Source organism: Monodelphis domestica, chromosome 8, assembly GCF_027887165.1.
Source record: "Monodelphis domestica isolate mMonDom1 chromosome 8, mMonDom1.pri, whole genome shotgun sequence".
NCBI lineage: Eukaryota > Metazoa > Chordata > Mammalia > Didelphimorphia > Didelphidae > Monodelphis > Monodelphis domestica.
Genome location: NC_077234.1, coordinates 88,678,867 through 88,823,045, shown reverse-complemented (window position 1 = coordinate 88,823,045; position 144,179 = coordinate 88,678,867).

Sequence of the window (144,179 nt, the reverse complement as noted above, 5' to 3'; positions counted from 1 at the left end):
AGGCAAAATTTGAACTCAGGTCTTCCTGACTCTAAGACTTGTGCTCTATCCACTGGATCCACTCTAGCTGTGTGACCCTAAATAAGTCACTTAACTCTTTCAGTTTCCTCATCTGTAAAATGATTTGGGGAAGGAAATAGCAGACTACTCTGGTATCTTTGCCAAGAAAACCCCAAATGGGATCACGAAGAGTTGGACTTTTTTAAGTGACTGAACAACAAAAATATGAAAAGTCAATGAAAGGAAAAAGTGAAGCAATCCATTTCCAGAGGAAAAAACAATCAAACTTTCATTAATAATTCTTCATAGCATGCATGCAGGGCCTTTATCTGACAAGCTGACAGGCTGAACCAAGCAATAAGATACTGTAGGAATGTAAAAGATACCATCAGGAAACCCAGAATCTTCTGCAAATTCTCTGTTGTTTCACAGATACAAGGGAAGGGTAAAAGTTTCCATATTACAAGACTGGGCAGTAGGTAAGCGGATAAGGATCTTAGGGCTGGAGTTTAAAGCTTGTCATAGGAGAACTCATAAACAGGGATATCATGAAGCAAGCATGTTCTCTTCCCACCTACATCTGCTACTCACATTTGGACTGAGACGACCCTCAATGGCGATGGCTTAACTGCTTTGTTGGCTCTGTAGCAAAGCATCTACATTAGTGTTAGGTTTTGTAAAAGAAACCGTATAAAATCTGATACAAAAGCTCTATTCTCTGAGCTCTAGGAGGAAAGCATGTAATAAACAAGCACTTAAACGGAGCATTGCTTTATGTTTGTTTATTTTTCAAAGCCCTGGTCAGGTACGTGAGAAAGACCTCATGATGCAGTGTGGAAAGAGGGCTGGAATGGGAATCAGAAAGACCTGGGTCTGAAACCTTGCTTTGAACCTTAGCCTCTTCCTGGGTCTGGGCATCTTTGAGCCAGTCCATTGTCCTTTCCAGACCTCAGATTCTTCATTTGTAAAATGAGAGGGTTAGACCAGCTGACCCCGACCTCCCTTCCAGCTTTCAATCTATGATCCTCGATGATCTCATTTGCTTCTGATGGCCATTTTATGAGATTGGCAGGGCAGATGAGACCAGAGAGACCCACAGAGGTTAACTGACTGGCCCAAGGAGACAGAGCCCATAAAGAGGAGAATCAGAGCGAGAAGCCTGGCCTTCAATTCTTAGTCCATTGATTCCAATCTAATAAAACCAAACCAAAAAAAAAAATACTTCAATGAAATGAGACAAGCAAGGTATGGACAGGCAATATGTAGCCTTTGCCCAAATAAATACCTGTCTAAGCTAAAAAGGACACTGGGAGGCTGTTAAAGAAAAAAGGGGAGTAAACAGTGGCAAAAACCAGGCAGAAGGGGGTCTGAGGTAGGGCTTCTTGTGGGTAAGGGCATATATTGTTGCTTTTCTTTCTGGTATGAGGGGCCATCATTTGGGGTAGATGTAGGGAGGAAAGTGGATTCCAGCTGATGCAGTGGATAAAGTGCTGGGCTTAGAGTCAGGAGGACCTAAACTCAAATACTAATGATATACTTACTAAGCTCTGTAACCCTAGGCAGGTCATTTAATCTCTTTTTAAAAAAAACAACCAACCCTTATTTTCTGTCTTAGAAACTATGCTCAGACAGAAGGGCAAGGACTAGACTACCAGGGTCACCCAGCTAGAAAGTGTCTGAGGCCACATTTGAACCCAGGGCTGCCTGGCTCTAGACCTAGTGCTCTATCCACTGGGCCACCTATCTGCCCCAAATCACTTAACTTCTTTCATTTTACTCCTCTATAAAATGGGAACAGTGGTTAGGTCATATGAATATATATATATATATATATATATATATAATGCTTTCCTAAACGAAAGCTATTATAACCAACACAAAATAGCACTTTGTGGTTATTGGACTTTTCATGAATCCATTTGGGGTTTTCTTGGCAAAAATACTGAAGTGATTTGCCATTTCCTCTCCAGCTCATTTTGCAGATGGGGAAACTGAGGCAAACAATATTAAGTGACTTGCCCAGGGTCACACTGCTGTCTGACTTTAGGTTCAGTGATGATCTATTTTCACCGACCAATATTGCACTTTAAGATTTGTCTAAATTCTTTCCGTGTCTTTATTCTCATAGCAACTCTGTAATGTAAGTGTTATTATGAACCTCATCTTACAGATGAAACTATGGCTTTGATTATTGTGGGTGTGTTACATTATTATTGTTGTTGTTTTCTTACTTTATTTATTTATACAGTAAATTACATAACCATTAATAAAAAGAAAGATATTTGATGTTCTGCAATCTCCAGTTTGGGTCAGTGTCTATGGGGACACAACTTGGAAATGTTCCATACATCTCAAACTGCAAGTAAAAGACAACTTTTGAGTAGAGAAAGGAAGAGAGAAGAGACAGACAGACAGAGACAGGGAGAGACAGACAGACAGACAGACAGACAGACAGAGAGGTTTCTCTCTCTCTCTCTGTCTCTGTCTTTGTCCCTGTCTCCTCTCTCTCTTCTCTGTCTCTGTGTCTGTCTCTCATTGTCTGAAGGTACCAAGAAATTAATTAGTATACCTATGTTCACAGAGCTAATATGAATCAGATGAGTCTCTCTCTCCCTCTCTCTTTCTCTCTCTCTCTCCTTCTCTCTTTCTCCCTCCCTCTCTCTCTCTCACACACACACACACCCCTCCCTTTCTCCTTTCCTTTTGTTCTCTTCTGTCCTCTCCTCTCCTCTTTCTTCATGTTCTCGTCTGTGTGTCTGTCTGTCTCCATCTCTGTGTCTCTGTCTGGAGCTCTGTCTGTCTCTCTGCCTCTCTCTGTGTGTCCTGAATGTTCCCTGTCATGTGCACCTTTGGTTAATAACCCCTTTAGTGCTCTCAGAGCAAAGGTTGGCCAGCAGCTTTCTCCTCTTCCTGCCGCCTGTCAGGAGAGGAAATCACAACTTTCAGTAAAGCCTGACACAGAGGGAACTGGATAGCATACAAGGTCACTGGGAAGAATGCATGGAGCAGTGAGAAATCGCAGATACCGGCCAGCTGGTGCTGGACCGGAAAGGCTCTGCCACGGGGGCTCCCGCCTCTTTGCTATCTTCGGTGACTCCAGGAAAGAAAAAAATCACTGCTTTACCTTAGCACAGCAAAGCAAAGAGACACCCAAATGGCTCATTTAATGTGCAGACTCAGAATTCTGGTTTATGAATTTCCAGGACACAAAGGCATCAGGATATTTGAGCTCCATTTTGGAAATTATGTTATAAAATGTATACATGTGTATAGAGATACACAGACATGTAGTTGATATTTATATAAACATTTTCATCAATATTCCATCTGTTCCTCACAAGGGCTATTGCGAAATAGATGGGATTATTATTCCCAATTTTTAGATGGAGAAACTAAAAGGCGTTAGTCGTTGATTCATCAGGGACAGGGTTTTTCTATGTGTGATTTCATAATTATGGAGACTCTGAGCATGGAAATTCCTTTTCCCACTGTAGATCAACAACTCATCTGTAACTTACAGACCTAGAAACTTCACTCCCTCTTCAGATTTTTCTACCTCCTCTTTCCAGCAGCCTTCTCCCTAGACAGCCCTGTTCTGCCCTTTCCTGTCCCTGACCCAAACTACCATTTTATAAGATTTCTGGGTCATGACTACGTCAATCCTGGCTCCATTTCTCACTATCCAGCCATTTCCACTTTCTTTTCAGAATCCTCTATCCTTCCTAAACCTTGGACCCTCTCCCTCCCTTTTATTTTGCTCTTATTTGTATCCACCGAACTTAGCATAGAACCTGGAACATGGTGTTTAAGTGCTTAATAAATGTTTATGCTCTTTTACTCTCTGCCTCTGTCTCTCATTGTCTGGAGACACTAAGAGATTAATTACTATATCTATAGTCACATAGCTAATATGAATCAGATAGGACTTAATCCCACATCTTGACTCCAAGATTGACCATTTCATTGTGCTTTTTCCAAATACGTTAGGGAATTCCAATTAATGTGGAATTCATTGTAAGTCTCTACTGATATAATAATCTAAATGGCAGATCATTTTGTGTAGAAAATAATGGAGTGTAGAGAAGAGCATGCTATTAACCCTTCCCATAAATTCATTCTCCAGCCTTTCTCTCACACATCTGGGTCACAGAGGGGAACACTGACACTCACTGATGAGATGTATAGCTCCTCCTCCTTCATCTAAACACCTATTTCTGCTTCTGCTTTATAGCTTGGCTTTGATGAGGACATGCCTTCTATGAAAGGGTCAGTATGTTCTGAGGCAAGTCTCCTTCCCATCAGCCAAGTTTTCCTGGGGTTTAAGTCTCCTTCCTTCAGAAAAGAGAACCAAATACAGTCAGCAAAAGTGACAAGCCATAAATGAGCCGGTTCAAAGGTGTTGGCACTGATTGTCCCTGCAAGTGATGTTTCCAACTGCCATTAACTTCACCAGGAATGATGTCTATGAGCCCAGAGAGAATGATCTCATTAATTTTTGTCTTAGTCTATTTGCAGTGGCTACTAGACATGATATATCAATAAGGTTGTGTGTTCCAAAGGTAGATAATGTAAGAATTGTAACATTTCATCACTATGGAAGGGACACTAGAGATCATTTAGTCAAATCCCTTAACATCCCATTTCTAATTGAATAGTAGAGTGTAAAGAATGCTAGATTTGGAATCAAAGGTCCTGAGTTCAAGTTCTGACTCCATCAATTACTTCTTATATGACTTTGGGGGAAAGACACTTCAGAAATGAAGGGGTTGAATTAAAAGATCTTTAAATTGTCTTCTAGCCTTAAATCTATAATCCTATAAAAGTGAAGTGACTGGCTCAAGGCCATACACCTAATGTATGGTAGGCTTGGGTCTGGAAACAAAATCGCCTAAATCCCAGAGCATGGCTCCTTCTACTATTACTCCACAGTTGTCAAGTTAGAAGCTATTAAGTAATTTGTAGCAATCAAGGGTCAGATTTAAGATTTAGTTGAGAACTACATTTTTGGACATTGACAATGTAAGAGTTTGCTTTGCTTGACTAGGAAGCAAATCTATGACAAGGCAATTACAAGGCTATTGTTTTCAATGAAGGTAGGTGTGTGTGGGGGGGGGATTGGGAAACAGGTAGGAAAATAGAAAAGAAAGAACAGGTCAGGACCAGAGAAGAAAGGGAAGCAGAGGGAAGGGGAGAGGAGGGAGGGAGAGGAAAGAAGACAGAGAGGGAGGGAGAGAAAAATAGAGGGTGAGAGGGAAAGAAGTGGGTAGAGAAAAAGGAGAAATAGAGGAGCAGAGAGAGGAGACGGAGAAGGAGACAAGAGAGGAAAGATGAAAAAAGAAACGAGAAAAAAGATCTTTGAGACTAAAAACATACACAAAAGAGAAAAGAAGGAACAGTAGAAAGAAGCACAATCAGAACAGATTTGAAAGTTACAAATAAATCAAGCTGTAGATAATAAAGATTTGCAGTTTCTTGAACAATGCTTTTCTGATATACTGTGTATGTGGAAAACCCCATTTTATCTGATGATTGTTAAGAACAAAAATAAACAGATGAACAAAAAAAGTTAGAAAGAGAAATGAATGAAGATAGATAGATAGATAGATAGATAGATAGATAGATAGAAATCAATAGATGATAGATACACATGTAGTTAGATGAAAAATACATACATAGAGCCATAGATACATGCACACATATATAAATAATCAAAGCCCACAGCCTAATATTAGCAGTCTGGTACAAAAATCACTGATTCTGGAGTTAGAGGACCTCAGTTCAAATCTTGCTTCTGATGATTACTATCAGTGTGACCTATAGAGTCACTGAACATTACTAAATCTCACTTTCCTCATCTATAAAATCAAGGGCCTAGATGAGATGGCTCTTGTGGTCCCTTCCAGCATTGTATCTATTTGTTCATAGCAAGTTTGGGGCTCAGTTTCAGAAATGTGTTTTGCAGCCTACTAAATACTGAGCGTGTATCAATATGATAGTAGGGGGATAATGCATTAAAGAGAGATGGAGTTAACCCAGATGGTTCTAATAAACTTGTGTTGATGAATCCAAGGTTACTAACTTGATTTCTCATCAGTTCCTAATTAGGCTAATTAGTTCTATCCATAAGGAAATTCTAGTGTATAGATACAGATTGCATTTTTAACCTGGAAAAGGGTTCATAAGGAGAAGGAAGGGAATAAACATTAGGCACCTACTATATTCCAGGCATCATGATAAGTGCCTCATAAATATCCCATTCATATTGTACATTATAAGGTACACTAGTGAAGCAAATATAGATAGCTTAGTACAAACCTAACCCTTAGTTGTTCTTTTTAACCCTTGCCTTCTGTCTTAAAAACAATATTAAGTAGAGGTTCCAAGGCAGAAGAGTAATAACAACTGGACAACTAGGGTTAAGTGACTTGCCTAGGGTCCCACATCTAGGAAGTGTCTGAAGTCAGATCTGAACCTACAACCTCCTGTCTTTAAGTCTGATTCTCTATCTACAGAGTCACCTAACTGGCCCTTATCCCTTAGATTATAAAGATCAAGTTACTTAATCTCCTCAGTTTTTGAATCAGATATTCAGGCTCTTGAAGGTTTAAGTGACTTGTCCAAGGTCATGAGCAAGCTAGTACATGACACAGATATGATTTGAAACCCAAGTTTTGCTTATGACATATACAATGTGACTATGGGCAAATGGTGCAGTGGATAACTGGTCCTGAAAAACCTTAGTTCAAATATAGTCTTAGACACATAGGAGCTATGTGACCTTACACAAATCAATTGTAAGAATTTGAATTTAGGTTTTATGCCATTATGAAAATTCTAAAGTAATACTGTGGTTGCCAATTTAAAAATATTACAGCTTAAGTCAAAATGACTTTTTGCAGTTTTGTTTACAAAGAAGTGGAAAGAGTGAAAGTGGAAAAATGTATATAAAGAGACAGAAAGTACTGCCTAGCTAGAAATACCATAAGTTTAACCCTAATGTTTCCAGACCACAAATGTGGAATCCAAAAGCAAATCTCACCAGAATCCAAAGTCCTAATTAGGAATCTGAAATCTGAAAAGCCAGAAGAGCCAGGAGATGCTGAAGAATCCACAGAGAACCTTCAGAGCACCAATGAGTAGAGAGGGGCTCCTTACCAAAGAACCAAGGAAGGAATCATTCCACTCCACTCACCACCTCAAGCAGAGGCAGGATCTAGGGAAAGGTCTTCTCCTCTAGTCCAGCTCACTTACACAGAGAAAGAGTGAATCAGTCCTCAAGCTGGCCTTTTTAAAGCTTTCTCTTAAAGTGTTCTCATCATCACTTTCTGTCACTCCCCCACTTGGGAACCAATCACAGTCTTGCAATTTGCCTAGCACTGCCCAAGGGGGAGGGGAAGACAGTGACCTTTGGAGGTGTAAGTTTACTCTAGTAAGTGACTTGAGAACTCTCTTAGTATCAAGTAGGGGTACTTTAAGCTTGATTTGTTTAGCAAAAAAATAGACATGGGCGGAGTTAATCCTATCTTCCCACAATTAACTTCTGTCGGCCTAAGTTTTCTTATCCACAAAATGAGGATAATAATAGCACCCCATTTGACAAGGTTGTCATGAAGATCAGATGAGATAATAGATGTCAAGTGTTTTACCAACCTTAAAACACTATATAATTAGGGAATTTTTTTTTTAGCCTAGGCTTATAAGTACTATAGATACTTCTATAAAAAGCTAAATTACAATCAAATTCCTGAGAGGTATCAATGAAGGAAGTTTCCATGCCAGGAGTTCTCTGAACTGACAAATCATAGATATACCCCCCCAAAAAAAATTATAACCATTTTAAAGACTGGGAAACTGACCAGAGTGGAGTTGGGGAGGTTGGGCAGTCACCTTAGTTAATCAAGTATATAAAATGAGGTCATGGTCCAAGCCAAAACTAAAGTGTTAGGCTCCTGAACCAGTGGAAAACTGTTAAATTACAAGTCAGAGGATCTGGCTTCAAGTCCTGATTCTACTTCAGAGGTTATGTAAGTTGTTTAACCTTTCCAAGGCTCAGGAAGGGATTTGACTTGATGACCTCTTAAGGTCCCTTCTGTTGTTCTATGATCCTCTGGTTCTAGTCTATTGTTCTTTCCATTTATATTATTTTAAATACTAAGACTATTCTGCTGATGTAAAAGGAAAAAATTATTTCTTTACTGCACTAAAGAACTAGATGATTGTTCAATTTCATAGCTAGCATCTTTCTATGGTGAAACTAAATATTAAAGCTGGGGTCACAATTCAGTTATGTTTCACTCTGATGAAAGTGCAGCAGTCTCAAAAGATGGGTCTTGAGCAGCCCGATCTTGCCTGAAATGCTGCAGCCCCACTAACCCTTCTGGTGTCTGCAGCCAGCATGCTGCACAGATGTGAGTGCTTAGCAATGGAAATACAGTAGCCACCACAGAGATAAGGAATTTGAAAATAAACAAGGGCAGGAGGCTCAAGTGAGAGGACTGTCATGGCTCTGAGCCTGGCTTTGATTATTTTTATTGTTTGTTTGTTTATTTAATTTCCCTATCTCCACCCCCCAACCCCACCTCCCCCCCCCCACCTGAGTTATTTTCTTCCTTGTTCCTATTAGCAACCATTTGGTAATGTGGACCCAGTTAACCAGGTAAATCTTTTATCTCGACTCCAAAGGTAAAACTAGGGAATCCCTATGATTGACTATGCCTGGGGCAGAGATGAAGAGAATGGATGCCTGGAAAACATTAAATAAAAAAACCCATTCAACTTAAGGGAGTGAATACTAGAGTCTTAAAGATATGGTTTGATTCCCAGCACCATTACTGGACCTTGATGACTCCCATTTATCTCATGGTAAAAAGAAAGAAAGAAAGAAAGAAAGAAAAAAAGAAAGAAAAAAAGAAAGAAACAAAGAAAGAAAGAAAGAAAGAAAGAAAGAAAGAAAGAAAGAAAGAAAGAAAGAAAGAACTAATAATGGCACCTATCAGAGGATCAAATGAGATAATATAATGAAAAGTTGTTTTATAGAACTCTTGGGTACTCCCAAATCACCCTAGGTAGGATTAATAGGTTTGTCCTAGACTGAACACTAAACCCAATGATCCCAGCCTAGTTAGTATTAGATATAATTTAATCTTAAATACCCTTTTGTCTTAGAAATTTCTCCCATTTTATCTAGAACAGGTAACTCCTCCTTCCTTTGTCTCCATGTAAGCCAAGAAATTGTCCTTCCTTTTCTTTCTTCTGCAAAGGACATATAAGAGCCCAAGTGCCTCAGTCCATTAGAAAATTCCCCTTGAGGCGCATTTTTCTGGAGACAGTGTTTCCAGAGTCCCAGAGCTTAGCTTTGTGTATGACTCTATGTGGTGGCCAGAAGATCTCTGTCTCCCTTGTCCTGATTATAAAGACTTGTTCTTTGTAACTATTTTAGTGGTTCTGTGTTTTTCCAGGTTGACAATATGTACTGTTCTGCAAGTCTCCCTCCCCTCCCTGCTCTCTATATATTACATGTTAGTTCTTACAATTACCATATAGAATTGTATTGAGGACCAAGGGACCCAAGACATGTCAAGTGCTTTGCAAACATGCTAGTGCTTTAAAAATAAGAACTCTAGAAAGCTGATAATCTAGACATTTAGATGCAGTTAGTTCAGTGATGGTGAACCTTTTAGAGCAGTGGTTCTCAACCTTTCTAATGCCATGACCCCATAATACAGTTCCTCATGTTGCAGTGACCCCAAACCAAAAAATTATTTTGGTGGCTACTTCAAAACTGTAATTTTGCTACAGTTATGATTCAGAATGTAAATACCTGATATGCATTATGTATTCACATTGCTACAAATTGAGAGGTTGAGAACTGCTGTTTTAGAGGGACAGGGGATATCCTTAGGTGTGCCTAGAGAGGATAAGGGGAGAAGCCCAGACCTGTATCGCTTTAGCTTTCTAGTAATGAACCCTGGCAACTCTGTGCTGGGACAATGGTGGATGTGGCCACAGAGAGGGCTTTGAGTAACCCCTCTGGCATGTGCACCATAGGTTCACCACCACAGAATTAGGTGGTACAGCACATAGAGTGTAGGACCTGGAATCAGAAAGACCTGAATTCAAATCTAGCATCAGACCCTTACTAGCTGTGTCACTCTGAGCAAGTCCATTTGCCTCAGTTTCTTTATCTGGAAAATAAGGAAAATAATGGTACCTGTCAGAGCTGTAGTGAGGATCAAATGAGAAAATAATTGTAAAGTGCTTGGCACATAGTAGGCACTATATCGTGTTTATTCCCTTCCCCTTTTTAACTGTTTATGTATCACAAACCCCTTTGGTAATCTGGAGAAGCCTTTGTACCCTTTCCCACAATGATGTTTTTAAAATAAGATACATAAGATTACTAAGAAAATCAATGATGTTGAAATATAGTTTTATATATACATATGTGTAGATATTTGTATGTGTGTATATACATGCATATCTACATATATGTAAATAAACAAACTGAGCTCATTGACACCACATTAAGAACTCCTGAGGACTGTAGGTGAAACAAGTCTACAGCCTTCCCAAGGAAAGTATTTTACAAATTTAATAAGAGACGTCACACATTTTAAACAAGTTGTCTGTTGGCACTTGAACAAATTAGCCATTGTTTAAAATGCTCCTCACACACTATTACTCAATTCTGCCAAAACTTTGATGCAATTTGACTTCATCCAAGAATTCCTGGCCCACTCACAGTGGGTTTGGCTGCTTTTCTTCTGCTCTGAGTCAGGGTACATTATGAAGTGGTTACAGTTTTCTGGAGATGGAGGTGTGTAACTGCACACCAAGTAAGCAGGAACAGGTAGTAACAGCTCATCAGTGGGCAAGCTGAGCCAATTCCTCCTTATTTTCCTGGGGACTGACATCATTTGGGTGGTGTTCCACATACAGGTAATCTAACGAGATTCTCTCCTTGTGCCAATCCCCTGTGTGGGCTAAGGGTCTGATCTCATCCAGACCCAAGTAGCTCTGTGTTAATACCAAGTTGATACAGCTGTGACGACGAGCAACCAGCAACCACTGTAAGTGGCTTCTACATGCCTGATGACTTTTAGGTCTGTGTTAGACCTCTTAACAATAAGAAAAAGATCTAATATCAGTGAACCACTCCCAGTTCCCAATCTTGTCTGAGAGTATTTCTATGACCCCCAAGTGCCAAGCATAGAGAGCAGGTATGTAAATATATAGAGTATATGTAGCAATTTGGAGATGGGGCAGAGACTGGGCTTGTGATTTAATTGATAAAGGTAAGTCCCAAATAAGAAAACTCCCTCCACAAATAGAATTCAGCATCCACTTTGCAACTTTTGGTCTTAAAGAGTTGCCCAGAGAACTGAGAAGTTAAGGGATTTGCCCACAATCATTCATAACCAATTTGAAGACCAGTGTGAAGAAGTTTCTACAAAGCTGGCCCTGAAGTCAAAAAGAGATATTTTCAAGTCCTGCCTCTGATAGATGAAACAAATTCACTTCACTGAAATTAATCGAAAACTAGAGTTCTAGAGTTACTGTCCCAAACTAGAAACTCAAAAGCCTAGCAATTTTGGAATACATCACTGATGATAGGATAGAATAGTGTCAGAAGAGACTATTTAATTAAGTCTAGAGTTCCAGGTAAGCTTCCGGCATAAAGTTCCTTGAAGCTGGACACTTGCAAGAGACAAAACATTAAGTGGAAAGGATTCTTCTTCTAGCCTTTCATTGTTGCTATTTAGTCATTTTTCGGTTGTGTCTGACTCTTTGTGACCCCTTTTGGGGTTTTCTTGTCAAAGGTAAAGGAGTGGTTTGTCATTTCCTTTTTCACATCATTTTACAGATGAGGAAACTGAGGCAAACAGGGTTAAATGATTTACCCAGGTTTATAGAGCTAGTTTCTGAGGCCAGATTTAAACTCAGGTCCTCTGAGTCCTTCTGATTCTAGTTTTGGCATACTATCCATTGCACCACTTAGTTGCCCTTTCATCCCCTAAAAAAAACTGATTCCACACCCATAAGACAGATGGTGAAGACACAGAGTCTAGATCTGGGTTGGGAAAAGGAGAAGGAATTCATTCCCCCTAATCCAGCTCTGCTTGGTTTTGACCCCTTCAAACATCATGCCTCACCCAAATAAGCTGATTATCCAAAATCTTAATATGATGCAGCTGATAATCCGTACCTTCTTAACTCCCTCAGTTGCCTCTCTCCTCTGATTAGAAAACTGGTGGAACATGGAACTCTTCCCAAAGTCTTCCTTTATAGAGGACCTAGATAGGACTTTTCCATGGTAGCTCTCCTTGGTTTTTGACTCTATGGAATATCCTGCCCCTTTGTGGCCCATTCATCCCTATCCCTGTTTTGGCTTACTTTTGTTTGTTGTCTCTTCCCATTAGATTATAATCTTTTCCTAGAGTCAGGAACACCTGAGTTCAAATCTTAATTCTGACCCTTATGATGTGTGACTCTCGGGCAAGTCATTTAATGTCTGCTTGCCTCAGTTTCTTCATCTATAAAATGGGGATAATATTAGCACCTATTTCTCAGGGTTGTTGAGAGAATTAAATGAGATAATAATTATAAAGCATTCAGCATAGAGACTAGCACAAAGTGTTATACAAATGTTAACTATAAATATTGTTATTTGTATCCATAGTCACAGTGCCTGGCATATAGTAGGCACTTAGTAAATATTTATTGAATTGAAGACATTGAGACTGAAACTGAGAATTGTTATGAAAAGCAGTGTGGTGTCATAAATATGGCATTAGATTTAGGGTCATGAAGACTTGACATCAAATCCTGTCTCAGACATTTACTATCTATGTGTGCCTGGGCAAGGCCCTTAACTGCTTTGTGCCTCAGTTTCTTCATCTATAAAATGAGTAGGTTGGACTCAATGGTCTCTAAAATCCCCAAAAGGTCTAAAAATCTTTTACTCCTGCTCCTCAGGAAAGAGATCATTATCTACTACCATTGCTGAGGGAGGAAACTAAGACTACAGGGTCTTACTGAATCAAAGACATTGTGCCTTAAGGTGCTAATATCTTTCTATGTGCAAAGTCACCTAGTTTGACAGAGATTGAATAATAATTCTCATAATGATGCTTGCACAAGAGTAAATTAAAAGAAAAAGAGATGGAAATCCATGCGAAAGAAGAGGAAACACCTTGAAATCATTCCCAATTATTTTCCCCTCCAAAAATGTGTCTTCTCTAGTTAACTGTTGCCATTCACCTGGTTTTCTTGTTACCTTTTCTCATTGGCTATTATTAGGGGTGGTCGGGGCCAAGACAAACTCCAATGGATCCAGCTCAGGACTGGAACAAAATGAGAAATAATCATAGGCCATGTGACATTTTAAAAAATAAGCTTACTAAATAATAATAACCCTATCAAATAATAATGATAATACTGATGGTCATCATCATCCCCCTCATATATAATAGTTTCATAGATTTAAAGCTAAAAGGCACCTTGGAGAAATGAAGACATAATAGAATCATAACTGGAAGAGACCTGAGAAGCCATCTAGTTGAACTCTCTCATTTTACAGATGAGAAAGCTTAAACTTTTAAAAGGCTAAGTAACTTGCCCTAGGCCACACAAATAATAAATGAGAGAAACAAGATAATTGGTCAGGTCCTCTGACTCCAGAGCCAGTGACCTTATCAAGCTCATGGGAAAGATATTCAGCAAAGAATCAGAAGTGGTTCCTTTGGATACTTCATACAGGGAGTTCATCAAGGAGTGCCAACTTCTCATATTTTTTTTTTTCTGGATTAGGCAACCAGGAAGATTCATAACTAATTTAGGTCTTAGTTGCTTAGACCAATTAAGTCTTTTTAAAAGTAAATTTGTACTTATTTCATTAAATATTTCCCAATTGGTAAAAATTATTTGACCTTTTTAAAAATTTTGAGTTCCAAATTCTGTCCCTTCTTCCTATCCTTCCCTGCTCCTTATGAAGGTTAGCAACTTTATTTCAGTTATATATGTGAAGTCATGCATACCACATTTCTATATTTGCCATGTTGCAAACAAAAATACAGACAAAAAAAACACAAGAAAAATAATGTTTTTAAAAAGAATGCTTCCATCTGCATTCAGAGTTGATCATCCAATGGTATCTAATATAATATGTAATAGTAGATGCTATTTATCTGTCTATGGAAGGAGATAACATTCTTCATCATGAGACTTTTGGAATTGGTTTAAATCATTGTATTTATCAGAACAGCTAAGTCTCTCACTGTTGATCATCCTTAGAATATTGCTATTACTATGTACAATGTTCTTCCAGTTCTTCTCATTTCACTTTGCATCAGTTCATATAAGTCTTCCCAGATTTTTCTGAAATCATCCTGCTTGTCATTTCTTATAGCCCAACAGCATTCCATTACAATCATATACCACAACTTGTTCAGCTATTCCACAATCAATAAATATCTCCTTGATTTCCAATTCTTTGCCACCACAAAAAGAGCTACTATAAATCTTTTTAAATAAATAGGTTCTTTTTTCCTTTTCTTTGATGCTTTTGTGATATGGACGTAGTGAGTAATATTGCTGGATCAAAGGGTATGCAGTTTTATAGCCTTTTGGGAGCAGTTCAAAATTATTCTCCAGAATGGTTGGGTCAATTATATCTCAAGGAGACTTGCACTGCTTTTTTCAGCAACAACTAGAATAGCCTACATAGCATAGACTTAAAAATCTTAGTAGATGCTATTCCTATCACCAGGACTATGCTGTTTCCTCTTGAGCCAGCATATAGAAAAAGAAGGCAGTCGTTTCCCTTTGACAAACTGGTGAATGTAAGGCTTCAAAGAATTTGGCCATCCAAAGGTGCTTCTGGAAAGTCTGGTAAGGAGATATGTGTTGATAGATACTGGGAATTGTATTTCTTCTCTAAAGGAGAAGAAGAAGCCAGATCAGGACTGGAGGGCCAGGATTTTCCCTTATAAGGGGATTTTTTAAAAGATTTCTTGAGAGAGAGATAACAGGTAGTTGAGTGAGTGGAGAGTAGAGTTTTCCAGACACATAGAAGAATAAGCAGCAGCATCCCTGTTGACATGATCCACACTAGACAGGGGTCTGGGCAACCTCCTTCTAGTTTCCTTATGAAAAGTTGAGCGATACAAAAGTTAAAGCAGAAAGACTGACTTGTTGCTTTTTGTATTTTTTGTCTATTTGTTTCTGTTGTTACTTGGGAAACTGGAAATGCTGAGGGGGAAAAAAGATACTCAGTCACTGATTGTCCTTATCCTCTTCTTACACTTTATTTACTTAATGATGGATAACTGGCACCCATTTCTAGGCATGTTCCTTTATTCTATTAAAGCTTGCTTCCAGGGGGTAGCTGGGTGACTCAGGGGATGGAGAGCCAGGCCCAGAGATAGGAAGTCTTAGGTTCAAATCTGGCCTCAGACACTTCCCAGCTGTGTGATCCTGGGCAAGTCACTTAACCCCCATTGCCTAGCCCTTACCACTCTTTTGCCTTGGAACCAATGCACAGTATTGATTCTAAGACAAAAGGTGAGGGTTTAAAAAAAGAAAAAAGATTGCTTCCGATGTACCTAATTGCATTTCTCATAAACATCTATGGTTGACCCCAGCCTTTGGACTTTCTTATGTCCTTTGTTTGCAGGTGTAGAACAGCTCTGGGAGCCCCATAGGAGAAAGTGATCTTTCCAAGCTCAAGGCTGGGATCCCAAACCCCAGTCAACATTGTTAGTTAATGTTCTCACCCTTGCTGGGGGCATCCTCATGAGCCAATTACACATTTCCTAACTACACTTTCAAGAGCAAAATTACTACAAACATGGGGCCTTTCAAATCTGCCCCATCAAACTACAGACCTAACACAGAGACCCCTATGGTTACACTAAGAAACTAAGAGATAACGAATGCAGCAATAAAAGTACCCAAAGCAAGAGCCACTGGTAATACTGGTAGACTTCGGTAAACTGATGGATCTGTGAATTCACAAATGTGGATGGCTACTCCACTAGTAAAGATTGCAGCCTTCTCTTCCTCTATAAAGGTCCATAAATTCTACCTAGATCTGCCAAGTGCACTGGAGAATGTCCTCTTGGTCTTTTAATATTTTGAGGATACCAGCACACCCCTCAGACTGTCCATCTGTCATCCCTCCCTCTGTCCATCTGTTCTTTCTCTTATTATAAACCACCCATCTCCTTTGCTGGTAATATAGGTCCGTGGTGATTTCTTTTACATAAATAAGTCAGCCCTGGTAATAGGCTGTAGCCTCTTGACACTCATCACAGATCTGTCCATTGTCCTTTGGCTCTCACAGGCCCCCAACAAAGACAATCTAAATTTTAGACTGAGATAGCAATAGCCTGGAGTTCAAAACATACTCAGGGACAAATCCAGCATGCTACAGGGGAAAGAATACTGGATTTGGAGTCAGAAGACCTAATTTCAAACCCTACCTCTGTTATATGCTGCATAGCTAATCTCGAGCAAGTCATTTAATATCTCTGGGCCTCAGTTTCCTCATTTGTAAAATAGGGTCATTAGACTAGATGCCTCTAAGGTCCCTTTCAGCTCTAAATCTGTATCTTATGATCACAGACAAAAATGGCTCAGTTATTAAATTTTGTCTTGTCCTCCTTTAAATGCCACAAGCTCCTCCATTAATGTTCTTTTTTTTTTTTGGTGTCGTCTCCTTTAATTTTTTTTTTCAGAATCCCCAACAATCTTCAGTCACTGTTTCCCTCATGGCACATTTAAAGAAACACACACACACACATGTGTGTGCACACACGCATGCACACAAATATTAGAACCAGTCTTGAGCCCATCACCAACTCCTAAGACAACTCAAACTGCCCACTGGCAATTCAGGATTTATACAATATAGGATCAAAAGTTAAAAGGTACCTTAGAGATAATCTTGACATTTATAAATGAGGAAACTGGGACAGATAGCAGTGATGTGAATTGCCCAAGGCCACGTAGCTCAGCAGAGCCAGTCCTAACCTAACCTCCATCTCAGTCTCCTAGAAGGCTAATCTGAAATTCAAAGGGAACTTTCATGTGTTATTGGGAGAGATCTCCAGTATAAAAAATGCTCCCAGTGTATCTAGGTAGTAAATGGAAGAACTGAGTTTCAAACTGGTTTTCTGTCATTTAATCCAATTATCTTTCTATTTAACCAGGCTACATATTTTGATATACTCTCACTGCTTTCAATTAAACTCATTCAGTTTGAATCTCAATTCCCCTCAATGCTGAAATCTCTGAGCCTCAACCTTCCAAGACAAAATCATAATGCCAATAACAATAGCAACTAATTTTGCCTAGTGCTTTAGAGGCTACAAAGGACTTTCAGATACATGATCTGATTTGTGAGATTTATGGGACGGCTATTAATATTCCCGTTTTATAGATGAGAACACTAAAGTTCAGAAAAGGTGAAATGAATTGCCCAGGGTTATACTATTAGACAAAGTCAGCACTGGAACCCAGGTCTTAATTATGTCAGTTTGCTAGATCTAATCTAAAAATCTAACTGATTAGTAAAGTGTCCATAGGAGAAGGCTGGAGGAGATTTCTCCTACAATGATAGCTTATGTTTATAAGATTTGCACAGCCTTTACAACAACCCTCCTCTGCAAGGGAAAGACTTACTATCCATAATATCTATGGTGGAGGGTTCTGGGAATTAGATCTCTCTTCAGTTATAAAGCTGGATAAGATGGAGCAGAGACATAATACCTACAGAAACTTGATGCCCAGCAGGGAAAAGTGGAGCGTGATGACTAGTAGAGAGCCAGCTCAGCAATGATTAATATTATAATATTCCCAGGTGATATTAGCAGCTCTCTAACTTAGAAGGCATGAATTGCCCTTTCATACACATGCTCTGGCCACATATGTTCCCAACCTGTGCAAACCTCCATGAGTGCAAACTAGCAACACAAATCCCCACATATGTGCACCTCATAGGCAGAACATGTTCTGGAGTTAGCTTGAGCCATCCTCATGAGAGCTGATTGTTAAATTTTTAGTGCAAGCGTTTTTGCCTTGAAAAAGCAGCAACTGCTACAAATCAGAGTTTGATTTCTTGTTCTGTTGATGGTCTAGACAACAGATAAGGTGCTTGAAGACAGGAACTCTCTTTTGCCTCTTTTTGTATTGCTAAAGCTTAACATAATGCCTGCCACATAGTAGGTGCTTAATAAATGTGTACTGTTTGGACAAAAGTGATGGAGAAAATGTTAATCAGTTAGATTAAGCTTTAAACTATGTCATACATACATTTCTTTTTGTAGGGCAACGTTCTTAAACATTTACCAGTATATTCTGCCCATGAGTGATTCCTACGTAAATCTGTTTCCCAATGAAGATGCTTGTATTTATGGGTGCCGTATTTTTCCTTTATTACTATATTGTTTCATTAAATGTCTTTGTTTGCCTTGAAGAAAGTATATCTTCTGGCTGACTAGTAAAAGTAAACACTTCTATGTTGGTAAGGGCTTATGAGATATGATTTGGAAAGAATTTCTGACCCATAAATTACTTAGGAACTGTGGTAACTTTCTGGGCAACCATTGATAGGAAAGCAGAACCATCCCTACATGTATTTTAAAAAATTAATTACTTGTTTGTTACATTAAAATACCCAGTCAAGGGGACAACTAGGTGGGTCAATGGAGTGATAGAGACAGAAGGCCCCAGGTTCAAATCTAGTCACAGACACTTCCTACCTGTGTGACCCTGGGCAAGTCACTCAACCCTTATTGCCTAGACCTTAGCCCTCTTCTGCTTTGGAAACAATACATACTACTGATTCTAAAATAGAAAGTTAGGCTTTTTTTTTTTAAATACCCAGTTAACTTCCTCTCTTCCTACTAGAGAAGGCATCATTTGACAAAAAGATATCTGAATATATAAAACTATATCTTACTTATTTCTATTTACCAGTTCTTTCTATGGAGGTGATAAAAAAATAGCCCACTAGGAACCATATGCCTACCTCCATCACAGAACCTGGGGAATGATTCTATTGGTAAAAAATTCAAGCCAAGTAAGAAGGAAAACTATATAAAAGACCAATAGGGTAGACATTTGATGGAAGTTATGGCTTTTAAAAAGAGGTTTCAGATCTTGATATATTTAAGGATTCATCAAGCAACCAGAGAAGCTAGTGGAAAGAATCCCCTTCCCCCCAAGAAAATGTGGTCACAGAAAAGATATCAGTGTAGGAACCAAAATAGAATTTTTACAAGCACTTAACTTGGGCCAAAGTGAATTCTTCAGCAATCCAGGAAGACTTGCCACAGTTTCAGATCATACTGTTACAGTGACTTGTTTCCTGTTAACTTTTTATATATTAGTGTGAGAGGTTTATTGAATGCCTGGAAGAGGGTCTGGCATTTCTAGTTCTGTATCTAGAACAGCAGCAAATGTCAAACATGCATTTCTTAAAAGGGGAGTGTAAAGGGGGTGTGGGTGGGGAACTCTGGGAAATCAAAGCTAGAAAAGAACCATCTGAACATGTGCTCTAAGAACCACATGGAAGATTTTCCTTAAATATTGTGATGTCAGATTCACCTTGTCCCTCCAAGGATGAGCTGTCCTTGCAACTTAAGAATGATACAGTTTCCAGGCAACTGGTATAGGCTGAGCAGGCGAGGAACAGTCAATATTCTTGGAAAGCAAAATCAGATGCAGAAATGAATGGTTCAATCAGCCAAGTAGTTTAGGAGTTTTCAAGGAAAGTTTATGGAGGAGAGGGGAGACAGAACACAATGGAAAAGCTGAATAAAAGGAACTTGGCAAAGAAATACAAGAAAGAGAAAACCACTCTAATTAATGGGCAACTCAATTGTTAGAGAAACTAAGATTCTACTTTAATGTAAGGCAATCTTAGGAGGAAGCACTTCTCTTTGGCAATTCAAAGGGTCCTGAAGTCACAGAGGTTCCAGGAAACAAGAATGGTGGTTGTGTCTGCATTTAGAAATCTTCTACTGTATCACTGAAGGCTCTACACCTAATGAATAGATTCTCATGTTGGGAAACACGGCAGCCTTGGAGGAGAGTGTTGCATGTAATACAATACATAAGTACTGTTGGTAAGTAAGGCATTCATCCCCTCATTCCCTGACTCATTGCCCCCTGACACATGTGGCTTGCCCAGCATTGCTCCCTCTCCCTGCCAAATAAAATGTTTACCTCCTCTCTGGAATAACACTAGGGCATTTGGGGCCCCCCTGAAAATGCTACTGTATAAGCAGCCACCTATCCTATCTACACAAAAGGTCAGCCCTGCATAAATATATACTCATATCTATGCATGCATGTGTGCTAGCGTCTTTCATTTTGAAAGGTGACCTTGCTGACAGTGTTAACTGCCGATGCAGAAGCATGTGGCAGAGGGAAAAAAATCTATGTGTGCATTGGAAATGTATGAACTGAGGGCTATTCCTATGTTTGTATCGAGCAAGATGGCCAATGGGGATCCATCGGAGGACACCAATTCAACTGCTTCCAAATTTAAAGGAAAGGAAAATTAAAAGTGTTAGAGGTGAAGTGCTCTGAAGCAGGCATCATCTCACAAAGAAGGGGGAAGGCTGCATCCAGAAGTTTCAGCCATGTATACATGGCATTCACCTTATCAGTTCCTCCAAGGAAATGAGGCATAGTCTTCATCTTCAAAATGCTTAATTCCAAAGCTCAAGACAGACAAAAGAAGTGGTCCTTCTATAGTTACTGTCCTCCCAACACACACACAACCACACACGTGTGCACGCACACACATGTGCATACTCATTAGTGTGCAACAAATTCACTGCAACAAACCATCTCTAAACTCAAGACACAAAACAAGACAAAGAATTTACATGCAAGGAAGGGAGCTCAAGATGCCAATGAGTGCTGTGAGCATGAAGATTCTTCTTTCTCCCTCCCTGGGGAGTCTTTCCTATTCTGCCTTACACTAATACCTCCTATCACTGTGCTACTACAGGAGGACATTGGCCAGGCAACTCTCAATAATGAAAGTCTGATTTTAAGTCTCTACCTATGCAATAGATTCCCTTGTCCACATGCCCTAAGGCAGTGATGGTAAACCTTTTAGAGACCGACTGAGTGCCCAAACTGCTGCCTGTGAGCCTCCCCACCTCACCCTAGACAGGGAGGGAAGAAGTTCTACTGGGCTGCTGGGCAGAGGGGCAGATCATATTAGAAAAGTCCTCAGGCACGCATGGCAAAGGGGAAGTGGCCATTCCCTCCCACATGCTCCAGGACTCATGCCATAGATTTGCCAATGTGGCCCTAAGGTGTAGTCCCTGCCTATTCATATGAAAGTAGAAGAGACACACTCAAAATAATTTTTCAAGTACAACAGAGTTTGCCTCAGCTGTGAAAGACAACTTTTACAAAACATGTTGGGCATTACTCCTATGATTCAGATAAAATGCCAAGGACTATCAGACCATTTCTGTGCCTGTTTCTTCCTCTGAATCCTTTCCCTTTCTCCAAAACCTGATTGATCCCATGGACCACTGAACTAGGCAAATGCTAACTTGTTTTCTGGAGTCATGTGATCTTCCAAATCTAATGAGGTAGAGGGCAGACTAGTTGATCCATAAGGTCTCTTCCTACTCTAATTTTATGCCCCTATAAGTTTCTAATAGGATGCTAGGGTTATAGATTTAGAGCTGGAAGGGAATTTAGAGGCCACTGAATCTAATGTCTCCATTTTTACAAATAAGAAAATTGAGACATAAAAAGATTAAGTAATATTGCCAAGGCTCACATAGGTAGTAAATAGTGAAGTAGGATTTGAATTCAGGTCTCCTAGATTCCAAGTCCAGTGCCCTATTCATTATACCATGAAGCCTTTCTTTTTTTTTTCCTTCCCACACAAACCATTTCCATAATGGAGATTCTTGGATCTTATGGCTGTGGCATAAAGCAGAACTTTTCAGTCTTGGGAGAAAATAGTTTCTATGGCTCTAGGACCATCTACTTTAAGTTGTTTTCATGTTAAGCTATTTTCTTCTTTTTAAAACCATTACTTGCTGTCTTAATATTAAGACAGAAGAGTGGCAAGGGATAGAGAATAAGGGTTAAGTGACTTGCCCGGGGTCACACAACTAGGAAGTATCTGAGGTCAACTTTGAACCCAGGTCCTCTCATCTCTAGATCTGGTATTCTATTCCCTGTGCTACCTAACTGTTCCTAAGCCATTTACTTCTAATGAGGGGCTGAAAGGATGTGGATGCAGTTTTTTTAATTCCATGGCATCATTGGCCAGGTGGAGAGATATCTGGCAAGACAGACCCTAAAATCTTAACAGATACTCATTCAAAAACATTCACCAATTATCTACTCCAGGCAAAGATTTTTTAGGTTGAGAAAAAAATAAAAGGTTTCAGTCTCTACCAACAGGGAGCCTATAATCTATTAGAATAAATAGATAAATATGTATCTAAGTATAAAAAATAGAAAACTGGCATATAAGAGAAAAACCAAGTCACACTTCAGGCTCTGAGAGGAAATTCCATTCTCTTGGGGGACTTGATTGGATGAACTTGTCAGAGGATCTTCTGATTTCTACTATTCATCTCAACTCTAAATCCTAGGACCCAATTAATTTCACTTCCTATGACTGCCTGAATAACAATAGAGCTAAGCACTTTATAAATATCTCATTTTATTCTTACAACAACCCTAGGAGGTAAGTGCTATTATTGTTATCCCCATTTTACAGCTAGGGAGGTGAGGCAAATAGGTTAAGTGATCTGCCCAGGATCACAGAGCTGATAAGTATCTAAGGCTGGATTTGAATTCAAGTCTTTCTGACTCCCACAGTAGCATTTTATTCACAGTGCCACAGAGCCATACAAGAGAGCCTCCCTCCACCAATTCCCCTAAATTGAACTTGAGTCCTTTTGCCTCAGAGCTCTGCTATGTATTTGGGTTCCTTGGCACATTTGTTATTAGTCTTTAAAGATGTATCCATGTTCTAGTTATCCTTATCTGGATTCCTGGAATGTGTTGAGGTGTCCCATATAATTTAGGTTTTCCCCCTATGTCATTTCTACCTCTGATCATGGAGTTTCTAACAAAGATATGAGTGCTTGGAATCATAGCTTCTCCATCGGTGGGGCACTACTATAGTCACACTAATGTGACAAAAGCTCTAAAGGCAATTTTGAAAGAGAATTCTGAAAAGGTCTTGAGCAGTGGCTTACATGGAATAAGGATACGGCTTCCCGGGGTGGCAACACTCATTTCCAGATATAAGTTCCCTATGTTTATTAATACACACAGTCACAGTGCACTTGAGGAGAAGGGTTATTCATCACATCATCCAAGACAGATGAGATTGTATGGTTGCTGAGGACCTCTTGGGACAAAAAACCTACAACCTCCCTCAGGCCACAAACACAGGGTTCTCCAAAGTGTTAATAGATATTTACTTGGAATTTTTCCACAGCTTCAAAGACTTAAAGCCTCAGAGGTGAGAGAAGAAAAAAATGGAAAAGTATAAACCAACACCAACAGATGGCGAACAGGACTTCCTACTGACCTAGGGGGCAAGTGTGTGCCCTATTGTAAGATCTAATTCAATTTGAAATCATTAGGTGTGGACTGAAGCCTCATGCTGAGAGGCATCTGCATTCCAGACACTTACACTAGCCATGCTCTTATCCAAAGGATACCTTAAACACTGGGATTTAATTCAATTCAATAAATGATATTAAATGCAAGGCATTTTGTATAGAGCAAACTAATTTAGATATATATATGTATATATACACCTAGGTATTATATGCCTATGCATTATAAATATATAGAGACAGACAGAGAGAGAGAGAGAGAGAGAGAGAGAGAGAGAGAGAGAGAGAGAGAGAGAGAGAATGAACAGAGATGTGAGGGGAATCAGAGAATTCTTCCTGAAAAAAAAATACCTGATCTGAGCTTGAACAGAAAATTCTGGGGAGAAAAAGATAAGGCAAGAGTAAATTCCCATGGTGAGAAAGTTTGTACAAATATATGGAGGCAGAAATTAGAATTTTAAATTTAGGGAATACTTAATAGTTCAATTTGATCACAACATGGAATACCCTAAGGCAGTGATGGTGAACCTTTTAGAGACTGAATGCTCAAACTGCAACTCTCATACCACATGTGAGTCCCTCCTCTTACCCCAAACAGGGGACGGGGGAGACATTCCTATTGGGCTGCTGGTCAGAGGGTGGGTCATGTGAGAAATGTCCTTAGGGTTATGTGGAGAAGAGAAAGGGAGCAGCCCCCTCCAACACACTATAGCACACATGCCATAGATTCGCAAACACAGTCCTAAGGGAAGGGATGGAACCTACAATATGCTAGGCACTATTTTAAGCATCTTACAAATGTCTCATTTGATCCTCACAACAACCCTGAGAAGGAGGTACTGTTATCTTCATTTTAAAGTTGGGGAAACTGAGGCAGACAGAAGTTTAAATGACTTGCCTGGAGTCACAGAGCTAATAAGTATATGAGGTTAGTTCTGAACTTGAGTCTTCTTGGCTCAGAACTCTATCCACTGTGTCACCTAGTTGCTTCATAAGGAGACTAATATAAATCTGGAAAAATTGATAAGAATCAGATTATGGAGCTTCTTAAACATCTTACTAAAAAGTTTGTGTTTTGTCCTAAAGGCAATAGGGAGGCACTGAAGGCTTTTGAGCAAAGGAGTATCATGGTTAGACCTGTACTTTAGGCTAATATGGAAATTTTTTTGCATAACTTCACATTGCTATTATGTTGCTTGCTTCCTCAATTGATGGGGTATGGACTGGAGAGAGAGAATTTGGAACTCAAAATTTTTTTTAAAGAATGCTAATAAATCAATTAAACATATATGTGTATATGTATGTTCATATGTTCATGTGTGCATCTGTGTGTGTGTGTGTAGAGCCTGTAACTTCGGGAGGTTATTTTATCAACTATGTGGACAATTAATTGGGCATAGGAGAATGAAGTAAAGAGATCAATAAGAAATAAACCTCAAAGTGGCTGCACGTGTTAGAAGGAGAAAATGTGTGTGAGAAATGTTGTAGAAGTAAAATGGACAAGAAGGAAGGAAGATTCCAGATAATTTAGAAGTTATAAGGCTGAGGGACTAGAAGGATGGTGAAACTCTGGTAAGTAAGATGGTGAGGTTCAAATTTAGGAAGGCAATGATGAATTCTGTCTGGGACATATTGAGTCTGATAGATTGATGGGAACTCCCATTGGAGTTATCTAGCAGGTACTTGGCATTGTGGGATGGATAGAGTGATAAAGACAGATGGAATAACTCCTAAAGGTGGAGATGCTACAACAGTTATGACAACTGCCAGTGTCTGTGGATTGCAAGGAAACACTTACTTCTTTTCCTGGACTTATGGTGAACAATAGAAGATAAAATTTCAAGATGAAGAATTTCAGTATGAAAAGTAGCAGGGATTCTAGAAGGAACAATGTAAGGATAGGGAGGAAATGGAAAGGTAGGGCTGAGGTACTCAGGGATGAAAGGATAGAGAGAATTAGCAGAAGAGAAGAATTTTTCTGGGTAATAGCCTTTGCAATTCTACATACAATGGTATTAATTTATTTGCATTAAAAAGTAAATTCATAGGTAATAAACTGTTTGGAACAACCACCATTTAGGGTTCCAGGTAAATGACAGGTGGGATGGTTAGAAGAAGCTTAAATAATATGTGCTATTTTATATTTAGCCAGATGTGGAGGTGTTGCCTTTTTCACTTGTCTTCTTGTAAGCCCTGAAAGCATGAATAAGCAAAATAATTATGTGTTGTGAGAATAATAGCAACGATGCAAAAATATCAATACCTGTCTTCAAATTTATGGATGGTAAATTCTCAGTTCTTTTGTATGCTAGAAGAAAGGGTGGATTTTTACAGAAATTCTGCCCACCAACTCTGTCCTCACCAACCCTTTGCTCTCAAACATTCACTCTCATTTTGAGTTCATGATTCATGTAATGGATGACAAAGAGAGCATCAATTTGAGTTGATTAGAACCTCCCTCTAAACAATTTCAAATTGATCACTTTTAATTGACAGTATTTACATAGCCATTACAAAGGACATGCATTTCTTATCAACAAGGATCCATGTAGGAATTGTGCAGGACCCAGAATAAAGGGACATAGGTGGCTTTTGACTAATAGATTCATTGATCTCAAAACTAAGCAAGACTAAGCACACACAAATTCAGAGAAAGAACAGGTCACACATTTTTTCTTTTCTCTAAGGAATTAAAGCGAAAAATGCTAACACTGCATTAATAAATATATTAGAAAGTCTCTGAAGTTTACTTCAGTCTCAAACCAATTTTAAAGAAAATAATAATTTAAGACCTCTTAGGAATGTCAGGTTATATGTGCCTTCCAATTTTCTAGATGCATTGAGTCAGAAGGCAGCTTAAAGGTGACCAAATCCAATCCCTTCATTCTACAAATGAGAAAGCCTAAGCCTAGCGCATTAAAATGACCAGTGTCATATATTAAAGAGATGTCAGAGCAGGGACTGTATAACTGAGGTCCTCCAAGTATTTTGATGCATTAAAATACTTTGAGTGATATTGCAAAAATGTCTTGTGCATTCTTATTGCAGGCAGAAAACATTCTTCTTTTCAGGTTCCCCCTCTAATGAATTTCTAGTTCTATTTTCGATGAAGTTTTCACCCACCTATGAATTATTATCTTGACAATTTCAATCTCAAATCTCATAAGGCATTTTAAGATTCAGATTATAGAAAGCCCCAAAGTCATTATCAAACAATTTTTACTAACTTCTTCTATTGACGATTATATCAGCTGCTTTGACTATTCAATTGATCAGTCAGTTTAGAAAGAAACTGAATACATTTGGACCTTGTAATTCCAAAACAATGAAAGAAGTAAATTTAGAACAAGTAGGAAGGAAGTCACAAAGTTATGGGGGAAATTTCATGGCATGATGGAAAAAGCCCTGGGAATTGAGACAGTGTGTTAACCTGTCAGACCAGCTAAACATTGCTCAGATTTGTATTAAATGATTCTGGAAATTAATGCACAAGAAACAGAATTGGGTTGACCCAAGTTTAAATCCAGTCTCAGACATTGACTAGCTGTGTGATCCTGCACAAATCGCTTTATTTCTGTCTCAGTTTCTTCATTTGTAAAATGAAGTAATAACAGCACTTATCCCCTAGTGTTATGGTTAGGATAAAGCAAAAGTATTTGTAAAGCACTTTGCTGTAGGCCTAAGTCTTCTCATTGGGAGAATGAAGGAATTGGGTTCGATCACCTTTAAGCGACCTTCTGACTCGATGCATCTATGAAATTGGAAAGCATATAGAGTTTGGTATTCCTAAGAGGTCTTGCGAAATTTAAAGTACTATATAAATGCTAGCTATTATTATTAGCTATTACTTACAGCTACCAGGCTAAAGTTCTTTATTGGAAAAATATGTAAGAAGGAGCAGGTAGAAATCAGCAGTCCTGAGGGACATTCATGCTAGCCTCAGTCCTAGGAGTGACTGATGAAGTTGGGGACCAAGGAACTAGGGGCAACTGATGCACGCATCATTTTCTAAAATTGGACTGAATGTAGGAACTGGGCAAAATAGTTCCTGGGAAACAAACCTAAGCCTAAAAGTTAAATTCAAATCAGAGAGAATATATAACTATCATATAGTTAACAAAGGTAATAATAGCTGCTACCTTTCCCACCTAGGTTCTCCTTTCATCTTGTCACTAACTCTTTGTATGATGATGGAGACAGCACTTAGCCTCTTGGTGATTCCGTTTCCTCATCTGTAAAATGAGGGGATTAGAGGAGATGATCTCTGACATCCCTTCTAGCTCTAAAAGTCTGAGTGTCTAACAGTCAAAGGAGTAGACAGAATCGGTTCTCCCACAGGAAGGAGGGGTGGCCTAGACTGTCACAGACTCCTAGAATTTGAGTTTTCACTCATCTCCCTGGTCAAGGAATCTTTGGTAATTTAGCAGCAGGTCAGGGCTTGGATTGAGGCTGTGAAAAGAAATACAAAAGATAGAGAAAGCATGAAAGCACTATATTCTCATGTCCAGGTAAGACCAGACTAGAGCAAAGGCTAGCAGCCATGGTACTTCAGTGAGGCAGAGCATGACAGAAGTTCAAATAGACTTAAGAGGTACAGGGTTCCCCTCTGGGGACGGGGTGGGAAGTGGACAGCACCATCCTTTATAGTATGCAGACTGGACAGCATCAACCAGAGTAGAAGAAAAGCCTTACACTTATATTTTCTCCCCTTGGCTGTGAGGCCAAATAGCTCAAGGGCATCTTCTCCATTCTCTCCTCTTCCTACTTCCAGACAGTGATTTATTCATGCTAATCTTTCACTGTGGAGGTGGTGCTATCTGGTTGGGAGTGATGCTACTGCTGCAGGTGCAAGGGAGAGAACTAGAGACTAAACTTTGCCCCATTTTACCAGAAAAGAGGAAGGAGCTAGGAAGGACCATAAGCACCTATTTTCAAAGCTAAGTGGCATATTTATATCCTGTCGTTATGAGGACTCAACAAATATCCTTAAATTGGCTCTGCTCTTTTCCCATCAGGAGAAGAGAAGGAAATGAGCACAGATCCTCCTTTGCTCCACAGAAATCTGTAGTGTGATTTTGGGGATGCAGGGATCTGTACCTCTTACTGGGTACCATTTCAGCAGAATGCAGAAAAACTTTACATGCTAGTGTCCAAAATTTAAAAGGCCATCTTATCAAGAGATTCCACTTAAATAAGTCAACAAGACAACTGGCTACCTGAGAAGAGGGTTAAAAGCAAGATGGCCAAAGTTAATGGGGATTCATGCACATGTCTATGGTATTGTTTTTTAATTACACATTAATAGAAGCTATGGATGTCTGTCAAGTTTTCTCCCCAAGAAGTATCATTTGGGGTGTCAAGTACAATGCCAAGGATATCAGTGAACAGCTTGTAGAACACTGGGAATTTCCTCTCTCAATGAGAAAAGCAAGTCTTAGCTACAGGAGCAAATGTGACCTTGTCATATACACATGCTATTCCAGCCACTCAAGAATATGTCAGTTTCTGCTCTTCCCTAAAGTGCTGAGTGGCATCTTTGGTCAGATGAAGGAAAAAAATAAGGGAAGACATGAATCATGTTGATTTACAAAACATTTTCCTTCTTGCCTTGGGGGAGGGGGGGACGAGAATTACACCATAATATCAGTTTCGAGATGTACTCATCAACAGGAATGAACAATCATTTGTCATCTTTTGGTGCAATGGAAAAATCAGTGTTTAGAGAATGTAGTTTTGCTGTCAGTATTCCTCACTGTCAAATAGATCAGCTGAAGTCAGCCAACAAGCACATAGACTCAGGGAGAGCAGTTTTATTTTGATGCCAAGAGTTCCTGTAGCAACCTTCAGAAAGAGCTCTAGTTCTTGGGAATATTCTGTCCAATTTGCAGAAGATATTTGTTGAGTCCTCATACAGACAGGATGTAAATATGCCACTTAGCCTTTGCAAATACAATAATGAAAACTGATACCTGTAATTGTATCTATGTGGTACCATAGATTCGAAACAAAATGGATTTCCAACCTAATATTGCTAAATGAATCCTTAGAAAATGTGATGTACACAGCAATAGAAGAGTGGCATCACTTTCATAACCACGGACACAGTAGGGACAACTCAGTTATTATGAGTGATTGGAATATTTCTGATTTATTTCTTACAATTGCTTTGCCAAGGTTATTTTAACCCCCTGTTTCTCACGAGACTAGCATTTATGTCAGAAGTGACTCATCCAAGGTCACTGATTTAGAAGCATCAAATTGAATGTCATGGCTGGTAGGGATCTTTGAAGTAACTGAGCAAAAACCCTTTAATTTCCGAATAAAGAAACCTAAGCCTAAACAGGATGGAGGCAGTAACTTTAAATATGACCTTGGATAAATCAATTAACCTTGTTGGGTCTCAATTTCTTCATATATAAAATGAAAGGATTTAACTAGAGGATATCTGAGGGTTTTTCCAACTTTATAATATATATTGTACTGTACAAGACAATAAAAAGTATTGTAATAATATTCTGCAGAAAAGCATAGTATTAGGGTATATCAATGAAAAATAATATGATCTTATATTCTAAAAACTTTTATTTGACTGCAAAAAATAATTATTATCTCTCCATTTAATAGAACAGACAGAATTATAAAAGAATAACAGCAAGGCAGTGACTTATCCCAGGACCATTTCACTCTGACATCATCATTATCCACACATCATCATAATAGCTAACATTTTTATAGAGCCTACTATGTGCTAGATTTTATGTTAAGAACTTTACAAACATTATCTGTTAATCTGGGCAATTTGTATTTCTTTAAATATGCACATTCATTTCACCTAGATTATCAGACTTATTGGAACATAATTGTACAAAATAACTTCTAATAAATGCTTTAATTTCCTCTCCATTGGTTGTAATTTCTCCCTTTTCATTTCTGAATCTGGTAATTTGGTTTTCTTCCTTTTTTGATGAAATTAATTGATGGTTTATCTATTTTTATGGTTTTTTCCCATAAAACCATCTGTTTGGCTTATTTATTAGTTCAATAGTTTGCTTACTTTCGATTTTATTAATCTCTTTGATTTTCAGGATTTCCAATTTGGTTTTTAATGTGTTCTTTTCCTAGTTTCTTAATTGCATGCATATCCAATTTGTTGATCTTCTCTTTCTCTACTTTATTAATGTAAGCATTTAGAGATATACATTTTCTCCTAAGCAATGCTTTGACTGAATCCCCAAAATTATGGCATGTTGTCTTCTTGTTGTGAAATTGTTGATAGTTTCTATGATTTATTCTTTGACACACTCATTCTTTATGAGGTTGTTTTGTTTATAATTAATTTTTTATTTTTTCTCTCCAGGTTTTTGTTCAATGAAATTTTTATGGCATTATGATCTGAAAAGGAGGTATTTAATATTTCTCATTTTTTGCATTTGGTTATGAGGCTTTTATATCCTATCATATTATCAGTTGTTGGAAAGGTGTCATGCACTGCTGAGATAAAATTATATTCCTTTCTATTCAAACTCATTTTTCTCCAGAAGTCTATCAAGTCTAACATTCCTAAATTCTATCCATCTTCTTAATTTCATTCTTGTTTATTTTTGGTTTGATTTATCTAATTCTGAGAGAGGATGGTTAATGACCCCTACTAATATAGTTTTATTATTTATTTTCTTCTGAGACATACCTTTTCACTATTGGTTAAAATTAAGTGCTAACCTATAGTGGGAAGAACCCATTTTAATAATTTAGTTCATGCTATAGGTACCTCTGGAAAGCAAGATAACTCAGTGGATAGTATACTGGGCCTGAAGTCAGGAAAATTCATCACCTTGAGTTCATATCTGAACTTAGACAGTTATTAGCTGTCTGATACTGGGAAAGTCACTTAACCCTCTTTGCTTCAGTTACCTTATCTGTAAAATGCACTGAAGATGGAAAGGCCAAGAAAACTCCGGATGGGGTCTGAAGAGTCAGATGACTAAAAACAACTGGACAATAAAAAACAAAGGAGTCATCTCAGGTTTTCACACCCAAAATGGTTTAATGGAAAATACGGCCATAGTCTGTAGGATCAGATAGGCCTAGGAAGTAGATCTGTGATTTCATTGATATAGAAAGTTCCCAGATTTGATAACTCACTTTACCAAGGCAGGCATGTTCTCTTCATCTAATAACCTTAGAGAATTGCCAAAAGCACTGAAAGTTAGATAAATTGTCTAGAGTCTCATAGCCATTATGCATCAAATACAAGTCTTCTGCCAAAGCCCAGGTCTTCTGACTCCAAGACTGACTTTCTATCCTCAATGATAAAATATGAAATATAAATAATTTAGTCAGAAAGAAGTCATATAAGCTGCCTCAGAATAAATTTTAGCCTGTAACATATACTTATTGTAAGTAAGTAAGTATTGTAAGTAAGGACAAAACTTTGTCATTATTTTCAATCACCTACCTTTTATTTAATCATGTAAAAACAATAGTCCCCTGGGGGATGCAAAAAAAAAAATCCTTTCTATTTTCTAAGCATGTGTGAGAACCATGTTAAGTTTCAGAGTTGTCAGAAATTAGTCCCTTTGGTGTCCCAAATATGTAATGTGTTTGTTTTATTACTTGAATATGATGCAGTTCCTTTGGGAGAAGTGCATTAAATATAAGCTAGAAAAATATGTTGAATTAATTGTTTTGATATCTTGTCCCTGTTTTCTACCACAATACAGTTTCTCCTTCTCCCCACTGAAGATCCTCCAGACAAAAATACAGGTCCACATAAACAAAGGGACTTTAGATGTAGAGAACTGGAATTTTTTCCCCCTTATGCCTCCAAGCATAAGAGAAAGAACTGCATAATAGAAGGGTCCTTAATCTTTTTTTTTTTTTGTATCATAGACTTTTGTCAGTTTTGACAAATCTATGGACTCCTCAGAATAATGCTTGTAAATGCATAAAATGAAATACATAAAATTATGAAAGCAAACAATTCTTTTGAAATACAATTGTCAGATTAAAAAAATAAATTTGAAGACTCTGGTTTACAACCTTTCTTCCAGTTGTCTAAAAGCATTCAAGTCTTGCTTCTGTCGTTTACTGCTTATATGACTATGCAAGTAATTTAATTTCTCTGGTTCTGTTGCTTCCTCTATAAAATGAAGGAGGTTGGACAGCAGGATCTGTGAGACTGCTTCCAGCTCAAAATCCAAAATTCTATGATCTTATTGTCCTCTTTTATATTCTGTATTTGTTAATTTTGTGTATATTAACTCAATAGAATATGAGTTGCCTAAGAGAAGAGACTTCATTTTTTTCTTTGTATCCCCAGGACCTAGGAGAACATGAGGCAGTTAGGTGATATAATGACTTTGGGGTCAGGAAGACCTAAGTTGTAATCCAGCCTCAGAAACTTACTAGCTATGGACCCTGGGGAAGTCATTTAACTTTTATTTGCCTCAGTTTCTTCATCTAAAAAATGGGGATAATAATAACACCTACTTCTCAAGGTCATCATGAGGATTAAATGAAAAAAATATTTGTGAGATGTTTAGCACAGTGCCTGACACATAGTAGGTACTTAATAAATGCTTGTTTCCCTTCTTCCTTCTTGCAATAAATCCTTATATATTGTTTAGATTTGAAATGTTAGCAAATGGCGGGAACTGGAGAAGCCTTCATAGAAAGGATGGCATTAGAATCAAGCTAAAAAAGACCTACGAATTTGACACTCCTTTCAGTATACCAGCTGTCAGTCCTACTCACACTCCCTTATAATTATTTTCCCAAAAAAAGATCGTAGGTTCATTCAAATGGTAACTAATGTTATTTAAAATTTTTTTTAAATAACTATTTTAGTCGATGTAAATAACTTGTCTTTTTTCCCTCACTGCTCCTCACTGAGATAAAGAAAGGCATTTTTTCTATACTAGATGCCAAGAAATCTTTGAAACCTAACTTCAGAGAATTTGTAATTTCAGAGCTTCTGACAGTCAGGTTTTTGCATGGTCAAAGGAAAAAGGGGAAAAGAGTTAGCAAAGGGTGTAGAAAAATGAATGAATGTTCAGGTGTGTGGTTGGAGTTGAAGGAGGAAGGGGAGCATCTACCCAATACAGTCAAATCTTATTCAAAAGAGAGTAGTCACCACATCATGGGCAGGATGCCAAGAAACAGTAATAAAGGAGATATGTAGGATTGCAACATGGTACTCTATAAATACATTTTCCAATTAGCCATAAGTGTTTATTCATCAAGGAATGCCACAATGCTTTTGGTAACTAAGTTGTACAAGCAGCTGTAATTGGCAATTGAAAAACATCCATGCAACAGCTTTGATGCCCAACCCTGTAATTGTTGATATTCCACATTTCCAGTGAATGTTTCTTTCAGATGTGGAGTCAGAGTCTATGGAACGGCTGACACTACAGGTTTAGACCCTGGTGCATTATCCTTATTTCAGGCCAGCTCCAAGGCTCTTGGACCTAATATCTTCTTCCCATTTAAGGAAATAGGACTAAGTAGATTAAAGGTGTCCCTTTAGCAGACACGAGGGCTGGTCTAGTTGTTGGGGTGCTGACTTCAAAGGCACTTTCCATGAAGGTGCATTGTACTCATCCCATTTTGAGTGGAGCATGGGGTTAGAAAGTGTGTGCTCTCACCCTGAACACTCAAATTCATGGAGATTGCCCATATGTACATCATTAGTCAAGTCTATTTTCCAAGGAGAGAAGAAAGCTAGTGCCTTATTTTTCATGAAAGGGTTATTTGCTTTTTAGATTGAGAAATTAACAGAATTTATTTATTGATAGAGCAAGATAAACATGTTTGTTATATACCATAAAGGCTGCTTAATTATATTCCCCCTAACTAGAACATAGATACTCCAAGATTATCAAACAAGAACTAGGTAGCTTAGTGGAGAGATCACTGAACTTGGAGTCAAGAAAATCCAAGTTCTATTCCTGCCTCAGACACTTACTAGCCAAAGCCACCTGAACCTGGACAAGTCACTTAATCTCAGTCTCAGTTTTCTCATCTGTAATATGGGGATAACAATAGTACCTATTTCACAGTGTTGTTGTGAAGATCAAAAGAGATAATATTTAGAAATACTTTTAAAACATAAGGAGTTATGACTATGCTAACCATTATTACTATTATTTCATTACTATTATTTCTATTCAAATCTCTACCCTCTCCAATCCATCTTCCACATCTGCCAAAGTGAGTTTTCTAGAACACCAGTCTAACAGTTTCATTCCTCTACCCTATAAACTACAGTTGCTCCCTATCATGAACTCCTCTATTTGGCATTTAAAGTGATTCACAGTGCCTCCAACCTACATTTTGAGACCCATTATACTTTTAACTCCCCTTACACACTTTATAGTGCCTAACCTAACCGGTCTTCTTGCTGTTCCTTGCACATGACATTTCAGCTTCCATCTCTCAGTTTTTGCCCAACCTGTAACTCATTCCTGAATTCTACTCCCTCCCCATCTCTACTTCTTGGAATTCCTTGTTCCTTCTCTCAAGGCTAAGCTCTGATGACTTTCTTGATTTCTTCAGCTTCCTGTGGCCACCTCCAATTAATTTGTAGTGTGCAAGTATGTGTGCTTGTATGTGTTTATATGTATATGTGTTGTCTCTCCAAATAGGGTAAAAGTTCTTTGAAGGTAGGATTGTCTCATTTTTGTTTCTGTATTCTTGTGATACCAAACACATACTTTCCTTAATAAATATTTGTCCAATTGATAAAAATTTTTCTGATATGTTCAATTCTGTCAACAATATTCTTTTCAAGTGCCATTTCCAACCAAAAGTCATGTCACAGGTATTTCTGACAACTTCAAAGAAGCTCCATTTACTCAAGAGAAAAAAATTTATAAGAAAACAAGAAAAGTCAATAGCAAAGTCTACTAACTTCTTTTCTTCCTCAACAAAATTTCCTGCTGGAAATAAAGTTAGGTGCTCCATAGGAACAGAGGGCAGCTTCTAAAACTACCAGTCCTGAAGCTTAGAAGGACCAGAGAATAGCCAAGAATGTGTGACAGCTGATGAGATAAAAATCTATCTATCTATCTATCTATCTATCTATCTATCTATCTATCTATCTATCTATCTATCTATCTTCATTTCTCATTAGATTTGCTTTCTGGCAACTAGAAAAAAAATTTATAGATGGGAAAGAAACTACCTTTATAGGAATAACCCCATAGGATAATTTGGACTTCTTTAAAAATTGGGGGAGGGAGGATATCAGGAAAGAGGAGCCATCTCCATCAGGATATGGTGACTATAGTATTTTGGATGATTTTGCAGCTATACTTTCAACTAGAGGAGTCTGCAAATGATCACTTAAGAGAGTGCCTTTTCTTTAGTGACTTCTATATTTTTATGTACTTAGCACAAGCTTCTAATGGCAATTAAATCAATTTGCACACCAAGTTCCCCCAAGGTAGGGTATCTACCATTTCCCTTAGATTAGATATATTAAAACAGAGCTATGCACAGTTGCAGAGTTGAAAATGGCAAACTCCAGTGAAACTTCAACTCAAAGAGAAAATTTAAAGATAAATTACTACTTCTTGACTAAGGAAACAAGTATATAATAGAAACAAAGTGGGTTTTTTTCTTCCTACCTTAGTGAAAGGAATGCTACTTCAATTAAGCTTTTAAAATGACTTTCAGCCAAATGTGATTTGAGTTATGACAGGAGTCTTCTTTTAAAAAAGTTTCAGTTCACCTTTCCCCCAAATTTAAAATTTACATTTAATTTTCATACCTAAAATACAAACTTATTGAACTTGGTTCCTAATTCCACAGTATTTTCTAGTACTTCGGCAGCCTGAATATTTAGTTTATAATAATAGAAGCAAAAGCTAGTCAGCATTCACTTATCCTTTGCCTACATCTGTACCAGGTGACTGATTAATAAAGTTGCTTTACACCATAGACTATAATGCCTCTAACCACAGCCTTTTCCTTTCCCCCATTTCCTTGTTCCTTCTCCCCTCCCGCCACTTCACACCTGTCTCAATATTCTCAATATTCCCATCACTTTTCCAGGAATGACTTGTCCTCTTACAATTAAGAGTGATTCAATCTTGTTCTTGTTTAATAAAACAGCTCTCTTCTTTCTAGGATCATAGATATAGTCACCTACCCAATCCACTCAACAGTATGCCACACTGCTCTTCATCATTCCTTTTCCTCATCCTCTTCCTCTTTTTCTTCCTCTTTCTCCTCCCTTACTCTTCTCTTCCTCCTCAACCCATGTTACAAAAGCAAAATAATTTAAAATTCTGAAATCTCATGACCTCTCCTTACCAACTCTCTTAAGGGTCCAGGTCATCCTGAATTACTGTTATTATTTTTCCAGTCATGGTACCTCCTCTTCCAATTAAGGAGCTTTAAATCCATCTTGTGTTCCATAGGCATTGATAAAGCACTTATTATGTGCCCACCACTGAGGTAAATGCCTACCTGTTATCAACCATAAAAAAATTTGAAGGGATTAAAAAATAAAGCAAATAAATATGTTCATCCAATAGATCTATATTATGGTCCAGTACTGAGACAAAAGGGTAAAAAAAAAAACAGAACATTTTCCTGAAGACAAAAGTCCTAACAAAGTTATAGCATTTAAATCTGGAAAGGTCCTTACAGATGCTTATTTCAACTTCCTCACTTTATTAATAAGGTCCAAAGAATTTAAATGAAGTCCTCTGGCTTTGAACTTAGTACATTTAATTTTCTACCATACATTTTCTCCCAGGTAAGGTCTTTCCATTCAATTCAAGAAATACTTCTTAAGTGTCTACTATGTACAAAGTACCACCATGCCAAATGTTCTCCCATAAAATTAAAAGAAATTGTCCCTCATCTTCAAGGGGGGTGAGAGAGACTATAACACATACCTATTATATATATTAAGCAAACAAATATATGAATGAATGGTTAGATAGATAGACAAACAGATAGGAAGTAATTTGAAGAGGGGATCAGAGAAGTCAACAGGAACTGGCACTTGAGCTGAGGTGAGAATGACTAGAAGGATTCAGAAATGGAGATTGGTGGACAAAGAGCATTCTGGTAATAGAAAACAGATTGAGGAAAAGCATGAAGATAGAAGAAAGGTTATTAGATTTTAGGAATAACTACTGTAAAAGTTAAAAAAGTTTCTAGTGATATTTGTATTATATTTTTTGAGGTTTATTAAGGTTATTAGAAATCAAGGATACAAAATAATAAACCATGTGCCCATGGCTGATTAGCCAAATTCAGAACCCCCGAGTTTAGTTTACTCACTACATCCTTGCAATCACTGAGTAGAGAGGAAGAGAGTTCTCGGGAGGCAGAGAGCCCATTAAATACTAATTGTGATCTCTCCCAGGTGGAGACTCAGGTGAGATTATAAGGAATTCTGGGAAGTACCAAGGACTTCTGGGGATTGAAGTCTGGGGTTCAAATTTCTATTTTTACACTACTAAACCAGGTTAGTTGGGAAATAAAGTGTGGAGTGGCTGAGGGAGGGGTGTGACCTAAGACTAGAAAATTAGAGTGAAGCCAGATTATGGAGGATCTTAAAAATCATTCTCTTTAATGAAATTCTTTTTTTTTAAAGCCTTACCTTCTATCTTAAAATCAATACTATGTACTGGTTCTAAGGAAGAAGAGTGGTAAGGGCTAGGCAATGGGGGATGAGTGACTTGCCCAGGGTCACACAGATAGGAAGTGTCTAAGGTCAGATTTGAATTTAGGGCCTCCTGTATCTAGGCATGGCTCTCAATCTACTGAGCCACCCAGCTTCCTCCTTTAATGAAATTCTTGGTTGGTCCTATAATTTGTTTTTTGACCCATTCTTTTTTAAGAAGTAGATTATTTACTTTCTAATTAATTTTTAAATTGTCTTTCCACTGGTCTTTATTAATTAAAAATTTTATTGCATTATGTTCTGAAAATTTATTATTTCTGCTTTTCATTTTTTTCATACAGGAATATAGTTTAGTCTTATTGAATCTCTTAAATTATCTCTTTCTTGATTTCCTTTTTATGCTTCTTTTTGAGTCTTGTATTTGAACATCAAATCTTCTGTTTAAGTCTCATCTTTTCATCAAGAATGCTTGGAAATCTTCTATTTTAATAAATAACCATTTCCCCCTATGAAATACTATATAGAGAGTTTTTCTGGGTAGCTTATATTTGGTTGTAAACCTAGTTCTTTTGTGTTCTGGAATATCAAGTTCTAAGCCTTCTAGTCTTTTAATGTAGTAGCAGCTAAATCTGGGTAATCCTGATTGTGGCTTCATGATATTTGAATTGTTTCTTTCTGTCTGCTTAAAGAATTTTCTCCTTGACCTAGGAGCTCTGGCATTTGGCTATAATATTCCTAAGAGTTATAATTTGGGGATTTATTTCAGGAGGTGATTTGGATATTCTTTCAATTTCCATTTTATCCTCTTTTTCAAGAACAGCAGGGCAGTTTTCTTTGACAGTTTCTTGTATTATGATGTTTAGTCTTTTTTTTTTTTAATCATGGCTTCAGGTAGATTATTCTTAAATTTTCTCTCCTGGACTTATTTTCCAAGGCAGTTGCTTTTTCAATGAGACATTTCAGAATTTTTTCTATTTTTTTAAATTCCTTTGATTTTGTTTTATTGTTTCTTGATGTCTCATGAAGTCTTTAGCTTCCGCTTGCTCAATGCTAATTTTTAAACAATTATTTTCTTCAGGGAGCTTTTGACTTCTCCATTTCCATTTGGCCAAGTCTGCTTTTTAAAGGTATTATTTTCTTCTTGCATAGCTTTCATGTATCTTCCACATTTTTAATTTGCTTCTCTTATTTGATTTTTGAAATCCTTTTTAAGCTCTTCCAAGGTCTGAAACCAATCCTCATTTTTTTTTGATGTTTTGCATTTAGCTGCTTTGATCTCACTGTCTCCTGAGTTTGTGCCTTGTTCTACTTTGTCTCAATAATGATTTTCTATGGTTAAATTTGTTTAAAATGTTTGTTCATTTTCCTAGTCTTTTTCTTTAACTTTTAAAGGTAGACTCTATTCTCAGGGTAGAAAAGGTACTCTCTTAAACTTCATTTTTTACTTGCTGCTACTTTCAGCTCTAGTTCTAGGTTTCTCTAAGTTTCATTTCTTCCAAGGTAGTTTGATGGCCTATGGACTGGTAGCTCTGAATGTCACCTCCCACTGCTGATTCAGTCTCCCCCCAGGGCCTGCTAATGCCTTTCAGGATTTAGACCACTGTGAATGACTTTGTACTGGGGCTCAGGTCCTTGCCTCAAACTTAAGCAGGAGTTCTGTTCCTCACTCCAGGCTTATACTGGCCAGGCGCACTGTGGACTGCCTTGAGATTCTAGTCTTCACTACAAGCTTGGGAAGGGCCCCTGGGCCTCCTCATAGGCTTGCATGACCTGGTGGTACTGTGGAGTGCTCTGTGCAATGACTTGGAGCCTTACAAGAGGCTTATTAAAGTGTGGGCATGGAGAGTACTCTGTTTTGGCTTAGGCAGGGTCTGACTCTTGATGTTGGCTTCAGTCCAGGTTTACAATCTCAAGCAATATGTGTGGGGTGCAAAGGATTGCTGTTGGCTTGTGCCTGTGTTCCGTGGTGTGGCCTTGTTATGGGCTAGCTCTCCTCTGATTCTAGTGAGAAAGATACTATAGGAAAGACACTATAGGAAACTTGCTTCACCACATTCTTATGTTTATTGTCACTCCAATATTAACTTAAACTGTTAATTTAAGATTCATTGATGAGCATTCTCATAGAGGATCAAGCTTTCCATGCCTCCTCCACCATCCTGGCACCACCCCTCCAGGATCTTAAATGTCAAGCCAAGGTGGGGCAATGAGGTGGTTCTAAGAATAGAGAACCAGGCCTGAAGACAGGAGGCTCTGGGTTCAAATTTGACCTCAGAAACTTCCTAGCATTGTGACCCTATGCATGTCACTTAACCTCCATTGCCTAGCTTTTATTTATCTTCTGTCTCAAAACCAACACATAGCATTGATTCTAAGATAGAAAGCAAGAGGTTTTTTGTTTTTGTTTTTAATCAAGCGAAGGCATTTCTCTCAGAGGCAGTAGGAAGGCACTAAAGGTTTTTGTCCAGGAGATTAAAGTAAAATGTATGTTTTAGATAAATTATTTTGACAGCTCTATGGAGAATGGGTTTGGAGAGAAGAGACATGGAAGCTCATTCGTCATTGGAGAGATTATTAAGTATTCTAGATATAAGATACCCATTAATTGAGTTTGGTACTCAACCCCACAGTGCCTTTTAGCATGTAGAGCAGCCTGAATATTTAGTTTAAAATAACAAAAGCAAAAACTAAAGTCAGCTTCCACTTAGCCTTTGCCTACCTCTGTCCCAGGTGGCTGATCATTGAAGTTGCTGTAGACCACAAACCACAATGCTTCTAACCACAGCTTCTTCCTCTTTTCCTTTCCATTTTTCCTTCCCCTTATCCCCTTCCTCACACCTGCCTCAGCCCCTTCACTATTCCCTTCACCCTTGGGGCCTGACTTGTCCTCTTCGAGTTAAAAGTGATTCATAAAATATTCTAGATTATTAAATATTCAGTAGCAATGGCTCATACTTACAGGTATTAAGGTTTGCATAGTACTTCACATACAGTCTCCTTTGATGTATACAATACCCCATGAAGTCAAGGCAACTATTATCCCTATTTTATAATTGAGGTTTGGAGATAAAGTAATTGTCCAGAGTCACAAAAGCAGTGTCAAAGGTGAGATTTGAATCCCAGGTCTTTCTGACTCCAAATAAAGCACCAGGAGAGGAAGACATATATGTATGTGATGCTGTACACATGTAAGGAAATACAGATGACCAGAGAACAGGTGAAAGTACACATATAAGGAATACCTATGTTCAAGGACTATGCATGAAGGTGTACACAAAAGGAAGTGATATGGCCAAGGAATGCAATGGAGGAGACAAATATAAGGGACCTGTGGGAAGGGAAGGGAAGGGAAGGGAAGGGAAGGGGAGAAAATGTGCATTGGTATGGTGGCCAGGCACTGTACTAAGCACTTTATAAATATTATCCCATTTGATCCTCACAACAACCCTGGATAGTAGAAAGAGTTGAGGTAACAGAGGTTAAGCAACTTGCCCTGGGTCACACAGCTAGTTAAGTATCTAAGTTTGACTCTGAACTCAGATCTTCTGGATTTTGGGACCAGGGCTCTATATTTGCTTCCTAGCTGCCAAGGGACTAGGGAAAATCAGATTTCTAATTTTTCCCTGCTGCTAATGTCCTCTTGTGACACCATTTCACCATAGCATGTTGCTATCTACTGCTTTCTTCAGAGTATCACACAAATCTTCTGGGTATGTCATGTATGTGCTGAGAATCACATCTTCACTAGAAAAACTTTCCTGGACATCTCTGGTCACTGAGTTGCGGTTCTTTAGTTATTTTTCTTGGTACATCTGCCTAAGAAATGGTGGCCAGAAAGTCTCTCCCCAAAAATCCCAGAATGAATGTGTTGAAGGAATCACACCTAACCTAGCAGCCAACAAAAACCATTAAGTAAGTCCATTCTTTTGACTCTCTGTATCTGGAACTAATTCAACGTCCAAGCAACTATATGGTTTAAGGTTGTAAATTCCTTATAACTCCCAATTACCCTCTTTACTCCCATTTAGGTACAATCAAAAATACCATGGAAACTGTATGGAAGGTGTGTTTACTGGGAGGGGGGGCACAGGACATGAAGCTCACACAAATCCCCAAATGCTCCCCAATTAGCATACAAATAGAATTAAGCAAAAGCTTAATGAAGAGAACAAGGCTATCACTCTTTACTTTGCAGTCCATATTGCTCACTTTATTTTGTATATAAGCATTGGGAGTTCTGTACTCCCACATTGATAAGTTAAATCCTTCAAATAAGACTGGCTTTATTTCTTCCTCTGGGTTCTATAGTTGTCTTTGAGAGGCCATGAGTTTCTTCTAAGATATTTGGTTTGAGCTCTTATTCTGGTGTTTTCTCCCTAATGTCAAACACCAGTTGATATCATCCCTATATCACTGATTGACCCACTGATTAGCACCCTGCCATCAATTTAACCACTAACATCAATTAGCTTTTACAGAGTTATATTTGCTGAAAAGCTATAGCAAGAACAGAAAACATAAAGCATTCTCCACCCCCCAACACCTGAGGGCACATTCGCTCCTATAATACCTCAACCCCTGGAGATCTCAGTTGGAATCTTAAAGCAGTTGCTATAAAAAATTCACCTCAACCAAGTTCACTTCCAAAAGCATTATAGCCCCTGACTAATTGTTCCCTTGCTGCAGGACAGAACATTCATACTAGTCAATTCATGGCTGAGTGGAGCTCACAGGCCATTTTCTCATTGGGATAACACTAGAACTTTGCTTGGCTCCCTTGTCAGCAAACTAGGAAATACGTCAGGTCCTGGACCTCTGGCAGTTCACTTTTCTAACCTTTCAAAGCTGATGAGGTCCTAGCCATCTCCAAAATTCCTTCCTTTAGGAGCAGGAAAGCATAACAACAGAAAGTGACAGAGAACAAGGATGCCACGAGCACATGTAGATCAGCTGTATCATGTTAGATGGTTACCTCCAACATATCTTACATGTGTATATCTACCAGCACTAACAACAACCAAATTTGAATTTTGAGCTACAGCCTAATCAGTGCAAAATCCAGTTGTCTCCATATAAACCATTTTTGCAAATCTGTATTGGCTTGGAATCACAATCAAAAAACAACCTCCCATCCAGCTGACTTTGTTCCTTAGAAGATTCCATGAATTGAGGATGCAGGTGTGTTGGTCCCATTCCAAAGCTAATCATGCGTGCATTTGGACTATCCCAGGAGTTCCTCAGACACCATGTTAGGGTTTTGCCCTTTGCTCTGAAGCCCACAGAGACAGGCTTCCCTTTCTAGTGTTGGCTCCTCTCAGGAATACTTAAGTAATCACCTTAGTTGTTTCCTTTCTAATCCCTTGCTTTCTCATGCTTGCATTGCATTCCTCCAAATGTGTGTTTAACATCAGAGTTACTCTTTATTGACCTAGTCTTTGACTCAATCTTCCTTGTATGAAATCCACCAAAGAGGCTGTTCTCTGTTTCTTAAGATTTTCAAGTACCCTCTCTCAAGTAGATGAACTTTCTCAGGTCAGATGAGTTAGGCCACAGTTCTTTCCTTTTGGGGGAAATCAGCCTCTTTGGTCATAGTCCATGGAAGGATCATGGGCTCAAGAGCACATCTGTGTTAATGGTCCATGGAATGAAACCATTTGGGATTCAGGGTGAATGAGATGATAAATATTGCAGAGGCTACTCAAAGTTGTATTTACTCTGGTATGACAGCCTCTTTACTTTACTTATTGAAATTCCACTCAAATATCAGGACCCTGATACTCTTAAAGAAAATAACAACAAACAAGCTACAGAGAGGGGAGATGTAAATTGGTTTGTTTGCTTGTTTGCACTCCAGGGCAGTGAAACCATAAGCAATTGTTATTCTGAGAGTCTCCCTGAATATATAAAATCTTTGTCTTTCAAGGGAGTTATTTTAAAGGTTAACCAGCTTAAGAAGAGCTGTTTTCCTGAAACTAAAACTAAATGTTTATACTTTCCCATTCATTTGGGCACTGGCTACCTCCTGCTCTGAGTTCTGTCTCCTGTATCCTATCTCTCCACTCCCATCCATCCCACTGCCGTGTCCACACCAATTTAGTTTTTCTACTAGTCAAACTTTCCAATCCTTATAAAACTGGAAGAAATAGATTTGCTTTGGGGTATCTGTTTGTTGTAGGTATTTGACATTTACAAAATGCTCGCGGTAGCCTGGAAGCTGTGTGCAGCTTCTCAATGTTGAATTTTCCTGGAGGAGTTTTCTGCTTTCAGAAGGGAAAAGTTGGCACTTTGAGGAGTCAGGCACCTTGGCTCTAAGCCCACGTTCCTTGCGTCCATGATGATGACTGAGGATCTCTGAGGATTCAAATCACATCTGAATCTGTATCCATGATGGGAAAGTCCTGTCTGGATGTCTCACCAAGTTCTGAAGCACCAACCCTTTTGGGAAGATTTTAGTTCATCGATGGTTCTTTTTACACCAGTTTCTATTCTCTCCTTTTCTCCAATCCAAATGTTAAATTTTTGGTAGTGAATATACTTGCCCCATTGTTGTGTTTTACAGCTCCATTGATAGTGTAGTACTGTGACCTCTACCTTGGGTGATTCTGATGTTGGTGCTATCCCTGGGATTCTAATTAAAAAAGACTTTCTTTAAATAGTGAGTTCCCCTTACTTTCAGGAAGCATCACAGTGCTTAGGAGAGCATTAGACATCTTGGGATTGAATTTCTACTGCAAAACTTACTAGATGGGTTAAATCTTCAAATGTCTCTGAATCTGAGTTTCCTCATTAGTAAAATGGCTACCACAGTACCTGGAGTACCTCCCTTACAGAGTTCTTGTGAAGTTCAAATAAGACATAATATATAAGCACTTTGTAAAACCTAAGTACTCTCTATTATTATTGGTACTAATATATCATTGATATGGGTATTCCCTCCAAAGGAACAAATCATAACTGATCCACATACTCTCATCTTATGGGTCTTATATCCAGGCTCCACATATGCTCAAGGAGGGGGTCTACTCAATGTGCTGAAGGTCTTCAACATTATGGGAGTACCTTGGTGTACATAAAATAGGATTTGCTTTAGAGTCATTTACCCACAGTTAACTTTTTAGGAATACATCTATGTTTAAAAGAAAAGAAAAAAGGAAAAACAATATTACACTTGGGCGGATTTATTTTTTACTGTGCTATATACTAGTCACCTCCCCAAATCATTTCAGAGCTGGAATTGCCAGGAGATTCCTAAAGTTAGTTCTAAGGAAAGTACTTCAGAGGTTCCCCTGTGCTCACTGGTCATTAACCAGGCCCCAAAGAGAACCAGTCAAGGAACATCACCTAGAGGTAGAGCCAGTGTCTAGCCAGAAGCTGCACAGTTTTCGTGTTCCCCACTGATTCCAAAGGAATTCTCTTCTTGAGCTAGGAGTTCAAGAGAACTAAGAACACTCATGTTAGCATCACGCACAAAACTCATACTGGGCCATTCAGTTTGTAGTCGAATGATTTATTAGTCATTGGAAGGGATCTGAATGAGTGTTTGGGGGCATATTGACTGGCTCACAATGGGGCTGTATTTGAGATCTACTGCATATGTAATTTTATCCCATCGAGGCTAGAATCGTCCAACAAAGGACAATTCATTGGGGTCACTGCAGAATTGGAAAGCCCTTGTGGCAATTCTGGTTGGCCTGGTGCTGCCATGGTAACTCAATGCTGTGCTAATTGGGAGTCACAGGTGTGGGCCCAGCACAAGAAGCAACTGGAGCTTGGGAGAAACTCAAGCCAACATAATTAGCTAGAGCTGGTGAAGAAATGGTGACAGCTCAGGTGTTCACCAGCCAAGAAGTGTCACTAATTTTGACTGGAGGCTATATTATTCCCACCTCTTCAAAAGATGCATGCCTATTGGAAGCCTGCCTCCTATCATTTTCTTCTTTCTTGCAGAGGAAAGTAAGGGAGATGGGCTAGCAGGCTACCAAAGCAAAGATAGAGGAGAGGTTCGTTCGTAGCCAGAAAACTAGTTATAACCAATATTACAAAGCTTACCATCTCCTTCACTAGCTGCTGTATTAATTGGTCATTTGCCCATGTGATATATTTCATATTGGTCTTACAAAGACAGGGGACTTCAAAGACTGTGATATCCATTTTATTTGGGGAACATTCATATTTCACGTGTTTCCAACCACTCTACTTTTATTTTTCTCAAACACTGGTTACTCAGAAGGTTACAGATACAATTAGAACTGATTAGATCTATAAAGATCTTTAGAAACTATTGCATCCAACCATCTCATTTTATAGGTGAGGAAAGAGTGGTTTCTCCCTCCCTCCCCTTCCTTTCCTTTCCTTTCTCTCTCTTTCTCTCCCTTCCTCTTTTATCCATTCTTGTGTCTCCTCTCTCTTCCCCTACTCTTCCCTCTCCTTCATTCCTCTTCCTTCTCCTTCCCTCCTGTTTTCTGTTATCTGTTTCCTCTTGATCAGATGCCTTATTTTCATCTCTTCCCTCTTTCTACACTATCATCTACTTTCCAATTTGGTACTCCATTGCCCTAGTGAACCAAGATAAATCCCATCTCTAGATTATTCCTGAGAGATAAGCCTCCTGTTTTTGTTTTTGTTTTTTCTATTTGCATGTATCTGGACAAGAACTGGGGAAAGTAGTGTGATCCTGTTGATTAAAACCATTACAATATCTAAATCTCAACCTGGCTCTCACTGCAGAATGGAAAACTTACTTTTTCTTAGTTGATTCTCTGTCTTATTCTCCACAATGACTGATCCAAATTAAAACTCTTTTGGTTCAGGTCCTCTCCTTACATTTTACCAAAATAACAAATCCATTTTCCAAAAGTTTCTTCTACCTTTCTCCTTATCTTATAATCCCTTCCATCATCTCCAATGATCTTAGCTTTCACTCCATCCAGTCTCTCAGGAAAAACTGACCTGTATCCTTGCCATGTATCTTTTATCTCAAACTCTCCCATCTTTTCCAACTGGTTGCTTTTCTCCCACCCCCTTTCTCTAATCTTCAATCTCTCCCTATATAGTGGTTCTTTCCCCACTATCTACAAATACAACCAAGTCTACCCAACCCTTAAAAAAATCCTCGGACTTCCGGGTAATCATGGCTGCAATCTAGACACCACACGCTTCCTCTCCCCGGTACCGAACGAAATAGACTACATCAAAGGAGCATAAAAATCACCTTTGGAGGAACAGAAGGACTCCCCAGTACTCCCCAGTACCCCACAGAGGCGAAGGTACGTGGGGTTTGAACATTTCCACACTATAATAAGAAGGAGGAAAAGCTTGCACAGAAACGTGAACTGAGCCACCCTCCCCCCTCCACCTCCCCCACCAAATCAGAGTGAGCTACCGGAGCGCTCACTGGGACAGCGAGTGAGTGGGGAACGTCTCTGTCTGGGGGGGGGGGCACTCCAGGGTCCTTGGGATCTGGGGACTGCCAGGAAAAAACGTCTCAGGGCGGTTTCAGGGGAGAATCCTGCGCTGAGCACAGGGGGCCCAGGAAGCCATACTCGGGGCAGTTACACTGAGCATAGGGGCAGAGCTAAACACCAGGGGTGAACCACGCACTGATTATCTGGGTGGAGCTGAACACCTGGGCAGTTTGGCTGTGATCAGGGGCCCAGCGCTCTAAGAAACCTTGGAGACAGGGAAGAACTAGTCTGAGGCAACCTAAATTCACAGAAAACCCACCCATATCACCCAGACCCCAGACCAAAAAGGAAAGGGGAATAAAACCACCAAAGGGATGGATCACATGGCCCAAAATCAAGCCTCCAGGAAGAAAGGGAAAAAGGTGACTATTGAAAACTTTTATGGTGGAATTACCCAAGGAAAAGAAGAGAATGAGGAGGAAATCCAAAAAAAATCAGAACATGCCTCCCAAAATGGAAACTATCAACAAGCTCTGGAAGATCTCAAACTGGAACTTACCCAAAAGATGGAAACCTGGAAAGAAAAATGGGAGAAAGAGATCAGCAGTCTGACAGATAAGACTGCTCAATTGGAAAAAGAGCTGCAAGCATCCAATAGAAGGGCAGACAAAGCTGAAAAGCAAAACCAGTCCCTAACGACCAGAATTAAGCAACTCAAAGAAAGTGAGATCATAAAACAGCAAGAATCAATAAAGCAAAGCCAAAAAATTAATGAATTAGAAGAAAACAAAATATCTCACTGAAAAGGTCACAGACTTGGAAAATAGAGGAAGAAGAGACAACCTCTGAATTATCGGTCTCCCAGAAAAACCAGAGATAAACAATAAACTCGATGTTATTCTACAGGAGATTATAAAAGAAAATTGCCCACATGTTCTGGAGCAAGGGGGCAAAATAGAAATAGAAAGGGTTCATAGAACACCCTCTATACTAAATCCCCAAAAGACAACCACTAGGAATGTAATTGCCAAATTCGAGAGCTTCCAAGACAAGGAGAAAATCATACAAGAAGCCAAGAAGAGGAGCTTCAGATATAGGGGGGCTCCCATAAGGATCGCACATGACTTAGTGGCTAATACACTAAGAGACCGCAAAGCATGGAACACGATATTTAGAAAGGCAAGAGAGCGGGGTCTCCAACCAAGAATCAACTACCCAGCAAAACTGACTATATACTTCCAGGGGAAAGTATGGGCATTCAACAAAATAGAAGATTTCCAAGCATTTGCTAAGAAAATACCAGAACTTAGTGGAAAATTTGATATCCAAGCACAAAAAGCAAGAGAAACATGAAAAGGTAAATATGAAAGAAAGGGAAAAGGAGATAAATCTTATCTTTTTCTTTAAGTCAAACTATTTTCTATAAGGACTACATTTACATCAAATTATATATATACTAATATGTGGGGAAAATATTTTGTGTAACTCTCAAAAATTTTATGCATCATAAGAGTGGTTAGAAGAAACATGCATAAGGAAAGATTGGGGCATTAAGAAGATTTGGGGAAAGTGGGGTAAAGAAAGGAAAAGGGAGGGGGGGAACCGTCAATAAAACTAAGATTTACTTCAAGAAATAGGGGGGGACTTAATAGAATAATCTTTCCCATATAAAGATACACATGGGAAGGGGAGGGGAAGAACTCTCATATGAGAAGGAGAGGAAGAGAGCGTGAAGTGGAATTACTTAAACCTTACTCTCAGTGAAATCAAATCTGAGAGGGAAGAACATCTAGATCCAGTGGGATCCTGAATTCTATCTTATCCAACAGGGCAAGAAAGTGTAAACCTTGAAATTTCTTAGACTTATGAATGTTGGAAATTTCACCATTGGAAAGTTTCATACTTGGAAAAAATTTCCTACTGATAGTAAGAACTCTATTGGAATGTGAACGCCGTTGGCATGGGATGATCCTTCTCCTCCCTGCTTGGGACTGCTTTAGGACAGAAACTTTTTGCTGAACAATGGAAAGGGCTTTGACCTATGCTTAAGCATAGAACAGGAAGTTCTTTGAGTCATGATTGATTTTAGAATTGATACAATAGAGATACTTGGAATGACAGAACCAGGTCTTGGAACTTACAATCTCCACCCTACTCAGCCTAACAGGATTTAGGAAGGGCTGCAGCATAGATCAAGATTTAATTATTTGAGAATATGACCTTCAACAGACATGTGCAAAGGGGCAGACCTCTGGGCGGTCCTGGGTTAAGCTAGAGCCACCATTGGCACAGGGAAGACATGGACAGTGATTGGTAGATGTGAGAACTGAGGAGAGGGAACTTAGATGGTGTCCTTAAAGATAGCAGGGTCTGAGGACTGGGGGAGTTCGAGGAGGTTTTGCTCTGAGGAGGTTGCTCTGGGAGGAGGGCTTGCTCTGAAGGAGGCTGGAGATGGAGGCCCCTGAGACTGTTTCTCCATTTTGGTCACGTGAGTGATAGGGATTGATCTCTTTCCTTTGCCTCAGCTATCTAAGGGCTTGGGCCTTTTGGCCCAGCCTAAACAGAGGGTGTATTTAAGCCCTATTCCCTTCTCTCCCCTTTCTCTCTCTCTCTCTCTCTCTCTCTCTCTCTCTCTCTCTCTCTCTCTCTCTCTCTCTCTCTCTCATACCTTTCTTCCTCCTGTTTGTAATTAAAAACTCCATAAAAGGTTGACTGCTGACTTGAGTTTTCATTTAGGAATTACATAGCTGAAGTCCTTGGCGACCTTAAATTAATATATATATATCAGGCTTTTAAAGTGATTTCCTTGTCACAAAAGAAAGGAAAATTAAGGAAGGGGAGGGGGTAGGAAGAATAAAAAGGGAGGGAAGGAGAGGGGGTATGGGAAGGGAGCATAAAAAGGGAGGGGCTAGAAAGGGAAGCATATCAAGGGAGGGGACTAGGGGGACTGACCTAAAGTAAATCGCTGGTTCAAAAGGAGATAGCTAAAGAAGAAAGGTCAGAACTAGGGGAAGATATCAAAATGCCAGCAAATCCACAAATGACAATCATAACTTTGGGCATGAATGGGATGAACTCACCCATAAAATGTAGCCAAATAGCAGATTGGATTAGAACCCAAAACCCTACCATTTGTTGTCTTTAAGAAACACATATGAGGCGGGTTGACACTCACAAGGTTAGAATTAAAGGTTGGAGTAAGACCTTTTGGGCCTCAACTGATAGAAAGAAGGCAGGAGTTGCAATCATGATATCTGACAAAGCCAAAGCAAAAATAGACCTGATCAAAAGGGATAGGGAAGGTAAATATATTATGTTAAAAGGGAGTATAGACAATGAGGAAATATCACTAATCAACATGTATGCACCAAATGGTATAGCATCCAAATTTTTAATAGAGAAACTAGGAGAATTGAAGGAGGAAATAGACAGTAAAACCATATTAGTGGGAGACTTGAACCAACCACTACCAAATTTAGATAAATCAAACCAAAAAATAAATAAGAAAGAGGTAAAAAAGGTGAATGAAATCTTAGAAAAATTAGAGTTAATAGACATATGGAGAAAAATAAACAGGGAAAAAAGGGAATACACCTTCTTTTCAACACCACATGGCACATTCACAAAAATAGATCATACACTAGGTCACAGAAACATGGCACTCAAATGCAGAAAAGCAGAAATAATAAATGCAGCCTTTTCAGATCTCAAGGCAATAAAAATATTGATCGATAAGGGTACATGGAGAGCCAAATAAAAAAATTAATTGGAAATTAAATAATATGATACTCCAAAATCGGATAGTTAGAGAAGAAATCATAGAAACAATTAATAATTTTGTTGAGGAAAATGACAAAGGCGAGACATCCTTTCAAACCTTATGGGATGCAGCCAAGGCAGTACTTAGAGGAAAATTCATATCCCTGAGTGCATATATTAGCAATCTAGGGAGGACAGAGATCATGGAATTGGAAATGCAAATCAAAAAAACTTGAGAACGAACAAATTAAAAACCTCAGAAGAAAACTAAACTAGAGATCCTAAAAATTAAGGGAGAAATTAATAAAATCAAAAGTGACAGAACTATTGAGCTAATAAACAAGACTAGAAGCTGGTACTTTGAAAAAACAAACAAAATAGAAAAAATACTGGTCGATCTAATTAAAAAAAGGAAAGAAGAAAGGCAAATTAACAGCATCAAGGATGAAAAGGGGGATCTCACCTCCAATGAAGAGGAAATTAAGGAAATCATTAAAAACTACTTTGCCCAACTATATGGCAATAAATATACCATCCTAGGTGATATGGATGAATATTTACAAAAATATAAATTGCCTAAACTAACAGAAGAAGAAATAGATTTCTTAAATAATCTCATATCAGAAAAAGAAATCCAACAGGCCATCAAAGAACTTCCTAAGAAAAAATCCCCAGGGCCTGACGGATTCACCAGTGAATTCTATCCAACATTCAAAGAACAGTTAACTCCAATACTATACAAACTATTTGACATAATAAGCAAAGTGGGAGTTCTACCAAACTCCTTTTATGACACAAACATGGTACTAATTCCAAAGCCAGGCAGGCCAAAAACAGAGAAAGAAAATTATAGACCAATCTCCCTAATGAATATAGATGCAAAAATCTTAAATAGGATACTAGCAAAAAGACTCTAGCAAGTGATCAGAAGGGTCATCCACCATGATCAAGTAGGATTTATACCAGGGATGCAGGGCTGGTTCAATATTAGGAAAACTATCCACATAATTGACCACATCAACAAGCAAACCAACAAGAAACACATGATTATCTCAATAGATGCAGAAAAAGCCTTTGATAAAATACAACACCCCATTCCTACTAAAATCACTAGAAAGCATAGGAATAGAAGGGTCGTTCCTAAAAATAATAAACAGTATGTATCTAAAACCATCAACTAATATCATCTGCAATGGGGATAAACTAAATCCATTCCCATTAAGATCAGGAGTGAAACAAGGATGCCCATTATCACCTCTATTATTTGACATTGTATTAGAAACACTAGCAGTAGCAATTAGAGAAGAAAAAGAAATTGAAGGCATTAAAATAGGCAAGGAGGAGACCAAATTATCGCTCTTTGCAGATGACATGATGGTCTACTTAAAGAATCCTAGAGATTCAACCAAAAAGCTAATTGAAATAATCAACAACTTTAGCAAAGGTGCAGGATATAAAATAAACCCACATAAGTCATCAGCATTCTATATAATTCCAACACAGCTCAGCAGCAAGAACTAGAAAGAGAAATCCCATTCAAAATTACCTTAGACAAAATAAAATACTTAGGAATCTATCTCCTGAGACAAACACAGGATCTATATGAACACAACTACAAAACACTTTCCACACAACTAAAACTAGACTTGAACAATTGGAAGAACATTAACTGCTCATGGGTAGGATGAGCCAATATAATAAAAATGACCATCCTACCCAAACTCATCTATCTATTTAGTGCCATACCCATGGAACTTAAAAAAAAAATTTTACTGGTTTAGAAAAAAACATAACAAAGTTCATTTGGAAGAACAAAAGATCAAGGATATCCAGGGAAATAATGAAAAAAAAATACAAAGGAAGGGGGCCTTGCAGTCCCAGTTCTCAGACTATATTTTAAAGCAGCGGTCACCAAAACAATCTGGTACTGGCTAAGGGACAGAAAGGAGGATCAGTGGAATAGACTGGGGGCAAGCGACCTCAGCAAGACAGTGTATGACAAACCCAAAGATCCCAGCTTTTGGGACAAAAATCCACTATTTCATAAAAACTGCTGGGAAACTTGGAGGACTATGTGGGAAAGATTAGGTTTAGATCAACACCTCACACCCTACACGAAGATAAATTCAAAATGGGTGAATGACTTGAACATAAAGAAGGAAACTATAAGAAAATTAGGCGAACACAGAATAGCATACATGTCAGACCTTTGGGAAGGGAAAGACTTCAAAACCAAGCAAGACTTAGAAAGAATTACAAAATGTAAAATAAATAATCTAGAATACATCAAATTAAAAAGGTTTTGTACAAACAAAACCAATGTAACCAAAATCAGAAGGCTAGCAACAAATTGGGAAACAATCTTCATAAAAACCTCTGACAAAGGTTTAATTACTCAAATTTACAAAGAACTAAATCAATTGTACAAAAAATCAAGCCATTCTCCAATTAATAAATGGGCAAGGGACATGAACAGGCAGTTCTCAGCCAAAGAAATCAAAACTATTAATAAGCACATGAAAAAGTGCTCTACATCTCTTATAATCAGAGAGATGCAAATCAAAACAACTCGGAGGTATCACCTCACACCTATCAGATTGGCTAACATGACAGCTATGGAAAGTAATGAATGCTGGAGGGGATGTGGCAAAGTGGGGACACTAATTCATTGTTGGTGGAGTTGTGAATTGATCCAGCCATTCTGGAGGGCAATTTGGAACTATGCCCAAAGGGTGATAAAAGACTGTCTGCCCTTTGATCCAGCTATAGCACTGCTGGGTTTGTACCCCAAAGAGATAATAAGGAAAAAGACTTGTACAAGAATATTCATAGCTGCACTCTTTGTGGTGGCAAAAAATTGGAAAACGAGGGGATGCCCGTCAATTGGGGAATGGCTGAACAAATTGTGGTATATGTTGGTGATGGAATACTATTGTGCTAAAAGGAATAATAAAGTGGAGGAATTCCATGGAGACTGGAACAACCTCCAGGAAGTGATGCAGAGCGAAAGGAGCAGAACCAGGAAAACATTGTACACAGAGACTGATACATTGTGGTACAATCGAAGGTGATGGACTTCTCCATTAGGGTCAATGGAATGTCCCTGAACAATCTGCAGGGATCTAAAAAATACTATCCACAAGCAGAGGATAAACTGTGGGAGTAAAAACACCAATGAAAAGCAACTGCTTGACTACAGGGTTTGAGGGGATATGACTGAGGAGAGACTCTAAATGAACACTCTAATCCAAATACCAACAACAGGGAAATGGGTTCGAGTCAAGAACACATGTGATAACCAGTGGAATCATGGGGGCTATGGGAGAGGGAAAAGTGGTGGGAGGGGGGGTAGGGAGGAAAAGAAAATGATCTTTGTTTCCAGTGAATAATGTTTGAAAATGACCAAATAAAATAATGTTTAAAATTTAAAAAAAAAAGAAGCATTATCAATTTTGTAACAAAAACTAATTTCTGAAGTATTCAGTGTTTATAATAGGGCAGATCACAGATCTTACCATTGAAGAAAAACATTTTTTCAACCTCACCCTTGAGCTCAAAAAAATCATAATAAACCTGTTTTTCTCTTAAAAAAAAATCCTCACTTGTTTCCACCATCCCTGCTAGCAACTGTCCAAGAGAGTTCAGGATTTATCTATGGCACATGCTGGCTATTTATTGAAGCCACTCAATTTCTCACTGCTACAGGTGTGTCTGTTTTCATTGGTAGAGGAAGTTTCATAGAATTATAAATTTAGAGCCAGAAGAGACCTTAAAGTCCACTGAGTATGACTTTCTCATTTTATAGATGAGGAAACCAAGTCACAAGAGTTTAAGTAACATAAGCTTTGAGGTTGGGAACATCAAAAACTATGCTTTAATGTAAAGAACTAGGGATAGGTTCTGGATAAATTGTTTGTTGTTGGGGAAAGGGGATAGTCAAAGAAAGGATAACCACCCAGGTTCCTTCCCCCTCCTTAATTACCATTCAAGCCCAATTGGTTCTTCTGATGCCCAAGACAGACAAGTTATCATTCTCCTCCTCCTCCTCCTCCCATAAACATGATCATCATTATTCATGGTCAGTGGGTTCCAACAAAGCCTAGATTTTTATCATAAGAGATCACTGCATCCAAAACTTTCTCTGCTGATAGTGTCATTAGTATGAATAGTTGAATTCAGGGTCACGGACTCTAAATCAATATTTATTATACTCTGAATATAAGCTCCTTGAGGCTGGGTATTTAGTTTGCTGTTTGTCTTTGTAACCCCTCCCCCCATGTAGCATCTGACAGTTTATAAATGCTTGTATATTGACAAATTGAATGTTTTCTAAAATAAATAATAAATGACATGTATCATAAGATAGTAATGGGATGAGTGGGCAAAATATTCCAGAAATCCTCTGCTTTTATACCTATATATGGTTTTAGATAAAAAATCCTTTTCTCACATAGAGAAGTAGAATGATATGCATTGGGTTTTGAATCAAAAGACTCAGCTTCAAATCCTGAGTACATATTGCCCACATATGGACAAGTTGTTCCCCTTTTCTGGGCGTCCATTTCTCTCTTTATGAGAGGGTTGAATTAAATTACTCCTTTGGTCCCTTCCAATTCTAAGGATGTGACAAGAAACAGTGTGGTGTAGTGGACAACTGACTGGAGTCAGAGGACCTGGGTTCAAATCTCATTTCTCTACTTGCAATTGGGATAACCTTAGTCAAGTCACCCAACAGCTCAGTCTAAGTTTCCTCATATGTAAAATGAGGGGTTGAATTTGATGACTTCTCAGGTCCTATCCAGCTCTAAATTGAAGATTCTAGGAAACTCTCTACCAATGCAAATGGATATGCCTGGGGCAAGGAAAAATTAAGTGATCTGCTCTCTGTAGGAGAGGGAGCAGATGGCAAAGGCAGGACTTGAACTCAGATTTTCCTGACTCTTTGTCCAGCACTCTATCCACTACATCCTGCTGTCTCTCATAGGGGTAATTAATAATGTGGCAACTAGGTAACTCAGTGTGTAGAATACCAGGCCTGGAGTTAGGAGGACTTGGGTCCAAATCTAATCTCAGATACTTCCTAACTGTGTGACCCAGGGCAAGTCTTTTCATCTCAATTGCCTAGCCCTTACTGCTCTTCTGTCTTATAAGTGATGCCTATCTAAGTCAGACGGAATCCAAATTAGTGGACATATTTTTTTTTAAGGATACAAGACCTACTTGCCTGATTCTTCTCCTTTGCCTGGAATGGGGAGGAGAAAGAGTAACACAAACAGGTAGCAGAATCCCAGGAAATTAGTTCAGTCTAGGCAGTCAGCTGGTCACTAATGACCCTCAGATGTTAGGGGCCTTTGGGATTTAATACCAAAAGAGACAAAAGAAGCTGGAGACTTCTCACAAATGCAGCAATCCTAGCAGAAGCAGATAAGGCTTAGCAAAAGGGTTGGCAGAATTCCTTTGGAGTCAGGGGCTGAACTAATGGATATTAATCAGTCACTTGAGCTGTCTCTATCTGCATGTCCTCTCTCCTCTGGGTGAAGGGGGCCAGATCCAACCAGTCTCCATCACGGAGAAAAGGTGAAATTGGAGAAGCTTGTTCTGGGTCCTTTCACCAACTGCCTGCTGCATATCCTTGGGCAGTTTGCAATTTATATGGGCCTCCTTGTTCTTTTGTAAGAGGAGAAAGTATCATTTATCAACTATTGACCCCATGGCAGTGATGTGTGATGATTAAGAGGAGTCAAATTTAAAACTTAGAGTGCCAGGGATTAAAATACAAGGTATAGCCATTGTTTGGAAGAGTGGAAAGGACAGGGACCTGGACCCAGAAGACATATTTGAATGTTGACTCCAAATGCGTAATTGTAAGTTTAACTTTTCTGAATCCAGGATTCTTTCACTACAAAATGGTCCTTAAAATGTACTTCACTGGATTGTTGTGAGAAATTAATTTTTGTAAAACCTTAAATTGTCAGGAGAAAGAAAAGGAAGTCTCCCGATGTTGGGGAGGCATCATCATTGTGAAGTGGACAAGGGCCACATAGGATGGATGGATGGCAAAGGATGGGTTGAGGTTAGTAATGTTGGAGGCATTTCTAATATCAACAATGTTAGAATTCCAGTGCAATGTTTGAGGATTATTATTTGGTTCTAAGAGATGAAGGAATATCAAATCTTTCAAACCTCTAGGCATAATCCCTAAAGGTTGCTTCCCACATGACAGTCGGGGATTCTGCAACCTAGGTAGAGGTTCTTTTAATGACTTTAATACCAAGTCCTTCTTTATCTCATTCTTCCCCTCTAAATTCCTGTCCTCTCTTCTCCTGCTTTCATTTTGCCTCCTTCCTCCTCACTTCTCCAATAAGACATAAACTGTAGGTATTCCATGATCCCTTGGATAGTGAGGGTAGGATGGAGAGGAGAGAAGTGTCAGATCTGACTGTGCAAGAGACTGGTAGACCAATGTCACTTTTTATTGTTAATATGAAGCCTAAGTCTGACATGGTGTCATTATTTTGTTGATAAATAAAAATATGATATTTATTAATGGACTGATTTTTGGTGGTGGGTCAGGTTCTATAAAGACCTATATTTTTATACTTTGGGTTTTAGTTTCTCAAGATCCTGCTGATAGTGATGTTATCAAATGTGGAGAGATGAATTCAAGTTCTCTTACTCCAAACCCATGTTCATTGCCATAGAATATATGCTCTTTGATGGCAGGTATTATTTCATTTGTCTTTGTCTCTCTATTGCTTGACATAGTACCTGAAAAATACTAGACAAAAATAAATTCTTGTTAATTGATTAAAAATTTGTTGTTGTTATTGAGTCACATCTGACTCTTCATGGTCCCATTTTGGGGTTTTCTTGGCAAAGTTACCAGAGAGGTTTGGCATTTCCTTCTCTAGTCTATTTTTTAAACAATCATTTCCTTCTGTCTTCAAATTAGTTCTGAATACTGGTTCCAAGGCAAAAGAGTGGTAAGGGTTAGGCAACATGGGGTTAAGTGACTTACACTGGGTCATGCAACTAAGAAGTATCTGAGGCCCAATTGGAACCTAGAACCTCCCATCTCTAGGCCTGGGTCTGAATCCACTAAGTCAACTAGCTGCCCACTCTAGCTCCTTTTCATAGATGAGGAACTGAGGCAACCAGGATTAAATGTCTTGCCCACGGTCATAGAGCTATTAAGTGTCTGAGGCCAGATTTGAACTCATGAAGATTCCAAGCCCAATGCTCTATCCATCCTGCTAGCCAGCTACTTGTACTTAGAGTACATAATAATGTGTCAATTTTGTCATCCTTTAGTGCTGAGATAAAGCCACAAAATAGCCCCTATGCTCTGTGATCTTCCCAAGGATGCGTCTGAGAAAAATCATCTACCTACAAAGAAGAAGATTGGAGAGTGCTGGACTTCCCATTCAATCCAGCCTCTTCCACTTAATACCTGAGTGAGGTGGAGCAAGTCACAGCCTCTCTAGGCTTCCATTTTGTCATCTGTAAAATGAAAGGGTTGGACTAGATGATCCCTTCGTGCACTTCGTTGATGATTCCATGATCTGTCACCTCTAAAATGAGGAGGTTGAACCAAATGATTGCTAAGGTTCCCATCCCAGCCCTTTAACTAATGAGCCTAAATGCCACTCCTCTGGGAGTCTCTTTCAATGTTTTAGTTTCTAGAGAGAGATGAAAGTGACTGGAATGGGCCAGTTCCAGGCTTTAGAAAAATGTCCTCCCCATTCTTTTCTTTTTGATTTCCTGGTTTGAGCAACTTTCAAAATCGTTCATAAATAAGTAGGTTTTTCATTTGAATGTACACTGTAGCCAGTTAGTTCCTTTCTGGCTAACCCCTTGCATCGCTATTCAATGGAGACTAGTAATTACCATAGCAACTGCAGCATGTGGTATATATGCTGCTCCCTCCAAGAAACAAAGCGTTTTCTCTTTTTTTCTTTTAGCAAAATTATACACACACGCATTAATTTGTGAGGTGAAATGTAGTATTTAGAAGAGGAAAAGATGCCTCCCAGGAAACAGACCTCTCCTTGCCCGTTCAGGATCTCGGGAAGTTGGTCCCTTCCCCACTCGCCTCTACTCCTCTTTTCACCCACCGATTGATTCATTTTTAAAAAACGAATTTTTCTGTGAAATGGAAAAAAAAATAGACAGGAAGGATTCTGTTTCAGTGGGAAGGTGCAGAGGTCAGAGAGAATGTGCAGGCTCCGTGTGGCAGTTGTTCCTGTCTGAGTGATTATTATACTACCAAGGGGATTCATTAAAATGAACCCCATTGCTGTTCCACTGAATGAGGCTGCCCATAAATTCTGCCATGAGCTTGTCAGTGGAGAAGCCCATATGTAATGCTTAACTACAAGGGCTACATCTGCTGCTGCCTGTGTCTGCAACCAACCCGTGCTTGCCTCCCATGCGCCATGCATGTGCACGGATGCCCCTCTGACAAGAAATTTCTTAAAAGAAAGCTATTAAGAAGCCCTTTTCCCCAGACTCGTTCAGTGTGTGTATGTGCGACATTAGAGTTCCCGTATGACAGAATCTTGAGGTAATTCCCTACGGACAGTGGAGGGCGGAGGTGAGGGGGACTGGGTAAAGGGCTCCTTGGCAGCATGGGACCACAAATTGCCCTTATTCTGCTGGAGAAACCGGTGGAAGAGGTCAGGAGCCAGTGCCTCAAAGGGACTGCTCACACTAGGTAGCCTTAGCCACAACCAGATCTAATGGAGGCTTCCCGTGCCTCCTGGACGGAGGAAATCTGGCCAAAAGCCTGGGAGCAAAATTTGAACTGAACCACCATTTTGTTATTGCAACCCAAGTCCATAGCAAGGCCATTTCCATGGAATTTAATGAAACTGGGATTTAGAAACATTGCTTTGAGGAGCAAAATAATGAATTCAAGTGAAAGGCATTGCTGGGCCCCAGAACAAACTGAACCTTTTACCCTGTTCCACAAGAATTCAGTTCGTCAGCCTTCTCTAATAACATCCAACCATCCTCCCTTAGAAAATCAAGACCAAAGCGCCAGAGAGGTGTCCGGGAGAAAGGGTGGGGGTGGGGGAACGGAGAGACGAGTAAAAGGAAAGATGGAGACTCTTATCAGCTTTTATGAAGCATTTGATGAAAGTGGAAGCTGAGACTTTCGGCATTTACACTTTAAAATGGGATTTCCGGTTATTAATTCTTTTTGCCCTGCCTTGAGGGAGTCAACGGCGATTAGGGGCTGAGATAACAGGTATCATGAGCGACCTGACTTTTTGCATTCTTCCATTAGCCATATTTAAAAGTCTAAACTGCTGCTTTCTGGGGAGAAGGTGGGTTTTGCCTTTCCTGCTCCCACCCTTTGTCTTGTCCATTTTTCACGATTTCTCCTTTCTCAGCCTCAGAGTTCTTGGCCACTAGATGGTGCCTTTTGCACAGCGATAAATCTTGCACGGTTAAACCTGTTTGTCTGCTGGGAAACTGGGAAGCCAGTGACATAGGGAATTATTATGCACAGCTCATTTCCTTGTAATTTAACTCTCACTGTAACAAAAGCATAATGTATGGCCTGTTTGGGGGGACTGATTTACAACAGTTTAAACTTAAAGATGATTTCCCCCCACCCTCCAATCTCCCACTTGCTGATGGAAGCAGATGAGAATTTCCCATCTCACCCCTGCCTCTTTCTTCACCCCATCCCACACCAACACCCCAGGAAAGACCCGGAATTCGTGAAAACAAAAATAAAACAGCTCTTCCAAAGCTTCACCTTTCACCTCTAGTTTAATATAAATTCATCAGAGACTCAAAGGAAGCTCCATTTCCCTTATTATATAACCTGTAGAGAAGCCCATTGCTTTTCAATATGAAACCCTACAATCTACCCATCCATTTCATTTCACTATGTCCCCCTCCCTCAAAATAAAAGTTTTCCAAAATACTTCTATCCTTGAGATATTTGGTGGCTAGCATTTATATAGCACTTACTGTGTGCTAGGAACTGTACTAAATGCTTTACCTTTATTATCTGATCCTCACTATAACCCCAAGAGGTAGGGTCTATTATCCCCATTTTATAGCTGAGAAAACTGAGGCTAACAGAGATTACTGTTGCTGTTCAGTCATTTCAGTTGTGTCCACTACTTCATGACCCTGTTTCATAGTTTTCTTGGCAAGGATACTAGACTGGTTTGCCATTTCCTTCACAAGCACATTTTGTAGGTAAAAAACTGAGGCAAATAGGAGTAAGTGACTTGCCCAAGGTCACACAGGTAGGTAGTGAGTATCTGAAGCCAGATTTCAAGTCAGAAAGAAGAGACTTTCTGATTCCTACACCAGACTTGGCCAGGGTCATACACCTGGTGAATACTTAGGTTGAATTTGAACTCAGATTTCCTTTCTCCAGGATCAGCACTTGATCCACTGAGTCATTTAAGTACCCCTATCAATTAAAAGATAAGCTTCAGAGGCTGTCCTCCTCATGGATCCAAATCTGATTCCTCTATTAGGACCAAGTTCTAACACAAACAACCCCCCCAAATCTTTCCTAATCATTTACTTCTCTCCTTTCTCTTACTCTGTTTGCACCTCTCTGTACCATAGAAATAATGCCTAACAATACTGTCTTTTTCTCAAATTGTTTATCCTACATGATCTATCATGTCATCACACACTGTTTTGTTTATTAACTATTTGTTGATATTCTGAAGTCTTTTCTCCCCCATGAGTTACTTGTAGGCAGGGACTCTATCTTCCCTAAGCCACATCTCCAGAAAATAATATCTAACATAAAGCTAGTCACACAGGATCACAGAATTACACATACATCATAGAGTTGGAAGGAACCTAAAATATTATGTGCTCCATCCTTCTGGTAGGTCAGAAATTATCACCCTCATTTTACATTTGAGGCAAGCCAATGTGTCTTAGAGTGACTAAATGACATAGAGTTAGTCAGTAGTGGAGTAGGAGTAAGAATTCTGCACACATGTTAGCTTTATGGAGCCTATAGTGAGTTTATCAATGACTGATTGATCAACTGGAGCTACATTTTTCTGAATCTATATTTATAGCCTTCCACTCTCACCTAGGAAAAGAAAAAAAAGATACAAACCACATGATGCATTATTGATTAATTGCATTGTCAGTCTATAAATCCATATTTGCCTGCTTCCAACTATTCATTCACTAGACATTTATTAAACACCGACTGTGTGCAATGCTCTATTCTTTTTATTTTATTTTGCTTTTTCATGCTGAAAAACACACTTCCGTATTGGTCATTGTTGGAAGAACATACTCCTACATAACCAAAACCCCTAAATAAAACTCTAAATACACTGATATGGAAGATAGTATGCTTTGATCCACATCCATCCAACTCCAACAGTTCTTTCTCTGGGGGTGGTTAGCATTGCCTGTTATAAGTCTTTCAGGGCAAGGCACTATTCTTAGCACCAGGGAAGAGACAAAAGATAAAAAGGGGAAAAACCCACTGGTCCTACCCTTACCCAGCTCATAATTTAATGTAATCACAGTCAATGGAATACAAATTAGAATATGTTAGTGGCTTTACATAAGAGAAGAATAATGAGTTATGAGAGCATGTGAGGGAGAAATAATTTGTATCTGGAAGACTTCAATACAAGAATTGGCATCTGAGCTGGACAAGTCAATAGCCTGAGATGGGAAGGGAAGAACAGCAATCAAGGCGTAGAAAGTAGTAGTAGCAAGGTCAGGGAGTTAAGAAAACATGAGATAAATTGGTCAGATAGCAAATAATCTAGGTATCCCAACAAAATAGGAACAATATCTGATTAAGGAAGAAGCTAGAAGAAGGAAATAGTAAAGAGCTTAAGAAATTATCAAGCATGTCTGAATGGAAGAGAATTGACTGGGATAAGTCACTTGAGGCTTATCCTAGTTTAATATTAATATGAAAGGAAAACATAACTCTATTCACCTTTTTTTCACTGAGAAACCCTGATTACTTTACTGCTTTTGATAGATGCCCTCAATTTAATAATAAAATAGCAACTATAAAACAATAGTAATTGCATATACATACGTGTACATATGGCATCCTTACTCCCCTCAGAGAACTATATAGGTACAAAATTGTACAGGAAATAAAAACAGAAGATTCTTGAATAAAAAAAACAAAGAAGTCATACAAATCAGCATTGGTGGTTTGGACACAATAGCACCCATTGAATTAGGTTACAGTGCTCTCTCAAAGTATTATACACTTTATTTTTTTACCCACAGTGTGATATTAGTGGAAAGAATACTAAAATATGGAATGAAGGACCTGGATTCTAATTCTAGTTCTACTTATTGCTTAAATGACCTTGAGCAAGTCACTTATCCTTGTGTAAATGAGGAGATTGGATTGGATGAGTGCTAAGGTCCTTGACAGCTCTAAATTCTATGATTCAGAAGAAATGAGAAAAAAGATGCAGGTCAGATTCCACTCTTGAATTGTGAGATCATTAGTATCTATTTCTGAGGGAGTTGTGGACTTCAAGGTAGATGTCAAAGAACATTCATCAAAGTGTCTAGACCAATGGCACAAAAGCCATAGAACTATGTTGTCCATCTCATGAGAGAAACACGGACTAATTTGTATAATAAGAAACATGCATTTAGCCATGATCAATGTGGGAATTTGTTTTGGCCAACTGCATTTATGTGATACATAAGCAGAAACTATAATTCTGTAATTCTTTTTTTCTTTCTAATTTTTCAATGGATGGAGGGAAAAGAGAGGAAAGAAAAAATAAATCCCTGCTCATTGTGTTTTTAAATCATTGAATATTTGGGAAAAGGCATCCTAGTGTTATCAAAACACTGGCTACTCATCAATGAAATTTTACCCAATATTTATGATTGCTGTTGTTTTATCTGTCTCTGCCACTAATTACCTGTCTGACCCCCCCCCCCCTTCATCTCACTTTACTTCTTTGTAAAAGCAAAGGGTTAGACTAAAGATGATCTCCAAGGATTAAAGTCTTTGAGCTCTAACATTCTAGCTTCTTTGGAATGTCCTGCAGTCCAGAAGATAACAAACCCTCCAGCTATAGAATGTCATCATGTTATGCCCTTCTCGTGTACCATAGACTTGTTCTTCTAGAAGAACAGTGATTGGGATATTGTCCTAGACCATTTACAAAGGATTGATCATCCCACTGTTTGCATTCTAAAACATCTTTATTGGGGGCAACTGAGTAGCTCAGTAGATTGAGAGCCAGGCATAGAGAAGGGAGATCCTGGTTCAAATCTGGTCTCAAACTCTTCCTAGCCTTGTGACCCTGGGCAAGTCACTTAACCTCTTTTGCCTGGCCCTTACCACTCTTCTGCCTTGGAACCAATACACAGTTTTGATTCTAAGGCCAAAGGTAAAGGCTTTTAAAAAAAGTTTTATTATTATTAGTTTCAGATATCTAACTCCAAAGAGAATACTTTCCACTCTTCTGGATAAAGAAAGGGCAGCCTTGGAGTAAAAAGGATCAACCAGGTTCAACTCCACCTGTGATTAGTACTAATTGGATCTTGGACAAGTCATTTAACCTCTAAATGCCCTCAGGCATTATTAGAGGTTTGCTGATCTGCATGTGTGGAGGACATTTCCACACCCAAAGTAAGATTATCACTGATGAAATCACTAGTCTGTTGACCTCCTCCTCCATCCTGTGTGTGGGGGAAAAAATCACCAGCAACTTAAAATAAGTACAGTTTATGTGAGAAGGAAAGAAGATTCATTCCTACTCCTTACTAGCTGTGTGACCTTGGGCAAGTCCTTTATCTACTATCTGCTTCAATTTTCTCTACTGTAAAATAAATATAATAGCACTTACTTCACAAGGTTGTTGTGAGATAATATTTATAGTGTTTAGTGCAGCTCTATTAATAAATGCTTATTCATTTTTTATTTCCTTCCTACCCCCATAACACAATGCCAAAATTCAATGAATATTAGATAACATTAAAAAAAAAAACTGTTTCACTATTAAGGTCAAAGAGGACCTTTGGCTGAAGATTTTTAAAAAATAGTATTTATAACAAAGAGGTAAATACATAGACTTTCTTTAAAAAAGTGGGCTCAGGGTCCCAAAGTCATCATTTGCCATGAAGAAAGCAAAAGCAATTCAGCCAGGGACAGCTCCGGGCTCCCGACCAAGCAATAATATTGTAATAATCATGGGAAGCGTGTGGCAAGCATGTGGCACCTGCAATAGTATGCCTCCTTTTCAAGACATGTAATTAGGAGAGTAGAGCTGTCGTTCAAGGGCACGGAAATCCAGTAACAGTCCTGGGGCAGGGGGGCGGGAGCAATAAGAAAACTGGCAAGAGGACCCATAATGATAGGAAGGAGGAGTAGGACAGGAAGAGGATGAGGCAGGCTTAGAGTCACTGCTGCTCTGTCTCTAGCCAAACTCCTAGCCCTCTGCAAATTGTGCCTGTTACTTTCCTCCCCCTTTACCCTCATTGCAGTGAAAGGCCAGATTTCTTCTCTGACAATAGTTGAGGGCTTTAAATTTGTTTCTCCCCCATCCTATCCAGTCTTGGATTAAGGTGACTGTTTCCGGCAATCATTTCGGTTGCACAATGAACCATATCATCATTCTTAATTGTTATGATTCATGGCTAACCAAATTTACAAAGCTTTTGAATGTCACTGGGTGAAGGCATTATAGGAATCCCAGAACAAATAGAGTAGGAAATGTAGCAGAGTGCTTGGAAGACCAGCTCTATGCTGATGATAATTTGATTGGTAGCATTTATTAAGTGCCTACTATATACAGGTTATTGTGCTGGAGCCTGGGGATGATACCAAGTCTTCTGGAACTTATAATATTGTTTTTAAAAGTGATTTATATATCTTATCTCCTCATTATTTCCTTCTTCCCTAGTAACCAGTGCTCTCTCTCCCCTTCCCATAATTAGTTTTTATTAATTGTTCTGGGTATATATTGCTTTTCCTCAAAAAGAGGCAAAATGATTATTACATTTTTGTTTTGGTATCCTTGTCCTGAGTTTCCTTATTTGAAAAAAAAAGACACTGGAAGCTTGGGATATTAATAAATACACCTAACACAGTATCTTGCACATAGAATGTGATTAATAAATGTTGGTCAAATTGAACTGAATCTCATTTGATCCTCACAACCACTTGGTGAGAGAGGGAATGCAAGTATCATTATTCCCATTTTGTAGGTGAAGAAAATAACACTCAGAAAAGTAACAGACAATTTAGCCAGGGTTACAGAGCTAGGAATTGGCCAAATTGAAACAGAACTACAGACCTTCTGACTTCAAATCCAGGAATTTTTGTACAGTACTACAGTGTGTGGCGTCAGAATTGAAAGAACTAAGGGTTATTGGATTCAGCTGTCTGTGGTGAACATCATCTTGCATCAACTCTAGACTTCTGATTGATTGTGAAATGCCCAAAACATCACATTGGGAAAATATACCAGAAGCCTAGTCATGAAAACTAAAATGCAGTGCCTTCCATTCTTAGTCCAAAGGAAATACTGGCCAGTGCTTCTCCAGAAGAAATATTAGACTGCAAAGAAGGTGTAGATTGGTCGAGAAGAGAAGAGAAATAGGAAGAGAAAGAAAGAGAAAGAAAAAAGGAAGGAAGGAAGAAAGAAAGGAAGGAAGGAAGAAAGGAAAGAAGGAAGGAAGGAAGGAAGGAAGGAAGGAAGGAAGGAAGGAAGGAAGGAAGGAAGGAAGGAAGGAAGGAAGGAAGGAAGGAAGGAAGGAAGGAAGGAAGGAAGAAAGGAAGGAAGGAAGGAAGGAAGGAAGGAAGGAAGGAAGGAAGGAAGGAAGGAAGGAAGGAAGGAAGGAAGAAAGAAAGGAAGGAAGGAAGGAAGGAAGGAAGGAAGGAAGGAAGGAAGGAAGGAAGGAAGGAAGGAAGGAAGAAAGGAAGGAAGGAAGGAAGGAAGGAAGGAAGGAAGGAAGGAAGGAAGGAAGGAAGGAAGAAAGGAAGGGATGGAGGGAGGGAGGGAAAAAGGGAGGAAGGAAGGAAGGGAGGGAGGAAATAACCAGATAGCCATTTTCCCTTCATTTTTTTATATGAGCTTTTGAACCTCCTTTTCTATTTGGCCAATTAAGCTGTTATTTTCTTCTTGCATTACTTTCATTTCTCTTCTCCCTTTTTCCTCTTCTTTTTTTGTTTGATTCCTAAATTACTTTTTGAGCTTTTCCAGAATCTGAGTCCAATTCTCATTTTTCTTTCAAGTTTTGCATGTAGCTGCTTTGATCTCACTGCCTCCTTCTGAGTCTGGACCTTGCTCTTCTTTGTCTCCATAATAATTTTCTATGATTAGGTGTTTGTTTGTCTTTTGCTTTTTGCTCATTATATGCAGACTGTCTTATATCAGGGTGTGGGCTCTTGCTATAGGCTTGGGCAAGGTTCTCAAATTCCTCTTCAGCTAGAACCAGTCATGCACACTGTAGATTGCCTTGCACTGGGGTTGCACTGAGATTCAGGTCTTCACTGCAGAAGGGCAGGGACTTGGAACCTTACTCTGAGATTACACCTGCTAGGGGCACTGTGGGCTGTCCTGTGATGGAGTCTGAAGCCTCATTGTAGATTTGGGCAGAGGCTCTGGGCTCCCTTCCTTTAGGTTTGTATAGGATAAGCATACCACAGCTGCCTTGCTTTGGGTCTTAGGTCTCAAAGTTGGCTTCTTCCCAGGTTTAGAACCTGAAGCAGTGGGGTGTGTGTGTGTGTGTGTGTGTGTGTGTGTGTGTGTGTGTGTGTGATGAATTGCTGCTGGCATATGCTGTTACTGCTTTATTAGGCTTTTCTGCCAGTTGTGCTCCCTTCTCATCCCAGTGAAATAGACTCTACCAACCTTCTCAGTTGTTTTCTGGAGGAGAGTTGCTTTACTCTGTCCATTTGTTGGTTCAGTCACTCTAATACTCATTTTAAGGGGTTATTTTAAGTTTGGTTGGACAGTATTCTCAGAGAGGTCCTAGCTTTCTATACTTCCACTCTGCCATCTTAGCTCTACCTCTAGTTTTGAAATATTGAAATTTTAATATTCAGAAGTGAATGATACAGTTTTTACATGTCACTAAAAAAATAAAAGAGAGAAAGAAAATTTCCCTAAGATCCACTGATCTACTCTAGACTACTCTGCACTCTGATAAATTGGTAGCCATAATTGTCAGTACATTTACATCTTCTTCCCTTGGCTAGAACTCTCAAAAGGAGGAACCACATCTGTGGACCACAATCAAGACACTTTTCAAAAGAGAGCTAAATATTCCTTGTTTCCTTTCCACTTTGCTATAGCGAGTCAGAAAAGTGGAAGAGATCATTACTACCAATCTGTGCTCTATAGCCACCCTCTATGTTGCCATCCAGAAGCTGTCAGACCAGTTTGAGAGCTGAGATACCTCCTCAGGAGCAGAAAATTCTCCATCACTTCTCACATGTCTTGTTTGATGACAGCTTATTATTCAAAGTGAAGGGTGCTGTCAGCCTAGTTTAAAAGTCCTGTGCATAAACATGACCATGCCCCAAGCCAAGGATAGCTGTGGACTTCAAACTTGTGGTTGTGGCAAGGTCCTTCATTTCCTATGTAACTCACCAACCTTAACGGCAGCATTTAGTTATGCTCTTGGTCATGCTATGGATAATTATGTAGTTTGTGGATTATTTTCATTTACTCCACCTCCTGCTTTTAATAAAAAAAACATTCTCCTGCTCCCTTGATCATTTTCATTTCAATTAAGGCAAAATATCCAAAATCCATGACTTATTTGAAACTCTTAGAGCAGTTAAACTCTATAGATTTCACAGGCCATTTAGAAATGGAAAGGACCTTAGAGATTATCTAGTCCAGCAAAAACAGCTCAACAAACAAGGCACTGTACTTGGTACTTTTTGACAAATAAGAAAAAGAAAAAACAAAGACAATCTTTAAAAGTTTTACGTCATCTTCAGGAATACAGAACATATGCAGATAAGAAAATGTATGATCATTTGGGATTGAAAAGAGTACTAACAACTTCAGATAACAGATAACAGATCAGGGTAGCTTGTTATTGTGACAAAATCAGGGGTTACTACTGCCTGGCAGTAGCATCCATTTCCTTCTTTGTTACTTGGCTTCCCAATGTCTTAAACTGCAAAGCACCCTTGAGTGAGATCTCTTTCCTTTATTTTTCTCAGGAGGCTTCTTTTGTGTTCCAAGATTTCATTTGTATAAAACCATTACCTTATATAAATTTCAAAAAGAATATCTTGATTGTGATTAATTTGCCAGCAGATATTTGTCAGGCCCATACTGTATGAGACACAGAAAGGGTGGAAAAGTGGAAAGGATATATATGTGGGACACAAAAAGGCATAAATTAAGTACCTGCCCTGAGGAAACTTTTCATTTGATTTGGGGAGAAAACTCATATAAAGGAAACTGACACTTAAATATCCCAATGGTGTCATCTCATGCATGTAGGCATTTCTTCCAATGATGAAGATCTGTGCCTGCCCAATAAATGCACCTCTTATCTATGTCAGCCCACAAATTGACTTTAAGGGTTCCACCCACAAGATGGGGACCTTCCCTCCTTTTCCAGACATCTCAAGAACAATAGTAGTGTATATGGTCTGTCCATATTCCTCAATCTTTCCATGTGACCAATCCATATTCTTTTTTCCCCCCACACATTTTGTTGTCATCCTTCACATTGTTTCTTCTTTAAAATTTTATGTCTTAGGGGCAGCTGGGTAGCTCAGTGGATTGAGAACCAGGCCTAGAGATGGGAGGTCCTGGGTTCAAATCTGACCTCAGCCACTTCCTAGCTGTGTGACCCTGGGCAAGTCACTTGACCCCCATTGCCTAGCCCTTACCACTCTTCTGCCTTGGAGCCAATACTCAGTATTGACTCCAAAATGGAAGGTAAGGGTTTAAAAAAAAATTTTATGTCTTTAATTTGTTTCTGAATGCCTGTCTGTGCCCTCTACATGCCATTCTATTGTCCTTCCTGTGATTCTTAATTTTAGTTCAATAGAAACTATTCGCATTTTATGACTTGCAAACATACACTAACATGGAAAGAATATTGATATCATAAAAATGGGTCTTGTTTTAAGGAAAAACCTGGAACATTCAAAAGAACTTTGCATTTTCCCAAAGAAAATCCAGGGCGTTCTCTTCCTCTTACTCAATGTTAGACTCACTCATTGTTCATGTGCAAAGTCTGTCCTAAACAAAGAGATTGATAGATGATTCAACATGCTGTCCATCCAATGGCACATCATAGTCTGGGTAATAGTTATTCTTCATCCACTTGTTTTTTCCTGTGTGGATAATTAGGCTAAATATTTTAGAAGGATTATAGATCTCATTTGGGAAGTGCTACAATATTTCAGGGATGATGTAACCAGCACAATATCACCTGCAATCATGAACATCTGGAGGGTCTAACCATCTATAGGGAATCCCTCTTCCAGTTGGAGTCTATGTTTGATCTCCTCCATCATAGTGGTGAACACCTTTGACAAGCATGTCTCCCTGATTTATACTTCATCTGATGCTAATGATCAGAGTGTTATCAAAGTTATCTGTTTCTAGGAATGTTGTATAATTTTAACATATTCATGGGAGACTTCTTGTTGGTGAAAAGCTTTATGGACATATCTTGTGCTACTGAATCAAATATGTGAATAAAATGGTTTTTCATTAAATAATTGATAAATAATTAGTAAATATTTATTGGGTAACTACTCTGTGCTAGATGCTAAGCTATAAAGACAAAAGTAGTTTGTCTCTGCCTTCGGGGAACTTACATTCTAATGGTGGAGTCAACAAGCACATTTATAAATATGAATAAAGCAGGTAAAGGGTAAATTTGGAGGGGAAGATGCTAGCAGTTGGGGGTGGGAGTGGGAAGGTGGAGAATGTAAACCTTAAAATTCCTTAGACTTATAAATGTTGGAAATTTCACCATTGGGATATTTCATACTTGGAAAATTTCTTACTGATAGTCTATTGGAATGGGAACCCCATTGGCATGGGAGGTTCCTTCTCTTCCCTTCTTCAGATTACTTTAGGACAGAAACCTTTTGCTGAACAATGGAAAGGACTTTGACCTATGCTTAAGCATAGAACAGTAATTTCTTTGAGTCATGATTGATTTTAGAATTGATACAATGGAGATACTTGGAATCAATCTCTACCCTATTCAGTCCTAACAGGATTGAGTAAGGGCTGCAGCCTAGATCAAAATTTAATTATTCCAATCTCTACCCTACTCAGGTTAACAGGATTTAGAAAGGGCTGTAGCAAAGGATCAAAGATTTAATTATTTGAAAATATGACCTTCAACAGACATGTGCAAAACCCAGAGACCTCTGGGCGGTCCTGGGTTTAAGCTAGAGCCTCCATTGGCACAGGGAAATTGATGGACAGGTGATTGGTAGATGTGAGGACTTAGGGGAGGCAACTTGGAGGGTTTCCTTAAAGATAGGGGAGTCTGAAGACTCGGGGTGGTGGTTGAGAAGTTGGTCGGTGTGGTTGGTGTGTGCTCTGAGAAGCTTGTTCTGAAGGAAGCTGAAAGTGGGGGCCTCTGAGACTGTTTCTCCATTTTGGACACGTGAGTAATAGGGACTGATCTCTTTCCTTTGCCCCAGCTATCTAAGGGCTTGGGCCTTTTGGCCCAGCCTAAACAGAAGGGGTATTTAAGCCCTATTTCCTTCTCTCCCCTTTCTCTCTCTCTCTCTAATTACTTCCTCCTATTGTAATTAAACTCCATAAAAGATTGACTGCTGACTTAAGTTTTCATTTAGGAATTACATAGCTGATTCCTTGGCGACCTTAAATTAATATATATCAGTCTTTTAAAGTGATTTCCTTGTCACAAGACGGCATTCCTCTGAGGTAGGGTTTAGAAAGGTACCTTCTGTCAAGGGTGGCACTTGTGGAAAGGAAACAAGACGGACAGTTGGTGGGGGAAGGGGCAACTGGGAGTGGCATTTGGGTCTTGTGACTAGCACTTCCTTCCTGCCTAAAAATTTATTTTATCACATGTGCAATGCCATACATACACAAGGACACTGTGGAACCCAAGCTGTGATCGATTCAGTGAGACAATTTTGGACTGCACCAGGAATATCCTCATATGCTATAAGAGTTCATCAAAAATATAAAATTTGTATGCAGTTCAATCAGAGAGTTTATAAGACCAAAGGGTTAGGAGGTCGTCCCTTAGCATATACTCCATTTGAATGCATATAGATAGATTTTATCAATATGCCAAAAGACAAAGGGTTTAAGTATTGCCTTGTCATCATAGACAGATTGACTAGATGGCCAGAAGTTTTTCCTGCCAAAAAGAACAATGCAGCATTTGTGGTCAAAATCTTATTAAAAGAAATCATACCTAGATTTGGGATTCCCTCAAAATTGGACTCAGTCCATGGAAGTCACTTTACTTGGTCAATATTAAATGAAATTTATAAAAATCTAGGAATACAAGCAACATACCACACACCATACCATCCCCAAAGTTCAGGGCAAGTGGAGAGATTAAATAAAGACATTAAAACATTGATAGGAAAATTTTGTGCAGAAACACACCAAAAATGGACAAACATTCTGCCATTAGTTCTGTTCCATCTTAGAACATGACCCAGTGGAAATTTGTATATCTCTCCATTTGAGATGCCATATGGACACGCAATTTGGCAAGGAAGGACTTGTAAACCAGCTTATATTGCAATGATAGGTGGAGACTGTCATCAAAATATATACAAGCTTCACAGACAAGAATAGCAGAGTTGCAAGAAATGGGCTTGATACAACAAACAGTACCCCTGGATTACAATTTGCACAACATCAAACCAGGAGACATAGTATACTTTAAAAATTTCAATAGAAAATTGGCTACAGACATAAAATGGACTGGACCACATGAAGTATTGCTTACTACCCCAACAGCTATAAAAGTTACAGGGAAAGACTCATGGTTCCATTGTTCCCACGTAAAACCAGAAAAAATTCAGCACCACTGTAAAAGGCATAGAAGAAAATTAGACAAAATATAGGGCTGAGAAATGAAAACAAAAACTGATTAACATAAAAAGTACAACACAAAGAAATAATAGTGACACATAATGTTTGAGACAACTTTCCAGCCCAGAGGAAAAGCAACCCAGAGGAAAAGCAACCCAGAAGAAAAGCATCCCAGAGGAAAAGATTTTAAACCAGCCCAGAGGAAAAGCATCAAGAAAAGATGCCAGACACAAGAAACAAAGAGGAAAAGCTGAAATGGACAGCTAAGACTTTGAACTTTGTAAATTTGTTTAATAGCTACTAGAGAAATGAAACAAACAAACAAAAAAAAAACCTGAAATGGACAGCTAAGACTTTGAACTTTGTAAATTTGTTTATATAAGAAGAGGGCAGATAAAAAATGAGACTTATATGTAAGACTGAGTGTGTTGAAATAATAAAACAAAAGTAATTTAACATATCAGGGAAATAGAATGCATCACTACATAACATGGAAGAAAGAAGAGATCCATCAGTCAACATGAGAAGTGGAAATCTGAAGAAACTTGATAAGTATTAATTCAACACAACACTATTAGACACAAAACACAAAATCACAAACTAACATATTGAGAGATCTTGTTTATATAAACAACTGTCTGAAATTGTATTTATGCAAAATGTAAATATGTATATAGTTAGTTCCATAAGGTCTTAGGCAAATAGAAAGATCAATAGATATTTCTATTTGACTGACATCATGATGTGGGACAATGTCTATTGTTATATTATATGTAAATAATTTCTGTAAATAATGTATTAGTTTTAGTTAACTTAGAGTAAGTAGTATTAGCACTAAGATTCAAATTTTTTGTAATAGTTTTGTTCAACGTGTATTGTACTAAATTCATTGTAAAACCCAAAACTACCCTTGCCTAAACTTTCCTGCAAAGACTCCTTAGAGTAGACTTAGTAAATTGGTAACTATAATATAAATAAGTGACCTTGGGAAGGTCACAACAAAAAAAGGGGACGATTGTGGAAAGGAAACAAGACTGACAGTTGGTGAGGAAGGAGCAACTGGGAGTGGCAGTTGGGTCTTGTGACTAGCACTTCCAACTGGGAGTGGCAGTTGGGTCTTGTGACTAGCACTTCATTCCTTCTGGGTTTGGGACTTCTTCCTGGTGTTGGAGGAGAGAGGAGCTTATTCAGCCCAGTCTGGAGTGGCATGCTCTTCTTAGTTCAGCCCAAAGACACAGGCTTCTGAAGGTTAGAACTGTTCTTGTTTGCTTTCTGTCTATTGCTAAGATTCTGAATTAGACTAAGCAGGACTGATATAGAGTAGACAGGAGTGGGAGAACCCTCTGCCAGCCTCTGGGTCTGGCCTCAACTCTGAAGCTGAGGAAAAAACTCCAATCCCAACTGGTTATTAAACTTTATATTAGTTGAATTTGCAGTCAGATAAGTGGACTATCTTTTCTGGTCATAGAGGGAGCTGAACTTCAGTTCAGTCATTCCAGGACAAACAGTCCTTATCGGACCCCCTGCTGCTTCCTCTCAGCAGGGGGCATCTCCCTCCTTTGCTTCGCCGAGCGATATTCCCTCTCTCCCCTCAACTCCTCCATACCCCATACAAACCTCCCATTATCCTTCTGTTTTCCAATCCTCCATTTCCTTTCCAAATAAATATTACACACTAGAGGCTGAGTCTTTGAGGATTCCAAGAGGCAGAGATGAGGAAGGAGGGCATTCCCAGCATGGGAGACATCCAGTGTAAAGAATTAAAGACTAGAGGAGTTTTGTGTGTGAGTAATAGCAAGAAAGTTAAAAATGGCTAGATTGTAGAGTGTGTAGAGGGGAGTAATGTGTAGGAAATCCAGAATGGTAGGACAGAGCAAGGTTGTCCAGAACTTGAAATGTCAAGCAGAATTCATATTTGATCCTCTCAAATGCGCTACCTTCTCACATATATATTCCTCTTTACCATCTCTGGCTCCTTTCACCACAGTTCAAAAATATAACATTTGGAGACTTCCAGGTAAACATGGTGGCAGTCTAGATGCAAGACTCTTCCTCTCCTCAGCACCCATCAATATAAATTACTTCAAAAGACCAAAAAAAAAAAAACCAAATTCATAAGAACCAAGGGACTCTACAGTAGGGCACAGCATTAAAGGTACATATGATTTGGGCATTTCCACTCTAAGGGGGTGAAAAAGCTCCCACCAAAACTGTGAGCTGACCTACCCTCCCCCACCCCACCTACAGAACCAGAGTCAGAGACAGCAAGCCCCAGAATTAGCAAGTGAGCAAGGGGCAATTCTAGAGTGAATAAGGGGCACCTCTAGGTTCTTGGGAGGTGACTAAGACTACCAAAGACCTACCCCTGAAAGCAGCTACACCTGAAACCCCAGCAGGCTGAAGAGCACAGACTGTGGGAGCTCACAGGAAGATAGCACCGAGAAGGGCAGCAAAAAGCAGAAGCTGTGGAGATTTGGGAGCTTGCCTTAGGCAAAGTCCTTGCTCCTTAACTCCATACACAGAGAGCCTGCCCATCTCGCTCAGATTTCTGACTAAAAAGGGAAGGAAAAACCTCCACAGTAATGGCAAATTGTTCCCAGGAGCTACAACCTCCCTCCACAAAAAAAAAGAAGAAGAAGAAGAGGAGGAGGAGAAGGAGGAGGAGGAGGAGGAGGAGGAGGAGGAGGAGGAGGAGGATGACGACCCTGGAAAATTTTTATGGAGGAAAAACCCAGGCTACAGAGGAAATAGAGGAGGAAATTCAAATAAACGCAAAATGTTCCCCCCCCCCCAAAAAATGGAAATTGTCCACAAGCTCTTGAAAAAATTTAAAGTGGAGCTTGTCAAAAAGATGGAAGCCTTCTGACAAGAAAAGTGGGAAATAGTTCAAAGAAGAACTCCCAATTGGAGAAACAGCTAGAAGCCATGAAAAGCAGGATAGACCAAACTGAAAAGGAAAACCAGTCTTTAAAGACCAGAATTAGGCAACTGGAAGACAATGATCTTGCAAAACAGCTAGAATTAATAAAACAAAGTCAAAAGACTGACAAAATAAAAGAAAACATAAAATATCTCACTGACAAGGTGACAGATCAGGAAAACAGGTCATGACGAGACAATTTGAGAATCACTGGTCTACCTGAAAAGCCAGAAATAAACAGAAATCTTGACATCATACTACAAGAAATTATCCAAGAAAACTGCCCTGATGTTCTTGAACAAGGGGGCAAAATAGACATTGAAAGAGTTCATAGAACACCCTCTACACTAAATTCTCAAAAGATAACTTCCAGGAATGTAATTGCCAAATCCCAGAGCTTTCAAGCTAAGGAGAAAATTCTACAGGAAGCCAAAAAGAGACAATTCAGATACCAAGGAGCACCAATCAGGATCACACAAGACCTGGCAGCTTCCATACTAAAGGACTACAAGGCCTGGACCATGATATTCAGAAAGGCAAGAGAATTGGGTCTTCAACCAAGGATCACCCATCCATCAAAACTGACTATATACTTCCAGGGGAAAACATGGGGATTCAACAAAATAAAAGATTTCCAAGTATTTGTAAAGAAAAGACCAGAACTAAGTGGAAAGTTTGATATCCAAACACAAAGATCAAAGAAATATGAAAAGGTGAATAAGAAAGAGAGGGAAAATGGGGAAAATTTTTTAAATCAAATTCTCTTCTTTAAGGGCTACAATAAGATCAAATTATAAGTTACAAATAACATTTTCCCCATATAGTAATATATATTAATTAATTAACCAATTAATTAATAATAATATAATATATAATAATCTCAAAATTATATTCACTATTATAGTAATTAGAAGAATCATTCACAGGGAGAGATTGGGCTAAGGGCTATAAGATGATATGCAAAAAAAGAAAAAGGGGGGAATTGAAGATGGCACCAAGAGATACTTGAAGAAATAAAATAAATAGTATGATCTTTATCACACAAAGATACACATGGGAAGGGGGGGAGAATACTCTTATAAGAAGGAGAGGAAGAGACTGCTAATAGGTAATACTTAAACCTTAATCTCAGTGAAATCAATTCTGAGAAGGAAGCGCATCTAGATCCATTGGGGTCTTGAATTCTATCTAATCCTACAGGGAAAGTGAGAAGGGAAAACTAAGGGGGGTAGGGGAGAGGGAGTACAAAAAGAGAGGGGGGAGGGAACTTAACAGACCCTAAAAATGTAACATTTGAAGAAGACCTTCAGAGTTCCCCCACTTCTCAAGACTTCCCTTTTAAAGTTACCTTCCTTCTAATTTGTATATATCTTGTATGGATCTTTTTATCTACATTCTGTGTCCTCCCAATATTAGTAAGTAAATCCAAGGACCTTCTTTGCTTTTGTTTCTGTTTCCATAGCACAGAGTCTGGCACACAGTAAGCACTTAAGAGATCTCTAGTGATCAATTGTTTGAGAATTCACTGTCCTATAAACAATCGAAAGGGGATAGGAGTGATTACAAAAGATTAAAAATAATTTCAATTGTGTGAAGGTGAAATATTTTAATGTGGACACAATAAGTATAAATAAAATAAGACCTTTTACTGTGGGGGGGGAGAGAATCTCTGCATCAAATATTTCTGATAAGGTTCTGATATCCAAGATATATAGGCAACTATTAGACTCAAAGCCATTCCCTTAAGAAATAGTTATTTTTCTATTTATCAGATTGCTCCTTCTCAGTCTCTTATGCAAGATTCTTATCCCAATCATGCCCGTCAACTGTAAGTGTCCCACAGGACTCTATCCCAGGCCTTCTCTTCTCTCTCCATACTACTTGGTGATCTCATCAGCTTTCATGGATTTAATTATAATCTCTAGGCTGAAGATCCTTGAATCTATCCTCCTGATCTCTATTCTCACATCTCTAATGATTTTTCAGACATCTCAAATTAGATGTCCAGTAACATATTAAACTCAATATCTCATATTGAATTCATTGTCTTTCTCCCTAAATGCTCCCCTGATTCTAACTTATTTGCTTTAGAGGGCAACACCATGTTTTCATCCCTCAGATTCACAACCTAGGATTTGTCCTGCTTTCCTTACCATCTCTAATCTGTTGTTAATTTCACCTTTTCAACATCCTCCTTCTTTCCACTAATACTGCCACCATTCTAGTATAGTCCCTTATCACTTCATGCCTGAACAATTATAATAGCCTGCTGGTAGGTCTGCCTGCCTAAAGTCTCTTCCCACTCTAATCAAGCCTTTATTCAGCCAACAAAGTGATTTTTCTAAAGTACAGGTCTAAAGATCAAGTCACCTCCTCTACTCAATAAACTCCAGTGGTTCCTTATCAACTCCAGGATTAAATATTAAGTCTCTTTCTTGGTATTCAAAATCCTTTGTAACATAGCCCACTTTTTACCTTTCCAGTCTTCTTTTTTTAATAATTTATTTATTTGTTACATTAAAATGCTTTGTTAACTCTCTCCCTCTTTCCCTTCCCCTATTAGAGAAAGCGTCATGGACAGAATATATTTTATATATAAAACCATGTCTTACTTATTTCTATTTATCAGCTCTTTCTCTGGAGGTGACCATACACAAGCAATTCTTCAAGCAGTATTTATTAGTGTATATAATATTCTATTGGTTCTGCTCATATCTCTCTTCATAATTCCATGTAGGTCTTTCCATGTTTTTTTTCCCCAAATTAACCTATACATCATTTCTTATGGAGCAGTAGTATTCCATCACAATAATATAATACAGCTTGTTTAGATATTTTCAAATTGATGGGCATCCATTTAATTTCCAGTTCTTTGCCACTATAAGGAGAACTGTTATAAATATTTAAGAACATATAAGTTCTTTTCTTTTCCCCCTGATCATGTTAGGAAATAAACATAACTGTGGTAATTCAGGGTCACAAGTTATACACAGTTTTATAACTCTTTGAGCATCATTTCAGATTGTTCTCCAAAATGGTTGAATCAATTCCCAGTTCCAACAACAGTGTATCAGTGGCTCCATTTTCCACATACCCTCCAGCATTTGTCATTTTGCCTTTTATCATTTTAGCCAAGCTGATAGGTGCGAGATGATATCTTAGAGTTGTTTTGATTTGCATTTCTCTAATCAATAATCATTTAGAGTATTTTTTCATATCTTACTCCCCTTCATGTCCTCTTCAAACCAATAACAATAACCCCTTTGCTTTTCTACAAATAAGACACTCTATCTATTGCCTTTACTGGCTTCCTTTAAATCCCAACTAGCATTTGCTCTTCTACAAGTAGCCTTTCTCAACACGTCAGGTCTAGTGCCTTCCCTCTTTTAATTATTTATTTTATTCTGTATATAGTTTCTTTGTACATATTTATTTGCATATTGTTTTCCCCATTAGGTTGTAAGTTCCTTAAGGACAAAGACTGTCTTCTTTTTGTATCTCAGCACTTAGCTCAGTGCCTACAACACAGTGGACACTTAATAATGTAAACCTTAAAATTTCTTAGACTTATGAATGTTGGAAATTTCACCATTGGGAAATTTCATATTTGGAAAAAATTTCCTACTGATAGTAAGAACTCTATTGGAATGTGAAAACCCTTGGCATGGGAGGGTCCTTATCCTCCCTACTTAAGACTACTTTAGGACAGAAACCTTTTGCTAAACAATGGAAAGGGCTTTGACCTATGCTTAAGCAGAGAACAGGAAGTTCTTTGAGTCATGATTGATTTTAGAATTGATACAATAGAGATACTTGGAATGACAGAACCAGGTCTTGGAACTTACAATCTCCACCCTACTCAGTCTAACAGGATTTAGGAAGGGCTGCAGCATAGATCAAGATTTAATTATTTGAGAATATGACCTACAACAGACATGTGCAAAGGAAACAGACCTCTGGGTGGTCCTGGGTTAAGCTAGAGCCACCATTGGCACAGGGGAGACATCGACAGTGATTGGTAGATGTGAGAACTGAGGGGAGGGGACTTAGATGGTCTCCTTAAAGATAGTGGGGTCTGAGGAGAGAAGGAGGAGAGTTTTTTGCTCTGAGCGAGGTGGCTCTGAAGGAGGACTGAGGAGGTTGCTCTGTTGGAGGACCAGGAGAGAAGGCAGGCTCTGAAGGAGGAGAATTCTCTGGAAACATTTCTTGAAAGGAGGCTCTCTTGAAGGTGGAGGCTGAGGTTGGCATGAGAAGCCTTACCTAGAGAGATCTTGGGTGAGTGATAAAACCAACTGACTGATTTATTCATTCTTATTCCTTTCTTACTTTCTCTCTTTTTCTATTGATTAATCAGTGTATTATAAATTAAATTTCTCTATAAAACCCAGTTGGCTTGGGCATATTCATAAATTGGGAATATATTCCCTGGCAACCATCTTATATTTATATAAAACCAAGACACAGTAGAAAACATATTTCAGCGGTCATAATTGATATATATATTTCCCTTGCTCTCAAACATTTTAATTATCACAGTTTATGGCTCCCACTCTCTTATCTACAACTATTTAACACTCAAAACTATTTTAAATCTAACAATAAATATATATTGACTGATCAACTTAGAGGATATGAATAAGCTATCTTGAAAAGAATAGCAAATTATTAATAGCCACATAAAAATATTCCATACTATTATTAATAAAAGAAATATTCATCAAAATCAATTGAAAGGGAGGTCCAGGATTCAAATATGACCTCGGATTTTTCCTAACTATTTGAACCTAAGGAAGTCATCTAGCTCTCATTGCCTAGCCCTTACTACTCTTCTACCTTGGAACCAATACACAGCATTGACTCTAAGCTGGAAGGTAAAGTTGTTCGGTTTTTTTAAATAATCAATTGTGAAGCATTTATAAAGCACTCACTGCATGTCAAATACCATATTATGCATAGGGAATACAAAGAAAAGGTAAGATTCTCTTATCTCAAGGAGTTTATATTCTAATAAAAGAGCCAACAAATATAAATTTAAAATTCAAGATACAGAGCAGATGTGACCCAAATAATCCAAGGGGCACTGGGTGACTCAATGAATAGAGAGACAAGCCTAGAGATGAGACATCTTGAGTTCAAATCTGTCATTAAATATTTTCTAGGTGGCAAGTCATTTAATCCCAATTGCCTAGCCTTTATCATTCTTCTAAACTGGAACTAATATTTAGTGTTGATTCTAAGACAGAAGGTAAGGATTTTTTTTAAAAAGTAACCCAAGAGATTAATGCCAGTAGTGACTGGAGGGGGATAGGAATGGGGCAAAAGTGCTCCATAGTTTGATTTCATATCAACTGAAAGATACCAAAAGACAAAATATTAAATGTTGTAGAGTCTATAGTAAAATGGACACACTAATGTGCTGTTGGAACCAAGATTAGGCCCAAGTACTATGGAAAGTAACTTAGAATTATGCAAACAAAGATATTCCATTGACCCCAAAGAGATCAATGATTTTTTTTTTAATTGGACACCATATACATCAAAACATGGGCAGCTAGTTGGCACATGGATAGAGTACTGGGTCTGGAGTCAGGAGGACTTATTTTTGTGAATTCAAATGTGGCCTCAGACACTTACTAGTTGTGTGACTCTGGGCATGTTACTAAACCTTGTTTGCCTCCCTTCCTAATCAGTAAAATAAGTAAAATCAGTAAAATAAGCTAGATAAGCAAATTACAAAACCACTCCAGGATCTTTGCCAAGAAAACCCTAAATGGGGTCAGAAAAACTAAAACATGACCCAAATGACAAAGCAACAACATCAAATATAGTGATTTGGGTAGTAGCAAAGAATTTGGAAAAAGTGGATGTCCATCGATTAGGGAATTATAAACAATGTAAGCACTTGTCTGCCATCTTGTTCCACTTGGTAAATGAAGTATTTCCTTTTTTTTTCTTTTCATTATGGCAATTATTAAATTTTTGTTTAACATTAACATAATTGGGGATAGAAAAGGAAAGGGATGCTGGGTAATGAAAAAGAATTCTGGGAGATGGAGTCCAAGGGTTCAAGATTTCTAATTGTACAATAGGAAGATGATACAAACTATAAACTAATACAAAGTGAAGTAAACCTAATCAGGAAAGCAATAAATATGATGATTATAAAAATATAAGAGGAAATCTGACAAAGGTTTAATTGCTCAAATTTATAAAGAGCTAAGTCAACTGTACAAAAAATCAAGCCACTCTCCAATTGATAAATGGGCAAGGGACATGAACAGGCAGTTCTCAGATAAAGAAATCAAAACTATTAATAAGCACATGAAGAAGTGTTCTAAATCTCTTATAATCAGAGAGATGCAAATCAAAACAACTCTGAGGTATCACCTCACACCTAGCAGATTGGCTAACATAACAGCAAAGGAAAGTAATGAATGCTGGAGGGGATGTGGCAAAGTTGGGACATTAATTCATTGCTGGTAGAGTTGTGAACTGATCCAACCATTCTGGAGGGCAATTTGGAACTATGCCCAAAAGGACGATAAAAGAATATCTACCCTTTGATCCAGCCATAGCACTGCTGGGTCTGTACCCCAAAGAGATAATGAACACAAAGACTTGTACAAAAATATTCATAGCTGCGCTCTTTGTGGTGGCCAAAAACTGGAAAAGGAGGGGATGCCCATCAATTGGGGAATGGCTGAGCAAATTGTGGTATATGTTGGTGATGGAATACTATTGTGCTCAAAGGAATAATAAAGTGGAGGAGTTCCATGGAGACTGGAACAACCTCCAGGAAGTGATGCAGAGCGAGAGGAGCAGAACCAGGAGAACATTGTACACAGAGACTAATACACTGTGGTATAATCGAACGTAATGGACTTCTCCATTAGTGGCGGTGTAATGTCCCTGAACAATTTGCAGGGATCTAGGAGAAAAAAAAAAAACACCATTCATAAGCAGAGGATAAACTGTGGGAGTAGAAACACCGAGGAAAAGCAACAGCCTGAATACAGCGGTTGAGGGGACATGACAGAGGAGAGACTCTAAATGAACACTCTAATGCAAATATTATCAACATAGCAATGGGTTCAAGTCAAGAAAACATGTAATGCCCAGTGGATTTATACATCAGCTATGGGGGGTGGGAGGGAGGAAAAGAAAATGATCTATGTCTTGAATGAATAATGCTTGGAAATGATCAAATAAAATATTTAAAAAAATATAAGAGGAAAAACACTAAAATAATTGAGGAACAATGTTGTAAAATTAAAATGATCAAGCTTATCCCTCAAGAAAAGACATAAGAAAATATTTCCCTCTTTTTGTCATAGAGTTGGTGGACTTAAAATCAGGTCTAATCTGTTGACATTATTGTTTTTCTCCATATCTTTGGCATCTTTCCCTCAATCAGATACTTTGCAAATAAATCTCCTGATATATTCAAGAACATGGTGCTGCCAACATAGAGCTTCTCTGTGGATATTTGATTTAGTTCAACTACTCCTCCTATTAGTGTATTATTCACTTTCATTCTCATGCCATTTACATGAACATCTAGGACTGTTGTTAATGTACTTCATTGTTCTTGATGGGGAAAGGAATTTGTTATATTTGTGCAGATCTTTTCTTATATGTTTGTTTTCCTCCTTTGATTTTAATATTTAAATGTTCTTGCAACAATTTTAATTACATGAATCTCTCACCAAGCTTTTAAAACCTCTTTTCTCCTCTACTCCTTGTTATTTCTTTTACATATAATCTCTACCCTTCATTTTTATTTGTAAGGTTTTACAAATGAGTTTCTATTTTAAATCTTTGGTGTGGCTCTTGTCTGCCATCTTGTTCTATTTGGTAAGTGAAGTATTTTCTTTTTTCTTTTCATTATGGCAATTTATTATATTTTTTATTACATTAGCATAATTTAATAAAAACAAAAGGACCATATTTTAATTTTAATATCAATGATTTATTTAGACAGGTCAGGTTGGAGTTGTTTAAATTGCATACCAAATCTTTTTCTCACTTCCATTTTTCCTCTAGTTTTGTACCATTTTTGGCCTTTGTTTTTAACAAATCACTGGTCCAGATGATTTTATATGTATACAGCTGATTCGAGAGGAATACTCAGTTGGAACTATTTCCCAATACCTATCCAGACATTTGCAGATTGTGCCTTCAGGGCAGCAAATACTTTCTTGGGTTTTGGGGGTAACTCTTTAGAGCTATACATCTAACACTTTTTTTTAAAACCCTTGCCTTCCATCTTGGAGTCAATACTATGTATTGGTAACGGCTAGGCAATGGGGGTCAAGTGACTTGCCCAGGGTCACACAGCTAGGCTGTGGCTGAGGCCAGATTTGAACCTAGGACTTCCCGTCCATCTAACACTTTTGAGCCTCCTATCAGTTTGTTTTTCATTAGCAGTCACATCAGAAAATGCAATTAGCTTTTAGCAAAGGCATTTAGTAAAATTATATAGTAAGAACAGTTACCATGAAAGATTTCCCCACAAACCTCATTACATGTGTCTAGATTTCATGACTGCATCAACTAAGTTGGGAAATGGAGGAGGGAATCACATCTAAATTAGTAATAATCACTTCCCTTATACTAAAATGTAATTAGTTTCCTTTGGGGGATTTTATTCAAAGATAATCAAGGATAACCTCATCTACCGCTATTATTTTACAGACAAATAAACCAAGACCTACAGAAATTCTTTAATTTGCCCAAAGTCAAAGAAGTATAAGTGGAGAATTTGTAGCTGTCTGCTTTCAAATCCAGTTCTTTTTCCCCAACATTATTACTTGAATATTTGTGAATGGCTTGGATTGGAACAATAAGGAAGACCAGAGAGTAGGAACCTATAATGAATCACTAGTGGGTGGCTATAAAAATGGGAAGAAAGGCGCAATTGAGAAGCACAGGAGCATATGGACTTAGTGACAGATGGAATGTGAGGAGACAAGAAAGAAGAGAATGATACCATCATATTAGAGTTGGGAAAAGACTACATTATCTAAAACTGCTAGATGAAATAATAAGATTTGTTGCCTTGTACTTATGACTTACTAAGACTATCCCCATAAAATGGCACATTTGATAGCTCTGCAGGGTAAAATTTACACTATGTAAATCAGTAGATACTGAGGTTTCCATGGTTTTTAAGGAACAAAACCTTGATGCCTCTTTCATTCTGTTTGTCCTCCAAGTATGAGATCAAGAAATTTAAGTTACCCTGGGGAGCCATTTCTCTGGTAGTTCCTTGTTCCTCTGTTATTGTTCAGTTTCCTAGAATGTAATTGATATTAACACTTTGCATATATTTGCCTTCTTTCTTCAGCTATCAAGGACAAACACAGCAAAGAACTTTATAAAAATTAATTGTTAGCTTCATTTGAAGTTCCCAGTTTCCTTATCCCACCCTATCCTCACCCCTTGTAGAGTTACCACCCAGGGAAATAATTTGCCACTTCTAAGCAAATGGTATAAGTCAGCTGAAGAAGTAGTATATTTTTAAGAGGATTTAAAGGAAAATAGTTTGTTAGTATCTTAAGTAGGGAGCTAAACCCAGGAATGCTGACTCGTACCTCCTGTTCTGGTTATGAGATGTCATTCTTCCCTGATGAAGTAACATTTGTCATATGGAGCTTTCACTCATCCCCCAGAGGCCTAAAATCTAAAAGTATAGGAAATAGTTCACAGCAGAACAGGCATAGGGCAATAGGGTCTACATATGTGTTAAAGAGACTGGTTAGAACAATTATTTGGTGGGTGAAATGTGTTTATAGATAAAAGTCACGGTTAAAAAATGCAGAACAGATGGAGAAAAGGCAAGGGGGAGAATGGGAATTATTGCTTGGAAACCAGTGGAATTTGGACTGCGACATTTTAGATAAATCCCAAATGTTAATGGAAAACTAGAGATCAAAATGAAAAGAAGGATGTGGAAAATTGTGCACATTTTGCAATCAGCTTCAGTCTGGGTTTTAGAATACAGGAATTTTATAGTATTAGAGGCTGACATATAAAGAAAGGTAGCAAGAAATGGTAAGTAATTCAGTGCTCTGAGTTGGAAATAAACAAGGTTTAGAGGTATATAAACTTTGTTTACTTAATAGAATTCCTAGAGACCCAAATCTATGATCCTATGATAAGTGTTTCTGTTACTTCTACTCCCTTACCTCTGCCCCAAATAAATGTGTAATAATTTGGGAGAGGGAAGAGTAAGCCTTCACTAATGCACATATTTTTCAAGACACTTGAGAATCCTATGGAAAATATCTTGGTTAAAAAATACACACAGGAAAAATGAATAGTTTGTTAGATGCCCATATAAAAGACAAAAGCTTAATTAGGGAGGGTCACCTTCTCTGAATTCACCATCATATTTTTTTAATTTTAAAATATGTTTATTGTCATGTAAAGAATATTTCCATATCGGTCATTTTTGTAAGAGCACATTCATAACCAAAACCCCAAAATAAAACTGTAAATAGTACCATCAGTTATTTTTTACAGGTATTTTCAAAGCATTTCCTGAGTGTAAACTAAACCAATCTCTTTTGAGTGATTGTGGATCTCATTGAGAATGTTCTAGAGTTTTTGGAGAGCTGATTCACTCAGCACTGTGCTATTGGCAAACAAGGTCTTCTTATACCTTCTCCATCAACAAAGAATACTTCTTCTCTAGGACTTTGTACAAGACAGTCAACATGATGCTGGGGAACAGTGAGGTGAGCACATGTCCCCTTTGTTGGTTTCTTTCTTACTATCAATATCCAGACACATAGGATTCAGACTATAGTTTCTAGAGGTGGGAACACTTTAAAATCATCTAGTTCAACCTTCTTCATTAACAGATGATGAAACAGGACGAGAGAAATTAAGTGATTTGTCTAGTGTTTCACATATAATGAGTAGCACAGCTAGATCAAACCTAGTCCTTATAAAACTAACTTGAATGATCTTTCTAGTATACAATGTTGTCTGCCTTTAACATTTATGGGAAACAACTTTTCTTGAGGATAGCTTTTAAAGCAATACTTTCTATTGTCAACTTAACCATGTTTTGTTTTTTGTTCTCCACAGACAATAGATACAGTAGAATCATAGATTTTTAAACTTCTCAGGCAATTATTAGATGGAATCTCTTTGGAAGATTTATGAAAAAGATAAAATAACAAAGAGGATGATCTCATTCTGTGTCATAGAGAGAAGATCCCACCCCACTAATGAAATCAGATTTTCTGAAGTATGAAAATATTTCTAAACAATCTTTAGACTCATGTTTTTAAGACAGTTTCTCTTTGCTTCAGACATTCTAGAAAGTGGTGAATTATTTTTTTCAATAGAGTTCTTGAATTCTAATCTTAGTAGACCATGTATAAAATGGCAAAATTATTCCTTTCCTTTTGAGATCAATGTCACTGAAACTACATCTTTCCTAATTAGTATCCTGATCAAGATACTATAAAGCAAGGAAACAAAAGGTAGGCACTATAGTCTTTGTTGATCTCTGGAGAGATGACATGATCAATATTATTAATAATTGATTTAAGAATTAAATATTAAAATGACAAATCATCACTGGTTAAGAAATTATCACTGTTTGGATCTCCTGCCCTATTTCTATTACTCTTTTTATCTATAGATTCTTGTTGGTAAATTATTTTAGGTCTTGTTTTACTTTAAAGTATACATTTCTGTTCTCAGCAAATGGTGATATTTATAGGACATATGATTTGGGAGTTTGATCTTTTTATTTTAATTGTACAATTTTGGTTTTTTCTCTGTTATTTTTTAATATATATATAATATAATAATAATATAAAAATATAATAATAATAATAATAATTCCAATATTACTCAATTGATTTCTTTTGCTGTCTGTTCTCAATGTTTAGAGAATTTTCTCTTTGCCCTATAATTATGTAGTTTAACTACTAATGCTTTGAAAAATCATAGGTAGGATTTCTCCATACTGATCCTAGGTATTCTCTTTAGCTGTAGAATGTTGTCAACACTGGAAATTTTTCTCTAATTATGTCCTCACAGATAGAAACTTGCTTTTTATAAATTTTGATTTTCTTGAAATCCCAATTAATCTGATGTTTTTACCTTTTGCATGATTTTCTAGATCTCTTATTCTGTCAAGCCTTTTATTTTTTAAGTTTTTTAAAATCTTGGGCTTATTCTTCAATTATTTTTTAAAATTATAGGTATTCAATTAATTTCATTTGTTCTGTTTTTTAAAAGTTTCTCTAATGTTTTAGTCTTTGGGCATTGTCTCAAATTTTACTTAATTCTAGATTTGGGGGGCCAGAAAAAGTAAAGGTATAGAGATGGGAGATCAAATTTTATTATATATACTATATTATATTATATTATACACACATACATATATGTGTATATGTTTGTGTGTCTGTATACACAAGAACAAGAAACCAGATAGATTCTGTGAGGGGAAATAATGTGAAATGTCTCAAAAAAGTAAGTAAAATAAAATTTAAACGACTTTATTGTCAAACAGAAGAATTTCTTGTTTATCATAAAGACAACAGAGGAGTCAAACAAAGGAGTGATGAGGCTAGATTTGTTCCTTAGGATTATTGATTTGAGAGCAGTGCAAAGAATAAAATAGTGAGTCAAGAAGAGTCTGGGGGCAGAGAAGAATTAGAAGGCTAATGTAATAATTCAAGCTAAATTCTCAACAAATACATGTGATATTCACAAAAAGTTGATAACATACTGGATTATAGAAAAGTCCTATATACATTTTTATAAGCTAAAACTATATTACTATATTATCAGACCACAATTCAATAAAACTGGAATTAAATGACAATGAGTAAAAGTTACAAACTATATACCAAGTTGAATACAACAAAATAACAATTCTCATATTAGAGAAGAAACCAGAGGGGAAAACTATAATATTTCATATTATAGAAAAACTAGAATATTTTAAAAGAATGAAAGTACCATATATCAAAAATATCTTAGCAGCAAATGAATATTAAATGACATCATCATTAAGATGATAGAAAAGGAGAAAATAATAGAATGAATGATACTTGTCATCAAAGACAGTAGAAATAGGAACAAGGTGATAATCCAAAGGAAATAGAAAAAGAGAGCTCTAAAGTTAAAAGCAGCCAAGAAAAAAAAACACATTTAATAAAAATGCTAATTTTTCCAATACCAACAGCATTTGAAAACTGTCAGCAAACTTTTTTTTTTTAACCCTTTCCTTCTGTCTTAGAATCTATACTGGGTTTTAGTTCTAAGGCAAGAGAAGAGTGGTAAGGACTAGGCAATGGGGGTTAAGTGACTTGCCACACAGCTAGGGAGTATCTGAGGACAGATTTGAACACAGGAACTCCTGTCTCTGGGTCTGGCTCTCAATCCATTGAGCCATCCAGCTGCTCCCTAGTAAACAATTGTAAAAAGGAAAGGGGAAAACAATTCTAATCAAAATTACAAATGAAAAGGGAAAGAGCAAAGTAAACACAAAAGAAATTCTGATTATTGTTAGAACTAGGTAGATTCTAATAAAGAACTTGGGTGATTATGACATAGTGATTAGAGAGGCAGGCTTGAAGTTTGAAAGACCTGAGTTCAAGTTCTGTCTTGGACATATACTATTTGATAGGAATAAATTGTATAATCTCTCAGTGATTCTAGTCAACTCATGAAAACTAAAAATTGTATGAGTTGCTCTTTGGTAGATTTTCTCATCAGCAATTTCCTGCAACAATGAAATTATATATATATATATATATATATATATATATATATATATATATATATATATATATATATATATATATATATATATGTGTGTGTGTGTGTATGTGTGTGTGTGTGTGTGTGTGTGTACACATACATATATACAATCCTCCTCCCAACTTTTTTAAAAGTAAAAATGACAGAAGAAGAAATTAGTCATTTTAATTGACTAATGTCAGAGGAAGAAATAAGTGAATCTATCCAAAAATAGCCTATAAAAACACCTAACTCATATGGATTTTAGTTAAATTATTTCAAACTTTCTAAAAGCAAATAAACCCTAATTATGTATATTATTCACAAATGTAATGAAAAATGAAATACTATCTAATAAGTTTTATGAGGAAAATATGCTAAAATTAAAACTGGACAAAGAAAGCACTAAAAAACAAAGCTGTCGTTCAGCATCACTAATAATCATGAATAGAAAAATATTTAATAAACTATAAAATGGCAATATAGCAATATATTAAAATATATTTATCATGACCAAACAAAGTGGATTCCAGGTATGCAAAACTGGATCAATATAACAAAACTATCATTCAGTGGAAAGTTTTAGAAGTGTCCTCACTAGAAAGCAAAGATTCTCACCTTAACTATTTTCATCTAAGTATAAGATATTGTAGAATAGTAGCCATTAAGTGGTACAATGATAAAGCACTGGACCTAGTGATAGAAGATGAGTTCAAATCCAGTGTTAGATATTTATTGCTGTATGATCCTAGACAAGTCTTTTAACCTCTGTCTGCCTTCATTTCCTTGAGTATAAGATAGAAATGCCAATAAAAACTCATTAGGTTGCTGTGAGAGTTAAATAAAAACATATAGACCATATAATAAGATTATATAAGGGTCATATAAAACATTTCACAAAATCTCTAAGAAGTTCTATTATTGTTGTTACCATAGTCATCACAAGACAAACAATTCTTTTAGAGGAACTAACATTGAAAACAGAGATCAGAATAACACACTTGTTGATGACAGGATAGCCAACTGTCTTAACCAAAGCATTAGTTGAACCAACAAATGAATTAAACAGAGTTGTAGAATGCAAGATTAACTCAGGAAAAGTCAATTGCATTCTTATTTACTGGCTTTAGGGATAAAAAAAAAAGAATACCACATCTAACAAATACCATTACTTGTTTGATGTGTAGAAGGTTATCCATGAAACCATTATGATTGAAATAAAGGAAGAGCTGCACAATTCATGTTCTTTAAAAATTGTGTTTCTTTATGCCCAAAGGGCACTAAAAGACTGTCTGCCCTTTGATCCAGCCATAGCACTGCTAGGTTTGTACCCCAAAGAGATAATAAGGAAAAAAACTTGTACAAGAATATTCATAGCCATGCTTTGTGGTGGCAAAAAATTGGAAAACGAGGGGATGCCCTTCAATTAGGGAATGGCTGAACAAATTATGGTATATGCTGGTGATAGAATACTATTGTGCTCAAGGGAATAATAAACTGGAGGAATTCCTTGTGAACTGGAATGACCTCCAGGAATTGATGCAGAGCAAAAGGAGCAGAACCAGGAGAACATTGTACACAGAGACTGATAAACTGTGGCACAATTGAATGTAATAGACTTCTCCATTAGTGGTAATGCAGGGATCCTGAACAACTTGGAGGGATCTATAAGAGACAACACTATCCACATTCAGAGGAAAAATTGTGGGAGCAGAAACACAGAAGAAAAGCAACTGCTTGATTACATGGGTCGAGGGGGGATATGGTTGGGGATGTAGATTCTAAATGAACATCCTAATGCAAACACCAACAACATGGAAATAGGTTTTGATCAAGAACACATGTAATATGCAATGAAATTGCACATCATCTATGGGAAAGGTGGGGAGAGGGAAGGGAGGGAAAGAATATGATTCTTGTAACCAAGGAATGATGTTCTAAATTGACTAAATAAATAACTTACAATGAAAATTAAAAAATTTTTAATTGTGTTCCTTCCCATTGATTTTGTGGTCATCCTTTAAATTATTCTCTTTGTTCTGCTCACACCTCTCACATAAGTTTCCATCCAGTTATCTACATGGGACAGCAGGAGATACACAGGGTTTGGAAATCTAGAGAACCTGAGCATTCAGATCTATTTAGTAGTTATTAGGGAAATAACTCTTTGTTGTTAGGCAAATAGCTCCTGCCCAGTTTGTAGCTTTATTATCAAAGATGAAAATTTGGGAAATCGAGTAACATCATACTAGAGACTATGGTGAGGTTTCTGATGCAAATGTCCAAGTCCAGTACCAGGAAGACCAGGAGTCCAAGGGAAAGATTAAACTTAAGGGCAGGAGACCTACATTTAAACCCTGCTTCAGAAACTTACCAGCTATGTGGGTAATCACTTAAAGTCTCTGAATCTCAGTTACCTCTGCACAGTGGGCTAATAATACTCAAAGTATCTGTATCACAGAGTTGTTTTAAGAATCAGATGAGAAAAATTCTGTAAAAGCATTTTGAATTTTAAAATTTTATTTTTATAAAAAATTATAATCTGTAACCTACTGCCCCTCCATAAATACAAAAAAATCATTATAAACATCCATATTTCCACAGGACAAATTCCCATATTTCTTATGTCCAAAATGGATCTCTTTGTCTTTCTGCTCCTGAGTTTATGCCTTCTCTGGCAGAAGATGAGTGGTATGTATCATCTTTAGTTTTCTGGACATGTGGTTTATCATTGTACTTTGTAAGCTTTAAGGAACTATACAAATATCAGCTGTTATTGTTGGAGAATAGATTAAAATTTCATATTAAATGTAAATACAAAGGCCAGAGCAAATACATAACCACAGAAGCAACTAGTCCATTAAAATGCATTAAGTTGTTATCAAGGCAATCTGATACTGAACAAAAACAAAGAAATAGATCTGTGGAATAAAATAGAGAGATAAGACATAAAAAAATAGTTCTGGATTAGCCTAGAGTTAGAAAATTAAAACTGGGCAAATTATTTGTTATTTAATAATTGTGAGGCAAAACTGATTAACAATTTGTCAGGATATGTATTTATACCTTCATCTCATACTATCATCATACCATACTATTTTCTTCCATGTTTTTATAGCTTTTTTAAAAAAACCTTGTTCATTGCCCAGCCAGGATAGCAAATTCTAGATGGAAAATGGACCAAACTACTGCAAATGTGAAGGGAAATGTTTTTTCTAGTCAATAAAAAAAGGGACTAGTAGGGATAAAATGCAGGGTTTTAATAGCTTAAAACTACACTAAAGCTTTTGGGACACACTGAATATGTCTCATATACTAAAATAAAAATTTCTACACAACAAAAAACATAACCTAAATAAGAAGGAAAATGACAGAATGGGGAAATATTTTTGTAAATATAAGAAAAAAACTTGATTGTCTAAAATATTCACACTGTTCAAAAATCTACAAAGATAACCCAATCTGCAATGCATAAAAATTCAAATAATAATAATTTTCAAAAGAGGAAACAAAGTGTCAAACAACTTGAAAAAATACTCAACCCTTCTGGTAAATGAAGAGATGCAAATGAAGGCAAACAACTTTAGATTAATATTTGCATGCAATACCCCTAGAAATGGCAGAAATAATGAAAAATAATGAAACTTGATATTGGCACAGTTGTTGAAGAAACAAGTACACTCATTCACTGCTGTTGGAATTGTAAATTTGTGACAAAAATTTGGAAAGCATTATAGTTGTCTACAGTAAAGATTGCAAAAATATTCTTTCCTTTTGTCTCAATATTTCTATTTTGGGGAGAATGCCTTAATTGATTTAGTAGGAGGAGGAGGAGGAGGAGGAGTGTTGGCAGTAGGGGTGGTTGTGGTGGTGGTAATGATAGTAATATTAATAAAGATAATGGCTAACATTTATATACTATTTGCTATGTGTCAGGCATTGTGCTACATAAGTGCTTTATAATTATTGTATCATTTGATCCTCTCAGCAACCCTGGGAAGTAACTACTATCATATTTCCATTTTGCAGATCAGAAAATTGGTGCAAAAGGAGATTATTTAAAAGTAAGTTGCCCAACACTATATCTGAGATTGGTTTTGAACTCAGGTCTTCCTTCCTTACTCTCAGCCCAGGGCTCTATCAACTTCTCCATCTAGCATAAAACAAACAAAAAAAGATGCATTTTCAAAGATTTATATACAGTATTCCAAGTATCTAACAATTGCAAAAGTTAAATTATGTATCTAGTAATAAATATTATATCTAGTAATAAAAATATTATATTTTATGAGGTTTATTAAGGATTATTAGAAATCAAGGAATAAAGAAGATACAAAATAATAACCATGTGCCCATGGCTGATTAGCCCATTCAAAATCCCCACGCTTAGCTTACTTACTACATCATTGCAATGGAATGGAAGAGAGAGAGGGAGGTGTTGCTGCCAGTGATCTCACCAACCTGGGGACTCAGGTGAGATTATAGGGAATTCTGGGAAACACCAAGGACTTCTGAGGATTGAAGTCTGGGGTTCAAAATCTCCATTTATACACAACAGGGGTATGATCAGATAGATTTCAGTTCATTGATAAAATGGAATGCAAATGATTTAATTAAGATAAACAAATATGAATTACATAAAGACACGTAGAATTGGACTTTATGAAAATCAAATTTTTTTCAAAAGCAGAACTGAAAGGACAGAGTATACACTAAGACTATTTAAGAAGAAAAATTAATGTGAATTAATAAACTAAAGAAAACTCCTTATGGAGGTTTAGAGAAAGTGACTTAAAAGTCACAACATTTTATGCATTGATGATCAATTATGTATAAACAGATACGAAATCTACATTTGGAAGTACAGATGGGCTAGTCACATGACAACAGTCATGGTGTTTAACTGGTAGTCTTTCTACATCAAGAGAAAGTGAAAAAAGGCTTCCACAATGTTACATGGACCTTCTGTGTCAAACATTGGGGAGAACAGGAGTCACATCAGATATGTAGGAATGAATGGGCTTTTATCAGTGTCATTTAGGAGAATTCCTAAGTTGATAAAATCATAGTTACATTTGATTATTTAAGCAGTTTTGCTACAAAATAAGTTTAAATGGTTGCCTTGTTCTTTGATAGGTTTATAACAAATAATTTTCAAAAATCATCACTGGCTTTTTTGCATATGTTAGTTGAAGACCAAATTGCTTTGCATCTTTCATGACTAAGCTGCTATATCTATATACTTAATCTACTCTCGGAGTGCATTAAGTCCTCTAGAATAAAGTGGAAAATGAGAACCTGATTGCTCACCAGTAATAACAATAGTAGAATAACAATGACAACCACATGAATAATAATATCTATCTTCTTTGAATAAAACTATTATCAGTTAGAGGATGAAATAAGAAATTTCTGGTATTGCTGGAATCATTGAAGACTAATACAAAACTGTCAATTGACATAGGGATCAAATTTAAATGAATAATTGCCATGTCAAAGCAATGAGAAACACATTCAAAAAAGAGGGTGATTAAGCATCTGGGAAACAAAACAAAAATTGCCACCCAGTGCATGTATTTAATTTAATTTATTTTTTCTTTGTTCATAAATATTTTACTGGAAAATATTTAAAAAGGAAATTGGCTTCACCACTACCTCCACATTGCTTAGAACATCATTTATTTCTGGCTAATTTATAGAGTTAATGTGCCATAATGGTTAAAGACCAGTCTCGATGGCAGGTTCAAGCCCTGTCTCTGAGACACACTGCCTGAGCTGGGCAAGTCATTTGTCCTTTGGATCCATTCCATAATTCTCTAAGACTATAAACTACAGAGAAGATACCAATCTGCATTGGGCAAGGACATTTCTTCCCACAAGAGTTCTATTCACTAATGAAATCATAGGACCAATCCCTATCCATATTCAGTTGTTTTTCAATTGTGTCCAACTCTTTATAACCCCATTTGGGGTGTTCTTAGCAAAGATACTGGAGTGTATTGTCATTTTCTTCTCTAGCTCATTTTACAGATGAGGAAACTAGGGCAAACCAGGTTAAGTGATTTGCCCAGAGTCACATAGCTAGTAAGTGTCTAAAGACACTTCCTGAACTCAGGAAGATAAGTCTTCCTGAATCAAAGCCTGGTGCTCTATTCATTGTGCCATCTAGCTGCCTCATACTTGCTAGCTATAGTTTTGTTTTTTTTTAATTTTACCATCAGGCTCTATGCTAATCAGAATTTCAAAGATACCGATACCCATTTAAGTGGAATAGATTGCTCCTGAATCTGCTTTGAGTCAGATATTCCAGCTATTATAAACTTAGTAATAAGGCCAATCTTGAATTTGGCAGAGCTATACTCTTAAATTTCATTTTTCACTTTTGATGAAAAGGGAAAAATTAAACAACACCTAGGTAAAAAAAAAGAGAGAAACAATTCCCTTACTTCAATCTCGTCTCTAAAAAAGGAGAGAGGCAGGGAGCACTAAAAATGTGCCTTACTATCATGAATTAAAACTGTATCCCAGAAGTTCATGAGAGGGTGACCATTCTTGTGGATGATTGTGAAAAAGAATGATTCATTTGACACTTCACTAACTTCAAGAAGATGTCAGGACTTTGGAGGGTATGACTGTGGCTAATGGGATAGGGGGGAAAAATGAAAAATCAGCAGTGGCTATTATTCAGAGAGAAAAAAAAGACCTTGCTGCTAGTTCTTCCACAGATTTTAGAGGGGGTGGAAATATTCAATGAGTCCAACAAACAGAGGGAATTACAAACACTTAAATGCATCTGGGAACCAAAATTATTTCTTTTATTAAACAAGGCTTAGAGGAATGTTTACAATTCAAGGACCAAACCTTCACTTTCATCTTCTCTTCTCTAAGTAATGAAAAGGTCTTACTGCAGGCGACTTCTTAGACAGCCCTTTGAAGGGGCAGGGAAGTTGCTTCCTTCCTAGTCTGTTAAATGACTGTTTATAGATCCACTAACAACTGGGGAGAGTCTCATTTCTAAGGAGGTTGTGATTAGCTTGAATGACTGAGCCTCAGCTGAATAATAGATGAAAGGATTCTGGAATAGGAGTCTCAGTAAAAGAGTTGGGTAAGTTCTGCAGTTGCTGACTGTACTTCAAAAAGTGTACCTTTAGGGAGCCATCTTTTCCCCTTAGATGCCAAGTCTTTTCAAATTTGCCCAGTCCTCAGGCACCAGACATGCAGTGCAGGTGACCATTTATTTATGAAAGGGTTAACCCCCATAATTAACTTAGGGCAACTTTGGATGGGAAGGCAAAAACAGGTGAGGAGATGAGAAAAGGCTTCCTGTCAAAGATAGAGCTTGAGCCAAATTTTGAAGGAAACTTGGGTCTCCAGAAATTGGGATGGGAAAGCATTTCAGATCTATCTTTACCAGCTTTGTCAGATTTCCCCAAGTTTGCTTTGCATTCTGCTGGAGAACCCAAGGTCATCTCCAGATACACAGAAGGAAGAGAAAATTTCTGGGAGATGGGAAAACAGTTACTGCTTCCTGAGAAGAGGAGGTTAGAGGTAGTTCATTTCCAGCTGAAGGTAGATGCAGGATAGACAAGACCAAAAGGGTTCTTAACTTGTGATCTGGGAAGTTTTTTCTTAAAAACATTATCCTTAGAAGCTGGTAATAGAATTAGCCAGACTGCCAACCATATACAAATAAGCTATATACAAGATAAATGGGAAATAATCAAGAGAGGGATGACATTAAAAATAAGGAGGATCAAGAAAGGTTTCTTTTGGGTGAGATTTTTTGCTAAGAGTTGAAGGAAGCCAGGGAAGCTAGGAGGTGGAAATAAAAAAGAAAGGCTTTCTAGGCATGGCTGATAGCTAGTGAAAAATGCTTGGAACTGGGAGATGGAGTGTCTAGTGATAAGTAAGGTTTAAGAAGATTGGGAACACAGAAGAGGGTTAAATGCTAAACAGAAGGCTTTATGTTTGATACTGGAGGCCTGATAGGGAGCTGGTGGAATTTACTGGGTAAGGAAATAGCATGACAAGAACTACGCTTTAGGAAGATCACTCTGGGAGTAGAAGATGGACTAAAGTAAGGAGAGACTTGTGGTAGGGAGACCAAATCAGTAGTGTATTACAATATTCACAGACATGAGATGAAAAGACTTTTACTAGAATAGTAGCAATGTCTTAGCAAAAAAGTGTACATAAGAGAGAGGTGTTTTGAAGTTAAAACTGATAGGCCTTTACACAGATTGGATATGAGGGGTGAGTTAAGAACTCTGCTACCAGAAGAATATAATTCAGTTCAATTAGACAAAAATTTGCTACATATTTTCTGTGTGTTGTGAAATGAAATTCTTGGTTCTCTTTGTCTATTCTGAGTTTACACTTATTAAAAGGAAATCCTTTATTATCTTTGCCTAATTGAAGTTAACACTTTGGTTAACAATAACTTAAGTACCCCTACTTACTACCTCACTAGATTGTGAAGACAGGATTAACTATCCTTTGTCTACCTTTTGATTGAATCAACACAAGATTGAACTAGGCAGAAGAGCTTGCAAACCACTTAGAGAATTCACACCCTCAAAAACTCAATCAGCCAGGAACCTGTGAACCCTCTTGATGAGAATTCATACCTCCAGAATATAAGAAGTGGATCCCACAGACACTGTCCCCCAGGGCAGTGCTGGGCAATTTGGAAGCTGTGATTGGTCCTTATTAAGAAAGGAAGAGACATGAAGCCACTAAAAAAGACCCTGAATTTCTGGAGCTGGAGCAGCAGCTTCAATAAGAAAATCAGTTTCAAGAAGAAAGTTGGCCTCAGGAGTCAAGTCATATTCAGCTCAAGTCATCATCTTGACCTACCTCTTGGAGGGAACTTGGGTGAGTGAATATCTGGCTTTCCTTTCCTGTCCTCTAGAGAGAGTTTAATTCTAGCTAAAGGTCAACAAAGCCCTGGCTGAGTTGATCACCAAAGAAATATTTAGTTAGATAGGCTAATGTCTTCTCTATTCTTTTTTGTATTTCTCTGCTTTCACTCTTTCCATCTCTTTTGTAAATAAAAGCTATTAAAGATCATTTCAACTTTCAGCAATAATAAATTTTCATATATTTTAGTCAAACCATTAAAATTTAATTCCTATAGTGTGTGATCCATCTAGATTATGAGTATCTATGTGAGTCTGTCTAGATTTGGCTTACAAGGAAGCATAAGTAGCTGATATAAAAACCAAGATGGCAGATTAGAGGCAGTCACATAGCTGAGCTCTGCTAATATTCTTCATCAAACAACTTTAAAATAACTGCTTAAATCAAAATTTTCAGTTGCAAAGCCAACAAGAGGACAGAGTAAAACAGTTTTCCTTCCCAAGACAACTTAGGGGTTGGCAGGAAAGGTCTGTAAAATTAGGATGGGAGTCACCCCAGAGTAGAGCACTAGCAATAGCTATGGACCTTGAAGGGGGCTCTGACAGCAACAGAAACAACAGTATCAACAATTTTTGGAACTTTCAACCCAACAATGTTTAGAGGGTTGGATGACTGGAGGACTCCCATTGGCAACCTATATGCAGTTCTAGGGTGTAGAGGAATGCTGGTGGTTATTCAAAAGGGAGTAGGGGTCTTGATCTCAGTATCAAGGAATAGAAGACCACTACTAGCACTTGTAGTTGCAAAAGAGGAAAGAACTTAGTTATAGTTCTAGGGCCCAAGAGGAGCACTAAGGGAGTAGACCAGAGTGCAGAGCAGTAGAGTAGTGACCACTTTGTCATCACCAAAAACTTATAGAATTAGGTCTGAAAACAGTAAGACAAAAAAGCATAAAGCTTGGCAAAGTACTTCCCCAATTTCAGAGGAATGGAGTAAACATTTGACATAATGTTCAAAGTAAAAAAATAGGCCCGAAGAATGAGCAAACAACAAAATTTCATCATACAAAGTTATTATGATGAGAGGGAAGATCAATACAAAAACTCAAGGGAAAAAATAACATGAAAATAGTTACATGTATAGTCTCAAAGAAAAATGCCCAAGACCAATGAGGATTTCTGAAAAGTTAAAGGAAGAGATAAGTTGTTGAGAATGAACTGGGAGAGAAATGAAAGTGATAGAAGAAAATTATGTACAAAAAATTCACACTTTTATAAAAAGAGTTACCAAAAATACCACATAAAACAACAATTTCAAAGTAGTATTGGTCTAATAGTAAAAGAAGTAGAAAAAAATCACCAAAGAAAAGAACTTAAAAAGCAGAATGGGCCAAATGGAAAGAGAATGCATAAGCTCACTGAAGAAAATATTCTTAAAAATTATAATTGGGCAAATGGAAGCTAATGACTTAATGATACACATTAGAGACAATTTTTTTTAAAAGTCAAAGGAATGAAAAAATAGGATAATATGTGAAATGTCTCATTGGAAAGATAACTGACCTGAAATATAAACTGAGGAGAGATAACTTAAGAATTATTGGATTACCTAAAAATCATTATAATTAAAAAGAGCCTAGACATCAAATTTCAAGAAATAATTAAGGAAAATTTCCCCAATATCTTAGATCCACTGGGTAAAATTGAAAGAATCCCATAAATCACCTCCTGAAAGAGAGCCCCAAATAAAAATTCCTAGGAATATTATGGACAAATTCTAGACCTCCAAGGTCAAGAATAAAATATTTCAAGCACCCAGAAACAATTTAAGTATCATTACCTATGGACCACATAAAATTTATCATCTTCCATGTTAAGGAATATAGGGCTTGGAACATAATATTCCAGAAAGCAAAGGACTTAGGACTACAACCAAGAATAATATATTAAGTAAACCTGGATATAATCTTTTTGGGGGGATATTTAATTAAATATATGACTTTTAAGTATTCCTTATACAAAGGTCAGAGCCAAATAGAAAATATGGCATTCAAACACAAGACTCAAAGAAAAGCATAAAAATTTAAACATTTTATAATTTTATTTATTTAAATTTATTATAATTTTATAATTATTAGAGCAGGTAGAAGAAATCTACATTAAAAAAAAGATGAATATGAGCCAATTATGTTGGAATTATCTAAAAAAATAAAGAATAAACCACTACTATGTCTATACCCCAAAATGATAAAAGAACAGGGAAGAGTACATATATATATATATATATATATATATATATATATATAATATTAATAAAAGCTCTTTTGTAATTGCAAACAACTGGAAACTGATGGATGCCCATCAATTTGAGGAATGGCTAAATAAGTTGTGGCATATGATTGTGATGGAGTATCATTGTGCTATAAGAAATGACAAGGAGGGGTGAGTTTTTGGGGGGTTCACCATGGAAACAACTATATGAACTGATGCTAAATGAATTCTGAGAGTAAATTGAAATATAATTTTATCTATTTTTCTTGATTGTGTGTGAATGATATGGTTAAAATGGAAATATGTTTTATATGACTTTACATGTATAATTGCTATCAATTTTTCTTGCCTTCTCAGTGGTGAGGAGAGAGAAAATTTGGAACTCTAAGTTTAAAAAGAAAAGAATTTTAAAATGACTGAATTGTATCTATATTTCTGTTTTAAGAAATAGATAACTCTAGAATTTCTTCCACCCATCATTTTCCTGAGAAGACTTTGATTCCTGCCAGGAGATGAAGCAAGGTTGAGCTCATTTTGTTTTCCTCAGAGAAAGTGTACCAGGCTAAAATTGTATCTGTCACCTTAAATATTTGTATTAGAGGGTAAATAATTTTTATGTTCAAGGTTAGATCCTAATTGCTATTTTCTACTGGAGAGTCCCAAGTTATGTATTGAAAGTTTGAGACCCTTCTTACCAAATGCAAGTTCTATAAAGAGTACACAGAGCAAATAGAAAAGAAATCCATTTGTCCAATTTGAAAACAAAACAGAAATCAGAAAAGGTATACATGTGAGAATATACCAAACAATACAGAATAAATGAGTTCTTCCACTGGAAGCTAAGTATCACAGTTCATTTGAAAGAGAGTCTCAGATCTAAACTAAGGGGAAATTATCTGAAGTCTGCAGTATAACAAGTTAGAGATGAGGCCAGGATCAAGGTATCAGTTCCTCTAAAGGTCACCTTTCTTCCCAGAGTCTTACTCTCCTTTCAAGGTGTTCTCTCAGATGAAATTTTGAAACTAGTGTCTTTTCTCTAGAAACTGAAAGTTAAAAGACTAGGATCTCTATCCTTCCAAGCTCTTATCAACTTTGATCCTCAAGAAAGTGTGGAGCATTGAGTAAAGTCTCTACAATAAAGAAAATCTTATGCAAATAGACTTTGAAGAAGGGATTACATTGGTTCCTACCAGGCAGAGAAAAAAGAACAGAGGCTTGGGAGAACCTGGGTTCCAGTAGACTGGGGACTTAGATTATTCTGAGTTGAAGGCTTGCTAAATAAGAAACTTCCCAAATTGAACAAAGATAAACAATAGTTGTTAACCTTATAATTCATCAATAACATTTGTCAAATGCCTACCATGTCTTTCTTTCCTTTTCTCTTTTCTCTCTTCCTTTTTCTCCAGTCCCTCCTTTCCTTCTCCCTTGTTAAATGGAATGGTTCTCTAGTTTGGAGATCATAGAATGAGGGGATATTTGGAAAATAAAAGCAATACAGAAATAAAAATTATCAATGACTTTCAAAGAACCCATCTGGAAGAAAAAAAAAACCATCTGGACCAAATGCCTCACTTTATCCAATGAGCCAACCAAAGCCAATAGCAGTTAAATGACTTATCAAAAGCTTTATAACTTCTTGATAATAGAGTCAAGAATAAAATCCAAAAATTCTAAGCTTTCTACAACATACCACACTACCCCATTCTTTGTCGCTGCTATTATAGAAATAGCTTCCAAAATTATTGGGGCAGTAAACTCTAAAGGATCACTCTATTGCAAAGATTAATAATATGGAAATAGGTCTTGATCAGATAATATGTAAAACCCAGTTGAATTACTTGTTGGCTATGGGAGAATGGAGGGGGAAGGGGAGAGAGAATATGAATAATGGAACCATGGAAAAATATTCTAAATTAAATAAATAAAAATTTTTAAAAAGAGAAAAAAAAGAAACAGCTTCCAAAGACACTGAAAGTGTTCAAACACAGACCATTCCACAAATCTTTATATTTAGTAAACAGATTCAGTACAGCATGTCTGGCCTTAGTGTATTTCTCATTTGCTATTTTTTAAAGTCTTAGCTTCTCTCTTAGAATCAAGAAGGCAAAAGAGTAATATGGGGCTAGGCAATTGGGGTTAAGTGACTTGCCTAGTGTCACATAGCTAGGAAGTGGCTGAAGTCAGATTTAAACTCAGGACCTCCTGTCTCCATGCCTGGTTCTCTATTTCCTGAGTCACCTAGCTGCCTCCTTCTCATTTACTATTGAACAGGGTCATAAAAATATTGGGAAACATTATGTTATGTATAGGAAGGCATCATTAAGTCTTTAGAATGTGGAAAAGAATTGTCATTGCAGAGAGCCTATTCTACTGTTAAAATTATTCTATGTCTACTGGTCATATTTATACCTTATAAACTTACAAAAATAAACAGGGAAAAGGTCATGATTGGAGTTCCTACACAATGACTTGACACATTTGCCATTTTCCCAGGTTTTCTTGTCTATCATGAGCCTTATTCATTGCTACCACTCTAATGTAAAGAAGGGAATTATAGATTATAGATTTAGAGCTGGAAGGGTTTTTGGAGTTCATCTAATCCAACTCGCCCTTTTTATAGTTGACGAAACTGAAGTCTGATATAGTTAAATGATTGTCCAAGATCATAGAGGTAGCAGTTGGGAAGTTGGGAGAGCCAGGATTTAGACCCAGCTCATCTGACTCCAATTCCACCACAGCAGGCCTTCAGCAGATCAGTCAAGTTCATCAATCTGCTCTGCAGGGAATTTCCTTTTTGAATTTTTAGCACCCCTGAGACTGAGAAGCAACAGGAGAAAGATGTCTTCAAACCAACTGAGTCAATGGAACAGAAAATGCCCCAAGAAAAAAAGTAATACCATTGTAAATTAACATGTCACATGCTTTTGCTCACCATTTAATAGTCTTAGGATATAGCTAAGTGATTCAATGATTACACATGGACATGGTTAATCCCAAGACACTGAAAAAAAAAAGAAGGATCACAGTGGAGGCAAAGTTTAATACTAATGATTTGGAGAAAGAACTAAATAAATTATTTAAAAGGAGTGCAGATGGTTCTAAGTCCCTCCTGTGAGATTCTTTTAAAAAGGTTAATTCCTTGTCTAGCTTAAAACCAGGTTAACAAGGATCAGGTCTTTGTTTTGTCATTGATGAAGTTCCTTGGTTCAAGTATGAAATTGCCTTGAACTGGATATCACTGAATTAGTACCATGTCATAGGAAAAGCATCTGCTCTATTCAGGCCAGTGTTTTTTTTTTCCTTTAAAAGATAATGAAACTGTCTTGGTCCACAGAACTAAAGCTCAAATGGTTGATATAGTTTCCTGGTCACCTAAATACAATGGCATAACACAGGAAGAGTCAACTTACTCTTCAGACTTGAGCATATACTTATGGCAAAAGCTCTATTGTGGCAAAAAAAAAAAAAACCCTACTGAATCAATGACAAAAGGATTCTACTATTGTGAAGCAACCTTCTTGCTTGGATATTGAAGCCTAAGCATATCCCTTTATTTCCATCCTGTAACTGAACCACTAGTTCAACATAAGTCAGACCCTGAACATCCGATCACAATCCAATCTACATGACGAAATTCATAGGTACTTATCACTCAAACAATATTTCATTTTTGATGAAGTTAACAACTAAATTATTTTAGACTTGGACTTCTCCTTCAAAAGGAGGTCTGCTGGACAGAGAAAAGAGAACTGCTAAAGACGAGTGAAATAAAGAAAGAGTATGCACACTGAGAGTAGGCTGTGCAGCCCTCCTTGGAAACCTTATATTCAAGAGATGGCAGCAGTAGAACCATAGCGGCAGAACTGTGAAGGATATTTTGAACCAGTTAGGAGCTAGAATCAAAGAGCAGTAAAGAACACAGTGTATAGGGGCAGCTAGTTGGCTCAATAGATTGCAAACCAGGGCTAGAGATGGGCAGTCCTGGGTTCACTGGCCTCAGATACTTTCTAGCTGTATGACTCTGGGCAAGTCGCTTAACCCCCATTGCCTTCTGCCTTAGAACCTGAACACAGTATCAATTCGAAGACAGAAGGTAAGGATTTTTTAAAATGTATTTTTATTTTTACTTTATTTTATTTTTTGGTTACAATACTCACTTTATTTCCCTCCCTCCCCTCCACCCACTCTTCCCGCAGCCAATGCACAATTTCATTGGGTATTACATGTGTCCTTGATCAGAACCTATTTCAATGACGTGTTTGCACTAGGATGTTCATTTAGAGTCTACATTTCCAACCATATCCCTTCGACCCATGTATTCAAGCAATTGTTTTTCCTCTGTGTTTCTACTCCCACAGTGTTTCCTCTAGATGTGGATAGTGGTTTTTCTCGTGGGTTCCTCCGAGTTGTTCAGGATCACTGCATTGCCACTAATGGATAAGTCCATTACGTTTGATTGTACCACTGTTTATCAGTCTCTGTGTACAATGTTCTCCTGGTTCTGCTCCTCTCATTCTTCATCAATTCCTGGAGGTTGTTCCAGTCTCCACGGAATTCCTCCACTTTATTATTCCTTTTAGCACAATAGTATTCCATCACCAACATATACCACAATGTGTTCAGCCATTCCCCAATTGAAGGGCAGCCCCTCATTTTCCGATTTTTTGCCACCACAAAGAGCACAGCTATGAATGTTTTTGTACAAGTCTTTTTCCTTATTATCACTTTGGGGTACAAACCCAGCAGTGCTATGGCTGGATCAAAGGGCAGACAATCTTTTATCGTCCTTTTGGGCATAGTTCCAAATTGCCCTCCAGAATGTTTGGATCAATTCACAACTCCACCAGCAATGCATTAATGTCCCAATTTTGCCACATCCCCTCCAACATTCATTACTTTCCTTTGCTGTCATGTTAGCCAACCTGCTAGGTATGAGGTGATACCTACGAGTTGTTTTGATTTGCATCTCTCTGATTATAAGAGATTTAGAGCACTTTTTCATGTACTTATTAATAGTTTTGATTTCTTTAACTGAAAATTACCTATTCATGTCTCTTGCCCATTTATCAATTGGGGAATGGCTTGATTTTTTGTACAACTGGTTTAGCTCTTTATGAATTTGAGTAATTAGACCTTTGTCAGAAGTTTTTATAATGAAGATTGTTTCCCAATTTGTTGCTTCCCTTCTAATTTTGGATGCATTAGTTTTGTTTGTACAAAACCTTTTTAATTTGATGTAATCAAAATTATTGATTTTACATTTTGTGATTTTTTTCTAGCTCTTGCTTGGTTTTTAAGTCTTTCCTTTCCCAAAGATCTGACAAGTATACTATTCTGGGTTCGCCTAATTTGCTAATAGTTTCAGAAGGTAAAGATTTTTTAAAAAACAATACAACGTAGAGGAACAAACCTACACTTCACTGGTATCATGAGTTGTATGGACTGTGCAGGTCCAGAGAAGGTAGAATGATTTTATTAATTCTAAGTTCTTCCTCCTTTCCCACTCATTTTTGGGGGGTGGGAGACTTATAGCCTTGGAAATGGAAAAAATGGGAGAACAGCTAGATTCTCTAGAAACCTTGAATGATTATCTATGGGGGAACCTCCAACTATGATCATTCTATAAATCTGTAGGTGAATGGGCATCTTGGAAGACATGACTCAATGAAGAGAGCAAGTTCAGGTCTCCAGTGACTGAATATTTCCTTCTCAATTTTTGGGTAATACTACTATACAGGTAAAAGACCATTAGATGGGGGTGGAGGGGAGAGTTATTTTGACTATTTTTTAGGCTCAAGTATTTGTCTGGTTTGTTCTGTTTCTAGTCAGATTAAATAAAGCTTATCCTATATTTGCTAAATTATTAGCCAGAGGGCTTTCATGGGAGCTAAGAGACTTTTTACCTTTTCAGTGGAGTCCTAGATATGAATTGAATGCTGATGTTTCCAAAGAAAACCTGAGAGGCAGAGAGAGGGACACATCAAAGACTAAAGTTCCCAAGGGGTTCCCAAGAATGAACCTATTCCATGTAAGCCTAGAGCTTTCGGCTTAGGTCATGGATTATAAAGTCCTTTAGTGGTCTTAGCAAAGCTCCCTTTATTTATTTTTTTCTCACCCGATTAGCAACGTGGCTGTGTACCTATTATAGACAGACCTTTACATAAAGCACTTTGGCATGGGGCAGGAGAATATGCAATAAATAGAGGCTGTACATATGGTGTCTTGTGTGAATGTGTGCTTTAAAATAAGCAAACAAGGAGAAAACAGCCAGCTTCTAGAACAGTCTGCATTAATGTACAATGAATGTGTTACAGCATAGCTGTTATTCTCCTGAAAGAGAAGAAAAGAGAAAAGATGGACACCACAAAGACCTGACAAGATAGCAAAGGGAAGAGAATTTGATGGACCCCACAGAAAAAGCATTCTTCACAAAGACTTCGGATTGGATTAGACTAATGATAACTGGAGGAGCACTAGCAGGGTCAGGGGATTCTCGATAACAGGATCTGAGAGCCATCAAGCAGTCAGTTTCTGCCATTTATGTTGGAGCCCTTTGGGTCTCCTGTGACTAGGATTTTTTTTTTCTCCATCAGACTTCACTGACAGGATAAAATGAAACTGCTAAACAGGATAATCCCCACCAAACAGGATAATTCCCACAATCTGCCGGGTGACTCATTTCCCTGGCGCTTTTGAAAAGTTTGCAGGCTAAAGAGAGCCATGCTGACGAGGCAGAGGAAGTGCACTGCTTCAGATTTCACAGGGCACTGGGTTCCAAAGTGTCACCGCTGTTACAGAGAACACCTGCAGCTGGGTTCAGCAGGCTGGAAATCACAGCCAACTGGCTCAGCTGGACCCCCGCACAGCCCATTGGAGATAGGGACTTCTAGCTGTCAGGGGGTGCTGATGAAGTCTTTGACATGGCTCCAAGGCCTGTGCATTCTTTTCCTTGAGTATTGTTTGGAGGAGGTGATGATTGAATTAACAAAGCTGTTCACTATTGGAAATGGACCACATGGCTGAGGGACTCCCATCACATCACAGAGCCCAGAGTGGATCCCTTTCCTCAACATCCATAACAGAGCAAAAGTGCGAGCCTTGGCTAAGTGGTACCTGGTAATGGCGTGTTAATGAAGCTTCACTTCTCAATGCCTGTCATTCACTCTCGCTGGGAAGAGGTTTAAACAGAGGGAGCTTGAACTGAGTGGCTGGGGAGGATTCACAGTCCTGTAATTATGAGGCTAATTCCAGAAAGGTCAGAACTCCTTAATCAAATATTAATCAAATCATTTTGTAAATGATGATGATTCTATCCAGGGTAGGCAGGCAGAAGAATCATGGGAGTAAGGGTGGTGGCCCTGAATGCCTTTTGAACTAGAGTGGGTTGTGGGGGAGGATGAAGATAAAAACAAACCATTTTACTCAGGAAAGGAAGAAAGAAAACACTACAGGAAAATAAAGAAAGGTAAAAGTACCAAACAAAATTACTTCCTATGACTTTCTGTTCCCTAAATTATGAGATACTTAAGGGTCCTTTCTTGTTAAGGATAAACTTCTAAAGCAAATAAATAGATGCCTTCTTCAATACCACTCCTTCCAAAGTTCCTTTTTTTATCATATAAATTGATCTGGAGTCCCCAACCTGCCTATGCTGATACAACTCAACAACACCTCCTTTATGATGGTCAGAACTTTGATATCAACATGATGAAGTAGAAAAACTGGTGACTTGGAAGTTAGAGGATATGTTTTCAAATCTTGGTTCAAATCTCCTGACCTGTTGGCTGTGTGATCTTAGGTAAGTAACTTTTCTGGGTCTCAATCTAATCCAATTCAGCAAGCCTACTATGTGTAAGACCCTGTGATAGGTAATGGTGATGAAAAGAAATAACTAAAAAAGCAAAAAATTTAAAAATAGTCACCGCCAGAAAAAAGCATATACTCTTCTAGAGGATACAGCATTCCACTTTTCTATCTTAGAATTGATGCTAGGACAGAAAGGAAGGGAAAGAGGGAGGAAGGAAGGAAGGAAGGAAGGAAGGAAGGAAGGAAGGAAGGAAGGAAGGAAGGAAGGAAGGAAGGAAGGAAGGAAGGAAGGAAGGAAGGAAGGAAGGAAGGAAGGAAGGAAGGAAGGAAAAAGAACAAATCAATACACAGGTGATAATTTCATGAGGGAGAGAACACTTTTGTCTTAGGGGATAAGGAAAGACAAGGTGGATATAAACTGAGTCTAGAAGGAAGCTAGGGATTCTAAAAGGCAGAATGAGTTAGTACATTTCAGGAATGGGAAACAGTCAAAGGCACAAAGATAAGAGATAAAAGTCTAAATTTGTAATAAAGCAAATGGCTCAATTTGACTAGAATGCACTGGGTATAAAGGTGAGTAATGAGACTGGAAAAGTTTGGAGACAAGTTTTAAAGAATTCAAAATGTCAAATTTATTTAATATATTCTTATAGATATTTATGTTATATATTAATATCAATATTATCAATAGCAATAATAATATCAATGCTATATACTATGCATATCTATTACATAATAGAAGTTGATTAAACATATTCCTGGATTGAGATGAGATCACCAATAGAAAGGATATGGAGAAAAGATGAGAAGGTTCAGGACAGAGCCCTGAGTTGGGACACTCATAATTAAAAGACTTGTGAATGATGATTCCAGCTATTTTGCATTCCTCCAAATCAGACTTCCAAAGATGCTGCCAGGAGAAGGGATGGACACTGAGCTCTGAACTTCTTAGGATTATCCTTTCCTCCCCAATTCTATTACTTTCTACCTTGTATACACCACTACCTACCCCAAAACTCATAGATCTTTTTTCTAAAATGGTATTCAGGCAAATGCTAGTGGAAGGCATATGTCAATGGATGACTCAATTGTTCCTCTCATCATCCCTTTGACTTTTCAGACCAAAACACCTTTTCCTAGACACCATTCCCTGATGTGTTGTGTTCCCTTAATGAAATATAAACTCCTTGAGGGTAGGACTCCTGTTTTTATATTGATTGCATGCCTAAGGCTTAGCATATTACTTGGTGAATAGCAAGCAATTAATGATGAATGCTCTTTATTTATTCATGATTCTACAAAGTAATGACTGGGTAGAACTGGAAAAAATAGTGTCCATCACAAAAACCCAGGGAAGGTTGAGAAAAGGCAACAGGTGTAGCAATTAAGATATTGTTTGGACAACTTTGGAAATCGCAGTTTCAATTGAATGGTAATAGCTATTGCCCAGTTACAAAGGGCTGAGATGTGAGAGGCAAGAAAGTGGAGATAATCAATATAGATTATTTTTTTCTAGGAGTTTGTTGTGAAAGGGAAGAGAGAGGGAGATAGGATAATAGCTTGAGATATTAGGGGCTAGAGAAAAAAATTATTTTTTAAAAACCCTTACCTTTTGTCTTGGAACTAATACTGTGGTAAGAAGAGTGGTAAGGGCTAGGCAATGAGGGTTAAGTGACTTGCCCAGGGTTACACAGCTAGGAAGTGTCTGAGGTCAAATTTGAACCTAGGACCTCCTGTCTCTAGGCCTGGCTCTCAATTCACTTAGCTACCCAGCTGCCCCCAATTTTTGTTTCTAAGAGATGGGCATACTTGATCATATTTGAATACAATTGAGAAGATGCCTAAAGATAGGGAGTGACTGAAGCTTATCAAAAGGATGATTGAGATGAAGACTAGAGAAGATAGTTTTAAAGGCATAAGTAAGAAAGATGATTTGGGTGAGGAAAAAGAACCTCCTCTGTATCCAAGATTGGAATAATAAAGGTGAAAAATGGAAATGTTGTCAATATGTTTTCTGGAAAGGTGTTGACCATAGATAACTTCTATTTTCTCAATCAAGTAAGAGAAGCCAAGGTTCTCTACTGAGAAGGGGTGAGAAATGTTTGTATCAGAGGCTTATAGGGACAAGAGAGCACTTAGATTGTGACAGTCAAGTAAGAAAGAATAAAAGGATTGCTATAGAGTAGTGAGGGATCAGTTGAAGTTGGAGAACATAAATGTAAGGTGAGTAGATAGAGTGAATGATTTCATTCAGTCCTGAGTGAATAAAAACAGAGAAGGCTACAAAGAAGGGATACTCCAGGGTAGGGATTTGGCAAAGGATCTATTAAGTGCCTCTTATGTGCCAAACAATAGAAATCAAAAGAATGATGCTTACTTGAAGTGATGAACTCTAGAGCTAAGAATGCAAAAGGAAAAAGATAATACCAAAACAGGAGGAATATAATGGGAGTAGACAGAACGATGAATATTATTAGAAATCAAAGTGAAGACAAAGAATAAGTGTAAGAAGATTGAAACAAAGGAGAAATCTCAAGATAAATTATAATCAAAAGAAGAATTTCAGAGTTTTAGAAATGAGATAATGGCTGTATGTACCTGAGGAGTAAAGATTCAGATCATGGAAACTAAGGAGAAAATTGAGAGGTAGTTTGGGAATCATACCATCTAGCTTCTCTGGGCTTAGTTTCTTCATCTATAAGATTAAGAGATCAGATTAGATGACCTACGTATTCCCTTGCTAGTATAAGATTTATGTGGGAATCCATGCCATTTATCCTCTACAATTAGCACCCCCAAGAAGGTCCAGAACAAGGTAGAGAACAAGGGAGTGACTTTCACAGGTTCTCAGTGAGGAGAGCCACAGTTCCATGAGCACAAAATGCATCCAACTTTTTGTGACCTCATTTTGGGTTTTCTTGGCTAAAATACTGGCGTGGTTTTGCCATTTCCTTCTCCAGTTTATTTTATGTATGAGGAAATTGAGACAAACAGGTTGAACTGACTTACCCAGGGTCACAGAGTTCCAGTTTTGAACTCAGGAAGAGGAAAGGGAAAAGTCCAATATGAAGTATAATTTATTGACAATAGAAGGAGGAGTCAGAGGGAACAAAGGAAAAAGAGAGCAGAGAGGAAAATGGAACTCAATTCAGGAATGATAGGGAGAAGTAAATGGAGAGGAGGTAGTGTGGATGGAGGTAAGAAACTTTGACCCAGATATCTGGCAACACAATTTCTTTATCTGTAAAATAAGGGAGTTGAACTAGATGATCTCTAAGATTTCTTCAAGTTCTAAATTAATAATCCTATTTCACTTTCAGAAGTTAATTTTTTAGTTACTCATGATCTCTCCTTTGTATTCCACTTATTAATCTTCTTTCACCAGTTCTGTTAATAATAGAAAGATTTCTTAGTGGCTAAAGTCTACTCCTCATGGGCTATACAACTTAAATTCAACAAAAATTTATTGCCTGCATACAGGTGTATGGCACTTTGTTAAGAGATATCTTCTAGGATCTTATAAAAACTCTAGATATTTTTTAAAAGCAAAAAAATGTACATTGTGTACATTAGGATAATCAACATGAAAAAGGACTCATCATTTTATGTGTATTTTTAAGGTCCTAATCCATCTTTTGACCTTTAATAACAAAAAGCGAAAAGGTTATCTGAGCCCTAGTTGGTTAACAGAGCTCTGAGAGAATTTATTGTGCTCTGCTCTCAGGAAGGAGCTATCTCTGTCCAAGGGTAAGGTAGGTTTGTTTCTTTGTGGTTCTGCATTGTCTGTGCTATTAGCAAGTACCCTGCAGACTCCAGGAGGAACACACTTCACTGTTACATTTCCCCCCTCACTAACAGCTTCCTCTTCCAATCCTCAATCTTTTTTTCTTTCCCAGTTGTTCGCCTCCCCCAAGTGTGATTAATCCATCTATTGATCTCCTACCACCATAAAGAGAAGTGAGATATGCCTAGGAATCAGTGCCAGTGCTCCTATGTGACTTGACTGCTAAACTGATGGGAGGAGAGACAAGGGGGGAGACTTGCACTTTGACTCAAACAGCAAAAAGATGGGGGTTGAAATGTCAGTGTTCTCCACAAGCCACACTAAAAGATGCCCTCCCCCAATGAAGATACAGCAGATTCCTCTTCAGATGAGCTTTTGTATGTGCTCCCTGCTATCTGCAACTTGGTTTCACAAAGGTCTAATAAAAGTTTATGGGGGAAGGGGGGGGGTTGGAGGAGGACCTTTTCGAAATTGAGCCAAATGAGAATGTGCTGCATTGATTAAAGCTTCCAGGGAAGATATAATGGATGACCAAAAGCATGCCAGCAAAAGGGATTAGGAGACTAAGAAGGCATTTATCTAATATACCAGAGGCATGATGGTAGGAAGGGAGGTGAGAAAATGATAACTTGTGGTACAGGGAAGAAAAGACTGGTTAGAAAACCCCCTTTCTGAAGATGAAAAGGATGAAAGGAAGTGTAGAGATGCTGAATTCACCCACAAAATGTAGCTTTGGTCCAAAAAATGAGGGATGTAAATGTAGTCAATCAGAAAATGATGAGGTACTATTTAGCCACAGAAGAAGTTATAAACACTAACTCATTCAACCCACTCCAAACTGAAGGCCATGCTCCATTCCATTTACCAAATATTTAAAATAGCCTTTCAATTACATTCTTTTTCATTTTCAGGAAAACAACTTAAGATCTTGTAGTAAATTCTCTTTGGGATCTAATTTAAATACATGCAACTAAACAAGTTGGAAACCAGGAAGACCTGAGCTTGAATGCAGCCTTAATACTACATGTATTAGCTGAACAAGTCATTCAGCTGCTGTCTGCCTCAGTTTCCCCATATGTAAAATAGCAATAATAATGGTACCTGACTCTCAAGATTCTTGTGAGGAATAAATAAGATAATATTTGTAAAATACTTGATACTGTTTGGCATATAATTGGTGTTTAATAAATAGTTGTTCCACCTCTGTGGTACCACCTCATCATACCTATCAGATTGGCCAATATGACACTAAGGAAAATGGTGGATGTGGCAAAATTGGGACATTAATGCATTGCTGGTGGAGCTGGGAATTGATCCAACCATTCTGGAAGGCAATTTGGAATTATTCCCAAAAGGCTATAAAAGAATGCCTACTCTTTGGTTTGGTAATACCACTACTAGGTCTGTATCCCAGAAAGAAAGAAAAAATAAAGGGGAAAGGACCTACTTGTACAAAAATATTTATAGCTGCTTTTTTTGTGGTGGCAAGGAATTGGAAATTAAAGGGATATCTATCAATGGAGGAATGGTTGAACAAATTGTGGTATATGATGGAGATGGAATACTATTGTGCATGAGAAATGAAAAGGATGATTTCAGAAAGAGCTGGAAAGACCTTCATGATCTGATGCAGAATGAAATAAGCAGAATCAGGAAAACATTTTCACAATAACAGCAATATTGTGTAATGGTTAACTATCACAATAGGCTTAGCTATTATTGACAATACAGTGATCTAGGACAATTCTGAGGGACTTAGGACAAAAAGTGCTATCTACCTCCATAGAAAGAACTGGTGGAGTCAGAATATAGATTAAAGCATATGACTTTCCAATTGGTTATTTGGGGGTTTGGGTCTTATAAGATTACTCACAAAACTGAACAACATGGAAATATATTTTGCATGACAAAAAATAAAGATCACAAATAGAACTCTTAAAAAATGTTTGTTCCCTTCCCTAAGGCACTTTGATAAATTTAAAAGACTATATAAATGCTATTCATTATTATATTATATTATATATAATTATTATAATACTTATAGTTATATAGAAACTTAAGGAACAATGTAAATGCTGTTTATTATAATTTTAGAGCAGCTACTAAACAACATATATATATATAAATGGTTATGTATACACATATACTACATATATACACATACATATATAAATCCTTGAACTTAATGTTACAACACGTAATGTTGCTGAGCCTCTGTTTCTTTAGCTGGCTAAATGTCAGCATAGTTTGGAGGATTCTGAACTGGTTAAATGACTGGACCCATTGAGTAGTAGTCATTAATGGATCAATGTTAAATTGGAAGGAGTTAAATAAGTGGTGTGTCCCAGGGGGCTAGTATTGTTTAACTTTTTCAGCATTAATTAGGATGAAGGCATAGATGATGTGCTTACCAAATTTGTAAATTCCACAAAGCTGAATTGGGCAACTAGTACATTAGATGGCACAGTAATCTTATACCATCCTTTTTTTGGAATGTGTTGCAAATGAGCTTGGGCTTTGAACCAGGATTACCTTACTTCCTTGTCTCTCTGCTAGCTAGGAAATTCAGCTAGCTAGGTAGCTGCGACAATATGAGGGCTCTCTGATCCTTCACCATGGCAATTATTTCATTTTTGGTTAAATTCTTCTAAGAAATCATTATAATCAGAGTGAATTATTTTTAGTTTTATTGATTTCCTGCTTTCCCAAAGCAGCAAAAACCTATTCATTTAAGTAGATTACACTAGAACTGTTGTATCAGCAGTATATTTCCATCTTTATCCTTTTCTATATTTTGATGTGAACATTGGTCTTTCTAGATCCAAACAACTAATAATCCAAATGTGTAGAAAGATACTGTGTCAGTAACAAGTCACTTCCAACCCATTAAAGAATAATCAACTTTATTTTTTTTTATGATATTGTTTGGTGCTTCTTGGATCACTTTTTGACTGTTTTGAGAAAGTATACATGATTTATAAAGATTAAGCTTCTGGGTAATTTACATGCCTTTAGCCTCTTGTATTTCTTAATCTTCAACCATATGTTCCCACATATCTCTCACAGTGCCCACCTTCACCAAGTATCAAGACATATTTTCACTTAGTTTCGAGGATCTTGTTAATTTTTTTGTAGAATTTCCATACTTCATTTCTGGTAGATGCCAGTATTGGGTATTAGTTACAATGGCAGAGCGTTATTCTGTCATCTGCTCCCTCTCTCATGTTTTCTCTTTGTTACCACATACTCCAGACCATAAGTCATTTAGGTTAACAAATATCTAGAGATAATTAAAGGAAAAAGTCTGTACAAATTCAGAAATAGTAAGTTGGGATAGAATAATAAAGGCATGTAAAAGAACACTAAGAATTAGGTTTGGTAGCCCCAAATGTGCAATACCTGGTGATTCTTAGGCTTTCCTACCTAATCTTTAACTTTCCCCAGGGTTTAGTTTAGCTGTAGGTCCTAAGCCCATGCCCAGTTGCCCATCTCTGACTCCTTCTGGATCCCCTAAGATATTGGCATCTTCTATGGCACAACCTATTCACATTTATTTAAGGACTGCTTATCCCAGTACCCTGAATCCAGTTCATGACAGCAGTTTACAATCTTGGGCTCATTTTTAGCTAATGATGAAGTCTCCTGATTTCATAGCAGGCTTTGGGGGTAATCCCTATCATTGCAACATAATCATTTAGCTAACCATAATTACTTAACTGCATGCTTCACTTTCCTCTGCCCAAAGTGAAAAGGAAATAAAAAGAGCTATCACATACCAATAATTTTTCCCATTCTTCATTTCCTCACCTATAAAATGATATAGGTAAACAAAATCATTTCAGAAGACCCTGCCAGATCTAAATCTCAAGAATTCTATGAGTCCAAAAATCAGAATAATTCAACCTGATTGATCAACCTGAAGATCAACACTCTTCATCATCCATAATTCACAGATCATCTTTTTTTTTTTCTTATAATGGGTTCCACACGTTACTGGTTATTATTAGAGTAGCACGTCGTCTTAGGTTGCTGAGGGTTTCTTCAAAGCCTTGCTTTAGATAGTTGAAAGTAAATGATTGCTATATGTGATCTTCTTAGAAACCAACCCTTGCAGCACATGTGGTCCAGATCCACTTTCCTAGCACTGTGAATTATATATGTCATGGAAAGCTGCTACTGGTCTACCTCCATTTAGTTTAGGAGTGAATTTCCCTTAAGGCTCCTCCATGGTTTTTATGTTGTTTGGGACCCAAAGAAAGTGAGAAGCTATTCCTGATCTAATTGATTCTTTGGAAAGCCAATGGTTTGGGTTTTAAAAAAATGAATTAGTATAGCAGTGTCTAAAAATGGCAGGAGACCGTTTTAAGTTTAATTTACATTATTAACATTTTATTCACTGCTTTCCTAAGTCTAGACCATCAATAAAATGATAAATCAGGTCCTGATTTGTAGTCTTTGCTGATTTTTGAGGTGTGAAAACTCACACTGAAAATTTAACAATCAGTTCTCCCAAGCCAGTGCAAGATGATCCTTGATAATTAGCAACTGAGTCTATTCTATACTCCTCCAGAGGATTCCTTCCCCCATTAGAATGTAAGCCCCTTGAGTTCAAGATTATCTTTCTTTTTGCTAATATTTCTGCCTTTGCCCTTATACATAGTTAATGATTAAGAAAGATTTATTGTCTATGTACCTGCCTATCAGAGCCATGTTTTGGACTCTTACACTTATCTACATCAGCAGAGGGTACTACCAGGGAGAAACACTAGCCATCTATACTTATATCATTTTTACATATACAGTATATCATATTCCCTCAGCACTATGGCAAGAGGATAGGTATAGTATTATAAACATATTTCAAACAGAAAGCTTGGAATACCTTGGTTACTTAAATTTTAAACAACAAACACATAAAAATAACTTTTTACTTAGATTATTCATTAGAAGTAGAAGTGAAGGGATGTACTAAGCGAATTCTATTTGGAGAATAGTCCTACAATTTGCAAACCAATGAATCCAACAAAATATTTAAGAAAATAATGGAGAAAAGTAAATAAGCAAATGAAATTTCTGTGTGTTTAAAGGGGAAGGGAATCTTTATGTAACATGTTGCAGGTATCAAGAACCAATAATGCCAATCTAATTCAAATCACTTTTCTTCAACAGATTTTACTCCAAATAGTCTATATAAAGAGAATGCTGCAAAGGTAATATATATGGAGTTTGAGCAAATCATTTCCTACAAAATCAGTGTCTCAATATTTCACTTGGCCTTGAAATAAAATTGGATCAGAGAGGAACATGGATTGAAAACTGGCTGAAAATTGGCAAATAAAAGAGACCACAAGAAGTGCCAGTATTTCCAGGTCAGGGGCATATCCTTTAATAAAAGTATTCATTCCAGCCTCTTTATCAATAAATCAAAAAGAGGACTTAGCTAGTTGATTAAGTCTACAGATGGTTCTAAATTAGGCAGTGTTGTCAACACCCAAAGGACAACAATGTCCCCAAGGATGTTAGAAATGAGGGGCAGGAAATAACAAAACAGGGTTAAATTGGGCTAGATGGAAACTACATCTGGGGAAAAAACAATTCAAAAAGCAGATATCCAGTGGGCCAATGAAACTTGGATCACAGTGGTGCCAAAAGAGACCCAGGTGCAACACCGGATGGCAAATTAGGTAAGATTTTGAAATATAATGGGACAGCCAAAAAGGCCCATATTATCATGGGCTGATTTGTCTTACAAAGACTGTTCATGACACAAAAGAGGAGAATCTGTCTACCTTAATCAATTCAACATTTCATTCTGCTTATAGAAACTGTGTAACAAAGGTGTTCTGGTAAATGTTTAACAATCAGCTTTCTTTAAGGAAAAAAAGGATTCATGATCCACTTCTAAGTTCAACCTACATTATTAACATTTCCATGATATACTTTTAAATTCAATCTAGATTAACATTTTCTCCATTACTTAAAATCTAAACAGTCAACAGAACAATAAAACAAGTCCTGATTTGAAATGTTTGCCAATTTGCAAGTTGTAAATGCTTACACTGAAAATTTAACAATTAAAGACTCCAGCAGAGGCTGGAGTTGATTTTGCTACACATCTAACATGAATAACATTAAAGTTAATGGTCTTGTGGGTCATCAAGGCCCATATTCAGGACACAAGATTCATGGAGAGATCCAGGACACTTTAAGGCTGCTGCTAGGGAGGGATAACAGAACAGGATGGGAGATAGGTGGGGTTGGAGCTGTCCTGGGATTCAGCTGGCTCACTGCTGGGTAAGGAAGTTTATCTGGTAGATTGCCTCTTTCACTGAGAATTCATCCTATTCAAAGTTCAGTTGTTTCCTGATGAAGTTTCACAAGTGTTATTAGTAGCTTCTACATTTCTCACCCCAGTTATGGCCTGAGAATATCAATTATAAACATCACGTATTGCCATATTTGTGCACAATTATGTCTAGCTGGCTCTGATTTTTTTGGTGAGGTGGTGGAGGGGAAGTGAGGCAAACTGATATACTGAGAACTAGGAATGAGTTTTGACCTTGTATGTCCTGTGGCTCACTGGTTGAATCATATTCCCTCCAATCCTATTGCCTGAATAATGATTGTTATGACAATTTAGCCTAGCAAGGAATAATTTGGGAGTTTAGTTTTGAGAAGGGATAGTGAATTTTACAGTGTACACAATCTGACACATGCCTAGGTTACAGCCAGTATGAAGAACTCCCCTGTAAGCTTATCTACAAATAGACAGATGGACCTCTGACTAGAGATAAGGAACATAAATAAACCTTTACCTCAGGAAAGCAATTTTTCCTACCTTCCAGTCTTTAAATGTCATCCTAGGGGCAGAAACAACACTAGAATTATACTAAGAAAGAGGGAAGAGAAACTGAGGCAGAGAGTAGGTCTGAAATTTGACAAACATTAATTAAACAACTACTATGTGCCAGATAGTGGCACAGTGGATAGAATATTGGGCATGGAGTCAGAAGATATAGCTTTAGCTTCATGAGTTCAAATCCAGCCTCAAAAATTTTCTAGCTGGGTGATCTTGGGCAAGTAACTTAATGCTGCCTCAGTGTCCTCATCTGTAAAATGAGTTATAAAAGGAAATGATAAACCACTTCAAGTATCTTTGCCAAGAAAACCCTCAATGGAGTCACAAAGAGTTTGTAGGACTGAAATAATGAATCAACAACAAACTAAACAACAAAATTCCAGGTTCTGGAATAAGCTTCAAGAGCATAAAAATAGGCAAGGACTCACAAAGAGTTTGTAGGACTGAAATAACGAAACAACAACAAACTAAACAACAAAATACCAGGCTCTGGAATAAGCTCCAAGAGCATAAAAATAGGCAAGAAAGTCCTTGCCCTCAAGGAGTTAACAATCAAATGGGAGAAACAACAAGCAAACTAATATGTACAAATACACTACTCACAGGATAAATAGGAAATAATTAAGAGATGGAAGGCACTAGAATTAAGAAGATTTGAAAAATAAAAAGACACAGATGCTAGGGAGCAGGGATAGAGTAGTGGATCAGGACCAAGAATTCTGGAAGTTGGATGCCAGAGAGTTCAAAGAAATGTGGAATCAGAATAAGGCAATACAAGACATAGGGAGTACAGATCAAAACAATCATCAGAAGAACAGAAACACAGGGTGGTAGATTTATCCCTAGAAAGAATGGAGATCGGCCCCTTTCTTTGACACTTGAGAGAACCGAGTCCCAGAAAGATTACGGGCCTTTGTCCAAGGTCACACAGGTGGTAAGCAGCAAAGCCAGGGTCCAAACCCAAATCTGCTGATTCCCTCTCCGTTGGATCTTTCCACAGCACTGGGGAAGAAGAAAAAAGAGCAGGAGACCTGGATACTAATTCCCTTAGACTTAAAAGCCTCCCTTAGACTCAAAGTGTTACAACAGACACTTACCATTCTAAGGTCTTACCTCAGGACAAGTACTCTTCTTTGCCCAAGGAATCAAACTGTGAAGGGGTACCAGGTCAGAAATAAGTGAGGAACCTTCTGGTAAGGAAGGCCTTGTTGAGCTGGCTTCCAGGCTTAAGAAGCAATTACATTTACTGTACTACTGTCAGTGCACCAATAATGATTAATCTCTCCTGGCTTGGGCTAGCCTCCTATTCAGGGGACCCTGAAGAGCTCATTTCAATCTCCCTGCCAGTATCTGTAGCCTTCAGCAAAAGCACTTGGGACTCTCCTAAGCTATAAATCCATTGTTTCAATACATATGAATCTCTCTCTGGAACTACCCTTGGTTCCCTCTTTTATACTAGCCTGCCTCTCTTTTGTGATTAACTCTGTTGAACCAGACCATGGACTTAGATTGAATAAACCTGATGATTGGCTGCTCTCTTCTCCTCAACTGAACAGTTAAAATGGTAAGTAAGTGTGCTGGAAGACAGCAAGGTCCTGCCCTAAACAGAAAGCGCCAGACCTATGTAGAGCATTGTTATTGAGGGCCACATCTTCACAAAGATGTGAACTTCTGTATTTCAAGCAAATACAGAAAAATCACTTCTTTTACCTCAAAATTGTATTCTTTGCGTTCAGTGGCAATTATGTAACAATTATAATAATGTCGTATTCTTTATATGGAAATATGTCATTTTAGAACCAAGGGATTCAGGTTCAAATCTTGGTTCAAGTCCGTACACTGCCTCAGTTTTTTTCATCTGTAAAATGAAGAGGTTGGGTTCAACAGCCTCTAAGGTCCCTTCCAGCTCCAAAGTTTTGATTTCCCCTTTGTAGGTGGATAAGCTGCCAAGAGATAACCAACAGCACTGTGAGAAAAGGAGACTCCCCTCCCTGCTAGAGCAAAGGGGCAGAGGATGCATCTGAGCCGCCTGCCCAGCACAGCTGCATCTCATCAAGAGAAAGGCAGGGGGCTTGGCTTCGGCATCTCCTCTGATGTAAGGAGGTATCCTAATCGCCAAAGCTCAAGTCTGTGGAATTGTTTTGACATCTCTGCTCTTAGACATGGCCCTCCCCCCACCCACAGGCACACACATTGCTCACCTATCTCATCATGGGCTGCCTATGGATTTGTCTGCTGTGCCAAATGTCTCCATCTACTCCCTCTCCTGGGTTAGGTCCTGTGGGCCAGCCCTCCTTGGCTCAAACATCCTGGATTTCACAACCTTCCCCTTAGGACAGAGTAGTAGTAAATGTTATCTTTTCCCATCCACTCCTAAATCCACCCATTTTTGCTTAATCTAGATTAAGAGAAGTTGGTTAAATGTGACTATGCCTGGTCTGAATGGGGATGACAGGAGCCTGTTAACAGCTGTCCAAGATGATGGTGGGAAAAGAACCAAAATGTTTTTATATCTTCCCCTTGTGGCAAGAACAAATTGGGGGGGGGGAGACTTTCTCCCTTATGCCTATTAAGATTCTGGCCCATTCTTTCTGCCCAAGCTCCAGTTGGCTGTTTGCAGGGACCCCCAGACAAGTTCCTCAGTGGAATGGAATTGTCCAAACCCTTGCTCTAAATAACTATTACAATGGAGCCTGATGATTTAATCAAATCTCCTTCAGACTGCCTGTGAGACAACTGGCTGGGGTTAGGGATGCAATCTGTGATCATGGAATGAAGCCAAATTAATTGGGATTGAACCCATAACCCTTGCCTCATTAGCAGGATGCTCTAAACCAACTGTGCTAATGAACCAGGCACATATAGTAAGACTGACAAAATGGCAGGATTATCTATTATACCAATTCTCCTCACAATCATGCTTTGTCTTAATAAAGATATTCCATAAGAATATTGTAGACTGTGTCAACATATGGGCAAAACATAATGTTGGAAAGAATCAAATGGGTGTTACAAAACCCTCCAGGAAGGCTATTAGAACTCAACTTTTCAGTACTGAGGAGCCTGTTTTGTTATAAACCTGTCCTTACAGATTTAAATACCTTTACAACAAAGAAGTAAGTTGAAGAATAAGATAAGTGGAGAGGCAGAGACAAAAGAAACTGACAGTGACAGAGATGCCTAGAAGTGTGTGTGTGTGTGTGTGTGTGTGTGTGTGTGTGTGTGTGTAATATGGATTGGACCTGTGGTTTTATTGGTCTAGGGTCCTTAGGTAACTCCTTCTATTTGTGCAGTTTGACATTATCTCTAGAACTTACAGTCTTAGAGAGTTGCCTAGAGCACTGGTAGGTTAAGTGACTTTTCCCAAAGTGCCATAGACAATATGTGTCCAAGGTTGAACTCACACCCAGGTTTTCCCAACTTTGAGGCCCAACTCTTGGTCAACTACACTAATCCTTCCATTCTCTCTGTCTCTGTCACTGTGTATATTATGCATAGGTAGATATACTATCTATATTATCTCTTGAAAAACTATCAAGGTGGTAGAGATAGAACACTGATCAAAAGCCAACATGCTGAAGCAAGTAAAAACATTTGGTTTCAAAAGCAGAAGTAGAGAAATTAGGTTTAAGAAGGGTTACTCCATATTGATATTTTATTAAAAGTGGAAATTTAAAAAAATTTGAGGGATAGTGGAGAGAGGATGAAAGAGCTCAAAATGAATGGCTGTAATCTTCTCAGTAAAGTAGAAAACAATTGGGGGATGAATAAAGTTGGGAATGAGAGAAGGTAGGGAATAGCTGCTGTGAGAATGAATTGGAAATGATTAAAAGGACTGTCTTGTAGCCACGAGGATCAAAATGAAGTAAAAGTACATACATTTGTAGTGGTCATTATTTTTTTCTGTGTGTTTATGAACTGCTTTGTCATTGTTGTTGGGTGAGGCGGGTGGGGAAGATGTTTTATTGATGTCTCTCTCACATTGCTCTCATTCCCAAATGACTCTACTCAACCCCAATGGCATCCTTACAACAACAACAACAACAAAAAAGTATGGCTAAGCAAAATGAATCAATATATTAGCCATATCTGACAAAGCATGCCTCATTCAGGACATATAGTTTACTGTCTCTCTGCCAATAGCAGGAGCATGTTTTACCATCAGTCTTCTTGGGTCATGATCAGATAACGCATTGTCCAAAATTTTGAGCAGTATTTTGCTCAGCAGTTTGGAAATAGGAATAGAGATGACTGGTGTTGGAAGTAATCTGGAGGTAAAAATAATTAGGGTAAAAGAAATGATCAGAAAGGGTGGAGGACATCAGTTTGTTGAACAGGTTACTATAGGGTTAAGACACTGAAGAAAGGAAAGTAAGACCAAGGCAGGAGTGATGGACTAGATGAACATGAAGAAATGGGAGACTTCAGAGATAATAGTGGAAATTAACAGGAAGAATTAGGCAATGAAAGATGTTGGAGATACAAAGGATTTTGATCATGGAGGGGATATTCAGAGCTTAAGATCCTCCAAGCAAAGCAGTTTAGAGGGATACTGAAGTCCAAAGACATAACCTTTGCTATAAATGACTGAGCTAGAGTCAAGAGACAGAGGTCAGGGAGCTGAGAAAGTTGATGAGCAGGGAGGTCAATTTATTTGAAGGGTCATCAATTCAATATCCAAATACTCAAATGGAGCTATTTTCTCATCAATTTAGAGATTCTCTCTAACAACACAAATTACAGCCTAACCATGCTTGCCCATTCTGTTTAACTCTTGTCCATTTCCTCCTATAAATTCACCAGAAGGAAGTCCATTCCCCATACATGAGGACTTTCTTGCTTTCTACTGATATTTGGAGGATACCAGTGGAACATCCAAGCTATCATCCATTATTGTCAATCAATGATCAGGGCATTAAAAACTGAGATGTGGCATCCCTGATACTGGACTTACTTGAGGAAACAGGGAGAGTGACCTGATGATTTTTTTTTTAAACCCTTACTTTCTGCCTTAGAATAAATACTATGTAATGGTTCCAAGGTAGAAAAATGATAAGAGCTAGGCAATAGGGGTTAAGTGACTTATCCAGTGTCACACAACTAGGAAATGTCTGAGGCCACATTTGAAACTAGGACCTCCTGTCTCTAGGCCTGGTTCTCAGTACACTGAGTTACCCAGCTGCCCCCTGAAGATTGTTGTTGGTTTGTTGTTGTTGTTGTTGTTGTTTTCACTTTTCAGTCATTTTAGTTGTGGTTGACTCTTCATGAACCTATTTGGGATTTTCATGGCAAAGATACTGGAATGTTTTGCCATTTCCTTCTCTAGCTAATTTTAAAGATTAGGAACTGAGGCAAACAGGATTAAGTGACTCCCCCAGAGTTGCACAGCTACTCTCTAAGACCAGGGATGATCTCAGAATGATGAATGTTCCTTACTTCAAGCTTGACAGTCAATCCGCTATACTATCTAGCTTTCCTGAATGTTGGGAAAAGACAATAAAAACTTATCAAGACAGAATGAAATAATCAAGTGACATTAACTTCAAAGAAGGAAATTTAACAGAGGGATAAAACGCAAGAAGGATCTAGAAGTGACAGTGGTAGGAAGTCAATGTTTCTCACTCTGTATAGGAACAGGAGGAAGAAAAAAGATGGTAAGAGTGTTGAGGGAAAGAGACCTAGGGAGTCTGAAACATTTTCAAAAGATAGATCATATAAATGTTGGAGAGGATATGGCGAAATTAGGACACTGATATATTGCTGGTGGGGCTGTGAACTGAAAGGACCATTCTGGAAAGCAATTTGGAATTATATTCAAATGGCTATAAAACAATGTATACCCTTTGATCCAGTAATACCACTATATTGGTCTTTATCACAGAAAGAAAAAATAAAAGAGAAAGGACCTACTTGTCAAAAAATATTTATAGCTGCTTTTTTGTGGCAGCAAGGAATTGGAAATTAAGAGGGTATCCATCAATTGTGGAATGACTGAACAAGTTGGGGTATATGATGGTAATGGAATACTATTGTGTTATAAGAAATGATGAACAAGATGATTTCAGAAAGAGTTGGAAAGACCTACATGAACTGTGAAGTTCATGAGTGAAATAAGCAGAACCTGGAGTACATTGCTCACAGTAACAGCAATATTGTGGAATGATCAGCTGTGAAAGAATTGGCTACTCTCAGATCCAGGACAGTTCTAAAAGACTTATATTATTATCCATCTCCAGAGAAAACTAGTGGAGTCAGAATGCAGATGAAAGCATAGTATTTTTCACCTTAGGTTATTTGAGTTTTTATTTGGGGGGTTTGGTTTTCTACTTTTATTCTCTTGCAAAATGAAGAATCTGGAAATGTTTTGTATGATAATGCATGTGTAACCCAGATCAAATTGCTTATGATCTCCAGGAAGGAGGGAGGAAGGAAGGAAGGAAGGAAGGAAATATGGATCATATAACTTCAGAAAATTTAGATGGAAAATTGTTATTACATGTAATTGATAAAATATCTTTACAAAAAAAGATAGATCATGGTTCTAGATGGGTAAAGACGGAGTTCATCAGGTTAGGGATGAAAGAGCAAGGATAAGACAATGGAAAGGGAGTTTCATCTATATTGATCACAATGGTTAACATTTATATGAGAGAGAGAGAGAGAGAGAGAGAGAGAGAGAGAGAGAGAGAGAGAGAGAGAGAAACCCTCATTTTCTCCTCAGTGGTGGGATTCAAACCCCATACTTGTATAAGGGGTAGGAGGTATTAAAAGGAAGGAAAATAACTCTTCAATCTTTCATTTCTCTTCTTGGGTCTTGTCTTTGAGACATCAACTCTCTTCAGATATTGGGACTTTCTGGTTTCAAGCTTTGAGAGAGAAGATGGAAGATGCTAACCCACTTTAGATTGCTGAAAGAAAAATTCTGAGAAAAAACCAATATGAGAAGAGCTGACAATCTCCATCATGTCCCTGTCACCATATTTGAGGAACTTCCCTTTGGGTATCATCTATCTATCTATGTATCTATCTTTAGAACTATCTCTCTGTCTCTGTCTTTCTTTTTTTCCCATTTGAATGAGTTTATTTAGTCAATTTAGAACATTATTCCTTGGTTACAATAATCACATTATTTCCCTCCTTCCCCTCCACCCACTCTTCCCGCAGTCAACCTGCAATTTCATTGGGTATTACATGTGTCCTTGATCAGAACCCATTTCCATGTTGTTGTTTACACTAGAATGTTCGTTTAGAGTCTACATCCCCAACCATATCCCTTCAACCCATGTATTCAAGCAGTTGTTTTTCTTCTGTGTTTCTACTCCCACAGTGTTTCCTCTGAATGAGGATAGTGGTTTTTCTCGTAGGTTCCTCCAAGTTGTTCAGGGTCATTGCATTGCCACTAATGGAGAAGTCCATTACATTCGATTGTACCACAGGGTATTAGTCTCTGTGTACAATGTTTTCCTGGTTCTGCTCCTCTCACTCTGCATCAATTCCTGGAGGTTGTTCCAGTATCCATGGTATTCCTCCACTTTATTATTCCTTCGAGCACAATAGTATTCCATCACCAACATATACCACAATTTATTCAGCCATTCACCAATTCAAGGGCATCCCCTCATTTTCCAATTTTTTGCCACCACAAAGAGCACAGCTATGGATATTTTTGTACAAGTCTTTTTCCTTATTATCTCTTTGGGGTACAGACCCAGCAGTGCTATGGCTGGATCAAAGGGCAGTCTTTTATCGCCCTTTGGACATAGTTCCAAATTGCCCTCCAAAATGTTTGGATCAATTCACAACTCCAACATTAATGTCCCTACTTTGCCACATCCCCTCCAACATTCATTACTTTCCTTTGCTGTCATGTTAGCCAACCTGCTAGGTGTGAGGTGATACCTCCGAGTTGTTTTGATTTGCATTTCTCTGACTATAAGAGATTTAGAGCACTTTTTAATGTGCTTATTAATAATTTTGATTTCTTTAACTGAAAATTGCCTATTCATGTCCCTTGCCCATTTATCAATTGGGGAATAGCTTGATTTTTTTGTACAACTGGTTTAGCTCTTTCTGAATTTGAGTAATTAGATCTTTGTCAGAAGTTTTTGTAATGAAGATAGTTTCCCAATTTGTTGCTTCCCTTCTAATTTTGGATGCATTTGTTTTGTTTGTACAAAAACTTTTTAATTTGATGTAATCAAAATTATTGTTTATATTTTGTGATTTTTTTCTAGTTCTTGCTTGGTTTTAAAGTCTTTCCTTTCCCAAAGATCTGACAAGTATACTATTCTGTGTTCACCTAATTTGCTTATAGTTTCCTTCTTTATATTCAGGTCATTCACCCATTCTGAGTTTATCTTGGTGTAGGGTGTGAGATGTTGATCCAAACCTAATATCTCCCATACTGTCTTCCAATTTTCCCAGCATTTTTTATCAAAAAGTGGGTTTTGGTCCCCCAAACTGGGATCTTTGGATTTATCAGACTGTCCTGCTGAAGTCATTTACCCCAAGTCTATTCCACTGATCCTCCTTTCTGTCTCTTAGCCAGTACCAAATTGTTTTGATAACCACTGCTTTATAGTATAGTTTGAGATCTGGGACTGCAAGTCCTCCTTCCTTTGCATTTTTTTTTTCATGATTTCCCTGTATATCCTTGATATTTTGTTCTTCCAAATGAACTTTGTTATGTTTTTTCTAATTCCGTAAAGAATTTTTTTGGTAGTTCAATGGGTATGGCACTAAATAAGTAAATTAATTTGGGTAGGATTGTCATTTTTATTATGTAGATCCTCCCGCCCATGAGCAATCAATGTTTTTCCAATTGTTTAGATCTAGTTTAAATTGTGTGGAGTGTTTTGTAGTTGTGTTCATACAGTTCCTGTGCTTGTCTCGGCAGATAGATCCCTAAGTATTTCATATTGTCTAGGATGATTTTAAATGGAATTTCTTTTTCTAATTCTTGCTGCTGAGATGGATTGAAGATATATAGAAATGCTGATGTCTTATGCAGGTTTATTTTGTATCTTGCAACTTTGCTAAAGTTGTTGATTATTTTGACTGGTTTTTTGGTTGATTCTCTAGGATTCTTTAAGTATACCATCATATCATCCACAAAGAGTGATAGCTTGGTCTCCTCATTGCCAATTTTAATACCTTCAATTTCTTTTTCTTCTCTAATTGCTACTGCTAGTGTTTCTAGTACAATGTTAAACAACAGGGGTGATAATGGGCATCCTTGTTTCATTCCTGATCTTATTGGGAAGGCTTCAAGTTTATCCCCATTGCAGATCATGTTTGCTGATGGTTTTAGATATATACTGTTTATTATTTTTAGGAAAGGCCCTTCTATTCCTATACTTTCTAGTGTTTTAAATAGGAATGGGTGTTGTATTTTTCAAAGGCTTTTTCTGCATCTATTGAGATAATCATGTGATTTTTGTCAGTTTGCTTGTTAATATGGTCTATTATGCGGATGGTTTTCCTAATGTTGAACCATCCTTGCATTCCTGGTATGAATCCTACCTGGTCATAGTGAATAACCCTTGTGATGACTTGCTGGAGTCTTTTTGCTAGTATACTATTTAATATTTTTGCATCTATATTCATTAGGGAGATTGGTCTATAGTTTTCTTTCTCTGTTTTTGACCTGCCTGGCTTTGGGATCAGTACCATCTTTGTGTCGTAAAATGAATTTGGCAGAACTCCTTCTTGGCTTATTCTGTCAAATAGTTTGTATAATATTGGGATTAGTTGTTCTTTGAATGTTTGATAGAATTCATTTGTGAATCCATCTGAACCTGGGGATTTTTTCTTAGGGGGAGTTCTTTGATGGCTTATTCAATTTCTTTTTCTGATATGGGGTTGTTTAGGTAATTTATTTCTTCCTCTGTTAGTATAAGCAATTTATATTTTTGTAAGTATTCATCCATTTTACCTAGATTGCCATACTTGTTGCCATATAATTGGGCATAGTAGTTTTTAATGATTGCCTTAATTTCCTCTTCATTAGAGGTGAGGTCTCCCTTTTCATCTGGGATACTATTGATTTGGTTTTTTTTTTCTTTCCTTTTTTAATAGACTGACTAGTACTTTGTCTATTTTATTTGTTTTTTCAAAGTACCAGCTTCTAGTCTTATTTGTTGAATCAATAATTCTTTGACTTTCAATTTTATTAATTTCTCCTTTGATTTTTAGGATCTCGAATTTAGTCTTCATCTGATGATTTTTAATTTGTTCGCTTTCTAGATTTTTAATTTGTATGCCCAATTCATTGACCTCTGCCCTTCTTAATTTGTTAACATATGAACTCAAGGATATAAATTTGCCCCCTGAGTACTGCTTTGTCTGCATTCCATAGGTTTTGAAAGAATGTCTCATCATTGTAATTTTCTTCAATGAAGTTATTTATTGTTTCTACAATTTGTTCTTTAACTAACCGGTTTTGGAGAATTGTATTCTTTAATTTCCAATTAATTCTTGATTTACCTCTCCATGTACCCTTACTAATTATGATTTTCATTGCATTATGATTTGAGAAGGTTGCATTTATTATTTTTGCCCTTTTGCACTCATTTGCAATGTTTTTATGCCCTAATACATGGTCAATTTTTGTGAATGTACAATGTGCTGCTGAAAAGAAGGTATATTCCTTTTTGTCCCTATTTATTTTTCTCCACATGCCAACTAACTCTAATTTTTCTGAGATTTCATTCACTTCTCTTACCTCTTTCTTATTTGTTTTTTGGTTTATTTATCTAGTTTGGATATAGGAAGGTTCAGGTCTCCCACTAGTATAGTTTTTCCGTCTATTTCATCCTTGAGCTCCTCTAGTTTCTTCTTTAGAAATTTGGATGCTATGCCATTTGGTGCATACATATTGAGTACAGATATTTCCTCATTGTCTATACTGCTTTTATCAGGATGTAATTACTTTCCCTATCTCTTTTAACTAGATTTATTTTTACTTTGGCTTTGTCACATATCATGACTGCGACTTCTGCCTTCTTTTTATCAGTTGATGCACAATAGATTTGGCTCCATCCTCTTACTTTCACCCTATGCGTATCTATCTTCCTCATGTACGTTTCTTGTAGATAGCATATGGTAGGGTTTTGGATTCTAATCTACTCTGCTATTCGCTTGCGTTTTATGGGTGAGTTCATTCCATTCACATTCAGAGTTATGATTACTAGCTGTGTATTTTCCAGCATTTTGATTTCTACTCTTGCCTTTTCTTCTTTCACTATTTCCTTCTACACCAATGTTTGTTTATAATCAATCCCCCTAGTTCCCACCCTTATTTTACTTCCTTTTCTACCCCCCTCCCTTCTTATTCCCTCCCTTATTTTCCCCTGTAGTCTTTTTAAAATTCCCCCCCTCTCCCTCCCTTGTACTGCTTCCCTCCCCACCAGTCCATTTTTTACCCTTCTACTCCCCTATAGGGTACAAATCTATTCTCTGCTCCAATGGATTGGATTATTCTTCCCTCTTTGGATCAGTTTCAAAGCACGTAAGAGTTGAGTATTTCCTATCTCCAACCTCTTTACCCTTCCAGTGTATAGATGTTCTCTCCCCTCCCACCATGAGCTTCTTTGTGACAAATAAATGTACCCCCATTTGTTTCTTTTCCCATTTCTTTTAGTATTAACCTCTTTTTAAAAGCTCTAGTTGTGTGTATACACACGCACACACACACACACACACACACACGTAAATGTATTTATGCATGCATATATCTATATACCTATTTATGTCTTGTCCTTTCATCCTATACAGTTTGTCACTGTTCCCTCTAAGTGTAATTCTTCTAGCTGCCGAGGTGATAGCAACAGTTTTTAAGAGTTACCAATGACCTCTTTTCTTTCAGGGATACATATAATTTTAACTTATTGAGTCTCTTAAAAAATTTTTGTTGTTGCTGTTGTTTTTTGTTCTTTTTCTTTTCCCCCTCTTTTTAAATTACCTTTTAATGATTCTCTTGAATTCTGTGCTTGGACATTAAATTTTCTGTTCAGGTCTGGTCTTTTCTTTATGAATGCTTGGAATTCTTCTATTCTTTTGAATGACCATACTTTCCCCTGTAAAAATATAGTCAGTGTTGCTGGGTAGTTGATTCTTGGTTGTAGACCTAGTTCCCTTGCCTTCCAGAATTTCATATTCCATGTATTTCGGTCCTTCAGTGTGGATGCAGCCAGATCCTGTGTTATCCTCTCTGTGGTTCCATGATATCTGAATGACTTCTTCTTAGCAGCTTGTAATATCTTTTCTTTGATCTGATAGTTTTTGAATTTGGCTATAACATTCCTGGGTGTTTTCAGTTGGGGATTAAATTCAGGAGGTGATCTGTGGATTCTTTCAATCTCCACTTTTCCCTCTTCTTTTAGGATATTGGGGCAGTTTTCCTGAATAATTTCCTATAGTGTAATGTCCAGGCTTTTTCTTTTGTCATGGTCTTCTGGTAGACCAATGATTCTTAAATTGTCTCTTCTCAAACTATTTTCTAAATCATCTGTTTTGTGAATGAGATGCTTCATATTTTCCTCAATTTTTTCTTTCTTTTCATTTTGTTTTATAGTGTCCTGGTGCCTTGTGAGTCACTTAATTCCAGTTGTTGTATTCTGGTTCTTAAAGACTGGATTTCATCCCTGACTTTTTGGTCATCCTTTTCCTTCTGGTCTGATTTTCTTTGAAGGTCATATTTCATCATCTTTATCTTGTCTTTCATCTCCTTTGCCTCATCTTTCATCTCCTTTGCCTCATTTTCCAGCTGGTTGATTTTGGCTTTCAAGACACTATTTTCTCATTTTAGTTCAAGTCCTTCTGTTTCCAGATGACTTATCTTAATTTTTAAGTTCTTTTCCCAATTGTCTTCAGCCTCTCTTAATTGTGTTTTGAGTTCTTCCACAGCCTGTATCCAATTCCCTGGGATTTCTGATTTATCATTTGTTGATCTCTCCCCCCCTGTTCTGTTTGCTGAATAGAAGCTGTCTATTGTAGTTTCTTTCTTATTTTTCTGTTGTTTGCTCATATTCACCCCTTCTTTACTCCCCATATTTGTCTGTGCTCTTGCTCCTCTCATTTTTGTTTTGTTTTGGGGGCTTCTGTAAGTCTCCCCTCTTGGAGCTTTAACAGAATATCTCTTGATGTAGTCTCTGGGGGAAGGTTGTTTGGGGTTTGAGCTTCCCTGTCCTCTGGAGGCTTTTGATTGGATTAAAGTCCAGCAGTCAATGAGGATGGGTGTGGAGCCTGGGCTTCCCTGAGTTCTGGGGACTTTTGATGGGATTAAGTTCAGCTTAGTTGAGCTGGGTGTGCTCTAAGTCCAAAACCTCCTGGAAGGCTGAAGCAAATATGGAGGATCTCCACAGCTCTGGCCAGGCTGCCAGGTCTATGTTCCTTCTCTAGCTCCTTCCCTGCCTTTTCCTGGGCACTCTGAACTTGGCACAGCCCTGCCTGCAAGGTACACCCTCCAGACCAGCATCTTTGCCCGCCCAGAAGTTCCTGCAGCCACTGGAGTCTCGGCGCTCTAGGTGGGAGGGGGGGATGGGTCCTGGGGCCTTCTTTCTGTCTTCCCCTTAAACCCGAGTGTTCTTGGATTCCGGCTTGGGGGGGGGGCATACCTTTTGAATTAAGTCCAGCAGGAGGGTCCCTTGGCTCTGTCTTGTTGTTAAGTTTGATTTTCAGTCCCCTAGGAGAATTCAATTTCTAATCAGTAAGGTAGGGGTATTCAGAGGTCTGAACTTCTGCTCCTTCTAGGCCAACATCTTGACTCCCTAGCCTCTCTCTGTCTGTCTTTCTTGAACTGAGTTTTCTTACTCCCAATGAGAAAGTTCCTTCACTCATTATTTTTTTCTAAAACACTTAACTTTCATCTTAGTAACAACTCTAAGACAAAAGGACAAGGTACCCAGAGCCACATAGTTAGGAAGTATCTGAGGGCACATTTAAACCCAGGTCCTCCTTACTTGGCCTGGCTATCTAAACAACCTAGCTGCCCTTCCTTTATTCAGTGCTGTCTAGTATATATACTCCTTTGAATACTTTTCTCTCATTTATGTTTTGTTATCAACTTAGATAAATGAGTTTCTTTGCTACTTGCTATGTATTTTCATTGTGGAACTGGCATTTGGTGGGAAAAAAGTCAAGTCTGGGATATAAAACTTGAGACTCTACTTCCCCATTAAGACACAACAATCACAAGTTTAACTTAAACCTGAAAAACCATAGCTCCTAGACTAATAATACTTAAAAGGGTAAATAAATATAATTCTAAATCAGTACTCCTTCTCTCTAAGAGAGTAGAATAGTCAAGCTTCGGGCCACACCCTCCTGCTTCCCCTCCTGGCAAGCATCAGAATCTCCCCTGGAGGAGGATGGGAGTAGAAGAGGTTAGAGATGTCTCTTCTGCTTCCCTTTGAGTCAAACAATAACACATCCATGCTATGTAACAGGGACAGTCTTGCTACATAGACATAGATAGATACATAGATGTAGATAAGAACTAGACCTATGATTTCATAGATATAGGGAATTCCTAGATAAAGAAACTCTACCAATGCTGGCCAGAATTTTCTCTACAACTTTAAAGCTACCAAGAAAACTAAGTGGTTAAGTGACTTGCTTAGGGTCACACAACTTGTTTATGCTAGCAACACAACTTGAACACATATCTTACTTAATTCAAGGCCAGTTCTCTAGCTACCATATTATATCAACTACACATGCATAACTATCTATCCTTTGTCTATCTATCTATCTATCTATCTATCTATCTGTCTGTCTGTCTGTCTGTCTGTCTGTCTGTCTGTCTATCTATCTGTCTGTCTGTCTGTCCATCCATCCATCCATCCATATACCTATCTACCTCTCTCTCTCTCTCTCTCTCTCTCTCTCTATCTATCTATCTATCTATCTATCTATCTCTCTATCTCTCTGTCTGTCTGCATCCTTTCTCTGTTTTTACTCTACCTTTTCCCTATTCCTTCACTGCATCTATTTTTCATCTTGGGTATATGACAAGGAATGAGAGAGGGAATGCTTCCCCCTTTCCTAATCCTAGGCTGGCAAAATTCCATCCTGAACAATGGTTGAACAGGTTCCAGCACAGACATAGGAGAACCTCCACCACCCCAATTGCCCAGATCTCAGAGGGGACAGCAGAACAAGTACCCAATATTGTCTTTCTCAGCATTCCTACTAATGTTCCTTCTCCCTCTCCCTCTCCCTCTCCTGCTATACTTTAACAATTTTCCCCACCTCTGATAGACACTGATTATTCCATCCATATTGGATATAATCTAGGACCTCTAGCCTCTTCAAACCCTCAGACCCACTTTTCTCTTCCTAATGGGGACCAACTATACCATTCCTTCCTTGAGAATATGACTTCTCACTCCACTTTGATAAGCAAGGATTCACAAACTATAATCCTGTGAACGATGGGCACCTTACCATCTACCATGTCACTGAATCCTAAGGTCCTTCAGGCTTTGCTGTCATATTCGTTACACCCCTTGTTATTGTCATAAGATACAACTTTGGCAAAATTCCTAGACTTTTCCTTGCATTGTTTTGAGCTCCTTATATTTGTTGTATTCTCACTAGAGATTGAACCCCTTGAGATAAGGCACTTTCTCACTTTTCTATTTGTACCCCAGCACTTAATATAAGACTCAAAAATAAGAACTCACTTTTCATTCATTCACTTGAACCCGTGAATCTGCATTGACTCCCCACACACTTTCCAGGACCAGAAGACAACAAATGCTTGAGGTATTAGCATATAGTAAATCAATGCCCCCACAACTTATATAAGGAGCATTTCACTTAGTACAGAGGGATATACCTTCTAGAAGAAAGGCAAGGCATAAACTAACATGGCTCCATGTGCATATAACAGTTCTGTCAAAGGGAGAGCAAATATAATGGAAAACAAAGAACCTAATTCAGAAGGGAAAAGGTTCAGAGGATTGTGTGTCATACTCCAAAGTCAAGTTCACGAGTTTTGAATTCATTGGAGTGGGGCTGGAGAGGGCAGAGTCTTTGGCAGGTCAACATGAACGGTATTGCATTGTGACCAAGTCTTCCCATGATGAATGATGAGGACATTGGCAAAGATCATCGAATCAGCAATCTTTGAGGTATGGGAACACCTTAGCTTGGCAATATTTTTAAGGTCATTACGAAAGCTGACTAATGAGATGGAACATGCTGAGCCAGAGAAATTTGGGATACAGAGGAACATTTAGACCCCTTCTGGTCCCCTGACATACAATTTCAACCCACTGAACAGCAAAAATCACAAAGCTTATGTTCCCTCTGCTGAATCAAGGAGGTCAAGATGTAGACTGGTGTGGAGTTTGAAAGAGAACACTAGTCCTTGTGAACCAGAGGACAAGAGTTCAGAAAATTGTCAGATTCCAAAGATGAAAAGGCTTCACAAATATCCTTCTAATGCAAAGAAGGAATTTCCCATCAATGATCTAGGGAAGCAGCATCAGTAGAAGGATGTGAACAAAGAACCATAGAGACTGGCTAGCTAAAGACAAGACCCTAATAGAGAGTCAGAGAACTAGAAAGAACATGGTCCAGGATGAATGACCAAGCAAGGAGAGGAAGCCATTTCCCTCACCATACATTTTCCTTTCACCCAACCATCTTATATCTCTCCTGAGCTGAAAAAGGTAGACCTCAGGGCAGATATTGGCATCTTGAGACCTCACCTCCAGATCCTGAAAAGGAAGATAATGATCCCCTCCCAAAATTTAGACAAAGGAAGCCATGAAGATATCTTTCTTCTTCTAGGTCTGATTAATCAATCCTTCATCTGTAATCTTCCTTGACAGACATTATTTAACAAAGGAAAACATTTAATTTACATAGTAGGATGGCAGTGGGAGGAGGGGGAAAGCCATTTTGAAAACATCCTGACTTTTTATAGGTCATTTCTATTTTTCTAGCCAATAAAATTTTGTTATTCCCTGGGGGTGTTAATCAATTATCAGCTTGTTCATTTTTTTTATTTGAAGGCTGTGACCAATGAAACCAAAAATATAATAAACTGAAAGGTTTCACAATTGAGATGAACATTTTTTCCTTTCTGTCATGCCTGGATATAGGAAATTAAATTTTGTATGTTAACTAAATTGTCAATAATGCATTTCATAAAGGTCATAATGTCTGGACTTTAGCAAAATGATTTTTTATTTAACTATTAAGATTGTTTTCCTTGTTGTCAAAAGAAATGCCAATAGTTATTTTTTAAATTTCATTCTGAAACATTAGTCTATTTTATTACATTTTATTCAACATCTGTCCAGGATATGTTATGAAACCTCCAAATGTTATTGGTGATGGGGCCTATTAGACTAAACTGGATTTCTCCTACCTTCCAGCTAGAACCAGTGTGCTAGTTTCAATTTAAAAGGTTCCCATATATTTGGAGTTCTGGTTATATAGAAACTCCCCTTGATTCTTTCCAATGATAGAAACCAAACTGAGTATTTCTATGATTGCAGTGTGTGTGGGTGAGCACTGGACTTAATCAAGAGCATCTGGGTATAAATCTCAATTCTGAAAAAATAAAGAGTAATAATAATAATCACAAGCATAAAAGTGATAATAATATTCTTTAGGTGGCTAAGTGCCATAATGGATAGAGTGTTGGACTTGGAATCAGGATGACTTGAGTTCAAATCCAGTCTCAAACACTTATATATATATATAGTAGTCTCTCGGTGATCGAGAATAACGATTGTCTTTGTGCAGTTTCATCTACGGTGTACCCTCATGTGGCTTTGGAGTCCAAAGGCTGAGGCGCACAGTTTGTGGCACATGGGGCCTGGGACGCCAGTTGTTACAGGAGGTGCGGTTGTGGCCTGGTGTCGGCGTTCACGGGCAGGGGCAAGGCGTCGACGTCGCTCATCTTCAACGGTGGTGGCGGCCTGGTGAATGTGGGTTTGCCAGCTGCTTCTGTCAGAGGCAGCGAGTTCTAGTTGCTTTGCCAGCCCACTTCAAGTTGGACTTTAGCTGATCCTTGAATCTTTTCTTTGGTCGGCCTTGTTTCCTGAGTCCAGCTGACAGTTCACCGTAGAATACCTGTCTTGGTATTCGCTGTGGGTCCATGCGGATGACGTGTCCAGACCATCGTAGCTGGGTTTTGAGGACCAGGACTTCGATGCTGGTGGAGTTGGCTCTGTCGAGGACTTCCTGGTTGGTGATTCGGTCCTGAGATTGGATCCTCATGATTGACCGGAGGGAGCGTTGGTGGAATTGCTCCAGCTGCTTCATGTGCTTCCGGTACAGTGTCCATGTCTCACAACCGTACAGGAGCGAGCTGAGGACCGCTGCATTATACACTTTGAGCTTCGTCTCAGTGCTTACACCGTTGTGTTGGAGGACTTTGGAGCTCAGCCGCCCGAGTGCCTGGCTGGCCTTTTGGATCCTGGCATTGATCTCGTGGTCTAGGGACCCGTCGTTGGCGATGGTGCTGCCCAGGTACTTGAAAGTGTTGACATTAGAAAGCTGCGTGCCATTGATAGTTATGCACGGCTGGTTCATTGGCCTCCCTGGTGCAGGTTGGAACAGCACCTCTGTTTTGCTGAGGCTGATAGTCAGGCCAAACAGTTTTGTTGCGGTGGAGAACCTGTCCACAATGGTTTGAAGATGATTTTCTTGGTGGGCCATGAGAGCACAGTCATCTGCAAAGAGAGCTTCCAGGATGAGTCTCTCTGTTGTCTTTGTTTTTGCAGTCAGGAGGCAGAGGTCGAATAGTGAGCCATCCAGTCAGTATTTGATGTAGACGCCCAGGTCTAGAACCATCACAGCATGTCGTAATACTTGGGTGAAGTATAGGTTGAATAGTACCGGAGCGAGGACACAGCCTTGTTTCACGCCATTTGAGATGTTGAAGCGATCGGAAGTCTCTCCACCAGATAGGACTTCCCCTGTCATGTCGACATGAAAGAGCTGGACACTTACAATGGGCAAATCAATTAATTTCATTGTGACCTATAACCCATTGTGGAAAGTGGAGATAATAGTTCTTCCTTCACAAGGTTGTTGGGAGGATCAAATGAGAAAACTTATGAAAAATATCTTGGAAACCTTCAACTACTTTTATTATCATATTAAAGTTTACAAAGTCTTTTCTTTCCAACACTGGTACCACTTTGGGTAATTTACTTATCTATCTGTGTCCTGGTTTTTTGGACTAGATAAGAAGTATTAAGCATGCAGCCCATGTGGCCTGCAACAACCCTGAGTGTTACTCAGAACTAGATGAAAATTTAATTGGGAAGTATTTAACAAAATTAATAAAAAATACAATAGACGATACATAATATTATGTATTTAAACTGTCAATATGCAACCTGAAGGGATCCTCCAATATGAGTTAGTGACCCTGTTTCTATTTGAGTTTGAGACCTTAGACTCAATGATATCCAAAGTCCTGTCCAAATTTCCCATCTCTGGAGGTTTTTAAAAACTGAAATCAGATAAGCTTTGTAGGATATTGCAGGACTTCCAGTAGAGGTATGGATTAGACTAGTTGACTTTCTAAATCCAAAATTCTATTATTCTGTTTTTATGAATCATAGAGTGGAATTTTGAAGGCAGCCTATCCCTGTGGAAAATTCTTAGCTCTGAGCATCTCCAAGAATGATTTTGATGGATTTTCTGAACTAGATTCAAGGCACCTTTGCCTGACTTTGTATTTGATCCGAGGATGAAATATAAGCATGCATGCTACACACACACGCGCGCGCACACACACACACTGCTTGTGTCAAAGATGACCAAAGCTTAATTTCAAAAGAAGTTTCTTTAGGTTTAAGCCCTTACTCAGAAACCAAGAAAAGAAAACTGAATAGCCCAGTATCTGGCACCAATCCCACACCTGCAGGCATGCAGGCCATAATACATCAGCAGGAAGCTTGATTAATAGTGAAAGAATACTCAAATAGCATTGTACATTTTCCAAGTGAATTACAATGTCTCCAGTTCCCATAAAGTCCCACATGGATCATTTCCCGGTGTCTCTTGTTGGGTCCTCAACACAGCAGATCAAGTACTCCCATCTCTACACTGACCAAGACTGCAGCAATTTGCTTTCCCTGGCTAGGGTGCTCTCTGGGAGGAATTTTTTTTAACAGATCTTGGACATTCTTTAAGAAACTTACTACTTTCTCTGGTTATGTGTTTCTTCTTGGTGATGGCCAGAGTGAGCCCAAAGAGGGAGTTCTAGCCATACCCAACAGAATGCCTAACTTAGCAACAGAGGTCCATACCAGAAATTTCCTCTTTACTGACCAAATGAGATAATATATGGAAAGTAGCTTGCCAGATTTGAAGTACAATATAAATATTAACTATCATTATTATTTACTGTTAAATGAAAGTTTCTAGTATAGTTAAACAACATGTTCAGAAAGTGATCAAAAACCCTTCTTTCTTCTGATAAAAAGAATGGTGTCCCTTGGTCAAGGTCATAATAACTTACTCATCTAGAGGCTGACAAAAGATTCTTATTCTTTCTCAATCACTCTTCTTAAGCACGTAGATAAGAATATTCTAATCACAGGAACCTGCCAATTACTAGTCCCATTTGAGGCGATATATTCAGCTATTCTGAAGCCCTGCATGCCCTCAGGCCATTACCATTCTCCCAAACTAGTTTAGAGAGATGGAAGTTGGAGAATGACAGATCCCTGCTATATATTCCTGTAAAGTTTTAAGTTTTGAGCTGGAAAGGACCTTAGAGATCAGTTGGTTCAAACTCTTCACTTAACAGATAAAGAAAATGAGAAGCAGAGAGATTAAATGATTTGTACAAAACCATGGCATGGTCAAGTTTTAAAACAAAAGTCAATTCAAGACACTCCCTTTAGGAAAGGAAATTGATATGCCAGAAAGGATATTGATACCCCAGAAAGGGTGTAGAAGAGGGCAAATTGAAAGTCTCTGGGTTCTTGTCATATACCCATCATTTGAAGAGAATAGATAATAATAGGTAATACTTTAAGGTTTGTAATACACATTACAAATATTATCTCACTAGATTCTTACAACCACTCTGAAAGGTAAACACTTTTATTATATGTTTTATGAGATGAGGAAACTGAGGGGGAAAGAGGTTAAAATTACTTGTCCTGAAGCAGACGAGTAAGTGTTTGAGGAAGACAGCCATGATAACTTTCTTCAAGTATTAGAAAGACTTTCCTGTGGAAAACAAAAGAAAGAAATTGTCCTGTTTAGCCTCAGATGGCAAAATCGGGCTTAACAGAGAGAAGTAACAAAGACTCCAGTTCAAGAAAGATATCTAAAAAGAACTTCCTAAGAAGGGGCAGCTAGGTGGCTCAGTGGATAGTGAGTCAGGCTTAGAGACTTCAAATCTGATCTTGCTTTCTTGCTGCATGACCCAAAGCAAGTCATTCAACCCCCATTGCCTAGCCTTTATTGCTCTTCTGCCTTAGAACCAATACTTGGCATCAATTTCAAGACAGAGGTAAGGTTTGTTTATTTTTTTAGTAACTTCGTAACAGAGTTGCCCCAAAGTAGAATGTGTGCTTCAGGAAATAGATTCCTCTTTTATTTGAAGTCTCCAAGAAAAGACTAGATTATCATTTGCTATACAATCAAGGGTAGATTGAACTATTTATTAAGGTTCCTTCCAAACTGAAATTTTTTTTAAATTCACATTTCTTTTTTCTTTGAAAATTTTTATTTAATTAATTTAGAATATTTTTCTATGGTTACATGATTCATGTTCTTTCCCTCCCCTCCTCCCCACCCACATAGCCAAGGAGCAATTCCACTGAGTTTTACATGTGTCATTGATCAAGACCTATTTTCATATTATTAATATTTGCATTAGGGTGATCACTTAGAGTCTGCATCCCCAATCATATCCCCATCGACCCATGTGATCAAGCAGTTGTTTTTCTTCTGTGTTTCTCCTTCCACAGTTCTTTCTTGGAGTGTGTATCATGTTCTTTCTCATAAGTCCCTCCAAATTATCCTTGATCATTGCATTGCTACTAGTAGAGAAATCCGTTACATTTGATTGTGCCACAATGTATCCGTCTCTTTTGTATAAGGTTCTCTTTGTTCTGTTTCTTTCACTCTGCATCAATTCCTAGAGGTCATTCCAGTTCACATGGAATTCCTCCAGTTCATTATTCCTTTTAGTACAATAGTATTCCACCACCAACAGATACCACAATTTGTTCAGCCATTCCTTAATTGAAAGGCATCTCTTCATTTTCCAATTTTTTGCCACCACAAAGAGTGCAGCTATGAATGTACATGTATTTTTCCTTATTATCTCTTTGGAATATAAACCTACCAGTGGTATAGCTGGATCAAAAGACAGTCTTTTAAAGCCATTGAGCATAGTTCCAAATTGCCCTCCAGAATGGTTGGATCAATTCACAATTCCACCAGCAATGCATTAATGTCCCCCAAATTGAAAATCTTATGATTCTCTGAATTCAGGTTACCTAACTCCAAATCCAACTTTTTTCCCATGGCTCAAAGTTCTTCCTTTTTTTCTTGTTTAAGAGCAATCCAGTACACATATGCTCCAATATCTCTCTAAGGCACTTCCATCACAAAACTCTTCTGGAATTGATGCTGCACATTAGGGTATGCTCTCAGAGAGGCTCTGTGTCTGAGCTAATCCCCATTACACTTGAAATCATTGGCCTATGGCTACAAGGATAGCTATAACTTGACATTTTTCTGGAAGAACAAGTCCCCCAAATCCTAAAAGCTAAAATACAAATAGATTCAAAATGGGCTAGATTAGATAATAAAGGAAAATAATTATGAAGGGGGAGGTTTGACACATTTCTAACTTTTATGAAAGTGATATCATATAAGACAACCAAAGTTGTCCCTTAAAATATTCCTTGGTGTTTGGGATTCTTACTGACTCAATTAGAATAGCATTTCTTAAAGAGTTTTACTTTGATGAATGTGCTAAACATCATAAAATAAATACAAATTAAATAGGATTGAATTTTTTAATTGTAATTACAAGTTCTCACTAATTGAGCAAAAGCCTGTCACAAGTGGACAGGCAAAGGCACAGGGAATCAAGAAGCCATTGAATTTCTAAAGCTTTATATTGGGCTATATTATTGCTTTTATTGATTACTCTGTATCCATCATGAATAGTATCCCCCAGGTGAACAACCATTTAAGTGAAGCCTTACCTTTTTCACAAGCAACATATGACTGATACAGAATGCTAAGGGTGAGGATTATAGGTTTGTGGTGATTTGTTTGCAAATTTAAATAAAGCTAGATTTACTTGCAAAAGCCATCTGTATGCAAAATCATCAGTCATTACTGTAAATAACTTTTTTCTCCATCAAATTAAATTACGGGAAGATTGAGAAGGAATATGGATTCAATCAGCAATTCTTAGCTATTTTTTTCCCTCTGCTTGAGCTCTAAAAGCAGATGAGGTGTTTTAATTACTAGATTTTACATGTGGAAGGAATAAGTCTAAAGGAAATAGCACAGTATTCTTTCCAAGTTTGAATTACAAATTATTCTAGGACCCTGGAGAGGAACAACACAGAAAACAAGATTTCAGAAGATTCTTTGTCAAGTCAGTCTTTCAATAAGTCTTGAAAGCCACTTTAAGGACCCAATTTCTTCCCTGTGTTCTATTCGCCAAGTGGAAAGAAAATATTTAATCAGCTATAGTTGGTACCATTCTTCATGCTGCTCCTATAATAAGCTGAAGTATCTATCTAGAAATAATACATAATAATGTCAAATTTTCAAGAAAAAGAAAAGAAATATACAAGATGGAGTATTGCCCCAAATTTGTCTGAGATGCATTTGCACTGGCAATTGTAATGGGATGCCCAGAATAAGAAGTTTGCAAACCCTCAGGAATTTTCTTATATGGCAATAAATCATTAAAGATTTAATGTTTGGTTTAAGAGCCTTCTCCTATTTTTGCCCTTCTCAGTCAAGGATCAAAAAATAAGTTTTCTTGGTTGTTGTGATTTTCCAACTGTTTTCTGCTTGGAATTTTCTTTCTTACCCTGATTCTGATTTCATTGTAAATTTCCTCACCTGGCACCTGAGCAAGCCCCTAGGCATTTGAGTAGCAAAGAGGAAAGTCTCAGAAATTTCTCTATTTCTTACAATCATGAAGAAATCTGCCTTGAGGTAAGGAAATGTGTCTTCCCAGAGCATCTGTAAATCTCCCCTCCACCCCCTGTCTCTCTCCCCTCCCCAACCCTCCTTCTCCTCTTTCTTTCTCTTTTGCCTGAAGGATCCCTCCCTTTGGCAACTACAGAGAGAATTTTTTCCTCTGCTGCAATGCAGTTTCCATGTCATGATGCCAAGAGCATTCTGCAAAGAAACAGCAGTAAGAGGAAACCAGTGGCCAAGTTCCTGGATCATTTTTTTTACTAATTGACCTTGTCAAG